The sequence below is a fragment of the Diceros bicornis genome, chromosome 32 (genome assembly GCF_020826845.1).
Source record: "Diceros bicornis minor isolate mBicDic1 chromosome 32, mDicBic1.mat.cur, whole genome shotgun sequence".
Classification (NCBI taxonomy): domain Eukaryota; kingdom Metazoa; phylum Chordata; class Mammalia; order Perissodactyla; family Rhinocerotidae; genus Diceros; species Diceros bicornis.
The window spans coordinates 10,872,195-11,009,891 of record NC_080771.1 but is presented as its reverse complement, the minus strand read 5'-3'; the positions used below and the strand labels follow the sequence as shown (position 1 = coordinate 11,009,891).

The following is a 137,697-nucleotide window of genomic DNA, read 5'->3' as shown; positions in this document are numbered from 1 at the left end:
AGGCCGTGCTTACCCCAGCCCACCGCGCAGAGCTTGAGGAGGTATCGGCGGATGTAGACGTTGTAGACGCGCCCCAGGAGAAGGTAGAGGTTGAAGCCTTCGATGGCCATCCAGGTGAGGCAGCTGAGCAGCGCGTAGTGCAGGATGGCGGCCAGCGCCGTGCACGCTGACTCGGGCACGGGGGGCACGGCCAGCGCGGGGCTCAGCAGGAAGGCGACATTCAGGAGCAGCACGGAGGCGTGCAGGTTCATGTGGATGCGTGTTATGGAGTTGTTCTGTTTCCTGTGGGAGAGCATGGCCCTCTGTGACCCGGGGACATCACCCAGGCAGCGCCACCCTCTGGGATCACAGATACGCAATGACGGGGACATAGGTAGAGAAGAGGCAGGGACCCAACAGCAGCCACACAGAGAGGCTGGTCTCCTGCCTCCCAGCCTCCCCGCTCTGGAGAAGCCCACCCCACCCTGGGGGACCAAGTGGGAAAGGAGAGGCGCCGAGCAGCAGTGGGTGGGCAGGGAATACCTGGAATAGAAGTGCAGCAGGATAGCGAGCAGCGAGGTCACGACGGAGATGCCGCAGCCCACGAGGGAGATGTACGTGAGAGGCGCCAGCAACTCTGCGGGGACCGGGGCCGGGGAGAGTTGCTGTGGGAGGGAAGGGGGGCTGGAGGCCAGAAGCATGGAAATGCCCTCCCCAGGCTCAATCAGAGACCTGCCAAGACCTCAGCTCCAGGCCCCTCTGCCCCACAATCCTAGCCACGGTCCTGACGTGAAAAAAGCCATGGCAGACACAGTGGTATTGCCCCCTCCCAACTCCCGTCTCCCCTTCCTCTATGAGCCCTCCTCTTCTTCTGTGAGAACCCCCTCGCCCTCACTCTCTGTGCACATGGGTGGACCCCCACTTTTCCCACTGTGTGGACAGGTGCACCAGGCCTGGCCTCTCAGAGCCCTCCCTCCTCCTGCCCACAGTGATTGGTTAGGAGACGGGTATGGGACACATTCTCGGCCAGTGAGACTCAATCCCAAGACTTTGGCTGGCAGAATGGGTAAGAGAAGCTCTCATTCTACTGGCCTGAAAGCCAGTAGGACATAAGCCTGGAACTGCTGGCAGCCATATTATTATCCCGTGGGGAGATCCTGTCTGCAGGCTAAGCCAGCACAGAACAAGCACAATTGAGAGACAGAGGTAGAGTTCTGTCTTAGTGATATTGAGCCCCTGGATCAAGCCGTGCCTGAAGCCTAACCCAGCCTTTTCAGGAACATGAGCCCATAAATTTCTTTTTTTTTTTTTTCCTTAAGCCCATTTGAATTGAATTTTCTGTCTCTTGCACCAGCCTTTGCCTTGCTCCTCTATCCTGGACATGGGGCCCTCTGCAGCTCTGACCACCCTCACCCAGGCTGGATGCACACATACCATGAGAACAGCAAAGTAGCTGAGATGGTTGCAGCGGCAGAGCACCTGGGAAGGTGAGGGCTGCTCTGTGTGACAGCCCTCAGGGCTCCAGACCCCCCAGTACTGCTTGCTGGCTCCCTCCTTCCAGAAGACACAGGTCACCGTGTAGGCTTCCTAAGGGAAGATACTAGAGTTGGGTGTCGCCAAGAGGTGCCAGGGTGGGCTGTGGTTCAGGGTTTGGAAATTGTGGGGGCAAAGGTGACTCAACCGCACCCTTGTCAACATTTTCCCAGGCACTGGCTGGGCTTTGGCTTCAGACAGACCCAGATTCCAGCCCCACCTCCACCATGGACTCTGAAACTGACCTGGGCAAGTCACAGAGCTTCTCTGAGCCTTAGTTTATTCATCTGCAAAATGGAACCGTTTACACCCAAGTCACAAGGATGGTGGAAGAATGAAAGGCCACGAGGAACCCTGAGTGCTGGGCTCTGGCCTATACAGTAGGTGCTCTATAATTGACTGTCCCCTTCCCCCTCCTCCCCGTCGGGAACAATGATGGTCCAGACCGGTCGATGCCCGTGGAGGAGAGAGAGACTCATCCACAGACAACCCTGACGCCAAGCCGTGTGGGTGGAGCGGTGGGGAAATGACACAGGCAGTGCCGTGGAAACCACAGAGCAAGGGGCAGAGGAGCCCTAAGGAGGGAAGGGACGATTGGGACACTGGGGCCTTAGAGGACACGTCAGATTTGAACAGAAGCGGAGCAAGGACATTCCATGCTCCAGGGAACTGGGGGCAAAGGCCCGGAGGACTGAAAGGGAAGGACCGTGGTGACACTGAGAGTGCAGAGCGGCCCCGCTGAGGCTGGCGGGGGATGGGGCCAGAGCAGAGAGGCTGTGGGCTTTCCAGGAATGCCAGGACAGAGGAGCAGAGGCCTCAGGGCTTGTGCCCACCCAGCACCCTTCTTCCTTCCTGCAGTATCAGCACCTGCACTTCCCTTGAGGACCCACCCCTCCCCCAACGATGGGTCAGATGACCCTAGCCCAGGCCCCGGGCCATGTGACCCAGCCTGGCCAATCCACATATTCCACCCCCTGGGCACAGTGGTGGCTCAGGGATGGATGCGTGACCCAGCTGGACCTCTAGGACTCCATTCTGGGACCCTGGTTTGCACTGGTGAGAAAGAGCCTGCTGAGAAGAAGGCTGCCATCTTGCCATAGACTGGAGAGCCAAGGCAGGAAACCATTGCCGAGAGACGGAGAGATACTGAGTGGTTATAGCATTGTATCAGCCCCTGGATCTGGCCATGCCTGAAGCTAGAACAGCCCTGGAGATTTCATTTACATGAGCCCATAAATTCCCTTTGTGCTTAAGCTGGCTTGAGTTGGTTTTCTATCACGTGCAACTCAAAGTATCCTGACTAATGCAGCCAGTAAAAGCTTCTCTCTCTTATTTCTTTGGCAGGAATTTTCAAAGTATGATGGATTTAAAACAGGTTGTTTCCAAGATGGTTCCACAGGTTTGGGTTGGGTAAACCACCGTTGAACAGGACAGCCACAAGGGGGCAGGGGTGGGGTGGAAGTGGGGGCCCCCAACAGTACCAGGCTTTGGTTGTGCCAGACGCTGATGTTGATCGGCTCACTGAGGTTGTTCACGTGTTCATGGCCCAGCTGGGCCCCCAGGACATAGTTATTGAGCAGAGACGAGTTGATGTCAGTCTGGAAGGACAGCAGAGGAAGAAGGGCTGACTGGAGGGGACACGACGAGAGCCTGGATGAGGTCCAAGAGCCCCCTTCTCCAGCCCCTCCTCTCTGGAGGAAAACAAGCAGATGCCTTTCACGTGTAAGGCATGGCCAGCCTCCCAGCCTTTGCATATGCTGTTCCCTCCACCTGGAAGGCTATCCCCTCACCAGCCCCCTGCTGCACCTCCCATTTGGTTAGTGCATTCCAGCCTCGTCACCTCCCCCTCACCACTCTCCTAACTCGCTTTCAAACCCCAGGTTAAAAGGCACCTTCTCCAGAAGCCCTCCTGGACTGCTCATTGGAAACAACCCCAACCCCACCCTGACCCATCCATCGCTTTCTATCTCTATGGTTATAATCAACCTTGAGCTAAAAGTAAGTCTCTAAGGTTCTAGCCTAATTGTCGAGATAGGGAGAGTTCTCTGAGGGGGGGATCTTGTGACCTTCTTGTCTGTCTCTCGCCTGTCTGTCTGTGTCCCAGAGAGGCGCATACACAGTAGGTCTCTTAGGTCTCACTTGCACCTTGTAATCGCGTCTCCCCACCATTCTGCTAAAACTGAGGCCCAGAGAGGGGCAGTGGCAGGCTCAGGTTGCACAGTGGGCTGGTCCCGCGTGGTGCTGGTCCCCACCCAGAGGCCAGACAGTGGCCTGGACGCCTGCGGTGCGCCCAGGAAGGGGCGAGCGCCCGCCCTCCTTGGCCCCGCTCGGCGCTGACCTGGAAGAAGTAGGTGGTGAAGAAGTAGACGCAGATGAGACGCAGCTCCCTGGGGCGGGTCCTGCAGGCGCCCCGCGTCAGCTCCGCCGGGAACTGCATGGCGTGCCGGGCCTGGGCTTGCGGAGGGCCAAAGACAGGCTGAGCCTGGTGTCCGAGGCCGCCAGACCCGGCCCCAACGCCTTCACGGCCCCGCATCCCGGGAACAATTCCCAACCCTACCCCAGGCATTTCCTTCCTCGGAGCCTCCACCTGCAGAAGCCTCTCCCCCCCCCCGGGCTGCACCTCCTCCCGGACTCCCCGAGACCCCAGGCCTTCCCTCCAGGCTGCTCTGGCCTCAGGTTTGGGTTCTTTACCCCTCTCAACTGGGGCCCCTGAGGACGGGGCAGCTCAGCCCCAGCGCCCAGGCATTCAGCAGGAATCACACCAGGGTCCTCAGAGGAGCCTGGGTCCCCTGGCCTCTCCCACTGCTGCCTCCCCCCAGGACCTGCACATGCAGGAAGAGGTCGCTGCCCTTGAGGGGCCACAAGCACCCCCCTTTCCGTCATTTCCATGAGGAACATCAGCCCCGTTTTACAGGGGAGACGACTCACAGCTAGTTAGGTCAGACCCCGGATTTGGGGGGGGCGGGGGGGCCAGGGAGCCTGGGGGAGTCCTGACCTTACACCCCCAGAGGGTTTCTGGGGTGGTGGCACTGGTTACCCCGGCCCCTGGCCGCCTCTGACCTGGGGGACCCGCTCCAGGGCGGCGCTGCTCAGCGAGAGGCCGGCGAAGTCACAGCCCAGCTTGAAGGCCAGCGACTGGATGGTGCGCGTTTGCAGGGTGAGGTTGCGGCCCCCGAAGCTGGTGTTCAGCAGGCTCCACTCCAGGCCGTGGATGAAACTAAGGGCGGGAGAGGTGGCCAGAGCCGGGTGGGTGGGGGGTGAGAGGCGCTCCAGACAGCCTGGGAGGGCAGGGCCTCGCCCATGCCACACCCCTGTCTCTCCCACCTCTGGACCTTTGCACAGAGCATTCCTGGCACACTTTTACTTCCTCACCCTGCCCACCTCCTTCTCCTGATTAACTCTTGCTCAGGGCCAGTTTGTTGACACCTCCTCCAGGAAGCCTTCCCCACTGACTGAGTGAAGTGCCCACAGTCCCTGTGCTTCCATGGCCAGTCATCAGCACTGGCCTCTCACCAGAGCTGCTTGGCCTTTGGGTCACAGACTCTGGAGAGCCCAGCCAGCATCTTGGAGCCCCTTCCTAGAAAACAGCAGAGACCCACAACTCTGCACCTGGTTTCACGGCATCCTCGGTTCAGGGCCCTTGCCCCAGAGAGTAAACTCGATGAGAGAATCTTGTGCCAGGCACACAGTAGGTACTCAATAAATGCGTGTTGAATAAATGAATTAATGGTCTACACTGGACCAACCCTGGACCACTGATTCAAAGACAAGCAGGGGTGGGAGGCACAGCCGACTCACTCAGCATGAGAAAACAATCTCCGGCTCCTGGCCGCCGCCTCCATCATCTGCATCCATTGCAGAGGTTCTTGGGAGGCCCCTGTGGGGAGGGAGGCAGACCTTCACCTCAGCCTCTGTCCGCAGCAGCCCCCGTCTCTGGGCCTTCTGCCCCAGCCTGAGACCACCAGTTCACCGGAGGCTGCCCTCGCAGGCCTAGGCGCCCCCTTTCAAGCTCCCTTGGTCTCAGGCCTCCACCTCTGCCATCACAGCTAGGAGCCTGGGCCACGACTGCCCCTGGGGCCAGCAGAGCCCTCTTACCCGCTGTCCCGCTCTGCGACGTCACGAGGCACAGGCAGAGGAAAAGGGCCCCAGAATGCTCCATGTCTCCTCCAGGACGGGCGCTGGCCCTGGAAAAGGTGCATGCCGTCGTCATCATAGTAAAGAGTGACTTCTAACCTAGGCATGTGGCATATCCCCAAGGGAGGACGTGCAGCACCTTATGTGATCCCCACTCCTCCTGCATTTCACAGATGGGGAAACTGAGGCTCAGAGAACAAGGGGCTTTGCTCTGCTTGAGGCCACCTGAAGCCAGGTCTCTATGACTCCAGAATCTCCGACCATTTAGTAATGCCGCCATTAGCAGGTCTGCCTGAGACACTCCCCCACCCCCCCTAAAAAACGGGCCTTTGGGGGCTTCTCCAGGGCCCTGGCCTCACCCAGGGGGAAGTTGCTTGGGGGCAAGCAGCACGTAGCCCTGTCCAGCCCTGTCGTTCACTCACTGCGTGACATTGGGCAAGGATCTACCCCTCTCCGCCCTCGTTTTCCTCGGTTTTAAAATGAACTAATAAATTTCCGCTGAAATATAGCAAATTTATGTCTACGCCCTGAAACTCCACTGAAACGGGAGTGAGTGAATAAAGCAGGCACAAAGCCACAAAGAACAACGAGAAGGAAGAAAAAGGCACATGAGACATGTCAGCAAAACTTCAGAGGCTGCAGAGTAGGCGGCCACCTGGTAAGAAATGCAGCAGACCAGGAAAAGTTGAACCCAAGTGCCCCCGGTGGGGAAGGGTGTGGAGTAGGGGGCAAGGGGACAGGGAGAAGCCAGCCAGTTCAAGCCTCACAATCTGGGGAGAACCTGAGAGCTGGAGGCATCAGGAACCTCTGAAAGTGGGGGTGAAGGGTGAGGTTGAAAAGGCAGATTATTGGCTGTGAGTCTTTAAAATGACCAGCTGGGTCCTCAGATCTCCTCTGCCCCCTGGGGTATCCAGGAACATTCCACACCATGCCACCAGCCTCAACCCCACCCAACACAAAGCTCGTTCTCTGGAGATGGTGCACCATGGAGAATCTGAGAGGAAGGGTGGGGTGCCGTTCTGGTTTAGGAAAATCAAGCCGGATCCCCTCCCCACCTCCTCCTCCACTCAGCTTCCGGAAGGCTGCAGCAGCCAAGTGATGATGCCCCAAGGCAGGAGGAAATTCTTCTCTGGAGAACTGGATCATTTCTTGGTCCATATAGCTACTCATGTTTTGGTGTTCCTCAAAGAAATGGCCAAGACCAAACTCACAGTGAAGCTTCACCACTCACCAAGCCCTGTCAAGCAACTAAGTTTTTTAGTGCTCCACTCTTAAAAGATGAGTGGTCAAACAAGGATCACCAGGTATTTTAAAACATACACCCTCTCTCAGAAAGCTGCTGGAGGATGTGCTCCAACAAAATGAGGGTGTAAATCAAGAGTGAAGACACAGGGTACAGGAAACCCCACCAGAGGAGAGGTGAAGTTACTTCCCAGAAAGTGAGTGAAAAGAAGGCCAAGAAGTCCTGGGCAGAGGAACTAAGGCACATCCTGTTCAGAAGGCAGCAGGAGAAAAGAAGGCTCCAGGAGGGAGGTCTTGATGAGTAAAAGAAGGAGGAGGAGGACGAAGAGAGTATACAGACTATCTGACAGGTTTGAACACGTAGAAACATTATTTTGAGACATGTCTCACAGAAAGCTTGCAAATGAAAAATAAAGAGAGGCAATTAGTTTCAGGAAAAGCAAGTTGTACAAGAAAGAAAATATAATCTCGCTACCCAAATTGACTTCATACGGAATAAATTTATATAGTCATAATAGATACACTGAATGGGAGATTTATCTTTTTAATTGTGTAAAAGCTGTATTAAAATGATTTCGATTTCCACTTACGATGTAGAGAACCACAAAAGAACATCACTTCCATCACGACAATGGAAAGAGCCAAATAATGTACAACATCAATTTTTTGAACCCATTAGAGAGCTGAGGTCACAAGGTAACCAAATAAACTGATTTCCGATGGTTGATAAGCCCTTTGAGGATGAACTTTTGACAGAACATAGGAGGAAGGGGTGGTTGCCACAAAAGCAGACAAGAAGAAAACTCATAATGAGTTCTTGAAGGCTGAGTGTGAACTAGAGGAACAGTTTAAATCCCCTGAGAGCCCCAGACACCAGGGGAGTCTGTGCCCACTCAACAGCTTCCCCCACAGTCCCCTGCTGGGTGCTCATGAGAATGACGGGGGTGGGGCAGGGACCTGAGAGAGCCCCTGTGTGACACAGGCACACAGGACCTGCCAGGGTTCGAGGTGCAGCAGGAGTACTTGGAGAAGCCTGTCTGAGCTCTGGGCCAGGCAGGAGTACAAAGTGGGGACTGGTTGCTACTGAGAGACAGACATCTGCACCCTGGCCTTGCTCTGATGTGAGACCCCCATCCCACAGGTCCCTGACCTGCTACCAGGCCAAGGTCTGCTGCCTCTGGTGGACGAGTAAGAAGCCCACCAACTCCCGACCCTGCGCTGACACTAGACTAAAGCCGTCTGCCACTGGCAAGGAGCAGGAAACACACTGCCCAGGATGCTGCGCCAATATAAAGCAGATGCCTGCTGCTGCCACCGCCGGGGGAAAGGCAGGAACCTCACCCACACCCAGGACCCCTCTACCAACACACTGAGTTTGGCTCTCATGGGGGCAGAGGGCAGGAAGTCTGCCTGCACTCTAGTACCTGCACCAAATGAGAGGCAGAGGTTGTCAGTCACTGGAGGAGAAGCAGGAAAACTAAGAAAACCCCTCTCCTAGGGCTCAGGCACAAGGGGCTGAGGCTAGAGCAAGAGAACCAAGAATCCACTGCCTCTACCACAAACGTTGCACCAAGGAAAAAGAACCAGCAGTTTACCACTGGCAGAGGGGCTAGAACACAAAGAGAGAGTCCCTCTGCGTTGCATGCAAAGCTGAGCATGGAGCAGGAATACTGGGAAAATCCCCGTGGGACTAAGCACAAAAGAGTGGCAGTCCACCATAGGAGAAATTTGAAGCCTGTGGTGCACAGAAGGTATCTACAGCAACAAAACCTAGACCCAAATCAGCTACAGACTAGATTGACTCAATGCCCTAAACTAAAGCCCTGACATAAGAAATACTCCCACTTCTAAGCATCAATATCATTTACCTCACTCGTGACTGTTCTTTTACACACAATGCCTGGTATTCAATCAAAGATTATAACACACACATGGGGCCGGCCCGGTGGCGCAAGCGGTTAAGTGCGCGCGCTCCGCTGCGGCGGCCCAGGGTTTGCTGGTTCGGATCCCGGGCGCGCACCGACGCACTGCTTGGTAAGCCATGCTGTGGCGGCGTCCCATATAAAGTGGAGGAAGATAGGCACAGATGTTAGCCCAGGGCCGTCTTCCTCAGCAAAAAAAAAAAAAAGAGGAGGATTGGCGGATGTTAGCTCAGGGCTGATCTCCTCACAAAAAAAAAAAAAAAAAAAAAAAAACCAAAAGGAAAAAAAAAAAAAAAAAAAAAAAAAGATTATAACACACACATAAAATCAAGAGAAAGAAAAGATCCATTGTCAAGAGATAAAAGAGGCAACAGAAGCAGACCCAGAGATGGCCCAAATGTTGGAACTCTCAGATAGGGACTTTAAGATAACTGTGATGAATATGTTAAAGGATGTAGTGGAACAGGTGGACATAAAGATGTCTAGAAAATCCCAAATATTTGGAAATTAAATAACATACTATTAAGTAGCCCAGGGGTCAAAGACAAAATCACAAGGAAAATTATTAAATATTTTCAACTGAACAAAAATAAAAATTCGACAAATCAATATTTGTGGGATTCAGCTAAAGCAATGCTTAGAGGGAATTTTACAGCCTTAAATGATTATATTAGAAAAGATGGACTTCAAGTCAATTATCTAAACTTCCACCTTAATAAAGTATGAAAAGAAGAGCAAATTAAGCACAAAGTAAGCAGAAGGAAGAAAATAATAAAGAGAAGAGCATAAATCAGTGGAACAGAAAATTAAAAAGGAAAAGAGAGAAAACGATGAAACCAAAAGCTGATTATTTAGAAAGATTGATAAAATTAATAAATCTCTAGCCAGAATGATGAGGGAAAAAGGGAAGACACAATTACCAATATCAGCAATAAAAGAGGGGATGTCACTACAGAACCTAAAGACATTAAAAAGATAAAGGAATAATATTAACAACTTATGCCAATAAATTATATAACTTAGATGAAATGGAAAAATTCCTTGAGAGACGTAAACTACCAAAGCTCACTCAAGAAGAAATAGGTAATACGAATAGTTCTTTATTTATTAAAGGAATTGAATTTATAGTTTAAAAACCTTCTCACAAAGAAATCATTAGGCCCAGACAGCTTCACTGGTTAATTCTCTCAAACATTTAAGAAAGTGATAATACCATTTCTACAGAAACTCTTCCAAAAGATAAAAGACAAGAGAAGAAATAATAACAATCCTAAACACATCCCTTCAGAAAATAAAGGAGACAGGAATGCTTCCAAACTTACTGTAGCATCAAAAACAGCCATTGATGTTACAGTCGTGTGTCGCTCAATGACGGGATACGTTCTGAGAAATGTGTCGTTAGGCGATTTCATCATTGTGCGAACATCACAGAGTGTACTTACACAAACCTAGGTGGTATAGCCTACCACACACCTAGGCTGTATGCCATAGCCTATTGGTCCCAGGCTACAAACCTGTACGGCATGTTACTGTACTGAATGCTGTAGGCAACTGTAGCACAATGGTATTTGTATATCTAAACATATCTAAACATAGAAAAGGTACAGTAAAAATATGATATAAAAGATAAAAAATGGGACACCTGTATAGGGCACTTATATGAACGGAGCTTGCAGGATGGAAGTTGCTCTGGGTGAGTCAGTGAGTGAGTGGTGAGTGAACGTGAAGGCCTAGGACCTTACCGTATGCTACTGTAAACTTTATAAACACTGCACTTAGACTATACTAAATTTATTAAAAAAATATTTTTTTCAATAATAAATTAATCTTAGCTTACTGTAACTTTTTTACTTTGTAAATTTTTAATTTTTTTAACTTTTTGACTTTTTTGTAATAACAGCTTAAAACACAAGCACATTGTACAGTTGTACGAAAATATTTTCTTTCTTTATATCCTTATTCTATAATCTTTTTTCTATTTTTAATTTTTTTTTTACTTTCTAAACTTTTTTGTTAAAAACTAAGACAAAACACACATTAGGGAGCCGGCCCGGTGGCGCAAGCGGTTAAGTGCGTGCGCTCCGCTGCGGCGGCCTGGGGTTCGCCGGTTCGGATCCCAGCGCGCACTGATGCACTGCTTGGCAAGCCATGCTGTGGCAGCGTCCCATATAAAGTGGAGGAAGATGGGCATGGATGTTAGCCCAGGGCCAGTCTTCCTCAGCAAAAAACAAAAAAAAGAGGAGGATTGGCAGATGTTAGCACAGGACTGATCTCACAAAAAAAAAAAACAAAAAAACACACACACATTAGCCTAGGCATACACAGGATGAGGATCATCAATATCACTGTCTTCCGCCTCCACATCTTGTCCCACTGGAAGGTCTTCAGGGTCAATAACACACAAGGAGCTGTCATCTCCTATGATAACGCCTTCTTCTGGAATACTTCCTGAAGGATCTGCCTGAGGCTCTTCTCGAAGACATGCTGCTCTTTTCAGAAATATGTCCATGGTGGTTTGCTTGGTTTGGTTTTTTTTTCATCATAGATTGAAAGCAGATAATGCACCATGAACATTCCTCTCTATTAATGAAAACCTTTCAGAGTTGGGGTCCACGTTTTCAAACATTTTTGTGTGTGTGTAGGAGGAAGATCAGCCCTGAGCTAACATCTGTTGCCAACCCTCCTCTTTTTTGCTGAGGAAGACTGGCCCTGGGCTAACATCTGTGCCCATCTTCCTCTACTTTTTATATGGGATGTTGCCACAGCATGGCTTGACAAGCGGTGCGTTGGTGGGCACCCAGGATTCGAACCTGCGAACGCTGGGCTGCCAAAGCGGGGTGCGCGCACTTAACCGCTGCCCCACCATGCAGGCCCCGATGTTTTCAAACTTTTTAAGGAGCTTGTTGAGGTCTGCAAAAGCTTCTGCTAAACCCTTCACTGTGAATTTCCTTGGGGGTTCTTCTTTTTCTTCTCCTGCAGTTTTCTTTTCTCTTGCTTCTTCTTCAGCTATGCATTCCTGTTTCAGATCCAACAACTATTCATTGGTCAGTTCCTCAGGGACCACCTCTAGGAGCCCCTCAATGTCATCCTCATCCACACCCAGGTTAAAGTTGTTTGCCATCTCAACCAAAGCCTTGTTGATTTTTCCAACCTCTTCATCCTTGGCAAATCCTTTGAAGGCATGAACGAACCTCTTGAGTGTCTTCTTCCGGATATCATTCATACACTCCTTGGTGACATCCCCCCAAGCCCAAGCACGGTTCTTAATGCAGTCATAGATATTGTAATCCTTCCAGAATTGCATCAGCATCTTCTCCGTGTCTTCCTCAGTTGCAACAATAGCCTGGGCAAAGGTCCTCCTCCAGTAGTAGGCCTTAAAAGCTGCTATAACTCCTTGATCCATTGGTTGGATCAAAAAGGTAGTGTTTGGAGGGAGAAACACTGCTTTGATATTGGGATGAAAATCACCAATAAAAGGAGGATGTCCAAGAGCATTATCAACAATGTGCAAAATGTTGAAAGCTATGTTATTCTCCAAACAGTACTTCTCCACTCTGCTGGCACGGTAATTCAGAAGGGCATCTTGGGAGAGGAGCTGGGTCATCCATGACTTACTGCCCCTGTAGCACACTGGCAGTGTGTGCTTCTTGATATGCTCGAAGGCCCTGGCTTCTCACTGTGCCAGATCACAAAGGGTCTCAATTTGTACCCTGCAACATTGCCCCCAAGCAAGACTATATTCTGTCCTTAAAAGCCTGAAACCTGGCATTGACTTGGCCTCCTTACGGATGAAAGTCCTTTCAGGCATCTGTTTCCAGAATAGGGAGGTTTCATCCATATTGCATATTTGCTCTGGCAAGTAATTTTCCTCCACAATCAGCTTATCCAGAGTTTCCAACAATTCTTCAGCTGCCTTCACATCAGCACTTGTAGTCTCACCACTCACTTTCATGTTATGTGATGAATAACAATTCTTGAATCGTTTAAACCGTCCGAAGCCGGCAGTAAATTCAACATCGAAGTCAGGTCCAGCCTTTTCTTCAACATCACAAACAAACTTTTTGCTCTGGCTGAGATGAGAGAGAGATACGCTTCTTTGTCTGGTCTTCAATCCAGGTCATTAAAAGTTTCTCCATGTCAGAAACAGGAACCCTCATACACAGCTGGTGGGAATGCAAATTGGTGCAGCCTCTATGGAAAACGGTATGGAGATTCCTCGAAGAATTAAAAATAGAGATGCCCTATGATCCAGCCATCCCACTACTGGGAATCTATCCAATGAACCTGAAATCAACAATCCAAAGAGGCTTATGCACCCCTATGTTCATTGCAGCATTATTCACCATAGCCAAGAAGTGGAAGCAACCTAAGTGTCCCTCGACTGACGATTGGATTAAAAAAATGTGGTATATATATATATACAATAGAATACTACTCGGCCATAAAAAAAGACAAAATCGTCCCATTTGCAACAACATGGATGGGCCTGGAGCGTATTATGTTAAGTGAAATAAGCCAGAAAGAGAAAGACAAACACTGAAGATCTCACTCATATGTGGAATATAAACCAACACATGGACAGAGAAAACTGGACTGTGGTTACCAGGGGCAATGGGGGTGGGGGGTGGGCACAAGGGGTGAAGGGAGTCATATATATGGTGAGGGACAAACAAAAATGCACAACCCAAAATTTCACAATGTTAGAAACCATTAAAACATCAACAACAACAAAAAAAGTTTCTCCATGTCTGATATAGGCCCCTCTCGAAGTTTTGTTAGTCTCAGTGCCTTCAATGAAGCAGATCCTTTAACAGTTTCCGTCACTTCGTTCTTGTTCTTCAAGATGGTAGCTGTGGTGGAACGGGACACGCCTGACTGGCGAGCAGTAACCATCACTGATTTCCCACTTTCATAGTCCTTAATCACTTTCAATTTCATTTCCCAGTCAATCACTCAGCGTGGCCTCTTACTGGCAACATTAGCAGCGGATTTTGTACGCTTAAGGGCCGTGATGAACAAAACAACATGAGATTAAATCAAGCACAAGAGAAAACGATGGAATCAAGAGAAGCAGTAAGCACGGGACGTCTGAGGCTGCTGCCAGCATGACACGGCATACTGTTTTACAGCAAACCTTTTTTTCTAAGTAGAAAAGTACACTCTAAAATAACAATAAAAAGTATAGTAAATACATAAACCAGTAACATAGTCGGGTATTATCATTATCAAGTATTATGTACTGTACATAATTGTATGTTCTATACTTTTTTTTTTTTTTTTGTGAGGAGATCAGCCCTGAGCTAACATTCACTAATCCTCCTCTTTTTTTTTGCTGAGGAAGACTGGCCCTGGGCTAACATCTGTGCCCATCTTCCTCTACTTTATATGGGACGCCGCCACAGCATGGCTTGCCAAGTAGTGCATCGGTGTGTGCCCGGGATCCGAACTGGCGAACCCCGGGCCGCCGCAGCGGAGCGCGTGCACCCAACCGCTTGCGCCACTGGGCCGGCCCCTGTATGTTCTATACTTTTATACGACTGGCAGCACAGTAGGTTTGTTCACACCAACATCACCACAAACACGTGAGTAATGCCTATCAAGTTACCACAGCTACGATGTCACTAGGTGATAGGGAACTTTTCAGCTCCGTTATAATCCCATGGGACCACCATTGTATATGTGGTCCATCATTGACCAAAACGTCATTATGCAGCACATGACTGTACAAGACAACCACAGGCCAATATCCCTCATGAATATAGATCCAATCCAAGTCAAAATCCATGCAGGATGTTTTGTAGAAATTGACAAGCTGAGCCTAAAATTTATATCAAAAGGCAAAGGACCTAGAAGAGCCAAAATGATTTTGAAAAAGAAGAACAAAGTTGGAGAACTCACACTGCCTGATTTCAAGGCTCACTATAAAGCTACAGTAATCAAGACAGGGTGTCACTGCATAAGGACAGACATACAGATGAGTGGAACAGAACAGAGAGTCCAAAAATATACCCACACATATATGGTCAATTGATTTTCAACAAAGATGCAAAAGGTAATTTGGTGGAGAGAAGTATAAAACTTCCAGGGAAAAAAACAAAAGAAACAATTTTTCTGACTGTGGGTTAGGCAAAGCTTTCTTAGAAACAACACCAAAAACATGATCCATAAAAGAAAAAAAATTGATAAATTGAATTTCATCAAAATTTCAAACTTCTGAATCTTTGAAGGTCACTGTTAAAAGAATGAGAATACAAGTCATAGACTGGGAGAAAATATTTGCAAACATAAATCTGATTTTAAAAAAACTGTATTTGGACTATATTAAGAACTCTTACAACTAAATATGGAGACAACCCAATAAAAAACGGGAAAAGACTCAAACCACCACTACACCAGAGAAGATACATATATGGCAAGTAAGCACATGAAAAGATGCTTAATATCATTAGTCATTAGGGAAGTGCAAATAAAACCACAATGAGCTATTACTACACACCTTCTAGAATGGCTAAAATTAAAATGACTGGTAATACCAAGTGTTGTTGAGGATATAGAACAGCTGGGACTCTCATGCATTGGCAGAGGGAATGCAAAATGGGACAGCCACTTTGAAAACAGTTTGGCAGTTTCTTACAAAGTTAAAGATACACTTACCACACAACCAGCAATGCTACTTCTAGATATTTACCCAAGAAAAATGAAAACATCTGTCCACACAAAAATCCATATGCAAATATTCATAGTAGTTTTATTCAAATAGCCAAAAACTGGAAAACAACATAAATATTCATCAAATGGTGAAAAGTAAACTATGGTATATCCATACAGTGGAATACTATTCAGCAATAAAAAAGAATGAGCTGCTGATATAGGCAACACATGGATGAATCTCAAAATCATTATGCTAAACGAAAGAAGCCAGACACAAGGGACCATATACTTTACGATTCCACTTATACGATTTTCCAGGAAAGTCAAAACTATAGTGTTAGAGAACAGATCAGTAGTTGCCAGAGGGTGGGGAGAAGGTATTGCCCACAAAAGGACACCAGGCAACTTTCAGCAGGAGAGGAACATTCTATATCTTGATTGTGACTCACGTGTATACATGACTGTATACATTTGTCAAAATTCATCAAACTGCTCTCCCAAAGGGTGAGTTTTATTGTGTGTAAAGTATTCCTCTATAAACCAGACTTTAGAAAATCAAACCAAAAACATACGAGAGGAGGGAGAAGAGGAAAAGGGAAGAGGAGAGGAGGACAGGAGAGCTCATCTTCCTCCTCTTGTAAGGGAGAAAGTCACAAATCAACTCACAGGGCTGCCAGGAGGGAGGCCACATAACTCCAAACACCTATTTGATGGGTAGCGGCAGAGGGAAGTAGTTAAGAGCATGAGTTTTCATTTCTCCACCACTGGATTTGCAAAGATCTGAAATATGACAGCACCCACTGAGAAACAGGCACGCCCCACTCCCCTCGGAGCTCAGTGATCTAACCTCTCCAAGGGAATCGTTCCGCAACACGTACAAACTTCATTCTGAATATCCTCTGACCCGGGAAACTCATTTCTATGAACTTATCCTATGGAAATATGAGGACAAGCCAGAAATATATACCTAGAAAAATATTTATAATACCATTGTTAATCATAAAGAAAAACTGAAAACTATGCAAATGTCTATTAATAGAGGAATCGTTAAATAAATTACAGTTCAGTGCCACTCTGGGAAACAGTTTGGCAATTTCTTATAAAACTAAACATGCACCAAACATATTACCCAGCAATCGCACTCCTGGGCGTTTATCCCAGAAAAATAAAACTCGTGTCCACACCAAAACTGCAGACGAGCTTCATAGCCGCTTTATTCACAAGAGCCCCAAACTGGAAACAATCCCAGTGTCCCTTCAATGGGTGAACGGTTAAACAAACTGGAGTACATCCAGACCACGAAATACAACTCAGCAATTAAAAAATATATTGATACACACAACTTGGATGGGTCTCCAGGGAATTAGGCTGAGCAAAAAAAGCCAATCTCAAAATGTTGCACTCTGTATGATTTGATTCATCTAACATTCTTGAAATAACAAAATTATAGAGATGGAGAACAGATTAGTGGCTGCCAAGGGTTAGGGAGGGGGCTGTGTGTCTGTAAGGAGGCAGCACAAGGGAGCCTTGTGGTCGTGGAACAGTTATGTATCTCGATTGTGGTTGTGGTTACAAGAATCTACATATCATAAAACTGCACAGAACTGAACACACACACACATCTAAATGAGTGTATATAAAAGTAATGAAATCTGAATAAAGTCTGAATTGCACCAAAGTCAGTTTCCTGGTTTTGATCTTGTATTGTAGGTGTGCAAGATGTTATCATTGGAGAAAATTCAGCAAAGCACATACAAAACCTTTCTGTACTATTTTTTTGCAACCTTCAGTGAATTTATCATTTCTTCAAAATTAAATGTTAAAAAAAATACAACATAATGGATTTCCATTTCACTATTAAAAATTATGATGTAGACAGTGATGCAGAAGAGGAGTACAGTGTATTGCCAAGTGGAAAAAGCAGGCTGAAAATAACACATATTAGATAACCACATTTATGGAAAATTAGGTTTATATGCATGCGTAAGCCTAAGAAGATATCCAGAAGAATTGTTGCCAAAATGTTCATAACATTATTTTGGAGAGGAGAGGTTTTTTCACTTCCTTTTTTATGTTTTCTGTATTATTTGAATTTTCTCTAACAAATGTGTATTACCTTCACAACAGAAAAGCAAATTTTTTTAATGCTTAGGATTTTTTTAAATGCTCCAAATGACTATTTATCATTATGGAAAAAAATAACAGTGACATATTGCTTATGAAAAACAAAAAGCACGTTGCAAAACAATATAATCCAGGGGGCCGGCCCCGTGGTGTAGCGGTTAAGAGCGCATGCTCCGCTGCTGGCGGCCCAAGTTCGGATCCTGGGCGCTCATCGAGACACCACTTGTGAGGCCAAACTGTGGCAGCGTCTCACATAAAGTGGAGGAAGATGGGCACAGATGTTAGCCCAGGGCCAGTCTTCCTCAGCAAAAAGAGGAGGATTGGCATGGATGTTAGCTCAGGGCTAATCTTCCTCACAGAAAAAAAAAACACAATATAATCCAGTAGGGGGTGAGCTCCTCAGCCCATCTGTTTTGTTCGTCTGTATTTTCCAATGAACATTACCCTCTACGTTATAGTTATACATTTCTCAATTTTTCTTTAGCTCTTTAGATAGTTCATAAATTTACATCTTTCAAATATAAACAATAAATAAATACAAAAGGGTATAAAATGCAACACGTCCCTGCCTCCTGTGTCACCCAACCACTCGGTTCCAATTAGCCACCCCCAGGTAACCGCTGCATTAGTGTTTTGTGTATCTTCCTGAGATTCTGCATACAAGTACAAGCAAATATGATTTCCCCCATTTTATTAAAAAAAAAAAGTAGCATACTCTATACACTGTTCTTCACTTTGCTTTTTTCACTTGAAAATACATGTTGGAGAGCTTTCCATAACAGTACCTAGAGCTTCCACTCTTTCTTTTATAACTGCATAGGCTAATGTTAATAGGCTAATAGGATAAATCGTGATTTTCTTGAGTCCCCTGTTAATAGCCATTTGCGTTGGTCCCAGTCTTTTGCTCCTACAAACAGTACTGCTGCTCTTACATCATTTCCCATAAGTGCAAGTTCCCCATCTGCCCCTTTTTATCCTGGGTCAGGCTTTTCCTTATTAATTTCTACAAACTCTTTGCATAAGAGGAAAATTAGCTCTTTATCTATTACATGAGTTGCAAATATTTTTCCTAGTTTGTCATTTGCCTTTTAACATTACGTATGGTCGTTTTTGCCATGTGGAAAAGTCTATATAGATGTGTGTTGAATAAAAATTTCCAGTATTTTCTCTTTTGGCTTCTGGATTTTGAGTTATAGCTAAAAGGCTTTCCCCACTCCAACACTACGATGGAATTCTCCTAAGTTTCTGCTAGTACTTTTAAGGTTCCATTTTTCACACTGGAATCTCCAGTCCATTTGCATTGATCCTGGAGTACCGTGTGAGATATGGATTCAATTTGTTTTTCCAGGTGGTCATCCACTTGTCTTAAAACTATTAATATATCTATTTATTTTAAAAGAGAATAGAGGCTTTGGAGTCATGGAGTGCTGGGTACTTATTTCCTTGGCTACTTGGTTATTTATTGGGCTGCGTTACCTCGGGCAATTCACTTACCCTCTCAGAACCTCAAAGATGAGGGAAAAGGCTTGGGGAGACAAAGGAAGGCGCTGAATGAAACAATTTGAAACGTTTCAAGTGAAAAAACTGAGGACTTGATAGTGTAGAAAAAAGACATTGGACCATCTTGTCCACCCCCTTACGGTACAAAATGGGAAACTGAGGCCCAGACAGTGGTATGGATTTGACCTCCAGAGTATGGACCCTAATGCTGCTCCCAGGCAGACACAGCGAGAAGAGGAGCCTAACCCCACCACGCAGCTGGGAAAATCGAAGCCAAAGCAGAAGTGACACCTGCTCTAGGCACCCCAAATAGAAGTTGTGGTTTCCATCCCCTTTCCCAGGAGCAAACCACCATCTTCACTTCCGCTTGCAACCTTCAACATCCCTCTCCCCAACCCCTCGGAGAGGCCACCACATGCTATTAACCCAGCCCTCAGCCATCTCATTCTCCGCCCTGCAGTTCGTTATTTGGGGCCCTCTGGGAAACAGGAATCCCTTACCTGACTTCCAAGGTGGTTCCAATTGACTGTGGGGAAGCTGACTGCCACACAAGAGTTTGCCCAGGGCGCTACAGCAGGCCAGTGGTCAAGCCGGGACTCACACCTCGGGGGGTGGGGGGGTGGTGTCCTGACTCCAAGTCGAATGCTCTCCCTCCCACACACCGCAGCCTCCCAAAGATGGCTGGGCGCCTGAGTTGCCACGTGGATGAGCAAGACCCTATTTAGGCAGATAGAGAGATGAGGAGATATTCGGAGAGCAGAACAGAGCCCTTGGATGCAAATTTGATCATTACTTCCGGTATTCAGTGCCTGGGCTGTGACATTGGGCAAGGAACTAGACCTCTCTGTGCTTCGGGTTTTCTCATCTGTAAAATTAGGCCAAAGAGTTCTATTTCCCAGGGAGAGAGACTCAAATAACCATTTCCATGATCCACACTCCTGCAAATCAGGGCCTGTGGCAGGTCCAGGGCCCTGACCCAAAGCCCATGGCCAGGAAGACATCTGAGCACGAGACTTGGGGACCCCTGCCTTCCTCTCTGGAGCTAACTGTGCACCCCGCAGCCTATCCTCTCCCCAACAGCACCAGGTCCTGCCGAGCCAGCCACGCTCCCGTATGTGGCCCCACCTGCCCCCTCCAAACCACAGGCTGGCGCCCCCCCTCTTGGCCTCGCCCTGGCCTGGGTGAAAAGGGAAACTGGTCTCTGCAGGAAAGCCCTGATGGGTGCTATTATTAGCCCCATTTCATAGGCAGGGAAAGGGAGACCACACCAAGGCCCAACCGGGAGTCTGTGATGAAGCCAGCACAGAGCCACTGCCCTGAGCCACACTGTCCCCCGGCTCCATCCAGGTTGCTCTGCCAGGAACTGCACCAGCTCCAATCTGCCCAGCACAACCTCTGTGCCAGGCCTGTACTGAGCACCTGAGGGGCCCTCACCCCTGTCACCTACAGTGCAAGTTACCAGACTAGCCCATTTTACAGATGAGGAAATTGAGGTCCAGAAAAGAAAGGTCCAATCACTTGTCCCAGGCCACATGGGGGGAGCTAAGATTTGAACCCAGCACCTAACCACTCCTTAATTTAAATTGCCTCTTTTATCAAAAACATAGATCTCTACAGTCCCCTAGATCTGGAGTGGCCACCAGGGCAACAGGACTGGTGAAAGGAAGGAAGGTGGGTCCCCAGCTTGCGGCTCCTGGGATGTCACCAGCCAGGTGCCCGCCTGGGCAAGGGCACGCCAGTGCCTGCTGGGGAAGCCGTGGATAAGGACAGAGCTGGGGGAGTGGGGAATAGAGGCCCTGGGGGCTGACCTGTGAAGCTGGCGCCCGCTGCCGCTGCTGTCTGCAGTCCCGCCGGCTGCCGGCTGCCGGCTGCCAGAGGAAAGGGAAGTCAGAAGCTCTGTGCTGCTGGGGCCTCCCTGCTCTGTTGACCCCAAGCCCTCACAGCACACTCCCACTTCACTTCTTCCCCCAGCAGCAGCCTTCTGGCTTCCTCTGAGCTGACATCACCCCCAGCCCGCCCCTTGATCTCAACCCACGCAGCCTGCAGCCCTTCCCGGGGGCGGTCGCACCTCCGCGGAGGGGCTCGGTGTCTCTGTGGAGAGGGAGGGGGGCTGGCCAACGTGGCACCCTGCAGAATCCGAGACCACCTCAGCTCTGTGCCCTTGGGTAAGAGATGTCACCTCTCTGGGTCTCAGTTTCCCCATCGGTAGGGAGGGGAGAATGATCCCTGCCTGACCTGACGACCAATGAGATGGATGATGGCAAGGACCTCAGCTAAGGGCTGGGTCACACTGCCTGGGTTCAAATACTGGGCCCACAGTTTACTGGCTGGGTGACTTTGGGCAAGTGACTAAACCTCTCTGAACCTCAGTTTCCTCTCTGTAAAGTGGAGATAATGACAGTACCACCTCATAGGGTAGTGTGGGGCTTATTAAAGGTGGTGTTGCAGAGTCACCGGAAGCGCTCCATGATGCCCTCCTGTTCCACAGCCGGGAAGCTTGAGGCCTGGAGTGGGTGAGGGCGGGGCCCGGAGCTGCCCTGTGGCAGAGCCCTCTGGGGAAGGGCCTCAGTGGGAGCAGAGCTCAGAAAATGCAGCCAGAACTGGGGGCCTGGAAGGCTAACCAGCTTCTCCTCGAGCCAGGGGTCTGGACAAGCCTGTCCTACACCAGCCGCCTCCTCCCCGGAACCCTAAGGGGAGGCGTCTGCATGCGCTGGTGGGGAGACAGTGCTCTCTCTTGCCTGGGTCCCAGCCAGACTCCCTGGGAAAATTCTGACTCAGGAATGTGCTTTTCTACCCCTGGGGTGGGATGGGGATGCAGCAACAGGGAGAAAGAGGCAAGTCCCAACATGGTCTCCCCCCTCTGCCCCGACCCCAGGACCCTTCCAGCATCAGCCCCAGCGCAGCCCACAGGGAGCTCAGGTGGCCTCTGTGGGGAGGGGGAGGGGAGCGGCTCCTTGGAAGGAAGGGGCATCTCAGGGAGGCGCAGGCCCATGTTTTCGGGCCCCCCACCCCAACTGCAGTGCAAAGGCTTTGCAGGGACACCTGTGCACCTGTGTCCTGACCCTCAGCCACACTCCTCCTGGGTGATTTGACAAACCCTCGTCCTTCTCTGCACTTTGGCCGTGACCCAGACCTTCACCTCCAGGCCCTTCCTCTCTGAGGTCTCCTAGCCACCTCTAGGGTTGCAACACCAGCAGCCCTCCTCCTCAAGCTATCTGCCAGCCCAGGCGGCTGCGCTTGGGGCCGAGGAGGAAGCCCCTCTATTTTGCATCCTGGGTCTGTGCCAGCCTCACTGTGCCCTGCCTCACTTGAGGGTGCTGGTTACGTAGCCCTGCACTCCAGATCCTGGAACTCACTGCCAAGACCCTCCCCAGCTTAAAAGCCAGCAGTGGCTCCCTATTGCCTTCATGGTCCAGTCCCAGCCAACTTCTACTTCCACCCAGTTCTGGATGTGCTTGCCTATTTATACCCATCTCCCTGTTCTGTCCCAGCTGGGACACACACACATATACCTGGATAGCACTAAACCTGCTCTCCATCCCTCAGGGCTCAGCTCGAGCCCTGCCTCCTCTGAGACAGCTTCCCTGCCTCCAACTCCCCCATAAGACATTCCAGATGCTTCCACATTAGGAGGTAATGCAAGCCCCTTGTTCAGTCCCCCAGGCAGGGGGGAGGGCAAGCCACCTCCCATTCCCCAACCAGGGGGAGAGCCATACACCATCCCTAGGGAAGTGTCTCCCCATGGTGGGGGGCTACTCACCTTGGTGATCTGCGAGAGGACAGTAAGTGGGAGGCCCGACAGCACATTAGATAAACTGAGTCACACCACGAAAAAGTCATTTATGTTTCAGTCTTTCTCAATCCCGGCTGCATCCAGGAGAAGCCTCTGTTAGAGCTAAATTGTCTCTAATTCTTCTCGACCACTGCCTTGTGTTTTTTTTTTCATTCTTCAAGCTTTTTTGGACATAGAAAACAGGATACCAGATTTTTAATGATTTTTTTATTGTAGCAAAATATACATGACAAAATTTGTCATTTTAACCATTTTTAAATATACAGTTCAGGGGTATTAAGTACATTCACATTGTTGTACAACCTTCACCACTATTCATCTCTAGAACTTTTCCATCTTCCCAGACTGAAACTCTGTCCCCATTAAAGAATAACTCCCCATTCCCTCCTCCCTCCAGCCCCTGGCAACCACCATTCCACTTTCTGTCTCTATGGATCTGACTACTCTAGGAACCTCATAGAAGTAGGATCATACCATATTTGTCCTTTTGTGACTGGCTTATTTCACTTAGCATAACGTCTTTACGGTTAATCCATGCTGTAGCATGGGTCAGAATTTCCTTCCTTTTTAAGGCTGAATAATATTCCTTTGAATGTATAGACCACATTTTGTTTATCCATTCATCCACCAACAGACACTTGGGTTGCTTCTATCTTTGGGCTATTGTGAATAATGCTGCTAAGAATAGGGGTGCACAAATTATGTCCCTTTTTACACAGAGAAAGTTTCTAGCTAGATCAATGATGTTGCTTGTTTGTGATATTTATTTTTATGATTTTCTTCTATTTACGGCAACTGATACAGACTTCCTATTTACCCTATGATACACTTATGTACTAAAAGGTGAAAAGATATAAAGAAAAATGCTAAGTAAATAATGGCACAAGTGCTGTGTGTTAACGGCAAAGTGGTGGCAGAGATACAGAATGGAGAAGTGCTGAAGTGAAGGAAATACTAACGCAAGCCTCAATCAAAAACCCCACTGAGTGTTGGGCCGGCCCCGTGGCTTAACGGTTATGTGCTCGTGCTCTGCTACTGGCAGCCCGGGTTCAGATCCCGGGCGTGCACCAACACACTGCTTCTCCGGCCATGCTGAGGCCACGTCCCACATACAGCAACTAGAAGGATGGGTAACCATGACATACAACTATCTACTGGGGCTTTGGGGAAGAAAAACAGGAGGAGGATTGGCAATAGATGTTAGCTCAGAGCCAGTCTTCCTCAGCAAAAAGAGGAGGATTAGCACAGATGTTAGCTCAGGGCTAATCTCCCTCACCAAAAAAAAAAAAAAAAAAACCCCACTGTGCTGAGTTGGGGAGAGAAACCCCTCACCGCCACTAGGAGGCTGGCACCAGATTAGCACTGCATCCAGAGGCCTGCCCGGAAGTGTGGTTTTAGGAACAGGAATGACAATCTGGGCTCTGAGGCCTCCCAGCTGTGACCCTGGGCCTGTCCCTTGACTTCTGATCCTCACTTTTCTCACCATGAGATGGTGGTAACAACCTCCAGCTCACAGGGTGGCTGTAAAACTGAGATAACCCATGTGAACTGCCAAGCCTATGCTCAGCGCCCATCTTGGTTCCATGAGTGGGTGGCTCCCCCCACACCACCCCCTGCAAGAAACTCCCCTAAGACAGTATTTTCGTGTCCTCTCTTAAGAGAGAGCGTCCAACTGTGATGACGTTATAATTGAAGCTTAGGTTCACCATCAACTCAGCTTCCTCCACCTTCTCCATCCCTTTCCCCACCTCCAGAAACTCTGGGAAAGAAGCCTGGGCTCTTGGTCCCTGGCCGTGCTTACTGGCTGTGGGTCTTTGGGTAAGTTTGAGGCAAAAGCCTCCCTGAGCATTTCCCCAGCTCTAAACTGGGGACATCCCTGTCCTCTGAGCACTCCATATCTGAATCTCACAGGTCCGAGGAGCACAGCAAGCAAAACTCAGCCACTGCAACATTTACAGATCAGTTCCCTCTCAGACACCACGTACCCGCACCAAAATCTGTCTCTAGGCGATTGTCAGATGCTACCCACATTTCCCCGTGCAAATACAAAGCAAATGAACCAACAGAGAAACTGCAAACCTTGCAAAAAGCGTGGGATTTTATGAAACTGATGGAAGTGATGCGATAGAACGGAGCAGCAGCTGACCACAGAGGAAGAGAAATGACCAAGACCTTCCAGAGAGAATTGTTCGACCCTGAAAGGATTCAGAGTGACCCTTGGATTTGAAACTCCCAAATATTTTTGCAAAAATGACTCGCTTGCCGCAAAGAGCTGAGTCTTCGTGCATTCTAATGCGTGCCTGGTTACAATCATAATCTAAATATTGTTAATTACGGGTTAAAACGAATTTATCTTCATCATTTTTATTCTATTTCGAGGTAAAGTCTCAATCTGGCCGGGTTCCAGTCAATATCTGTGAATTCTGGTCCTCTTTTTAGATGGATTCACCTCTCTCGGCCTCCCGGCACCCGCCCCACCCTCTCCCGCCCAAACCGCAGACACCCTACCTCCGAGGGAGGAAGCCCCAAAGCGCCCCGGCGCACGAAAGGGCGCCTTACGGTAACTGCCTCAGGGGCTGCGCGGCCCGGCCACGGGCTTCCTACTGCCACAGGCAGGAAGCACCACTGCACTCGGGAGACCACCCGGTGGGCCAGGCGTCCCCCCACGCTTCTCAACACGAGGGAGGTGACTTTGTTCAGCCCTTTTGTTGTATGAAGGGGAAACTGAGGCCCGATAAGGGGCAGAGACTTGCTGCTCCACGTCCACTCGGTGGCAGAGGTGGCACCAGGAAAAATGCAAGTAACAAAAGTGAACACTTGGGGAGCACGCTCCACGTGCTGAGCCCGGAGCAGACGGTGCCCACGTCTGCTGCGGGGCGCCTAGTACGTCGCTGACGCTCGAGAAACCTGAGGCGGGAAAGCCGAGCCCCGCGGGGCCCCAGACCCTGCCTTCCGTCCCCCCAACTCTCGGCCCCATGCGGGGGTGGGGCCTCTTGTCCAGGTCCGGCCCACTCCCTAGCACAGCCCGCGCCCCTCGCCCCAAAGTCAGGCTGGTGCCCCCATCCCAAGACTCGGCCGGCCGGGGTCACAGCCCGGCCGCAGTCTGCCCAGGCCCCCCGCCCCCGCCCGGCCGGCTCCTCTCCCTCCCCCTCACCCCCCCACCCCGAGGGAGGAGGAGACTCCGCGGCCCTCCCTCGGCCCTCCCGGCGGCGGCCGCAGCAAGCCCCGTGCCCGCCCCGCCCAGCCGCGGCGGCTCGGACGTCCGGAGCCCGTGGGTCCCCGGCCGAGGTGAGCGGGGACAGCAGTGCAGGGGGCGGAAAGCCACCGCGTCCCGGGAACTCCCGCCAGGCCGCGAACCTTCCGCGGGAGGGAAGGGGTTAAGTTGGAGGCGTGCTGGAGGAGAGGGGAGCAGCGGGGGCTCCCGAGTCCGCAGCAACCCCCAAACTCAGCAGAACTTTCTAGTCCCCTCCCTGGGCTCCCCCACCTCCCGGGGCTCCCAGCCTCTGGTGTGGAGGGGCTGCCGGGGTTGGGGGGAGGGCAAGACCGCCTTCGGAATGCAGCGGGCCGGGGCCGGACGGGAGGGGGCGGCGGGCGGGGGCGGAATTTGGAACGCTCCCAGGGGACCCACGTGGTCACCACGGCGAGTGCGGGATGGACGGGCGGCGCGGGCCAATCGGAGCACGGCATCCCCGCCCCAGGCCCGCGGCGGTCGCCAATGGGGGCCAGGCAGTGGGGTGGGCGGGACCGCGCCGCGCAGGGCTGGGAGCCCCCGCACGCCGCTAGGGGGAGCAGGGTGGCTGGCCGGAGCGTGCGGCTGGGGAGGGGGCGAGGAAGTGAGGACTAAGAGGCGGCTCGTGGCAGTGGGAGGGCAGAAAGCGAATTTCTGGAAGGAGTAGGGGCATATGGAGCGACGGCTCAGTGCGAGGACAAGGGAGTGGGCCTCCGTTGCCCCACCGTTCTGATGGTGCCAACCGGTGCTGTCTGTCCAGCCCGTTCCCCACCTGGGGCTTCAGTTTTCCTGTCTTAAGTGGCGGCTGTACAAGGTTGTGTGGGGCTGGCATAGTTCAGGTTAGTACAAGGTCTGCCCGCTTGTTCGACGGAGCTTTTAGGACTCTTGTTAATGCCTCTCCCCATCGTATAGTTAAGGAAACAGACGCAGAGAGTGCAGGGACTTGTAGATATCACACAGCATATCAGCGGCAGAGCAGGGAGTAGTGGAGTGTCTGCTGTGCCGGAGTGAACGGTTCAAGGAGTTGCTGAGAGCCCCAGAGCTGGGGGTCGGCCCCCATGAAGGGCGCCCCCCCTCCCATACCAGCTATGCTTGGCCACTTGGTCTGATGCCTGAGGACCCCATCGTGAAGGTGGTCCCAGGGGCATCTTGCCCCTCAGGTAGTCATGACTCAGGAGGGGAGGCATCCAGTCCCAGCACTGCAGCCCCTCACCCCCCGGCTTTGCTGCTGGTCCTCTATGTGCATGTGGACAAGTCGCGGCTCCTCTGGGCCTCCGTTGGCCCATCTGAAAAGAAAGGAGTTCCAGTCAGTGGTCCAGAGTATCTTTGTGGCTGCCGGATCTGAGATGGGGGTACCTGGGAACAGGCCAGGGGGTGCCTTCCCTGGGACTCAGGTCCAGCCTGCAGGCCCAGCTCGCCTCCCTCCTGCCCTCTCAGGCCTCTCCTGGAGGTCCAGTGGCTGGAGCCCGGGCAGCTGGTTGCAGGGACAGGTGCCCGTAGTTTGTGGCTGACCAGCCTCGGACCCTGCACTTATCCAATCAGGCTGTCCTCTGTGGTTTCCTGCCGGGCTCTGCTCCTGCCCACAGCCAGGCCTGTGGCCATGGGCCAGCCCCGGAGCCCTACCTGAAAGGTTCTGGGAGGACAAAGGGGGTTTCTGAGCTGGAGGGAAGAGTTGGGCCACTAGGCATGCCCCCAGTCCCCTCAGCTGGCCCCCATCCAGACCTCAGCATTGCTCACTCCTCTTGCTGGTTGTTGAGAGTCATCTAAACACATTAAGGACTAAACACAAAGTTGTCCCCATGTGGGCCAGTTAGGCTTCCTCAGGTAAGAGGCCTGACCCCTGACCTGGCCATGGATGACCTCTGACTGTTCATCTTCCATCCATCAGCCCGGGAAGCATTTATGCAGCATCTGCTGTATGCTGGGCCTTGTGCTGACAGCCAATAAAACCAAGATGCCCTTGTGGACTTCGCAATGTGGCCATTGCTGAAGAGCAGGGAGGTGCCAGTGCTTTGGGAGCAGTAACATACTCTGTGTACGAGATCAGGGAAGGCTTCCCAGAGGAGGAGAAACCGAAGGTGGGTCTTGAAGGATGTGTAGGAGTTTGCTGATGGAGAAGGAAAGAGGGAGAGACATTTCCAGACAAGTCCACAAGCAACAGGAACCACTGGTCACTTTCCGTGGACAGGGCTGATGAGGGCGTAGCCTGAGGCAAGTATCGGGTCCAGACATCCTTGTTTCTGTCCTAGAGCGGGCCAGCAGCTGCCTGGAGCAGTGAGGATGGCTGTGGGGCTGGGGTGCAGGAGTTCTGAGTCCCACTCAGCCCTGCTGCCCAGCTAGGGGGGCGCCAGGTCACAGTTCAGCCTTCTGCTCTCCACTCCACCAGCCAACTTTAAGCAAATCCTGTAGGCACAGTCTGTCCTAGACGCTCTGGGTGGCACAAGTGTCCTGTAGATCTGGCTGTGCTCCCTGAGTAGTGGGTGGGGCTGGAGAGATCAAGGCATTTCCTGGAGGTGGTGGAACTGAGCTAGAAGGATGCGTGGGGAGTTCTGAGGGGGGGGGGGGCGCATTCTGACTGGGGGGAACAGCCTGAGCAGAAACCCTGAGGGTTAGAGCAAGAAGAGACCCATCTGGCTGGTGGGAGGCAGGAGAGGGGAGGGTGGGGTGAAGAAGGCTCCCTGGGGCCTGTGGTGGCTGCTCCCTCCCTGACTGCTCCTTGGGGGGCAGTGATGCCCTGGGGGAATTAGGAGCTTACCACGCACATATGCACACCCCATGGGAAGAAGGCACTGAGCCTGGTGGGGAGGGGCGGCAGGGCAGGGCACCTGGAGTCTGTCTCTGTAACTGTGAGCTGAGCCTGTGTGGCATGGGACTCTTGGTGAGTGTGTATGTTAGCAAGGCTGTGTTATGTGAGGGGTGGGGGTGAGGGGAGGCGTTGCTAGGCAGGGTCTGGCTGCCCTTGAATCTGCATGGGTCTGCAGGGTTCCTGGTGTGCTGGGGGAGGGAGGGGGGGCTTCTCCAGAAAACCAACCTTGGGAGCCCACCCCCACCCCTTCCCCTAGCTGTGCACATACACCTTCCAAGAGACCTTGGCCTGCAGGAGGGCAGTTCAGAGCCCATCTGTCCCCCTTGCTCCCCTTCTTCCTCAGCCCCCAGGAGGGGCCAGGCCAGACTGCTGGGGAGGGGAACAGGAGCTGAGTCTGGAGCCCACCCCTGCCTTTAGCGTGTGCGCCTGGAAGCCATTAGGAGCCTGGGTGGCGCCTGCCCTGCCCCTACGCGACAGGCTTGGGATTCCTGGAAGGAGCGGGCCACCCCTTCCCTGCCAAGCCCATGCCAGGCTTGGCAGCTCCTATAGGCAGAGAGGATGTGACGGTGGCCCCATCCCCGCCACCGTCTCAGTTTAGGGCTGCAGGAAGGGCCCAGCAGACAGGGCCCAGGCCCAGGCCCCACTGCTAGCACAGCTCAGGGCTGCCGGGCTGGCACTCGGATTTCCTGTCTCCGTCCCCTCCCCCGCAGGCTCTCACATTGTTTTTCTTTTCCAAGAGCTTCTCCACGTGGAGCTGGGCCAGGAAAATAGGGAGAGGAGGAGTGTGTGTCCCTATGCGTGTTTGTGTGTGTGTATGAGTGTGTGCATCTGCTTGTCTTAGGACTGTGTATCTTTGCATGTCTCCATGTGTGTCCATCTGTATGTTGGCCTGTGTATGTCTTCAGGTGTGTCTGTTACTGTGTACCTACAGGTGAGCATCTCTCTGCATCCGTCTAGTTGTGCGTGCATATGGGTCTGTTTCTGAGTACATGTGTCAGCCCGTGTCTTTTGTGTCTGTGTTTATGTGTGTGGGATTGCGTGTGAGTCTCAGATGTGCCTGGGTTTGCACAGATGTCTGTGAACATGTGGGATCAAGGCCAGCCACCTCATTGCATAGGTGGAGAAACTGAGTCACAGAGAAGACCCTCGGCTTGCCAGTGGTGTGTGGGGCCCTGAGAGCTGTATGGCAGTGTCTGGGTGCATAACTGTCTGTGCAGGTGTCGCTGGGGTTGTGACATACTTGTTTGTGTGTATGAAACTATGGATGGTGACAGAACATCACTAAATACTCCCATGTCCCAAACTTGGACGATTCAATGCGGATTCCCAGCCCCAGCCCCCTGAACATGACTCTGGGGGGTGGGGCCCAGGAACTGCATTTTAAGCAAGTGTCCTGGTGAATCTGAAGGACCCCTTGATCAAGAAGCACTGGTCTCCCTCACCCTCTATCCACGTTCTACTGGTGGAGAAACTGAGGCCCAGAAAGGGGCAGTGGCTTACATGAGGTTATGACAGAGCCGGGCCTAGTGCTGATGCCTGGTGAAGGCAGGCAGACAATAAACAGATAGCAGATGGACTAGAGAATACAGTAGGATCGCTGAGCAGCACCGAGGAACCGGGACGTAGTGCTCGTGAATTTCAACTGACACTGTCCCCATGGCGGGGTAAAACCTGCGATGCCCGGTTATACAGGGGAGGGCAGGAGCAGGCAGAGCAGTGGAGGTGACCAGGGTGGGCGTTCCCTGGAGAGACAAGGACAGGAGAGGGGGCTGGGGCACCGCAGGCAAGATTAGGACCGTGGAATGTGAGCTGGGCCAGGGGAGAAGGGACCGAGTGGGCGGTGCTGACAGCAGGTGGTGGGATTGGTGGTTAGCTCCTTTGGGGATTGAAGGATTTTCGGAGTTGGGCGTCCCAGAGGGAGTGAGCTTGCAATTGACACTAGAGAGGGGTCAGAGCTATTGGTAATGACAAAAGGTGTGCCCACTGGCATGATCAGGTTTGCATTTTTAAAAACTCTCTGGCTGCTGCTGTTAAGAATGGATTTGGGGGCCGGCCCAGTGGCGCAGCGGTTAAGTGCACATGCTCTGCTTCAGCGGCCCAAGGGTTTGCAGGTTCGGATCCTGGGCACGCACCGACGCACCACTTGTCAAGCCATGCTGTGTTGGCGTCCCATATAAAGTAGAGGAAGATGGGCACGGATGTTAGCCCAGGGCCAATCTTCCTCCGCAAAAAGAGGAGGATTGGCAACAGATGTTATCTCAGGGCTGATCTTCCTCACACACACACATGCAAAAAAAGAATGGATTTGAAGGGGCCTCCCCGTGGCTGAGTGGTTCAAGTTCTGCGCGCTCCGCTTCAGCATCGCAGGTTCACTGGTTCAGATCCTGGGTGTGGACCTACGTCACTCACCAGCCATGCTGTGGCGGTGCCCCACATACAAAAAAATAGAAGAAGATTGGCATAGCTGTTAGCTCAGGGCTGATCTTCCTCAAGCAAAAAAAGAGGAAGACTGGCAACAGAAGTGAGCGCAGGGCGAATCTTCCTCAGCAAAAAAAAAAAAAAATTGGATTTGAAGAAGGCAAAAGTGGTTGGGGGAGGGGGTGGGCGGCGGTGACTGCAGTCGCCCAGATGGTGGCCTTGACAGGTTAGTGGCTGAGTAGGAAGAAGGTGGATAGCTCTATGTGATGTGTGGCAGACTGACAGGACTTGGAGGTGGCAGGTTGGGGGCTCAGAGAGCAGATTCCAGAATGTTCCCCATAGCACAAGGGAGTGAGGAAGTGCTCTTTTCCCAGAGGGGCCATCCAGGAGGAGGAGCTGGTTGTAGGGGGAATGGAGACGGTGAATTCGTTTTGACCAGAGTCTGAGTTGTCTGCATGACATCCTAGTGGGGGTGTGGGAGGTTCTGGAGGGCAGCCTGGCTGGAGAGAGATTCAGGGATATTGAGGAAATTGCCAAGGCAGCGGGAGAGGAGAAGGGGGCCCAGGACCAGATGACACCAGCACTCAGGGGATGAGCCCAGGTTGCCTACCAGGATGGGGAGCAGCTGGAGAACATCCTGGAAGAGAGTGATGCAGGAAAGCAGGAGGGACGGATGGCGCCCAGAGCTAGAGAGGGCACATGGGAGAGGACTGAGACGTGCCCAGTGGGTAGAGCCGTGGGGCTGGAAGCCAGCCTGGCATGGCCTGATGAGAGAGGGTGAGGGAGGTGGGCAGGGTGGAGACAGCAAGTTTGGACCACTCCGGATGGGCCTTGAAAGGGAGGAGAGAGGTGAGGCGAGGGGAAATTGCTGGGAGAGCTTCAGCAGGGGTGAGGCCCCCTGGAGAGGGCATCATTGGCAGGGATGGGAGAAGCTGGAGGAGGGGGACCTTTGACCCAAGGAGGGAGAGCCCCTCTGTCCTCTTAGGGGCAGAGAGGAGGGGGCCGTGAGGCTTGGGGCAGGACAGGGAGGGAGTGCCCTTTTCACTGCAGACTCGGACATCAGATCACCTGCGGAGAGTGAGGGGGTCAGAGGCTGAAAGAGGGTGAGGAGGGGACACAGGGTTGGCCAGGCAGTGTTGGGACCAGCCGGTGTTGAGGCCTCTGCCGTGGTGCTGAGTCCCACCAGCAGTGCACTGGCCCCTCAGAACAGGGAGGATGGCAGTCGGGGTGGGGCCTTAGGGGCCCGGGTGAAGATCGTGGAGCAGGCTCAGATGAATGGGGAAGGAATCTCCCGAGGGGCTCTGATGGTGGTCAGCACGAGGCCACATGCAGGGATAGTGCGGCAGCTTAGGGACAGAGAGGGACATGTGTCTCATTCATTTTAAAGGGGATGTCGCCCATGAATAGCAGAGCCCGGTGGTGGGCATGGCACGGCGCCCCCACCATCTAATAGACACTGGTTTATGTCCATCATACCTCCAGGGCATGCCTGTATTCACCAGACCCTCACCAGTGTTCACATGGACTCCTGGATACCGTATCTGGATCCCCTCCCGGGTTAACCTTGCTGAGCCTCCCTTTCCTCCTCGGTAAACGTCGATAATGTCCCTGGGGTCTGTTGAGAGGAATAAATGATAGTTCACATAAGGCATGGTACCTGACCTGTAGTTGGCCCTCCACAAGTGTCATTGTCATGTGCTAAGACTAAAACAGTGGCCAGGAGCCAGCCCTTGCCTTCAGCAAACTCACAGCCTGGGGTGAGGCTGTGGAGCAGATGGATACTGACGGATGGTACAGCGAGGTTAGTGTAGTGATGGAGACCCGGGCGGGGGCTGAGCCCCTGGCCTGAGGTGGTCCAGGAGCACTTGCAGGAGGAGGAGGTGATGTCTCAGATGAGCTTTCAGGATGAGAAGAGTTAGCGCAGTGCCAGAAGAGGCAGGGAGGGGACTCGTGGCAGCAGGGCCAGCCTGGAAGCATCTGCATTCGGGGTGGAGATGGGGGAGTAGTACAGCCATTCAGCGCGTGAGGTGGGACCTGAAGGTGGAGGATGGCAAATCAAGGTGTCAGATCAGCTGCCCCTGCTGCAGGATGAAGGGACTGGGGGGTGGGGGGGTCTGGAGGCCAGTGCGGACGCGGTTGCAGGCCCTTTCTCACCATTCCAGCCTCAGTGGGACTCTCCTGGAGCAGACCATTTTCTCTCCTCCTGCCGTTGCCCATGCTGTTCCCTCTGCCGGTTCCGCCCTTCCCATGTCTGATCTTATGATATGGACAGATGGTGGCCACAGCCTAATAATGGTTGTGTTCTTCCATAGGTCTGCGGAGGCGTCCCCCCCCGGTGGCCATCATGCGCTGTGGCGTCACATCCGCCACGCGCCCGCCGAGCCGCTCCTGAGCGCGGCCGCGAGTTCGAGCTCAGGGCCCGTGAGCCCGTCGGCGCGGCCGCACCATGAGCCACGGGCCTAGCCCCCGGCTGGCCGAGTCCCCGCAGCTGTCCAAGGGCAGCCTCCTGACCATCCTGGGCAGCCCGTCGCCCGAGCGCATGGGCCCGGCGGACTCGCTGCCGCCCACGCCGTCCAGCGGCACGCCCTCGCCCGGGCCCCCGCCCGCGCTGCCCCTGCCACCGGCGCCCGCGCTGCTGGCCGACGGGGACTGGGAGAGCCGCGAGGAGCTGCGGCTGCGGGAGCTGGAGGAGGCGCGGGCGCGGGCAGCGCAGATGGAGAAGACCATGCGCTGGTGGTCGGACTGCACGGCCAACTGGCGCGAGAAGTGGAGCAAGGTGCGCGCCGAGCGCAACCGCGCGCGCGAGGAGGTGCGCCAGCTGCGCCAGCGCCTCGACGCGCTCACCAAGGAGCTGGCAGGCGCGCGGCGCGAGCGCCAGGAGGCGCAGGGCGAGTGCGAGGCGCGGGGCCGCGAGCTGGCGCGGCTGCGGGGCGCCCGGGGCTCCGCCGACAGGACGCCCGACGGTCCGGAGACGGAGCCCGAGCGGGAGCACGAGCCGGTGCGCGACGTCGGGGCGGAGAGGCCCCAGGGCAGCCAGGTGCGCGCGGGGCGAGGCCTCAGCGCTCCGGTCTAGAAGTGGGCGGGGCTGATTGTTTACCTGGGCAGGAGTGAGGGTCCCAGGGCTCAGAGAGGGATAGTAAGGGCCTGGTCCCCTGGGAGGTTGGGGTCCGCTGGGTCGGACAGGGTCCCAGGTCACCTCCCTCCCGGAGACCCCCAGGGCGGAGAGTCCCGGGTTCCGGTGGCCCCTCCACTCCCCTTTGAGCGGGAGTGGGATCTAAGAACTTGCCTGGAAGGCATCCGTTAGTAGCAGAGCTGAAGCCATTTTTGCGTTCAACTTGAGTTTGACGGGAGGGGTAAACATTTATCACTCTCATCAATCAAAGTTGTGGGGTAGGGGGTTGTCAGGGCACCAGGAGCACAGAGGAGGACGCTGTTCCATGCTTTGGGGAGGGGGCTTCACAGAAGCTTTCCTGGAAGAGTTCCCGTTTAAGCTGAGACTAGGAGGATGCAGAGGAATTAACTATGGAAAGTGCAGGAAGGCGTTACAGGTGTGGAAACGGCTGTGCAAAAGCCCGGGGGCAGAGAGCGCTTGGTGAGTTCGCAAAATGGCAATAAGAACAGCTCCCGTCGTTCAGTGGGCGCCTACACGGGGTGCTAAGCTCTGTGTGTGCGTTTAGTTAATTCTCACAGCAACCCCAGGAGATATTTGCTTTGTGGAAGAGGACACTGAGGCATGAAGAGGTTAAGTACCAGTGTCTCCCAGCTGGTGATGAGTTGCTGGGTAGTTGAACGCAGGTGAACTCAAGGCCCTGGTAATAATCAGTATGGCTGGAGCATTAACGGTGGGTATGGAGGGCAGCCTCCCCGGACCAGCAGGCCTGCACCAGAAGGCCATCCAGGGGCTCAGCTTGCCCCCAGCTCATCCCCAGATAGACCAGCTCCTCCAGCTGCGGCTATTGGCTGCCCCCTCCCTTCCCCTGCCCAGCCCTCTCCACTGCTGTAGGCTGGAGTGGGCCCTGCTGCCTCCTGGTGGCTGAAGCCCCCTCTTCCCCAGGCCTCCGCGGTGTTTGGAGGTGACATTTATTGCTCTTCTTTGGTGCAGATGGTGACAGCCCCTGTCAGCCAGCCTCACGGTGCTATTCCTGTCCTGCCTTGTTCTGGTTGTCAGTCACAGTCGGGGAGGTGGCAGGTATAGCAATGGCAGCCGGCGGCTGCATTCTGAGTTTGCTCTCCAGCCCAGCCACTCCTGTGCTCTGTGACCCAGAAGAAGTCGCTTCCCTCCTGTTTCCCCATTTGTGGAACGGCTTTGGACCAGGTGGCATCCGAGGCCCCCACGCAGACAGTCTGAGCTACAGGAGGAGTAGAATCTCACTCCTCAGGGGGTCCTCGGGGCCATTATCCCAGTGCAGATAGGGAAACCAAGGGCCGCTCAGGGAAGGGGCTGGCCTGGACTCGTCTGGGAAGGCTGTGGGGGAAGCCTGGCTGGAGTGGAGGTCGTGGGCATCTCGGGTTTGTGGTCAGAGGCAGGCCTTGGGGGTGGGCAGCAGCAGGCTGGAGGTGGGGGGGCCTTGGCATTGGGTTCATAATCCCTCTACTTCCTGTCTGGGAGCTGGTTCTGCTCACAGAGGCTGCCTTCCTGTGCATCTTGACCATGTCACTCATCTCCCGGTGCCTTAGTGTTTGCATCTAAAAAATGGGATAATAGAACCAGCATTCCTTTTGAGGGCGTCTAGGTCTTATCCATTGTAGGACTCTGCTTCTATGTTCATTCACACCGGTGACAGGGATCTCACCACTTCTCCTGGGAAATCTTCCAGGATACAGGGAACCTTGGTGGCTGATTCTGTGTGCAGTTCCAGGAGGTGAAGGGGGAATCCCAGAGGAGGGGGTGTCCCTCACTCTCCAGGGATGGAGAGGCAGGCTACAGAAGAGGACACTGGGGACCAGAAGGGCTGTGTGACTTGCCCAAGGTTACCCACCAAGCTGATCCCAGATCCAGGGCCTGGGAGAGGCCATGAGGAAGGCCAGGAGGGTGAGGGCTCAGGAGCCACTGGTCCAGCCTCCGCCTTGGTCCCCACAGGAGCTGGAGCTGGTGGAGAGCCTGCTGAAGAGCAGACCAGAGGAGCCCGAGGGCTGCTGGGAGGCGCGCAGCGTGGGGGCCGGGGGCCCACGGGGCAGCTCGGGCCGCCAGGAGCGCAGCCGGCTGCCCTGGGAGGACACGGCCGCCATCGAGGAGGATGCCTCCAAGTTGACCGCCCTACGCCTGCGGCTGGATGAGTCCCAGAAGGTGCTGCTCAAGGAGCGAGAGTGAGTCCCGGGAGGCGGGTAGGGGCTGCGGACTGGCCAGGCCACGCCCAGGCACCCTCAGAGTCCCAGAATGAAAATCAGTGTCACAGAACGTGAGGCTCACTGAAGGGGAATGGTACGGTCCGGGCTCGAGTCTTGGGACGTTCGAGCAGCCGTGTTCTGCCCGAGGACCCGATGCACAGTTTTTTTTATTAATTCAAATAATACATAGTGGGCATCTGCTCTGGGTCAGGCACTGTGCCTGGCAGTGAGGACACAGCCATAAATAAGACCAAACAACCCCGCCTTCCCGGAGCTTACATTCTAGTGGGGAGACAGTGCCGTGGGCAGAGGTTAAAGCAGGGAAGGAGGGACGGGAGGTTGCAGGGTGGCAGGTGGGAGTTTGGTTTTGGACATGTTAATTTTCAGATGACAGGGAAGCAGTTGGATACATGAAAGAGTCTGGGGTTCATGAGACACCTCTGGGCCGGAGGGGAAAATGCAAGAGTCATCAGCAAATAGATGAGATTGAAAGCCATCAGCCGGGGAGAGTAGGTGGGGAGAGGTCAGAGGACAGAGCCTGGAGCTGACCAAGTATAGAGCAGAGGAAGAGGGAGGCAGCAAGGGAGACCCGAGCTGGTGGCGGGTGGGGAAACCGGGAGAAGGAGGAGGGAGTGTCAGCTGGTCAGGTAAGAAGAGGACTGAGCACTGACCAGTGGATTTAGAATGTGGAGGTCACCAGTGACCTTGCAGGGGCACAAGCCTGATTATAATGAATATCTCATAATGCCCCCTTTTCTGTCCAGATGCTAAATGCATAGATAGTATAATCTATCTACACATAATTTTTCTTTTAAATCAACATCGTGGCTTTGTGAAGATGAAGGCAGAGATCAGGGTGATGCTTCTGTAAGCCCAGGAACACCAAAGATGGCCAGCAGACCTCCAGAAGCTGGGGGAGAGCGTGGGACAGACTCCTCCTCACAGCCCCAGAGGGAACCAACCCTTTCGACACCTTGATCTTGGACTTCTAGCCTCCAGAACTATGAGACAATACGTTTCTGCTTAAGCAAAACGAATGGACAAAAATCAACGTATTGTACTAACTGAAATATAAAGTGGAAAGGAAAGGAATTGATGATAAAGTCTATGCATCGTGACGTGGAGATGCTCGGGCACAGCTGCCCCGGAAGAAATCACGAAGTAGTCGGATTCTGGGGCCTTTATTCGGAACGAGAGTGCTGAGAACCCTGGGAGCAGGTGCTTACGTGGCACGTCCTCCGAGTCGGGCACAGTGCTGAAGCTTTCTGTGTCTTTGCTCATCTAAGTCACTCCCAGGACAGCTACAAAAGCGGCAGGTGCGGTGAGCAGGGCTGGCAACTCACACACACGAGTGGTGTCGCTGTGGTGACGCGATTTCCTGGGAGACGAAGAGCCTTTGGTGAAGTTCTGAACGAAGCCGAGTGCGGTCTTGCCTCAGTTGATACAGTGATTCCGTTCGTGGAAAACTCGATGTTCGTACAAAAGATACTTCTGTGTGTGTGTCAGTCAGTGTGAGGTCTAGGCGCAGATCTAGAAAAGGATCTCCTGTTCACCCCCAGGGATGTCCAGTGGGACACACACGTGTACACGGGATGGAGGATGATTCCTGGGTGGACAGGATGTCCTGGGTATGCAGGGCGTCAGGTCCCCCTGGTCCCCGCCCACTAAATGACCCCGTCGTCGTGATAACCAAAAATGCCCCCGCGGGTTTCTCACATGCCTCCTAGAGGGTGCCAACGTCTCCTCGGAGAACCCCACGTTAGAGACATGAACGTTAGACTCGCAGAAAGGGAGACCAGGGGCCGGCCCGGTGGCGTAGTAGTTAAGTTCACACGCTCCGCTTCAGGGGCCCGCGGTTCGCAGGTTCAGATACTGGATCCCGGGTGTGGACCTACACACCGCTCATCAAGCCGTGCTGTGGCAGCAACCCACATACAAAATAGAGGAAGATGGGCACAGATGTTAGCTCAGGGCCAATCTTCGTCAGCAAAAAAAAAAAAAAAGAAGAAGAAAAAAGAGCAGCACGGCGTGGCGTTGTGAAGCACAGCCTGCTGGGGTGTAATGATCAGCGCAGCTGGTGGTTGAGCGCCTACTGTGTGCTGGGGCCAGGCACCGTGCTCATTACCCATGGCGCCTCATTCGTGTTCAGGGAGAGTGCAGAGTGGTGATCCTGGGAGGTCCGCCCAGTGGATCTTATCCCTCTTGTCACTGGACAGTGTTTTCCAGCTTTTCTAACTGTAAAACTGTGTTCAGAGCAAGCCTTACAGGAGCCACAGTTCATAAAACAGGAACAGGGTCGTATTTGGTAGATGAGCGTGGGGCCCAGAGAGAGGGAGGCACTTACCCAGGGACGGCCAGTGCCCTGGAGGCCTGGTCATCTCCCCACACCGTGAGCTGGGCACCTGCAGTTGTGCGGGGGGTACAGCTCCAGGAGAAGCGCAAAACCAGGGAGCCTGCCACGGTGTAAGTTGCCAGGGCCTTGAATGCCGAAGCAAGGACTTCAGATGGGGCCCCCACAGGTGCAGACTGCACAGGAGGACTCTGAGCAGAGGGCCCCGGTGGGCTCACCCCCATGTCTGCCTCTCCCCTTCCCTCCCCAGGGATAAACTGGCGCTGAGCAGGAACATTGAGAAGCTGGAGGGGGAGCTCAGCCAGTGGAAGATCAAGTACGAGGAGCTCAGCAAGACCAAGCAGGAGATGCTCAAGCAAGTGAGTCTTGGAGACCAGGGGGGCTTCCTGGAGGAAGCAGCATTGTGCTGTTGAATTTCAGCAGTGGGAATGGGAGAAAGAAGGGAGTTCATTCACTGTCAAGCGCTGGCCACGTGCCACGCAGTGTTCCGATGCTGGGGCAGGTAATGCCCCTGCCTTCAGGAGCTCACCTTGTGGGGGCCACGGGTGGGGGAGACCACCAGCAACCAGGCAGATAAATCCATAAGCTACGAAGGAGTCAAAATGAGATGAGAGAGACGGGGTGATGGGCCAGGGAAGGCCTGAGAAGGTGACATTTGAGGCAAGACCCAAAGGGATTCGAAGAAGCCATCCTTGAGAGGATATGGGAGCGGAGTTCTTGGCGGGAGGCACGGCAAATGCAAAGGTCCTGAGGCCAGAACAGGCTGAGGCTGTACAGGAAACAGGCCAGTGGGACTGGAGGGTAGTAAGTGAGAGATGAGGTCGCAAGGAGAGCTGAATCTCACGGGGCCTCGTGGGCCAAGACAAAGGGGCGGGGTCTGGATGTAGCATTCAGCGGGTGGTGGCGTGTGCCAGATCTCACCGAAGCCTCGTGGCTGTCAAGGAGCCCGCGTCCTGACGTCCAGTCTTACAAATGACGCTGAGGCTGCAGGGCAGGCAGGGGTCCGGCTGGGCGGCCATTGCTGCCTCCAGTGCAAGCCCCATGGCCACTAGGGGGCGCGGCCACCCAGAGAAAGCCGGCTGGATGGGTGCATTTCCAGAACATGGGAGGATCACAGACCTCAGCCTGAAACTCTGCCCTGTCAGGGACGAAGACGGGTCTTACAGTAGAATCTGTTAGAGAATCTCCTATGATATAGCTTTCTGGACCCCACCCTCACCCTCCTGAATCAACATCTTTGGGCGTCAGGTCCAGGAATCTGTCTTTTTAGTCTTTTCAAATTATGAAGTGTAATCATTTGCAGAAAAGTGAGTAAAGCACAAACATACAGTTTGGCAGATACTTATCAAGATTCCCCATTGTATGTGCTGCTTTCCCTCAACATCACGTATTTAAGGTCATCCCCATAGTTGCAGCAAGTGGAAGTTTGTAGGTCTCCCTGCTGTACCGAGAATCTGCACTGTGTTGAAAGCACCCTCGGGGCTTCTGATGTGGCCAACCTGGCACCCACAGGCAGACCCTTGTTCACATCCACTGGATGTGTCCAGCCATGATACATTGAGGGCTACCCTGTGTTAAGGCCATACAAGGATACAAAGGTGGACAGACAGACAAGCTCTCTGTTCTCCTGAGCTCACATTTGTCTAGTGGGGAGTGGGATGGAGAGCAGAGGAGGCACCTCCTCTAGGCAAGGAGGATAGGAGAGGCCTTCCTATGGAGAGGGCGTTTAGGCCAAGACCAAAGAATGGGAAAAGTCAATCCTGCAAAATACCTCGGAAGGAGTGTAGCAGGCAGAGGGAACCACATGTGCAAAGGCCCTGCGATGGGCAGGAATTTGGTGTCTTTGAGGACTAGAAAGGAGGTTGCTGTGCACAGTGAACTAAGGGGAGAGGGGCAGGAGTTGAGATAGAGGAGAGATGGACGGGTCTGATCGTGCAGGGCTCTGTGAGACCATAGGGAGGGATTGGTCTTTATCCTAAGGAACCCAGAAATGGGGATGTGAGTGAATTTATCTTTTTTAAAATCTCATTCTGGGCTACTATTGTGGAAAAGGAGTTGACAGGGAGGTCAAGAGCGGACATCGGGAGGCTAGATGGTAGTGAGGCAGGAGGTGAGAGATGTTGGACGCAGCAGAAGTGCTCAGATTCAGGGCCTGTTCTGGACACCCAGGGGCCCATCGGGTACCGCCCCAGGCTCCTTGCTGAACGCTCCTGCACCATCGGGTGGTCCTCCCATAACCAGGCTGGGCTGTGTCCTGCAGCTCAGCATCCTGAAGGAGGCCCACCAGGACGAGCTGGGCCGCATGTCCGAGGACCTGGAGGACGAGCTGGGTGCGCGGTCCAGCATGGACAGAAAGATGGCAGAGCTGAGGGGCGAGGTGAGGGGCCTGGGAGGGCCTGGGGCTTGAGGGTCTGGGGGCCCTGCCTCCGTCTGCCAGTCACTCGAAGAGGGCAGGAGGCAGGCCTGTGCTCTGGGGGACAGGCACAGCCCGAGGGTGCCCGAATCTGCAGGGGGCGGACCTCCCCCCCAGAGAGCAGCCGGCCCTGGCACCCTGCGCTCGGGGAGGTGAGCCCGGGGTAGTTCTAGCCGCTGGAGGGGGGCGCGTCCGGCTCAGGCCCTTCCGTGCCGCTGCCCCGGGAGCCCTCACCTCGCCTGCCCTGTTGCAGATGGAGCGGCTGCAGGCCGAGAACGCGGCCGAGTGGGGCCGCCGCGAGCGGCTGGAGACGGAGAAGCTGGGCCTGGAGCGCGAGAACAAGAAGCTGCGTGCGCAGGTCGGCGACCTGGAGGAGGCGCTGGCCCGGCGGCGGCGGCAGACCGCCAGCGCGCTGGACTGCGACCTGCGGGCCAGCCAGGCCGCCCTCTTCGAGAAGAACAAGGTGGGGCAGCGGGGGGCGCGGCCAGGGCCGGGGCGGCCCCACCTCCCTCCAGCCAGACAGAGCAGCACTGCGTGTCCACTCCAGCCCGCAGGGGGCCAGGGACCCCTGAAGTAACAACGGAGGACAGAGGTGGCGATCGCCCTGGAAGCTGCTCCTGGGCACCCACTGTGGGCCAGGCCTGGTGATTATGATAGAGGCTGCATTTATTGAGCACCCGCTGTGGGCCAGGCCTGGTGATTATGATAGAGGCTGCATTTATTGAGCACCCGCTGTGGGCCAGGCCTGGTGATTATGATAGAGGCTGCATTTATTGAGCACCCGCTGTGGGCCAGGCCTGGTGATTATGATAGAGGCTGCATTTATTGAGCACCCGCTGTGGGCCAGGCCTGGTGATTATGATAGAGGCTGCATTTATTGAGCACCCGCTGTGGGCCAGGCCTGGTGATTATGATAGAGGCTGCATTTATTGAGCACCCGCTGTGGGCCAGGCCTGGTGATTATGATAGAGGCTGCATTTATTGAGCACCCGCTGTGGGCCAGGCCTGGTGATTATGATAGAGGCTGCATTTATTGAGCACCCGCTGTGGGCCAGGCCTGGTGATTATGATAGAGGCTGCATTTATTGAGCACCCACTGTGGGCCAGGCCTAGTGATTGTTATAGTGGCTGCATTTATTGAGCGCCTACTGTGGGCCGGGCCCTGTGTCAGTGCTTTTTGTCCGTTATATCAGTTAATCCTCTCAACAGCCATTTTATTTATCCTACAGATGTTTATTGAGCACCGACTGTGTGTAGGCCTCATTCTAGGTGCTGGGGACACAGCAGTGAGCAGACAGGACAGACACGGCCTCCCCTCCTGCAGCCAATGGCTTAGGGACGCAGACGTTGCTCTCTCTGTCAGGCGCACACACTGGTCACACAGCTTCGTGGCTGCCGGCGGGAAGAGGGAGCACCAGGGACCTGGTTTAGGCCCAGGGTCCTGGAAAGGCTTCCCTGAGGCAGTGATATTTGAGCCAAAAAGTCTCAAGGAAAAGGAGACGTTAACTGGTAGCGAACTGACTTGGGGAGAGGAGTTGGAAATAATGTGAATAAATGTCCCAAGGTGACAGGGACATGAAGCTTTGGAGGAACAGGGAAGCCAGTGTGGCTGGAGGGGAGTGGGCAAGAGGGACATGGCAGGAGGTGGGGCAGGGGCTGTGGGCCACCTTTGCGAGTAAGAGGTGGGTGTGAGCAGGCTACAGTTCAGAGTGCTCACTGGCTGCCGTGTGGAAGGCACATGGGAAGGCAGGCCAGTGGGGAGGCTATCGCTGTTTCCTGGGGCAGCAAGATATGATGGAGCCCTGGACCAGGCTGAGGCTGGTGGAGATGGAACAAAGAGGGGGGATTCGAGAGACCTTTAGACAGTGCCTAGCCTCATTTTACAGATGTGAAGACTGAGGCTCAGAGAAATCACAGAGCTCAGGAATGGGCATCTCCTTTCCAAGCTGCTCATCCTCACCCCAGCCACTCCAGCCTCTGATCTCTTTTCCTCCGACACTGACTCCCCAGCTGAGCTCATCCACAGACCCAGGGCTTTAAATACCATTTATAGACCAAAGGCTCCAGAGCCCCTTCCTCCCCAGAAAATCTGACTCAGCTCTACTGGCCTGCTGGACATCTCCACCGTGTTTCCAGCAGGCGCCTCAAAGTTATACATCCAAAATGGAGCCACTCATCCACCCACCTGGTCCTCTCTGCTCATTGCCCCCCAAGCCTCTCACCTCACTAGATGCCACATCTGGCCTCCAGCCGTCCAGCCAGACCTCTGGTGCTCGTGTTTAGAGAGCAGGTGGAGAGATTGTGGGGAGAAGGGCCACCCGCATCCCAGGACCGCCAGACCCCTGGGACTCCCTGGCGCAGTGCCCTCTGACACCCAGCCCTCCCCCGTCTCTGCTGCCCGGCAGGAGCTGGCGGACCTGAAGCATGTGCATGGCAAGCTGAAGAAGCAGTGCCAGGAGAAGGTGGCGGAGCTGGCACACGCCACCCGGCGTGTGGAGCAGCACGAGGCGGAGGTGAAGAAGCTACGGCTGCGGGTGGAGGAGCTCAAGAAGGAGTTGGCCCAGGCTGAGGACGAGGTGAGCGCCTGCTGGGGCCTTCAGACCTCAGCTGGGGCAGGGCGGGGCTGCAGCGCCCTCCTGTGTGGTGCCCTGCTGGCTCCCCAGTGCCTAGCAGGAGCCTGACTCTCAGGAGGTGCCCAGGGTAGAGTGGGTGGGTGGGCGATGGGTGGATGGTGGTAGATAAGTGTGTGGGTAGGAGGGTGGGAAGAAAAATGGACAGACGAGGTGGATGAGTGGTTGAGTAGATTAATGGGTGGATGAGTGGGTGGAGGCATAGGTAGTTAAATGGAAGGAGAGAAAGATAACTCTGTGCAGTGATGAACACATGAGTGAGAGGATAGGTGGACAGACGGATGGGAGAGGGAGGAAGGATGTAGGGATGAGATGTAATAGCAGATGTCTGGTGGGTGATTGGATGGGTAGATCAGTGGATGGGTGGGTGGATGGATGGATGGATGGACAGAGGTGGATGAGTGGATAGGTGGAAGGATGGGTGAGTGGTGGATGGATGGATGGAGAGAGGTGGATGAGTGGATAGGTGGAAGGGTGGGTGGGTGGGTGGATGGATGGATGGAGAGAGGTGGATGAGTGGATAGGTGGAAGGGTGGGTGGGTGGGTGGGTGGATGGATGGATGGAGAGAGGTGGATGAGTGGATAGGTGGAAGGATGGGTGGGTGGGTGGGTGGGTGGATGGATGGATGGATGGATGGAGAGAGGTGGATGAGTGGATAGGTGGAAGGGTGGGTGGGTGGGTGGATGGATGGATGGATGGATGGATGGATGGAGAGAGGTGGATGAGTGGATAGGTGGAAGGATGGGTGGGTGGGTGGGTGGGTGGGTGGATGGATGGATGGATGGATGGGTAGGTGATTGGATGGATGAGTATATGGCTGTATGGAAAGGTGGATGACTGAGGGGACAGTGGAAGGATGGATAGATAACTGACTAGACCAGTGGGTAGAAGAATGAATGGACAGAGGGGAACAAGGACAGGAGGCTAGATGGGAAGGTAGGTGTATCTGGAAGAGTGGAAGGACACGTGGATAGAATGAGGGGAATGGGTAGCTGAATAGATTAATGAATGCTGAATGGGTAGGTGGTGTTTCCATGGGCGCATGGATATTTCTGTGGCTGAATGGTCAGATGGACAGACTGATAGGGATAGATGGGTGGGTGGGTTGATGGACGGATCAGTAGCTTGGGGCATTGGAGGATGTGTAGATTGGGAAGCAAGGGGCAATGGGAATGGAGAGGAGCAAAAAGGATGCTTCCCTGGAGGAGGTGGGCCTTGATCTAGGCCTCACGGGAGAGATAGGGATTGCTCTCGGGGAAGGATGTTCCCGCAGAGGAATGGCAGGAGGGGCTGGTCCTAGGCGGATGGCAGGCGAGGCCGGCCCAGCCCGGCCCAGCCCAGCCCAGCCCAAGGTCATTCGCATGCTCTTGGCCCTGCTCACCCCCAGCTGGACGAGGCCCAAAACCAGGCACGCAAGCTGCAGCGGTCGCTGGACGAGCAGACGGAGCAGAGCGAGAACCTGCAGGTGCAGCTGGAGCATCTGCAGTCCAGGTGGGCCCCCGCGTGCAGCCCCCGGTGGGGGAGAGGATTCCCGGCCAGGGCACAGAAACAGGGCGGAGAGACTTCTCGCAGAGGGAAGCCACCGGGTCAGGGTTGGAGCCCCAAACTCAGGCTAGAGGGGGAGACAGAGAAGGAAGCATCCGGGCTCCCTGGGGCCAGAATCCTGTCCCCTCCAGGCAGGAAGAGCCAGGGCCAGGAAGCCAGGGACGGGGAGCGCAGGAAGCCGGCCCAGCTGGGAGCCCTGCAATTGTCTCCTCCGGCAGGTGGGCGGGTGGCGAGAGGGAAGGAAGGTCAGGCTCAAGGCAGGGCAGTGGGTAGGGCCAGTGGGTCTGGGAGTCGTTAACAAGAAAAGCGAGCAGCACCCCGGTCCCGGGCTGGGGCAGTCCCAGGCCAGCTGGGATCTGAGGGACTGGAGGGCAGGGAGCCATGATGGCAGGCCAGACCCCCTCAGCTGCAGACAGGAGTCGTCAGCCACAGTGAGGCCTGGGGGGTCTCTGGGGAACCCACCCCGCACACTCTGCGTCCTCTCCTGCCCCCCCCATCCCAACGTCCTGTGAATCACACCCTCTCCCTGGCTCCCCTTAGAGCTGTGAAATGTCAGAGAACATCAAGTCCAAGCCCCTGCCCCTTCACAGCCCCCCACCCCAGGGGCGTCATAACCAGAGCCCTGACCGGCTCTTCCCGTGCCAGGCCCTGGGCTGGGCCCTCCTTGCATCCTCTTATGTCACGGAATAGAGGGAGCCCGGCTTTGCAGCCAGGCCGCCTGGGTGGCGGGAATCCTGGCTCTGCCCTTAGTGGCTGTGTGGTCATGGGCCACTTCCCCTCCCTGGGTGAGTTTCCTCATCTGTACAATGGGATGGTAGCAGTTCTCCCCTCTTGGTCGCGGTGAGAATTAAATGAGCTGATCTCTGTTTATAAAAGAAGCTGGCACATAATAAATGCTGAGTAACCGTCAGCTTCTGCTGCTATTACCACCACCCCTGGCTGGGAGCTAATATTTGGGTCAGATATTGTGCTGTAAGAATCATGCTCCTGTGAGACGTGGGAAGGGAAAGAGATTTTTTCTAGGGATCTGGCAGATGAGGAAAGTAAGGTACAAGAGGGTAAGCCTTCCACAGCCACACAGCTGGTGGGCAGTCAGGCCGGATCGCCCCCTGGCCATCTGCGCCCTTATTTACTGAGCATGGACTCTCTGCTGAGTTTCCGTGGCTAAGAGTACAGGCTGTGGAGCCAGACCTGACAGCTGTGTGACATGGCCAGCCGAGCCTCAGTTTCCCCATCTGCCTGGGATGTTGTCTATAAAGCGTTGTGCAGGGTCCCGGGCATGAGTCCAAGTCAGCCTCGGTGTCTGGCCAGCTCTGCCCACTCCGCCCTCCCAGCGCACACCCCTCCAAAGGCCGCCCAGCCTCGGGGCTTTCCCGCAGTCTTGGCCACGTTCTTCGGGAGCCATAAACTCCCGCAATGGGCAGGCAGGCCCGGCCTCTCAAGGGCCTCCATCAGGGCCAGCGGGCGGGGCTCCAGGTCTGCTGCGTCTTTTTATTTCCCAACTTTTTGTGCTTTAATGTTCCGGGGACAGCTCACTAAATCACAGCGCAGTAATGGAGGCCCCCGCCTGGGCCCCTCCCTGCCGTGTTAATAATTCATGCCTTCCAGTAAGGTGCAGCCAGGGCCGCCCGGCTGGGGGATGGGCATTTCCTCCCCCAGCCCTTCTTAGAGGCAAGTTCACCTCTAAATTTCAGCTTTAGGAATTTTAATGTAGGGCAGGGCGGAGCCCTGTCTCACTGACAGTGGGGGTGAAAGGGACTCGGAACCCCCGCCCTCAAACCCTCTCCCTGTGGTCTTTGGAGCCTAGCTTGGGTTCGAATCCCAGCAGCTGGACCTTGAGCCAGCGGCTTCACCTCTCAGCCCCGGCCCACTCCAGAGCCAGCGGCTTCAGGTCAGAGCCCAGCCCCACTCCGCGCTGTCTGTGGGACTTCAGGCAATTACTCAACTGCTTTGTGCCTCAGTTTCCTTGTCTGTAAAATGGGGGTGACAGCACCTCCCTCATTTCAGAGGCTTCTGGGGGGATGATGTGAGATGAGGTAATGCGTGTCAGAGGTCCGGTCTGGAGCCTGGCAGCGGGGAGGTGTCGGGGAAGGTGTAGCTGCTGTCAGCACCTCCTGTCCCCGCCACAGGCTCCGCCGGCAGCAGCAGAACGCCCCCCTCTTCGGGAAGATCCGCAGTGCCCGCTTTGGCGCCGAGGAGGCTGGGGACGGAGCCAGCGACCTGGACGAGGACGAGGACCTGCAGATCCAGGTGGCCTAGAGCTCCTAGGGCTGTGCCCGGCTGACCGGCCACTCGAACTGACGCAGCTGCCTGGGCTCGCTCTGGGAGCAGACGCCGCCCCGGGCCACGGCCCACTGCCTTCTCTCCCACGGTGCGCATCCGTGGTCCCACCTACCAACGCCCCGTGGAAGGGAAGCCACGGCCTGTGTTTTATATGTATATTGTATGTATATGCCCGGGGTCCTTGGCCCCCGGTGTCATAAACACGGGACCACTCCAAGGCCCCGTCTAGGTGCCCCACCCATCCGAGACCTTCATGCAGGGGAAGGGGGGTGTCAAGGGAGGGCTGGTGGGGCCCCGACCCAGGCTGCTTCTCTGGGCCTTGGGGGTCGGGCAGGAGCTGTTCATAGTACAATGTGATAAACCCAGTCTTTTGTAATAAAAGGAGTTCAGGTTCTCTGGGCGGAGGCCTGAGAGTGGCAGATGTGGGCAGGGGGGTGGGGGACAGACAGCATCAGCCTGCACCTGGCACAGAACCTGAGCTCGGGAATGTCAAGTGACAATAAATGAATGAATGTGAGGAAGAATGAATGAATGAACATCTGAGCTGCTGAATGGTCTGGAATCCAGCTCCTGTGAGGGGAGGGAGGAGACACGTGCATGTCTAATCTGGAGCAGAAGAGACTTCAGCTCTGGCTCCGGATGGGTTCAGATCTCTGCTCTGCCCCTTACTGGCTGTGCAACCTTGGAGAAGTTACTTGCCCTCTCTGAGCCCGTTTCTCCGTCTGTAAATTAGCTGTCTCGTAGAGCCATCACGAGAATTAGTTGAGTTCATCTGGAGCTCAGTAAAGATTAGGTATTATTGAAATACTTGAAAGTATGCCCTGGAGGGGAGAGATTTGCCAGCTGGGTGCTGCCATAAGTGGTGAAGTTCAGGGGACTGGTGGGAGTTTACCCAGAGGTTGGCGTGAACACAATAAATAAATCCTCTTATCTTTCCCCTAGCCCTGCTCTGGGTAGTGAAATCACAGGTAAATTTAATTTTCGATAGTTTAGTTGATGAATTCTCAGCTCCAAGGCCTGCTCTCTGCAGGAGGCGGCACTGTCCAAGTTATTCTAGCCTGCGTAACGTGGTGAGTTCCCTGTGTTCAGAGGTGTGCAAGGAGCAGCTGGGGCTCTGAACAGGGGCCCCCTGCCTGGGTTGGGAGCTGCACTAATGACTTTTTCTCTTGTTGTCCAGTCATGAGGGCCCCCCGAGGCCACAGTACTGGGTGCCCAGAGCTCTGGGGGCTGAGAAGAGGGGAGAGGCAGGCCCAGGAGCCCTGGGGGCGAGGGAGTAATAAATACAGGCACTGAAATTTTTACCTGTTGTGAAGCCTAAACTAATGGTGCTAGTGAGGTGGGGTTTGCTGTTGTGGCAAAGAGGCCCAGGTCCCTCCTGGGCTCTGAGGGCGTAGGAGGGAGTGGGCAGGACCCGGCCATGGGGATCCCCCCTGCAGGGTCTTTCCGCATAAGCCAGGGCCAGCGGAAAAGGGGCTGCAGGAAGAGGACCATTTCCTGCCAGGGATCTTCTGTTTTCTCTCCCAAACAGGAAATTGGCCCCTGAAGAGGCTGAAAGTGCTGCCCTTTGACCCCAGGAGCCAGGAGCCAGGCTCTCACTGACAGCAGCCCTGAGAGCCACTCCGCAGGCCCCGGGGCAGACCTGCCATTCCCAGACACAGAGCAGGCCCTGTCCGGTGAGGCGGCTCCTCCAGACTCCGTGGCACCTCTGGCGAGATAGCGCTGAGCTGGGGCCCCAGGACAGCCCTGTCTGCGGGCGGACGGGCTCCTGGGAACGCCCATGAGAGAGGGTCCGGCCTCCCCCTCCGTTGTAGGGAAAGCTGGGGTCTCAGGAGGGGAGCACACCGCAGACACAGGGCTGGAAGGTTCTCTGGGCCTGGAATGTGCATTCTCTCCATGCTCACAGCCCTTCCATGGTTCCCGTTTACCTGCAGCAAAAGTCACCAGTGGTGGCAGCAGCAAGTGCCAATAGAAGCGTCAGCTTTGGCTCGCATGATGCTTTAGAAACTATATTAATGCATTGCTAATATTAGCCATGGGAAGTTTTCTCATAAAAATGTGCATTTGCTTCTCTTGAGAAATCGGTACCTGGGACCACACTGGGCTCACAGTCCCGCGTGGCCACGGGCTGAGAGGCAGGTGCTCCCTGGAGTGGGTTTCAGGCGCCCCTGGGGGCCACACTCCCCACTGCTCCTTACGGCTTTGCCCTGCCCCCACCTCAGTTATGTTACTGCCTGGCCCCTGGGGCATACGAGTGCTTGTCCTCTGGCCTAGTCCAGTCTCGCTGGCCAGGAGAGGAAACTGACTGAGAGGGAGGCGCTGGCCCGAAGTCTCTCCATCACTGGCTAGGTACGCATGTCACTTGCAGGCTCCTCATCACCACAGGGTGACTGCCAAGAACTCTTAGCGTGTATGGAGCCACACCGTGTGCTTCATAGCCCTGTGAGGCAGGCACTGCCATCAGTGTCTCACTTGATGCCGAGGAGCAGAGGCCCAGAGGGAGCAAGTAGCTAGGCCAAGGCCACACCGCTGGTTAGTGGTGACACCAGCCTTCCTGGTCAGTCAGTCTGAGGCCAGAGCCCACACTCCTGATCGTGACGGCCCTCCAAGGCAAGGCCCCATCTGGTGCGGCCCCTGCCTCCCTCTGCAGCCCCACCCCACCCCACTCCACAGACCCTGCAGCTGCAGCCGTGGTAAACTCCCTTGCTGCCACCCAGAACTGCCCCTCCCCCATCAAAGGCCCAAAAGCTGAGCACCCTTCAGCGCTCAGCTTACTGGGTTCGTCCTAAGAGTGTTAGTGGGTTGTGTACTTATCTGCTTTTCCCACCGCCCCCCAGATGCTCCTGGAGGGCAAAGAATTCTTCCAGCACCCAGCACAGTGCCCTGGGCCTAATGGGCATCTTTAAAGGAGGGAAAGATGGATGCATGGATGATGGATGGGATCGTAGAAGGTTGAAGCCAGAGCTACCGCCCCCCACCCCACCCTGAAAGTCCAGCCCCACCTCAATATCTGCAGGACTGGTCCTAGTTGGGGTTTTGTGCTGGTCAGCTACGCAGCCTCCCAAGGCAGATGGCCAGGTACTAAAATCCACAGCAGCCCAGGGGCAGCAGTGCCAGGGCCTCCCCTCACAGGCCGCGAGTGCCCGGACAGGCTGGAGAACCGGCTGGGCCAGACACTGCTCCACCCAGCCCCTCCTGCCCCTGCAGCGTGAGGCTGGGGCCCTGGAGCCTGTTGGCGTCCTCACTCTCCAGCCGAGGCCGTTTTTACCCAGCCTGACTCCGCCAGGCAGCCCCCAGGCTTCCCTGCCTTGAAATCCGTGCCCAGGAGCGAGCCCCGCACACCCCAGGCCTGCAGACAAACTTGGCTTCTAGAGCCAACTGCTTTCTGATTGGCTGTGTGTCTTCTGGGAAGCTCCTGCCCCTCTCTGGGCTTTCATTTCCCGATCTGTAAACTGAGGACAATAGCAGCTGAGTTGTCCAAACCCACATTTTACTGTTAGTACTATTTTTCTGGCTTTCCCTATGCTCTGCATCCCCTCCCAAGACCCCAGTGCCTTGCCTGCCTGGGGACCCACCAGCCACCCTGGGCACCCCTCTGGGGCAGTAGGTGAGGGAGTTGGAGGCAGAGGCAGCACCCAGGAACCAGCTGCAGCTCTCAGCCCGCCAACCCCCACCTGCCCTCACCCTGCTGCCACCCGGCTCCTTTGCCTGCTAATTGCAGGGTTGGAAGGTGCCAGCTGCCTCCCAGGCCCCAGGCGGGCTCCTCCCAATGGAGGGGGCTCCCTGGACAGCCTTGCAGTCCTCCTCCGGCCCCACAGACCCGGCTGCGCTGGGGGTGGTCTCCATGGTGCTCAGACACCCCCTGTCCCTCTGCCCCCTCCGGGAAGTGGCTTTAAAAGGTATAAACATGAAGACTTCCTCCATGGCTTTCCCATTTCTCAGGCTTCCCCCACGACAGAGAGGAGCAGCGGGCCTCCCCCTCCCCGACTCAAGAATAGTCTTGGCTCCCCACTGCCGTACAAATAAAGTCTCACTCCCCATCCCAGCCTGTGGGGGCTCCAGGCTCGCCCTTAAGCACATGCCCCAAGTGTTCTTGGTCTCAGGTCCTTGTTGCTCCAAGATCAAGTCCAGATGCGCCTGTTGCTATGGCCTCTCCCTCCCCCACTGGCTTCCCCAGCATCCTCTCTGTACCTGCCCTGGGCCGGAGCACTAGCGGCCTGGTCAGACTGGACAACAGCTCCACAGTGATTGGGGTGTGCCTCATCTGTGGCACCTGGGCTCGAGCTCTGAGGGCAGGGGTCCTGCCTGTGGGCATGTGATCGCCCAGGAAAGGAGGGAGAGCATCATTCAGAGCTCATTCTCCCCCTCCCTAGTGTCATTGAACTTTAATCTTCACAACAACCCGGGAGGTGGCCAACGGCAGAATGAAACCGGGAGGGAAGAGACAAGCCAGTGAGGGACAGGACCGGGATTCGCATGCAGGCAGCTCCGAGGGCCAGGTGTTCTCAGCCACAGCCTCCGCCAGGTCTGAACCCGGTTCAGAGCAGGTGCTTGGTTAGTGTCTGGGACAGGAGGGAGGGAGGGAGGGAAGAGAGAGACAGTGATGGAGCAAACGACATCCTCAAGCTGTCTCCCCTTCAGATCACACTGCGAAGCCCCTTCTCACCCAGCGCCCCACGCGATGCTCTAACTTAGGCAGGGCGGAGCTGGGACCCTCGTTGCCTTGGTGAGTAAACCGAGGTCCAGAGAGCAAAGTGGCTTATCCAAGGGCACCCAGCAACTGTGGGGTCATAATCCTGCTAATAGGGTCATAATCCTTCGCTCCTTTGACCTCCCCCATTATAACTGGAGAGAGCAGCCAAACAGATGTGGACTCGCCCACACCCCAGACTCAGCTCCACCTCCCTGAGCCTCAGTTTCCACATATGTAACACAGGTGCTGTGGGGATCAGAAAGGACATTCCCCAAGCCCCCAGCGTGAGGTTCGGCACGCGGCATTTCTGTTGCTTGTCTCTTTTGTCCAAGGGCACCCCTCACGTCTGTGCGGGAGACCAGTTGTCCAGGCAGAAAAAGCACACTTGTCCACGCTGGGGTGGGGATCTTCGTCCCGGATCTGCCTCCGCCTGCGTGGACCGCCACACCCAGCCACACTCAGCTCTCCCTGCCTCAGTCCAATCTCAGAAACCTCCACCTGCCATCCCGCAGTTCCCCAGGTGTCTTCATTCCAGGGTGGAGTGGGGCTTGGAGGGAGCGCTGGGAGAGCAGAGGCACCTTCGTCTGTTCCTGGACCACCCCCCCTCCACCTCCCAGACCCCATCAGTGGATAAACTGGAGTTAGGGAGGTAACAAAATCCCTTGGGAATTTGGCTGATGGGAATTCCTTTTCAGATAAAGTTTATCTGATCGCCCAATCCCCAAGGGGTAAACTGAGGAAGCTGCCAAGCTAAGGGAGGTAGGGTCAGATTGAAAACAGAAGTGCCACGCCAGGCAGTTTGCCTCTCATTTCTTTTGATGCTGATGACAGCCCAGTGAGGGGATCACATTATTATCCCACCTTACAGGTGAGAAAACCGAGGTGAAGACCCTCAGCAACTTCCTGAGATCTCACAGCAACTAAGAAGCAGGATTTGAACAGGGGCCACCGCTCTCCGGTGTGGGTGCTGGTGACCACTGCCCCAGCGGTTCCTCGTGTTCTTTGAATGTAACACACGCCCCTTCCCAGCCTGCAGGGCCTGTGGAGGTCTGGACTGTGTCTCTTCGCAGCTTCATCTCCCACCATCTCCCCTCGATCACTGTGTTCCAGCCCACTGGTGTCCTTTCTACTCCTCCAATACCCAAGCCCGTACCTGCCTCGGGGCCTCCAGGCATGCTGTTCCTTCCGCCTGAAAATGTCTTTCCCTCCTTCACATCCGTCCCTGCCTCCTCGCTACACAGCCATTCCCTCTCCTGTGCACATTAACCTCCATCTCAGTCCTTTGACACTGATTTTTCCAGATGGCTTCTCTTTTGGTAATTACCAATTTATTTGCCTGGCTGGTGCAGACTCCCTGTCCCCTCGCTAGCCTGTGAGGTCCCTGAGGGCTAGGATTTGATCCTGGGTAGTCACCTCGGTCCCCCCAGCACCTGTACCTGCCACATAGCAGGAACTCGCTAAGCATTCTATGAATGAATGAAGGAGTGACTGGGTGAACGCATGAATGAATGATCTTCATGCTCCCTCTCAGGCCCCAGCTCTGGGCGCCCCAAGGCCAGTCTCAGGGGCTCATGTCGGTCAAAGGCAGCAGGAGATGGAGTTATAAGCCAGGGCAGGCAAATGGACTGTGCAAAGTTTTTTGAGAGGAAACACAAAGATGCGGTGCTATTAAAAATTGATATTTCAGTGAGATAATCCCTCTCCTAGGCTTTTAATTGATTGTCTAAAAAGCCTTCCTCTGTTGTTATGCTTCTTTATTTGCAGGGACCATTAAGTTTTTTATGGACGATCAAACCCGGATAGAGTGGAAGGGCCACCGCACGGCTGATTCAAAAACAGTAACCAAGGCGCCAGGGAGGAACACCTGGGGGCCGCCCGCGAAAGGTGACATGGCGTGGAGCTGGCCTTGGCTCTGGATACTGGGAGGAGGGGAGGCCCCTGCATATCTGAGATACATGCACCCCTGGCCCCTGCCCCCTGCCCCACCGGACGGCCTTTGTGAGAGGGGGAGGAGCAGGGGGTGACAGCTCCACCAGGGAGCCCGTCTGGGAGGCAGGACCCCTGGGGTCCTCCCTTGCCACTGGTCGCCAGTTCCCCTCCTCTCCAGGCCTCTGACCCCCATCTGTCCCTTGCAGGGTGGGGCCAGAGTTGGACAAAGAAGAGCAGGTGAGTGAGAGTGAGGACCCCTAGCTTCTGCCACTTCACCTCTCTGGGCCTCTGTCTCCCCATCTGTCCAGTGGGGTGACACTGGCTCCAGTCTCGGGGGCGGGGAGCTTTGAGGGCTGTGCAGAGGCTGGCGCACATCGTCAGTCTCAGCCTTCTTCTCCTGGCTCTGCGGGCAGTCTCAGATCGACACCCCCTCCCCCGAGGGTGACCTTGGCACCTCCTTCCTCCTCCCTCTGGATGGCTCTCAGTTCGTGAATCGGCCTGCCTGCTCTGCTGCAAGGCTTGTGGCTGGGGAGCTGCTCTGTGCACACCTGGCAGGCAGGTGTCTGGAGCATCTGCGTCTCCTCCACCCCTTCCATCCATTCCGACAGCCTGACACGCAGCCTCAACGAGGCCCCAGAAGGTCCCCGGCTGCAGCGGCGATGGGCCAGGGCCAGGGCTGGGCTGGGCTGGCCCCTGGCCCTTTCTTAACTGCCTTGCCCGTGAGCTGGCCTCTCGCACTTCCTCTCTGCTGCTGCATGCTCCGGACACCTCTTTTCTGGAAGGGAGAGACTGGCCGAGCAGGGCCGGCTTCGCGGGCTTGTGGCCTGTGCAGGCACACAAGGCCCTGCACTTTGAAGGACCCATATGCTTGGTTTAATGCTCTATTGTCGCCATCTTGAAATTATCAACAATTTTAAAGGGAGTCCCACATTTTCATTTTGCACCGGGCCCTGCAAATTACGTAGCCGGTTTTGCAGCCAAGGGACAGACTTGCTTCAGGAAATGGTCAGAGGGTGGGTCCCCAGGCCAGAGCGCCCGTGCCTTTAGCCGTCACTGTCCCCCTAGGGGACTGGCCTTATCCCCACATCTTCCCCTCCCCACCTTCTCCAGGTCCCCCAGCTCAGGAGCCCTCAGCTCCCATCTCCTGCCTGCAGGGGCCCTCTGTCCAGGGAATGAGCAAATTAGTGAGGCATGACCTCCAGGCATCAACTTCTCTACGTCTCAGACCCTGGGGAGGGAGCTCGGGGGAAGGCCCAGGGGTCCTCAAATCCATGTTCCCCCCAGACAGGTACAATTTGGGTCAAGTGGAAGCACAGAGGCCGCAGAGCTGATGAGGTACAAATTCATTTAAACGATCTGCAGAATTCATAATAGCCTTCAGTCACGGCGTTTTTTTTTCAGGCAACGGATATTAAAGGGACAACTGCTCTGACCTTATGGGCATTGGGAAGGCTTCCTCCGTCAGTGCGCGTCCTCGGATGGCCAAGGGGTAGAAATGCCCCCAGGGCACCCTGTCAGAATGCAGCAAAACAAGAACAGTTCCCTCTCGGAACTCTATCCTAAGGAAGTCTGAGCACGTGTAAGATCTAAGTGTGGGTGCAAATATTTAGCCGCACAGTGCTCATTGTGGCGTTGTTTACAAAGGGAAAAATAGAGACATTAGATGGCTGGCGGTCGGGGCTGGTTGAATAAATGGCAGTGCATTTCTCCAGGGGGTGCCAGACAGTCCGCAGAATCGACCTTGTTGCAACAGAGGGGTGAGTGTAAAATCAGATTTGAATACAGCATACGTTGTGGGCTTGGTTTTCCCTCTCAAGGTGTGGAAGAATCAATGCCCCAATATTAGACACGGGGTCATTGTTTCTGTTCTTTCTTATCCCCCCTCTCCTGGCTCCCAGTGGCCAATCACCAAGGCGTCAGGGACACTTGGCTTTCTGAGGATCTCTCGGGTCTGTCCCCTGCCACCACCCTCCTCACTACCCAAGCCTCCCCACCTCTCTCTGCAAGACTTGCCTTCGCTTACTGTCTTGCTCCCCACAATTCCATTGAGGCTCTCCATCTAGTCTCTAAGGGCAGCCAGGAGGATTTTTTCAAAATGCATGTTGGATCCTATCCCCTTCTCTGTTTAAAATCCTTGACTAGCTCCTCATTACTCTTAAGATGGAGACCAAACCCTTGAACTGGCTTCAAGACTCTTCATGGCCAGCCTCACTGAGCACCACGCTTCCCCTCTTCCCTCTGCATTCCAGCCGCTCTGGCCTCCCACACTTTTATAGGGAGCAGGATCTCTTCTGCCACAGGGCCTTTGCATGTGCAGTCCCCGCAACTCAGAACACTCTCCCTCCCCTCTTCACCTGGTTAACTCACACTTTTGCTTTCACCCCAAGAGTCACTTCCTCAGTAAGCCTTCCCAGACAGGTAGGTCTCCTCATTTCTCTTCTAGTACCACGTAGCCCCCGTCTCTCCCTCTCTGCCATTCTCACAGTTACACCTGCAACTGTGGAGCTCTTACATCGATGCCTGTCACTTTCACTAGACCAGGAACTGCTCAAGGGCACAGCTGTTCTGGTTGACTCCTGTGTCCCCAGTGCCCAGCGCCTGGCACAGAGTGGGTGCTGAGACGTTTGTTGAATGAATCAATGAATCAGTGAGGGAGGGAAGGCTGGCCCAAGCACCCGGCCTGCCTTCACTGCTGGCCAACACACTTGTCCAGGGGACAGCTTGTCAGGCCTGCTGTTAGTATATCACGCGTGTGCTCAGGAAGGCAGCGCGGAGAGAACTGCCTGGAGAGAGCCATGGGCTGGGAGGTGGGGTTGAAATGTCACCTCCTTCCTGAGAGCTGCTCTCTGCGTCCCTCGGAAATCGCCCCGGCCCAGCCTTCTTTGGAGGAAGCAGAGGGAGCAAGGGGGCCCCATCTGCTTCCTCTCCACCCTCCTCCTGGTCAGTCCCCTTTGATGTGAAGTTCCCGGGGAGGCTGGTTTGTGTCACTGTCGGGCTGGGGGAGGGAGACAGTTCAGGGCCATGTCTTGACTGCGAGCTGGCCCGGATCTCAGTGCTCCTGCACGCGGAGGGGCCTGGGGCTCTCATAAATGCCAGCCTCACATTTGAAAGGAATTCACCAATCTGATGGCTGCGCTGGGGCTGCCCGAGATTCTGAGGAGTCCTCCGGGTTTCATCTCCTCTGGCTCTGGCTCTGTCGAGTCTGCCCTTTTCCCGAGAGCAGACGGGGGAGATGGGAGGAGTGAGGACCCTGTAGGAGGCCCCCTGGGGGACCGACGTGGACTAGGATCCCCCTTCTTCTAGGTTATGTCAAGGCCCCAAGAAACAGAGACTCCCTGGTCTCCAGTTCAAGTCCTGGCGTGGCTGCATCGTCTTGGACAGATTCTTCCACTTACCGGCCTCAGTTTTTCTCCCTGTGAAATGGGGACTGCGATATCTACTCTGAATTGCTGCTGTGAGGTTCAGTAGGCTAGTACATTGTTTCTGCAAGTATAGACTCACGCCGCGTGGTAAATACAGTGATGAGGGTCACACCCCACAAACCAGCCCTGACCAACGCGGGGTCACACTAGGAGAAAGCGATTCCCTGTTCATTTTTCTTCTCATCCTCTGACGGTTGTCAAAGAGAAAGTCTCAAACAGGTGGTGGTGTGAGTTTACCACCTCTAACACTTGCTGAACTCCTTTTTAACAAAAGCCTTGGAGGTTTTCAGGCAGGCAATGTTAGCATTATTAATTGCATTTGTTTTATTTTCAACGTATTTGTGTGTGTGTGTGTGAGGAAGATTAGCCCTGAGTTAAGATCTGTTGCCAACCGTCCTCTTTTTGCTGAGGAAGACTGGCCCTGAGCTAACATCCGAGCCCATCTTCCTCCACTTGATATGGGATGCTGCCACAGCATGGCTTGACAAGCGGCGCCTTGGTCTGCACCCGGGATCCGAACCCGCGAGCCCCGGGCCTCCAAAACGGAGCACGAGAACTTAACGGCTATGCCACCAGGCCGGCCCCTCAAAGTATTTTATTTATATAGTTTGTTCTTGAGGCAAATAGAAAAATTTGAGGTGATTTAAAGAAAAATATTGAGCAAATGTTAGTACAGGATGGGCTTGAATCTGGCAAAAATCATGATGTGGCTGGAGTGCCTGGGGCTCGGGATATTCTGTCACAGAGTGGGTGGAAATACTTTGAAAACTGTCAAGTGATGTACAAACACGGATGGGGGCAAGGCACGGGCAGGGTCAACACCAGAGAAGGGCTTTGCATTTCCTGGGAGAAAGTCCCAGGCCTGAGGGGCTAAGGCCAGAGTGTACCGTTAATGATTCAAAAACAGTAACACATGATAATAGCCCTCTTTCCATTCTATGTACCAGGCATGGGGTTGATGCTTCCACAAATATTATTTTATTTAACCCTCATTGTTCCCATTTCTAGGGGAGGAAATTGAGGCTCTAAATCGTGAAGGGTCTTGCAGCAGAGCTGGGATGGACCCCAGATGTTTCCCTGCCTCTGTCCTTAGTGAGGATTTTCAAGTGCCCACAGATGCTCCCTCCTTCCTGCCCCCTCCCAGCGGGACGCCTGGGTTAGGGTCTGAGGCCTGGGTTGCCCTCGGCACCCAGGAGGTGATCAGAATCCAAGATGTAACCCCTCACAGAGCACTGTCCCCACACCTCCCCCACAAAAAAGCCTAATTGAAGGGTGGTGGTTTTGGGGGGTAGTGATCACATCCCTTAACGTAAAGTAACAGATTTTATACTTAAATAGAGTTTTTTTAATTGAAAAATTTACACATGGCCATTGCAGGAAATTTAGAAAACTAACCAGCAAAAATAAAGAAAGAAATACTGTGGATGATAACTAGCTGTTTTGGGTACACTCCACTTGCAGGGCCCTGTTCCAACGACTTGGAATGTATTTCCTCACAACTCATCACCCCCACTTTACAGATGAGAAAAGAGAGGTCCAGAGAGGTGAGGTAAGGACCCAAGTGGAGGAGCCAGGGCTTGAACTAGGGGTTTGGTTCCGGAGCCTACGTGCATAAGCCACCGCCCTTCTCTGCCCAGAGCCCTCCTGTCCTTTGGAGAACAGCCTCCCAGGTGGGCCATGTGGTTCCCTCATTGCTGGAGGGAAATCGAGGCACACAGCCAACCCCTTATTCATTGCTCCCTCCCAGCTGAGGAGGGCGGGGGGAGCCAGAGGAGGGGAACAGTGCCTGTGAAGGGGAATGACTCATGGGTGCTAGTGCCTGTCCCTGGGCCTGGGCACAGCCCGTGTCACCATCACAACTCCTCCATTCACTGCCCTGAGAACGCCTAGCTTGATTACTCCATCTCTCTCTGTGGCTGCTCAAGTTCATTCCCTCCCAGACAAATCAAGCCACGAGCCCAGAGCAACCAAAAGCCCCGATAATGCTCAGGCGAGAAGCAACGCTGGTCTCCCCACCTAGAAAGAATGTTGGCTGCCGACTGAAAATGTAAGAAAATAAAATCAATCTGCCAGGTGGGGCTAAGCAGCCCTAGGGCAGTGGCCCCTTAGCTCAGCAGGCTTGGGCCTAAAGGACCTAATAAGGCTGGAGACCAGGATGCTGCCCCAACCCTGCCCTGGGCTCCAAGGCCCAGCATCAATGCTGGACTGGAACTGGGGCTGGAGACCCCAGCTGTGAGCTGGAGAGCTCTGCGCAGTTGGCACCATCCTCATTTAACTTCCTCTAGTTGGCTCTGGAGGATGGAGAGGCATTCACCCATAAATTTGGGGGCAGCCCTGGTCTCACTCATGATTTTAAACATGAAGGCAATGAGGTCCTGGGAGGGGCAATGACTTGCCAGTGGCTTCACAGCCAGAGGCCTCCATTCTGTATTTCAGGCTTTTCCTGGTAACCCACAGCGCCAGCCTCCGCCCCCCACCTACATCCGAGGGTTGAAGGAACACCTACAGGGTGCAACTTCTCAGTTCAGATTTGGCAGCTGGATCTTAGGAAGATTTTTTCGGGATAGTATTTTGCAAATACTTGATTTTAGGAAGCACATGAATGAAACAGCTCCATGTTTCAAGATGTGATATGTACGTATACATGTATATATGAAACATGTTATATCGTCGAGTGTGTGCGCGTGTGTGTGTGTGTGTAATCATGCAATATTACTCTTTTTTGTCTAGCTCCTTTCACTTTCACTCATTTTAATTATTTTGAGATTCACCCATGTTGTTGCATGTATCAGTAGTTCATTCCTTTTATTGCTGTTTCATTTCACTGAACGTATATATCTATAAATTAGTAAAAAATACAAACTAACATATAGTGACAGAAAGCAAACCAGTGATGGCCTGGGAACTGACGGAATGGGGGAGGGGTGAGGGAGGAATGAGAGGGAGGGAAGAACCTGTGGAATGTGGGATGTGTTCATCATCTCGGTTGCGCTGATAGGTATTCCTATGTCAAAACTCATCACGTTGTACCTTTTAAATATGTGCAGGTTAATGCATGTCAATTACACTTCCATAAAGCTTTAGTATATATAATACATTATATACGTAAAACTGGCACCATCCAACCTGTGATTTGATAAGCAGTATTGCTTAGTTCAAGGGCCGAGAAGGGATGGTATTTATGTTTTTTTAAAAGTGAGTTGGGGGGCCAGCCTGGTGGCACAGTGGTTAAGTTCGCATGCTTCACTTCTGTGGTCTGGGGTTCGTGGGTTAGGATCCTGGAGGTGAACCTACACACCTCTTATCAAGCCCCATATACAAAGTAGAGGAAGATGGGCACAGATGTTAGTTCAGGGCCAATCTTCTTCACCAAAAAAAAAAAAAAAAGTGAATTGGCTCTTCTGCTTCTGAGAAGATGGAGTAGTCCTACTTTTCTCTATTCCTCCCACTAAGTTACAACTGAACACCCTTGAAGTTATATGTAAAACAGATATCAGAAGATTCTGAAAGCAGCCGTGAAGAAGGCAGACAGGCTAGACAATGTGGACTCAATCAGAACACAGCAGGGAGCTCCCTGGGTTTTTGTTTTGCCTTATATATTGCACACTTGGAACTGAAGAAGTTAGCAACCGGAAATGCCAATGGGGACAGACAGAAAAAGCCCCAACAGAAGCCTGCTCTCTAATCTAGCCAAAGGACCAGGAAAGGGGCGTGCTGGCAAGACAGAAAACTTTTAGACAATAACCATCTACTCCAGCCCAAAACCGAAAACACTGTGGTCCCACCCTCACCCACAACAGCAAAAGCTGAATGAGGAGACTAGACCTCCACCCTCAGCAGGCTATAACGAGGCCCCGCAGCCAACAACGAGGCTCTCCTGCCGAGGTGTCAGTGGAGAGACCACATGGGGAGCCTGCACTTCCACTTGACCTGGCAGTAATGAGGCACCCCTCCTCCGCCCCTCTGGGGTGGTATCAGAGGAGGGCTAGTGGAGAGTCAGGACGTTCAGCACTGCCCAGCAGTAAAGAGGCCACCACCATTGTAGTGTCAGTAGAGAACACCCTCACCCAACAGGAATGAGGAGCACTGCCCCCACCCACGTCACCAGAGGCCAAGTGGAAAACCTGGACTTCTACCTCCACCTGGCTGTAACCAGGTGGTGTCTCCCGCTTCCCCTGCTGGAGCAGCATCAGAGAACACCAGCTAAAACAGAAAGCTTAAACAAGATCTAGAGTCTCGTTATATGAAAATGTCCAGATTTCAAAAAATCACTCACATCGAGAATCAGAAAGATCTCAAACTGAATAAAAAAGACAATCGATAGATTCCAACACTGAGATGACAGAGGTGTTAGAATTCTCTGACAAAGATTCTAAAGCAGCCATAATAAAAATGCTTCACCGAGCAATTATAAATGTACTTGAAACAAATTAAAAAACAGAAAGTCTCAGCAAACAAACAGAAGGTATAAAGAGAAGCAAACGGAAATTTTAGAACTGAGAAATACGATAGCTGAAATAAAAACCTCAGTGGGTGGGCTCAACAGCAGAACAAAGGAGACAGGAAAGTATCAGTGAACTGGAAGATGGAACAATAGAAATTGCCCGATTTGAACAACAGAGAGAATATAGACTGAAAAAAAATAAAAAGGAACAGAGCCTCAGGGAGTTGTGGGACTATAACAAAAGATCTAATATTTGTATCATCAGAGTCCCAGACGGAGAGGAGAAAGAAGGCAGGGCTGAAAAAGTACTTGTAGAAATAATGGCTGAAAACTTCCCAAATTTGGTAAGGGATATAATCCTACAGATTCAGGAAGCTGAATGAATGTCAAAGAGGGCATCCCAAAGAAGCCACTCCAAGACACATCATAATTAAACTTCTGAAAACTAGAGGTAAAGAGAAAAAGAAAATCTCGAAAGTATCCAGAGAAAAACAATACCTTACATATAGGGCAAAAACAATTCAAATGACAGTAGATTTCTCATCAAAAACGATGGAGGCCAGAGGGAAGAGGCACAATATTTTTCAAGAGCTGAAAACCTGGACTCCTATAGCCACTGAAAATGTTCTTCAGGGATAAGGGCAAATCTAGACATTTTCAGATGAAGGAAGACTAAGAGACTTTATACCTACCCTAAAAAAAAATGACTAAAGGAAATTCTTTAAACAGAAAGGAAATGATACAAGAAGGAACTTTGGAACATCAGGAGGGATGAAAGAACATGGAAAGCAAAAATATGGGTAAATACGATAGACTTTCTTCCTTCTCTGAAGTTTTCTAAATTATGTCTGACAGTTAAAGCAAAAACTATTACACTGTCTGATGTGGTTCTAAATGTATAAAGAGGAAAATTTAAAGGCAATTGTATTACAAATTGGGGATGGTAAAGGGACCTAAAGGGAGGTAAGATTTCTATACTTCACTCAGAGTGGCAAAAGGATCATGCCAGTAGACTGTGATAAGTTATACAGGTGTAATAGAATACCTAGAGCAACCACTAAAAAGCTATACAAAGAGAGACATTCAAAACCATAGTAGGTAAATCAAGATGGAATTCTAAGAACTGTTCAAGTAATTCACAGGAAGGCAGGAAAAAGAAAAGAGAAATGAAAAACAGAATAAACAGAAAACAAAAAATAAAATGTCAGATCGCTCTATCGATCTGTTGATAAGCTTTATCGTATCAATAATTACATTAAATGCAAATGGTCTAAAAACACCAATTAAAAGACAGATATTTACAGATTGGATTATAAAACATGAACCAACTATATGCTATCTCGAAGAGACTCACTTCAAATATAATGATACAGGCAGGTTGAAAATTAAAGAGTGGAAAAAGATATATCATGCAAGCACTAATTGAAGGAAAGCAGGAGTGCCTAGACTTCAGAGGAAAAAAGATTACAGAGACAGAGAGGAACAGTATATCATAATAAAAAGGTTAATCTACCAAGAAGACATAGCAATCCTAAATGTGTATGCATCAAACAACACAACTGCACAATATGTGAAACAAAAACTGATAGAACTGAAAGGAGAAATGGACAAATCCGCCAGAATAGTTGAACACATCAACACCCCTCTCTCATCTGTTGATGGGACAACTAGAGAGACAATCAGCAAGGATGGAGAAGAACTCCACAACACCATCAGTCAACAGGATCTAATTGATATCTATAGAACACTCCACTCAAGAAATTGAATGCTTTCCCGCTAAGACCAAGAACAAGGCAAGAGGGCCAGCACCGTGGCTTAGCAGTTAAGTGTGTGCACTCTGCTACTGGCAGCCCGGGTTCGGATCTCGGGCGTGCACCGATACACCGCTTCTCTGGCCATGCTGAGCCGCGTCCCACATACAGTAACTAGAAGGATGTGCAACTATGACATGCAACTATCTACTGGGGCTTTGGGGGAAAAAAAAAAGGAGGAGGATTGGCAATGGATGTTAGCTCAGAGCCGGTCTTCCTCAGCAAAAAGAGGAGGATTAGCATGGATGTTAGCTCAGGGATGATCTTCCTCAAAAAAAAAAAAAAAAAAAAGAACAAGGCAAGGATGTCTGCTCTCACTATTCTTATTCAACATAGTGCTGAAAGTTCTAGCCAGTGCAATAAGGCAAGAAAACGAAGTGAAAGATATACAGATAGGAGAGGAAGAGATAAAAATGTCTCTGTGCAGATGACACGATTATCTATGTAGAAAATCTCAAGAAATCTACCCCAAAAACCCCAAACTCCTAGAACTAACAAGTGAGTTCAGCAAGGTTGCAAAATATAAGATAAACATACCAAAAAAAGTTTCTTTCCATATACTAGCAATGAACATGAGTAGCAAAATTAAAAATACAATACCATTTAAAATCACCAAAAATAATTAAATAAAATACTTAGGTGTAAATCTAACAAAACATATCTAGGACTTGTATGCTAATCTAACAAAACATATCTAGGACTTGTATGCTAAAACTATGTGATGCTCATGAAAGAAATCAAGGATCTAAACAAATGGAGAGACATACTGTGTTCTTGGATTGGAAGATTCAACTTAGTAAAAATGTAATTGTTCCCAAACTGATAAATAGGTTTAATGCAATTTCTGTCAGAATCCCAGCAAGGTTTTCTGTACATATAGATAAGTATATTCTAGAATTTATATGGAAAGGCAAAGGAACTAAAATAGCTAAAACAATTTTGAAAAATAATAAAGTGGGAGGAATTAGTTTACCTGATTTCAAGACTTATTACATATCTAGAGTAATCAAGACTGTGTGCTATCAGCAGAAGGATGGACACGCAGATCAATGGAACAGAACAGAGAACCCAAAATAGATCCAACTGATTTTTGTCAAAGTTGCAAAAGAAAGAGAGCCTTTTCAACAAATGGTGCTGAAACAATTGGACATCTGTAGGCCCCTCCATAAAAACAAAAAAAACCTCCACGTCAACCCAAGTCTCACACCTCCTACCAAATTTAACTCAGAATGGATCACAGATTTAAATGTAAAAGAAAACTATAGAACTTTTAGAATAAACATAGGAGAAAATCTTCAGAATGCAGGGCTAGGCAAAGAGATCTTAGACTTGGCACAATCTATAGAAGGAAAAATTGATAATTTGGACTTGATTGAAATGAAAAACTTTTGCTTTGTGAAAGACCCTGTTAAGCGGATGAAAAGACAAGCTACAGACTGGGAGAAAATATTTGTAAACCACAAACCCAAAAAAGGACTAGTATCTAGAATATATAAAGATCTCTCAAAACTCAACAATAAAAAAGCAAATAATCAAATTAAAACATGGGCAAAAGACATGAAGAAACATTTCACGAAGAAGATCCCCAGATGGCAAATTAGCACATGAAAAGATGTTCAACAGCATTAGCCAGTAGGAACTTCAAATTAAAACCACAATGAGATATCACTACACACTTATCAGAATGGCTAAAAAAAAAAAAAAAGGTAGTGGCAACGACAAATGTTGGAAAGGATGTGAAGAAATTGGATCACTCGTACATTGCTGGTAGGAATGCAAAATGGTACAGCCACTCTGGAAAACAGCTTGGCAGTTTTTTAACTAAACATGCAATTACCATATGACCCAGTAATTGCACTTCTAGGCATTTATCCCAGAGCAATAAAGACTTATATTCACATAAAAACCTGTACATGAATGTTTATCACAGCTTTATTCATAAGAGCCAAAACCTGGAAACAACCCAGGTGTCCTTCAATGCGTGGACGAATAAAAACAAGTCTGGTACATCCATACCTTGGGACACTACTTGTCAATAAAAGTAACGATCTATTGATACATGCAACAACTTGGATGAATCTCCAAAGAGTCATGCTGACTGAAAAAAGCCAGTCCCCGAAGATTACATACTCATGATTCCAATTTTATAACATTCTGGAAATGACCAAAGTATAGAAATAGAGCTCAGATTAGTGGTTGCCAGGGGCTGAGAAGGGGTGAGGGCGGGAGGGAGGAGGGTACGGCCCTAAAAGGGCACCACGCAGGAGGGATATTTGTGGTGATGGAAATGTTCATATCTTGACTGTTTCAATGTCAATAGCAATGTTGTAGAGATAGTTTTGCAAGATGTTGTCATTGGGGGAGACTGGGTAAAGGGTACACAGAGTCTCTCTGTATTGTATCTTATAACTGCATGTGAATCTACAAGTACCTCAAAATAAAAAGTTTAATTGAAAAAATATGTAGGTGACAATAGTGCAGACAGAGGGTGGATTGGGCAAAAATTTATGAGGATGAGAGAAGGAAGAAGTTTGGGAAACCCCACTTTAGAGAAGATTTTTTTTTTTTTTATTGTGAAAACTCTTTTTGTTGCTGTTGGCCAAAACTCTTGCAGAGGTTTCTGGTGGTGAAAACAGTTTGCTGGGACGGATCAAATGCCAGAGGCTTTATGGGCTGTGGTTTGAAGCAAAGCAGGTGGGGTCAAGTTTGGAAGATGCATGGGGAGGTCAGGAGGTTGAGGCCCGGGGAGGGGGGCGGCCACCACCCCCCCTGGCAGTGTGGGGCTGGTTAGCTCAGGCCCAGGGCCCGAGGCTACTGGGAGTCCACCACAGAGACCATCCAGGGAAATTTTCAGGGGAAGGGAAGCAACCCCCTAAGAAGTTCCTTGGGCAAGCCTGGGCAAGGCTGAGGCCCAGTGTCCTGGAGGCAGGGGCGTGGACTCCATGGTGAGTGCTGCGGTCTTGGACCCTCCATGCCTCAGGCCTGTCCCTCCGAGGAACCTGGACGGGGGCTGGACTTGCAGGCATTCTCATTTCTCAGGATTTCATTGTTCAGGGGTGGCCTTTGGTTTGATTTTGTATGTTTGGTCTAAAGCAGTGGTTTGTGTGCATCAGAATCACTGAGATTTCCTGGAGCTGCTCCCAGAGATGTGGATATCATAGGTCTGGGGTGGGGCAGGGAATTCGCATTTCTAACAAGTTTCAAAGTGATGCTGATCCTTCTGGCCTAGAGACCACACTTTGAGAACCACTTCTACATGAAAACCAGGGGAAGGAGACCCTCCCTCCCAGAGGAAGCCCTCAGCTGTGTCCCATCCTTGTTTGGCACAGCTGAGGAGGCCTGTGGTCTGTGACCCTAGCAGGGCAGTGACGGTACCTGCACGGGCCTGAGGGGCAGTGAGGTGAGTGTGTGTGCGGGGGTGACCGAGGGGAATGGGGTTTGGACTTGAGGGCAAAGTCTCAGGGGGATGTAGAAGGGGAGTACTGGGTGTGCGGAGGGTGGAGAGGAGGCCGGGGGAGGCAGGAGTGGCAGCAGACCTCTGGGATAGAGGCGCTGAGGCAGCTATGGGAGCGTATGCGGGTGGGGAGGGGGGCGCTGAGGAGGTCACTGGGGGGCCCTGGGGAAGGCTAGGCTGTGGAGGCCCCGGAGTCATGTAGGGGATAGGGGAGCAATGGGGGTGCATGTGATTCCTGAAGAAGTTGAAGGGTTGAGATTGGGGGGCTGGGCGCTGATGTGGGGTTCAGCTTTCAGGGGCTGAGAGGTGATGTGAGGGGCAGTGAGGTGACTATGTGTGCGGGGGTGATGTGAGATTGGGATTTGGGGCCGAGGGACGGGCGGTGGAGCTGCCCGGGGTCCCAGGGCGAGCTGGGGGGCGGAAGCGCGTGTCCCGCGGCTCGGAGGAATACGGCGGGGGCGGGGCGCCGGGCGGGGCGGGGCCGCGCGGGGGTGGGGCAGCGCCGCCGAGGCCCCGCGGGAGCCGGAGCCGGAGCAGGAGCCAGGCGGCCGCGCCTCCCTCGCCGTCCCCGCCCGGAGCCCGGCGCCGCCGCCCCGCCGCCCTGCCGCCCCCGCCGGCCGCGCCGTGACGCGGGCATGAGCCTGGCCCGCCGCCCGCCGAGCAAGCGCCCCCGGCCCGGGCCGCGGCGCCCAGGTAACCAGGGGGCGCGAGGCGGGGAGGGGGCCCTAGGCCGCGCCCGAGCCCGCGAGAGACGCTCGGTGACTCCCACCTGAGAACTCGCCAAGCTCGAGGGGGCCTTCCTGCTCTGCGGGGAGTCTCGCGCCCCCCAAAGCCAGCCCAGGGCCCTGAAACTATTCCCTGAACCCCACTTACCCCCAGCTTTCATCTCCGGGGAGCCCGGGTCCGGGCCGACCTCACCCCTACCCGACTCGTACCCATCGGAGAAGCCCAGGGCCCTGTCCTCCCTGCCCCTGGGTCTGAAGGGGCATCACCCAGCCGATCGCAGCCCCCCTCCTCCTCCCCGCTTTCCTGCTCCCTGTGGCCCCTTGCTCTCTCAACTCCCCCAAATTCCAAGAGAGAAAATCTCTACTTCAGTTGCCCCCACTGCCCACCTCCACCTGTAAATGGTTCCTATCCTACAGCTTAAACTCGTGGATCAGCTGCTTCCTTTCCTTGCACCTTTCTCCCCTGGCCGTGGGGTCCTGCCCATCTTCTCCCCCAGGGCCCCCAAGGCCCTGCTCCCAGTGAAATGCTTTCTGTCACTGCAGAGGGGCATGAGTGGAGGCTGGGCCCCTGGGTGATGTGGGCAGAGCAGGGCCTCAGTGCAGCCCGCTTGCCCCAAGCTGGGGGTGCACGGCAGTTACCAGGACACTTGGATGGAGGGTTTGGGGTGGAGGGGTCTGAAAGTCAAGGGCAGTGAGGGGCCTGGCTGGATTCTAGATAGTGGTTAAAGGTGGGGCTTGTTTAGCACGGGTTCTTTTCTTGCCCCTTTTAGAGGAATGTGGCTCCAGTGCGGGCCATTCCTCTTCCCGACCTGGGATGGGTCCCAGGAGCTGTGCCCCCTCCCGCTCAGTTGCTTGCCTCTCTGTGCCTGGGCTACTTCTAACCCTTTCCTCCTGGGCAGGGCAGCAAGGCTGGGCATGACCTCACCCCACAACCCTGGCCAAAGTGGGGCCGCCTGGCCAGGCCTGGACACAGTGTCAGCAGCGCTCTCTCCCTCGAGGCTGTCTTGAACCAAACTGTGGCTCTGGGCCCCGGCTGGCTCTCCAGGAACAACAGTTTGCTGGCCATGACAGTCAGCACTGGGACAGCCCTGGGGTCCAGGGAGTTGGGAGCCCACCCGTGCTCACACTCCTCTGGAAGGTGAGCTGGGTCCCGCCAGGTGGATGTTGGCGGTCGTGGGAGAAAGGATGAGGAAGGCAGGTCCTGGAGAGCGTTATGCTTTCAGTCCCCAAACACTGAATGTAGACTCTGCACTCGGCACTGTTCTAGGTGCCGGACGGTGCTCTTAACTAGACAGACAAGGCCTGCCATCAGGGAGCTGACATTCTAGGGACTTCTATGAGACAGAGAGCGGTGAGTAGCAAACGAACAGTTGAAGGAACGAGAAAATCCTCTATTGATGCCTGCGATCAAGACAGTGAGACTGGATGTTGTGAGAGAGGCTGACTGGCCCGGCGCCTTTGGCCAAGTGGTCAGGGAGGGCCTCTCTGGGGAGACAGCCTTTGAGCCAAGACCCAAATGAAGCGGTAACATGGACCCTGGGACCACCTGAGGGAACAGTGTTGTAGGTGGGGAACAGCAAGTGGTCCTGTGTGGGAAGAAGTTAAGTGTGTTGAGGAACAGGAGGAAGGCCAGCATGGTAGAGCATTCTGAGCAAGGGAGAGATGAGGCTGGAAGGGTCGGCAGGGGACCCGGAGAGAGCGGATGGCAGTGGTGTGGGGGCATAGCACCACTTTCCTGACTTAAGGGCCCAGGAGACACCGAGGCTGTTCAGATGTCCCCTCCTCCCGCCGGTCCTCTCTGCCTGGTGGGTATTTGATCTGTCTTTGCCCCCCACCTTGGATGAGAGCGGCAGTGTTTCAGGGGTGCTTCCTTGTGGGGATTTTCCTGGGCGGAGGCGGGGCGGGGGAGCCCCTCCTGGCCCCTGACCACAATCACACTGGGGGAGAGAGAGCCAGACCACAGGTGATGGGAAACGTCTCTGGTGCTGGAGAGAATCCCGCCGATAGGATCTTTGCCATGGAGCAGAGACAGCGAGCGAGCGGACACTGAGCCCGGGTCCAGGTGGGGCGGCCTCTGAAGCCCCGATAAGATCCAATCTGTCATGGAGTGAGGAGGCCCAGCGAGGCGGGCAGCCACTCCCGCTCAGTCATTGGTTGCCAACAGCAGCGAGTGGCGTTTGTTCTGGAGCCAAAGCCTCCAGGCAGAATCCAGGTGCAGGGAGGAAGTGCTCAGAGCGGCTGCCATGGGGCAGGTGGGCCCTGCCCGCCCCTCTGCTGGGCACCAGGGAGTCTCCCTCCCCCCTCCCCCAACAGGGCACCTGCCCTTCCTGGGGAGAGGGGCGTTTCAGAGTCCCGCTCTCTCTGCAGAGAGGCCAGTGGTGGCCTGGCCCAGGGCGGGTTGGTGGTGCTGTCTCTGGTTGAGCAGTGGTGTTGATGCCAGGCTGGGAGGAGGAATGGGGGGCCCTTGCTTCCCCCTGCAGTGTTGAGGGGGCTGCTGGGCACCCTGCTTAGCTTCTCTAGCTTCACAGCTGAACCCCCAGGCCTGAGAACTCAGGTCCTCTCCATTTAGTGGGGCATTCCTCCCTGCAGCAGGCTCGTGAGAGGCAGAGCTGGTGGCACAGGAGTGACGGGGAAAGGGGCCCCCAGGACGGCAGGGCAGGGGCTGCCTCAGCCTGGGTCCTGGCCTGCTCAGCTCAGCCTGGGGGCCGCCTCTCTTGCTTAACACAGTGCAGCCCCTCGGGGGGATGGGTTGGCTCCGGTTCCCCCACTCACCTTGATCCTGTTGCCCATCAGATTTGTGGGTCCACCTCTTGGCCCTTCTCCCTCCCTCTCTAGCCCCCAACTCCCCATTGTTTGACCATTCTGGGCCCCAGGCTGGGTCTTGCTCTTGCAAACTTCATTAGGGACTGAGTACGGTCAGCATTCCCGGTGACTCGGGGCCAGAGAGAGCCGCCAGGCCCTGTGCCACCCAGGCTTCCCCTGGAAGGTTGCTCTTTCAGCTGGTTTATTTCTGTGGGGCTGATTCTAGCGCTTGGGGTATAGGGTGGGGTGTGGGCCTAAGGATAGACATGGCAGGGGTGCTCCTGAGAGCTGCGGTCACTCTGGCATGTCCCTGGGAAGGTACCTCGTGGAGCCAGGAAGGAGCAGGCCTGCACTGGGCCCGCGGAAGGCTGGGTTATGCTGCTTTTACAGCCCTTGGCTGGGCAGCAGCTCTCGAAATAAAAACAGCCCTTGGAGTTTTCGGGGCAGGAGCTCTGGATCCAAAGGGGGCAGGCAGGTGCCTCATGGATTCATTTCCTCACTTAAAGTAGGTGAATTTGTCCTCTTTTTTTTTTTTTTTTACTGATGGGGAAACTGAGGCACTGAGACGTTAAGTGGCTTGCCCAGGACCCCCTGGCCAGCTAGATTCACATTTCTGCCTGTGCCACATCCTAGGCTGCCTTGGATGAACCCAGGGGCCCCGTGTGTTCTCCTAGGTGTGTTCTGAAAGGGGCCTTCCATGCTGCGGACGCCCAGCCAGTGGCTGGCCTGCTGTCATCCCGGAGGGGAATTATACGGGCTGGTCCTTGCATGGGGGCAAGGCAGCCCAGGGACAGGTGGTGGAGACAGAGCGGGGAAAATTGACCCATCTCTGACTGCCAGTGTCCAGGTGCAGCAGGGCTGTTGGGGGCCAGTGCCAGGGAAGGGACCCCACACCAGACCTCACAGGAAGAAAGCAGACCACTTGGGTGTGGGAGGGTCTTGGACCCCAGGGGGCTGGACAGAGGGAGTGAATGGGCAGGGAGGCAGTGGAGGGGGTGCTGAAGAGGCTTTCAGGGTGCAAGTGGGATAAGGGAGCATTACCCTCTTTCCCCTCCCTGTGTCGCGTGTGCCCACTGGGGTAGTCCCATCTGTTCCTTGTTAGGGCCTCAATAGGCAGGCCTCCAGGAGATTAATTAATGCCAAGCTGCTGGCAGATCCAGCAGCGTGCCTGCCCTGGGGCCCCGTCCTGGCAGCACAGATGCCCAGCTGACTCCAGAAATGCTGCTCTGTTCCCACCCAGCGATCCTGGAAACATGGGGGGCCATGTTGCTGGCACAGCCCTGCCCCTGAGCCTGGATGGCAGAGAGGGCTTAGGTGGTGGCAGGCAGCCAGAGATGGCCACCGGACGTTCCACCCTGGGCCTGCCTCCATCACCCACTCTGGAACTTCTCATTCATCCCTGGCTGTGCGCAGGGCTTGCTGTGTGACCTTAGCCATGCCGCTTATCCTCTCTGGGTAACTTTCTTTTCCCCATCCGTAAAATGGGTTGGACTGGGTCATCCGTGAGACACTCCCCTCTTCCCTGAGTCTGAGTCTTCCTTATCTCTTGATCTGCCTGATTCTGAGTGGCCCCTGCTGGCACCTCTTTTCTCGTTCCATGTTGATGTCCCCTTGGTGCCCTTCACTGTTGTCCAGCTGTGTCCTCTGCCCCAGGCCCCAATTCTAGTTTGAATTGCTCGTTCTCCCTGTAATTAACTCCTGCCTGTGCTTGGGACAGGGGTGGGGGGGGTTGGGGGCGGTGGGGGGGTGGCCACTGCATGGCCTGGCCAGAGCCAGGGCCCAGCACCAGGGCCAGGGCGAGGCATCTGCTTCCGCAGTGGCCACCTCCACTGGCCCAACATATTCCTGAGGCTTATCTGGGGGCCCGCCCTGCTGGACTCTGCCCTCCCACCCAGGAAGCAGTGCCCAGAGGCGCTGCCGCGGAGTTTCAGGGGCTGGGAGCAGGGCCTGAGGTGACGATTCTCAGCCTCCCGCCTGGGGCTGGAGGTATAGGTGGGGTGGGGCAGGGGGATTTGGGGGTCTGCTGAGACTGACAAAGCAAATTGTCCTTAACCTCCGGGGTGTGGGGTTCACTCAAACGCCAGACTCAGTGCCATCTCCTGGGACCTCCCCCCATCTCTGGGCAGGCTCTCCCGTGGGGGCTCCTGTGCACAGGAGGGGGCCTTGCTCTGAGGAAGTTGCTTTAAGTCTGCCCCAAGTTGTAAAAGGAGACAGGGCTGGACAGCAGGTCCTGCGCCCCCTCCCTTCCTTTGCCCCCAGCTCCACAGCGGGAGCCAGAGCCAGCCCTCCCAAGAAGGGGTTAACTGCCAGCCCAGCCATGAGGGAGGGGACTGGGCTGGACCATTTTCCTCGCTGCTGCCTCCACCTCGCTTTTCCTGAATGGTTCTGTCGTCCTGGGGTGTGGAGGGAAGGGGAGGAATAAGGGCGGGCAGAGGGAGGGAGGGAGGGGTGGAGTGTGGGAAGGGGAAGGAAAAAAGAGCGAGACAGCCAGGGGAAGAGAAAGATGTCACTGTCTAATCTCCCTGTCATTCTATTTCCAGCAGGCACTGGGCGAAGGAGCTGCTAGAACAATGCTGAGGCGGGCGAGGTGAGGAGCTGCCCGGCGAGGCAGCCCCGACGGAGTGTCTCGAACAGGTGATCGGAGGAGCTGGAAACCGAGGCCACCTGGGCGTCCCTCCCCTCGCCTCGGTGGAGCCCAGGAGCCCCAGAGACAGTGGGGAAACCATGGCGACCAATTTCAACGACATCGTCAAGCAAGGCTACGTGAAGATGAAGAGCAGGAAGCTCGGGGTGAGCCACCCTCGAGGGGCCCTGCCGAGGGCCGGGCGGAGGACCTGGTCTGGAGCGGGTCGGGCTGTGCTGCCGCCCGCCTGCGGCCCGGCGTGGTGCATTTGTGGTCTCGAGGCTTCTGGCCCACGGGCTGCCTGGCATGTGCCTGGGCCTGGCCCTCCCTGCTGCAGCCCCCGCCCCAGCAGGGTTGGCTGGCATCTCAGCGGCCGGGCCAGCGGGGGCAGCCGATGGGCAGGAGGCGCCCCTGCTATTGTTGAAGTTGTCGCCAGGGCAGTGGCAGGAGCGGCTGGAAATGCTGGGCTGTGTCTGTGCTGAGACCCGGCTTCTCACTTCCCCCGCCTCCCCATTTCTCCCTCCCCTCTCGTGGCCTCTTTCCTTTTAAGTGCCTCATCTCCTCCTGCTTTCCGTTGCTTTCTGTATCCGGGATTTATTTATTTACCTCTGGTGGTTGCTTTTCCTGGTAGAGAAGTGTTTGTGAAGGAGGGTGGCTGGTTGTGGGGGCAGGGCGGCGGTGGGAGGGGTGCAGAGGCTGATATCTGAGTGGTTTGTGAATAAACCTGGGGCAGGACGGCCGTGGCTCTGGGACAGGCTTCTTGCCTCCAAGTTATTGGCAGGGTTTTGTGCTTGTGCGGTGGCGCGGTGTTTGGCCCTGAGCTGGGGTCTTGGAGGATCTGTAGGGATGAGGCCTCAGATGCACCTCTGCTGGGTGGGCACCCTCTCCCACCCCCTACTGGTGAAGACCCCCCAGAAGGCATGAGCCCCAGAGACCAACTTAATGATCTTGGGGAGGTTGTCCAGGAGCTCCCTCTGTTCCCCTGCGGACCCTCCCCCACTTCCAGTGAGGGGGTCTCCCCAGTAGGAAGGAAAGCCCTGGGGACTGGGTGGCCCACATCTTGGGTTTTACCCTGGGGTCTCTGGTCCCTGCCTCCCTCCCCGCCCCTCCCCCATTACCTCGATGGGGGTGGGGGTGGGATCAGGCTGCTCGAGGCTTCCTGGCTCAACCTGAGTGGGGTGGGGAGGACCAGGGCTCTGATACCCGGCTTCCCTGCCTGGGCACCAGACTGGGCAGGACTGGCCTTGGAGAGGGGTGCTTCTTGCCCCCTTCCCCTGCTGTGGCCCCCGAGGGCCCCTTTGGGGGGCGTTCTGTCCAGGCAGGGGGCGGCAGCTGAGCTGGTGGGCATGTTTGGAGTCTTATCTGGATTTGAATTTGTGTCTCAGCTTGGGCCCCAGCCTAGGAGACCGGGCGGGGGCGCCGTCGGCCACTCTGCTCTTGCCCTGAGAGAGGGATGAATGGTCCACTTGGAGCACAGAACAAGGAGAGAGACTGAGGCTGAGGTGGGAGGCAAGAGGGTAGGGACCCAGCTTCTAGTCTGGCTCCCCATTGCTGTGGGCTGGACCTAGCAGGTCCCCAGGGGCCAGCTGGCTGAGGGCCTGTCCAGGGCAGAGTGTACCAGGACGGCAAGCCACTTTGGGCAGCCACTTGGGCTCGGTATCAGACTTGTTCCAGGAGGAGACCTGGGAACCCAAAGCAGGCGCAGCCAGGGGGAGGGGTTGGGAGCTGGGTGTGGCCAGGCTCAGTCAGGGCCCCCCCCCCACCCCGACTCAGGGAATTCAGCTACCCCTTGCAGACCTGATGTGAGGGGCTGCGATCACCCTGCCATTCTTGTCCCAGAGGAGCCATTCTTGTCTCAGCCCACCGAGGTGAGGGGGGAGGGGCTGGAGGAGATTGGGAGCAGACCTTCCTACCTGCCAGGGCCTTCCTCCTGCAGCAGAGCTGTGGCAGAATGTTTCTGAAGTGCTGATCAAAGACCTGGGAGAAGTGGGGAAGGAGGGCTCTTGAGCGCAGAGGCTCCCTGGGGCTGTGTGTGTGTGTGTGTGTGTGTGTGTATCCTGTAACCAGGCAACCAGAGTGCTCGGGCCCCCAGGCCTTCTGCCCCTGACGCTGCAGGCTTCGTGGAGCCCAACCTGCCAGGGCATATCTGGGTTGGCAGCATTCATTCATTCATCCATCCATCCATCCATCCATTCACAGTCCCTTCATATGGTCATTCAGTTCAGCAGAGAGAGCTCTGTTAACGAGGCTGTCAGGCTGTGAGGGTTCTGAGAATAAAATAGTCTCTGCTGGGAGCCAAGGCCTGCTGCGGTTTGGGTGGATAGGCCAGGGGCTGAGCCAGGGTCATGGGTGCAGGGGCATACATGCCTCCTAGAGTCCCAGACAGGAGCCAGAAATAGCCTGGTTCTGAGTAGCTTCTTGGGATGGGGACTGCTGGGACCCTGTCTGCCGAGGATCTGGCACCCGCAGGGCTGGGGGAGGGGCCGGGGATGGGGCCCAGAGGCCCCTTCGCCTCCTCTGCTGTACTCTCTGCCACCCCTTGGTCTCCCTACTGTTTGTCAGTGAAAGGAGCACCAGAGATTCCTGGGGAACGGGCTCTTCCAGGCTTCTGAAGTGCCTGCTGAAAGAGTAGGCACATCCCAGGCACAGACTGGGTTGGAAGAGAGCCAAAGAGCTATGTAAGGACGGGTCAGCAGTCTGAGCAGGTGGCTGGGGCCTCCCCTTGAGGGGTTGACAGGCCAGGTTGCTCCTTTAGCCCTAGAGGATGGTCAGCTCCCTCCTCCCTGGCTCCTTGCCCCTTGGGAAGAGTTGATGACGCTATCGAGAATTTAGGCAGTTTTAGACACAGGGTCATTGGCAGTGGTTGGGACAAGGAGGGAACCTTGCCAGGGAAGGCATGTGCTCTGGGAAAACCCCAGGATCTTGGGTCTGCCCCTTTACCTCTGAGAGCCTCTCGGTTCACAGAGAGGGAGTGTTGCCCACGTCAGGAGCTCTCTCTGGCTCTGAGAACAAGGGCTGCAGTGATGTGCAGGCAGGAAGTGGGCAGGGGTCTAATTCCCGTCCCTAGGACCCTCCCTCCATGGTGGCTGGCGCTGCTGGAGCCCCGGGCAGAACGTTAGCGCAGTGGGCTCTGAGTATCAGCTCTGGATCTAGACAGCCTGTTTTAAATACCAGCTCCATCATTTATTAGCTGTTACTTAACTTTTTGGTGCCTCAGTTTTCCTGTCTATAAAGTGGAGATAATAGAACCCACCTCGAGTGGCCCTGGGGAGATGAACTGTGTAGAGTGCTAATATCCAAAAGTACAAATAGGAAGCATTCAGTAAATGCTGGCTGCTTATATTAAACTCACAGCTGAGCTCATGGTCGGTGGTGACTCAGGAGAGCGCCCTTTGTGAAATAGCCTTTCGGAGCCAGCCAAGAAATGAATGCCTTTCAATTTGGGGAGGGAGTCTCTCCCCTGGGGGTCTGTCATGCTGGTGTCACCTGTCCCCAGGTTTCTCCTGGACTGGGGCTCTGGGGAAGGCTGTGTGGCACTGCCCCCTGCGGTAGGCAGGGGTAACTGCAGGGCCATACTGGGTGGGAGGGGTCCGGGAAGGCCTGATCCCCTTGCTGTCTTGCCCTACAGATCTACCGGCGGTGCTGGCTGGTGTTCCGGAAATCCTCCAGTAAGGGGCCCCAGCGGCTGGAGAAGTATCCGGATGAGAAGTCAGTGTGCCTCCGAGGCTGCCCCAAGGTTAGGGGGCCTGGGCCCTAGCTCCCCCAACCTGTAAGCAATGATGATTTAAGAGTCCTGAGGTCCGAGAGCACTCTCCTGCGGGTGGCAGAGCTGTGGGGGATGCAGAGGGAGGCGCTCCAGCCTGGTTGAGTCCCCTGTGGTGCTGTCCCAGGTGACTGAGATCAGCAATGTCAAGTGTGTCACGCGGCTCCCCAAGGAGACCAAGAGGCAGGCAGTGGCCATCATATTCACTGACGACTCGGCACGTACCTTCACCTGCGACTCAGGTGAGGAGCTGGGGCTGCAGGCCTCCATCCAGCCTCCCCTGGGCCAGTCGTGGTCCAGGGGTCCAGCCGGGAGGAGGCAGAGCAGGGCTAGCCCTGGCTGGTAGGATGTGTGCAGGGGGAGATGGAGGTGGGGGTGCCTCTGAGGGAGCAGGCCCCCAGGATGAGGTGGGGCAGGCAGGCAGAATCTACTGGTGTTGCCTTCCCTGCCTTGCATGGTGGGATAACTCAGGCTGGGGGAGTCTGAGCTGGCAGCGTGATGAGGTCCCCTTTTCTCCAGAGCTGGAGGCGGAGGAGTGGTACAAGACACTGTCTGTGGAGTGTCTGGGGTCGCGGCTCAACGATATCAGTCTGGGAGAGCCAGACCTCCTGGCCCCAGGGGTGCAGTGTGAGCAGACAGGTGAGGCCTGGCGCTGGCACTGGGGTGCGAAGGGGAGAGGGGAGGAGGCCTCGCCCCCGGGGAGCTCCAGGCTGGCTCATCCCCTCCCACTCCAGATCGCTTCAACGTCTTCCTGTTGCCCTGCCCCAACCTGGATGTGTACGGCGAGTGCAAGCTGCAGATCACCCACGAGAACATCTACCTCTGGGACATACACAACCCCCGCGTGAAGCTCGTCTCGTGGCCCCTGTGCTCGCTGCGCCGCTATGGCCGGGACGCCACTCGCTTCACTTTTGAGGCTGGCCGGTAGGACCCTCTCAGCTCCCCACCCTGTCCCACCATGGTCATGATACTGGTTGCCATTCACTCTGTCAGGCACTTGCTGGGAGCTTAAGTTATTCAGCGGCCTAGCAATCCGAGAGGGAACGTGATATTCCCACATTACAAATGACAGCGGGCAGCCCAGAAGTCAAAGGGCTCCAGTCAGATGCTGGCGCTGGCATTTACTAGCTCTCTGATTGTGGACCTGAGTCTGTTTCCTCCTCTGTCACGTAGGGGGTCATAAAAGTAGCTAACCTCATAGAATTCTGGTGAGGACTGGGTGTCCCAGCACTTGAACTCTGGAGCCAGCTTGCCTAAACTTCAATTCTGTATAATCCTCTGTATAACTTGGGTTAACTTACTTACCTTCTGTATGCCTCAGTTTCCTCATCTGTAAAGTGGTTTGAGAAAACTCGTCCTAATGAGGAGCCTGTAATAGTGCATAGACCAGAGCAGGTGCTGGAGACAACAGAATGGGTTCATTTTTGTAAAGCATTTAGACACCGCCTGGCACATAGGAAATGCTTGAGCTGTGTGTCAGACCCCCGGCTAACAGCCCTGCCTGTTCCCCAGAGGGCCGGGGGTCAGGAGAGCCCAGCCAAGCATGTGCATTGCGTGGTGGCGTCCCCACCACCTTGCCCTCCGTGCTACTTGTCCCCAGGATGTGCGACGCTGGGGAAGGGCTCTACACCTTCCAGACTCAGGAGGGGGAGCAGATTTACCAGCGGGTCCACAGCGCCACCCTGGCCATTGCCGAGCAGCACAAGCGGGTCCTGCTAGAAATGGAGAAGAACGTGAGGGTGAGGCAGTGGGCGTCTCAGTCCAGGGTTCAGGGGAGGCTGGTGGGTGGGCAGTCCGAGTGCCTGGAGTGTCAGCTGTGTCCACTTAGTGTGTACACAGTAGAGGCAGGCTAGGTCTTGGGCTGGGGGCTCAGGGGTCAACCACCGCCCCCAGGGCTAAAGGGAGGGACCCCCTTCTCTGGCCCGCAGCTGCTGAACAAGGGCACGGAACACTACTCCTATCCCTGCACGCCCACCACCATGCTGCCCCGCAGTGCCTACTGGCACCACATCACGGGTTCCCAGAACATCGCCGACGCCACCAGCTATGCCGGTGAGTCCCTGCAGGCCCATAGTCACCTACCACCAGGCTGTGGAGCACAAGGCCTTCTGGGTAAGGGGTCTTTTCACCTGGACCTGAGCCCTGAGCCTGCCTTTGTGTCCACAGGTGAGGGGTATGGGGCCGCCCAGGCCAGCTCAGAAACGGACCTCCTCAACAGATTCATCCTGCTAAAGCCAAAGCCCAGCCAGGGGGACAGCAGCGAAGCCAAGGCTCCGTCCCAGTGACAGCAGGGCTGGCGCGCACCATGACTGCTGGGGCTGCCAGCCGCGGGGCTGACTGCAGCCTACTCTGGACAGCCTCAAGGGGCTTTGGCCAGGAGCCTGGAGAAAGGGAGCAAGGTGTCCCTTCCTTGCCCCCAAGGGTGAGGCTGGACCAAGGCAACGGGCTGGCCACAGCACCTGAGCATGTGTGAGGGGCTGGAGCTCCCCTGGGACTAGATACTGTTAATGATTTTAATATATACGGCTTATGACATATTCTATATGCGAGTCCCCCTGTCCCTCCCCACCACACACACATTTTTTAATCCCGTGACCAGGCCCCAGTCAAGGCTGTTTTGGGTGTGAGGGCTGCCGTTTCCCTGTGCTCCGTGGCGCACCCTCCTGCTGCCAGGACCTGCTTGAGCTGCCAGGGCCGGAGGAAGGAGATGACAATCACAACTCTCGGCGGGCGCTCTGACTGCTGTCTTTTCCCGGGCAGCCCAGGGGCTAAGACAGCAGGTGGCTTCTCAGTTCCTCTGGGCCTCGAGGGGCACAGGCAGGGTCCGAACTTACACTGGGCCACTTGGCAGCCTTGCACTTGGAGTCTGAAGCAGTGCTATCTGGTTGACACCTCAGGTGAAAATCCGGTTTTAAAATGTAATTTCTGCCCAGGCTCCTTCCTGCTTTTAGGCTGAGCAGATACCCTGGGGGTGGGGTGGGGGTGCTGATAAGCTCAGCCAGGTGGAGGGTGGCAGGAGGATGGCCCGTCCCAGTCCCGAGCCCGCCTGCTCCAGGGCCAGGCTGGGGGGAAAGCTGCAGTAGGACTGCTGCGGGGAGCACCCCTGCTACCCCCTCACTGATGGGGTGTGGGGCAAGGCCCCAAGGGCCTCCTGCCTTGTGTTTGCCACCCTCTGGCCAGCCCAAAGCACGCAGAAACCGAGCCTTCCCGTTTCCTCCTCCCCACATGGTGCTGAGGCTCCCTGCTGAATGCAATTAAAGCAATCGATCTCCTAGTGCTGGTACTTACTGACTACCGAGCAGAAGGGCTATCTTTCTATTCACATCAAACCTTTGGGTGCGTGTGTGTTTCTTTTTTTAATACTTTAGGGTTCTGATTTGTGGGAACAGACCTTGTTGTAAATAACCACTATTCAAGTCCTGACAGGAGGATGATAAAGCAAGAGGCCCCTTCTGACAGAGCCCTGGAGCCAGGGAGGCGGCCGCAGCCAGCTCAGCTCTGAACCTGACCCAGGGAGCGACCAGCCAGAGGAGTATGCCAGCCTGAAGAAGGGAGCCCGCAGCCAAAGGCCCTGGAGAGGGAGGCAGAGCTGACTGGCTCAGCTAGTGGCACGATGATGCATGAAGGAGATTATGTTGTGCTCTTTATTGCCAAAAATAAAAACTTTTAAAAAGACAACTGCTGATCAATAAATATCCCTTCCTTTCTGTACTGGATATCCGTTCTCTCCAGACGCCTCCCACCAGGCTGCCTATTGACTACTCTGGGTATGTTCCTCCCTCCAGGGCTAAGGGGTCACGGCCAGACCTTCACCAAGGCCACCCTTGCTGCTCCCCCCACAAATTAAATAATCGGACTACTGGCAAGTGAAGTTTGTAACTGATGGGTAGAGAATGAAATACAAGGTTTATATGCGGGGAGGGGGCATCAGCCAGTGTCTTAACACTATTCTCAAAGGGCTCTCTAATTAGGGACACAGGAATTTGAGTGAAGTGCCAGTAGGCTGGCCCTGGGCAGGGACTGGAAGGGATTGTAGGCAGCCTCAACGAGGGTTCTAGCACTCAACCCTAACACCGGAAACCTAAGGTACAACTGTGAAAATTCCAACTTTTGGACAGAAAGGGTTTGAAGTAAAGCGCTGAAATGATCAGAAGAGGAGGCGAGTCCAGCTCAGTGGTTCTCACTGGGGAAGCAGTACGGCCTCCTCCAGGCGCATCAGGACACAGAGGAGCAGGGATGTTCTGGGGAGCACTACTGGCAGTTGGCAGGCAGGGCCAGGGATGCCACATGTAAATACTGTCCTGCCTCAAATCCCAGTGGCACTCTGGTAATCTAGCTGGGACAGAGCACAGCTGGGATGTTCTCCCCTTCCCCACTGCTACCCTTCTAGTTGGCGGCTTGCCAAGAAGCCTGAGCCACAGCTGTCCAGACTGCCGAAGCTGGAAGTCTCCAGGGGGAGACCTGAAATCCTGCTGCTGGCTCCGGTGCCCTTTCTGCTGACCCGGCGAGTGCGGCTAGTTGATAGTGAGGACGTCACTCTGGATCTCATGGCTCAGCTGGGTCTGTAAATCGCTCAGCTTCTTCTTCAGTCCAGAGAGGGCTGAGAGGACGATGGTTTCGGGGCGCAGAGAGCCACAGGACTCCACGTTGTAGTAAAACCTGAGACGTGAGAGCCCGGTGAGAGCCGACCGTGAGGCAGGCTGGCTGGCCCGAGCTTTGGCCGTGGCCCACCCTCTCCCCTTCTGGGTCCTGACTCCCTTCCTACCAGGAACTTGACCTTGCCCCAGGGTGGACTTCCAACCTTTCACACACAGCGGTCCCAATGCACTCTGCAGGACCTCAAGGCTACAGCCACTTCAAAAAGATACTGTGAAAACCTCAAAACGCTTGTCTGGCTGTATTCCACACCGAGGAGAGTGGATGGTCAAGTAAGCAGTGTCACACGCCTCAGCATCCTCATGTTCATCACTAGAAGGCCTGCGTCAGCTGTGGCCCCAGGTTGATCCCCTTCTCTGGGGGTTGAACATCAGAAGAGGAACAGCTTGCCAAACTGGAGGGCCCGGCCACCCTTTCTCAGTGACCCAGAGAGGGGTGATAAACTGCCCCAGGATGAGCACGTCACGTGCTCGGCAGTTATCAGCTCCTCCTCAGCCCACAGGAACGGGGACGTGAGGGAAAGGGTCTCGCTAACTCAGAGCCTGCCCTAGACTGTGCCTTCTTACACACTTTACCTTCACGTGCTGGACCAAGGTCTTACCTCTCCGGCTTCCCGTTGGGGTCGTAGGGAGCCTGTGACTCATCTTCATCCAGCTCTGAATACTCGCTCTTTGGCCTGAGGTCAAACACAGGTCAGCACAGGGTTGCTACTGCGCTTTTAGGGCACCTATGTCCACAGCGAGCCTGCCCCACCTCAGTCACTGGGAACCATTTCCACACCCACCACCCCAAATGCCCGCCTTCACTCCCAACAGGAATGTACCATTCCTCCGGCTTGGGGTACACCGTGTGTCTCAGGGCATTGTCAGGATCGTATTCAAAAGCCACCCCTGCAGTAGGGTTCCACTTGGCATGTTCTTTGCCAAAGCCCTTTTTGGCATAGGCTCGAAGTCTCAGCTCCTGGCCCTTTCTCAGCTTGACGATGAGGATGTCTGTGGGAGAGGTGTGAGTCAGTCAAGGGCCAGGAGAGGTACGGTCCTCCAATTTTTTGACCTGGAGTGCCACTGAAGACCAGGCAGCATGAGAGGCCGCGTCTGGTCTCTGCCTCTCTGCTGGCCTGCAAAGTGACAGGTCAAGTACACATCCACACTCTCACTTGAGCCCTTACCGTCCTGCTCCACGTAGTCATTGGGGTCATTATCTCGGTTCCGGGATGTCACCTGTAGGGAGCTCAAACAGAGGCATTTATTAGCTGCTCATCTCCCCCATCACCTCTTCCTGCCACCTCCTTCCAGCACGTCCAGAGCACAATCTGCCAAACCAGGGAGAGGACGCCTAGAACGAGGTGGTGGACGTGCCCACTGGGACCCAATCTGTGCTGGTGATCGGACTCCAACCCTTACTTCACGGCTGTGACAGCCTGCTCAGTCACAACAGTACCACGGGGGCCAGAGGGCACGGAGCACCAACATGGCTTCTGCCCACCCTGGCAAGAGCCCGGAACTCTCCGCACCCTAGGCACCAGGTTCGGGTTAAGGCAGAGGGTAACAGGGAAAGTCAGTCTTGTATGAATCCACCCCAGTCCGGCCCACTTGGGGCCAGGAGAAGAGGGAAGGCCGTGGGCAGGGAGGATGTCCTCAGACACTGACTGGAATCACCCGGGGGCTGTTGGAGATGAGGTCTCGTGACGTGACGTGGCGAGTCTGGTCTTCGTTGCACCGCACGTCCAGGGTGAACTCCACCGAGCACTCAGGGCAGAACTCTTCACACGTGCAGTCCTGGGGCGGGAAGAGGAGCAGGAAGGGGTCTATGGAGAGACGGCGAATCCTGAGCTCCCTGTTGCTAATTCCAGTTCCGTAAGTTTCTTCATCTGTCTCCAGGCTCTCGTGGGCTGCGCTAAGCCGGTGCCCCACTCTCAGGCTGCTCAGGTGCGGGCACTCCCCAGTTTAGAGACAACCTAGACACGCGGGCACCATGTCTCCTTCCCACTCCCCCCCGGCTGCCACCACTGCGAGCCGCACTAACATCTCACCCGGGCCTCGGAGGGCTCTTCCTCAGAGAACCAAGGGGGTGAGAGGAAGATTCTTTCACACTCCACAGTTCAGCTTCCCATGAACTAAGCGGACTAGCTCAGGAATGTAATCATCATTTAAATTAAAACGATGGAGTGAACAATAGAAAAAACTCGCTTTCAAGTTCCAGCTACTAACCTTTTCTAAAAAAACCTTTCTATTGTGGAAAAACTGCAAACATTCACAAAAGCAACAGACTGCCATTGCATAACCATCACTCAGCTTCATTAATTACCAAGTTTGCCATTCTTTCAACAACTGATTCTGAAACAACCGCTTCCCATGTCAGCGACTATCTGCTACAGTTTAACTTCAGGCAAGAAGAGAGTTACTAGAAAGTAATTAAGCAAACTGTTCTCACACCAGTGAGGAAAACCCAACCTCCTTCTGATGTTTTCAAGACGACGAGGGAAAGCTAGAGGCCATCACACACAGGGGAGGTGCGACGGCAACCCGGCCCCTCGAGACCGAATCACTCTTAGCAATGAAATGAAGAACCAAAATGTAATGGAAGATAAAAATATGAAAAGGTACTCAACCTAAAAAAAAAAGTATAATTAAGAGAGGAGTCTGTTCGAGATTAAAAGAGACTAAAGAGGTACAACAACCACATGCGATGCATGAATCTTGACTGGATCATGGACCCACAAACAAAAAACAATTAAGGACATTGTGGGGACAACTAGGAAAATCTGAATATGGACTGTATACAGACAGCACATATTAATGCTAACTTTCTTGGGCATGATAATAGTGTGGTTATGTAAGAAAATATCCTTATTTTTACGACATGCATGCTAAAGTAGTTCAAGGAGAAGTGTCATGATTTCTGCAACTTTCTCTCAAATGGTTCAGCAAAAATAACATATATATAAAAAATAATGCAAAAGTAGCAAAACATTAAGAATTGGTAACTACAGGTTTAAAGAAAATGGGTATCTGTTCTATTTTTTAAACTTTTCTGTAGATTTTTCAGAAAGAGTAAAACAAAACACCATACCTCTTTGTTCAGTAAATGTAATACTAGAAAAAAACGTAATGGAAGGAACCGGTAGGTCATAGAGCATGCTTATCTTTATATAAGATATTGCCAAACTGCTCTTCAGTTGGTTGTACAACTGTTCCCACCAGTATCTATGATGTTTTATTTCTTAAAAACAGAAATCTGAAGATGTGAAGCAAATATGTCAAAATGTTAAAACCTCACAAGTGGTTTGGTGGGAGCATGAGTATTTGTTGTATTAGCTCCACACTTTGCAGTGTGCTTGAATACTTCTTTTAAAATATACACATACATTTACAAAATATATCAAATTAGCCACCATAAAAATGACATGCCCTTGGGAATATTAGAAAATGGGTTGATTCAGGATCACCCAAAGCCATCAAGAGGGAACAGTCTCAAGCTGTCATCTAACGCAGCCCTGGTAAAAGATGCAGGTAGCCTAATTCTGCCCCACTCCCTCCCTAGGCCAAGGCCTGTTAACTACCATCAGAGAGCAAACGCAGTCCTAGGGGAATGAAGCCATGTTTAACTAGCAGAACCTATGCGGTGAGGCACAAATCTGGCAGACACCAGTACTCCAGTCTCCCAGGTCCCTCTGTGGGACAGTTCTCACTCCCTCTGCTCCTTCTCCTCACCCCCCTAACCTTCTGTTGACTCCCATTAGCCTCCTAGGCCCGTTACTGGGAAGAGATGCTCTGGAAAGCAGAGTCTGAACAGATAACACTCTGAAAAGGAACAGCCCCCCGTTCAGTATAAATGGGCATTCTGGCGCATCCTCCCTCTTGTGGGTCTGGCTAACGAGACTCCCTGATGCCCCGCAAGCCTAATCAATCTGAGGCCCCATCACAACCGAGGACCAATGCCTGCCTTAGGCTCTAGACATCTCCACGTTGTCTTTCTTAAAGCTGGAAGCGAGATGTCCCTCTGAGAACTGAAGCCCCCTGCCTCCCCCACCCTGACCCCTAACGTTCCATCACGCGGCATACCCGGGAGTACTGCAGCTTGTCCACAATGTCGTCACTAGTGAGCGGGATCAATCCTGGAAGACACAGAAGGGCACTTTAAAGACAGCCAAGGGGCCAAGCCCAAGGGAGAATCTAGACGTCCCCTGGGGAGTGAGGAGGCTTCCTCCTCTGACACTAGGCACAGCCCCTCCCTTTAACTTTCCCAAACCTGGCACTCACCAAGCCTGTGCGCGATGAACTCGTCATGAAGGACTGAGGAATTGGCATCAATCTGAACCCAGTCGATGGCTAAAAAAGGAAGGAAGCAGAGAAGCAGACATGCAGGTCGGCCACCAAATTCCCCGAAAGACTTAGAGCAGTGGTTCTCAAGATTTAGGAATCGTCTAATGCTCACCAAATTGCAGATGCCTGGGCCCGGCTGCCAGAGACTCTGATCCCACAGCTCGAGAGAGGGCCTAGGAATCTGCTTTTTTTTTTTTTTTTTTAATTTTATTTATTTTTTCCCCCAAAGCCCCAGCAGATAGCTGCATGTCATAGCTGCACATCCTTCCAGCTGCTGCACGTGGGACGCGGCCCCAGCATGGCCGGAGAAGCGGTGCGCCGGTGCGCGCCTGGGACCCGAACTCGGGCCGCCAGCAGCGGAGCGCGTGCACCCAACTGCCAAGCCACGGGGCCGGCCCAGGAATCTGCTTTTTAACAAGAACCACACACACCACACTCCACTTCCCTGCTCGGGTGGATTTAATGCAGGAGTTCCTTGTACCACCCATAAAAACACTGACTTAGAGAACATGGGAATGGAAACATGTTTCTTTGAGTTGAGTATTTCCATGAGAAGCACTTAAATCCGCTATTCATGCCGACACCAAATTGAAGAACACAAACTATTTGGGCACTTAAAAGCTGGGAAAACCTCATAGAAGTAACACAGACTTATAGTCCATATCTCATTTTATGATATAATGACTAGATTACCTGATTTAGCACTTTATTATCACTGAATTAACTAATGTTCACAGAATTCCTTTAGTGAGCAAGGCACGCCACGTGTAAAACCCAGTCCCTACCAGCAATGAGCTAGTAGGAGGGTAAAGACTGCACTGTCACAAACACACTTGACTTAAACACACATTTTCTCATTCATTCATAAATAAACACCTGCACACAAACAAGTCAATTCAGAAATCAAATGGCATTGGAGCCCAAGTGCCAAAGGCGGGGCCTGGACACGAGGAACGTAAGTCAGGAGAGGACCAGACACAACCATGCCCCAACCTGCTTTGTCCTATGCTTCTGATCGCTTCCCCAGCCCAAGCCAAACAAGGACCAGGAGCCCAGCCTTCCTGCCTCTGCCTCTTTCCTGCCTCTACCCCCGCCCCCCACTTACCCTCTTGCATGCAGGTTAAATCCTGAGCCCCCTATAAACCAAGCCTGTGGGCCCCCACAACACAGACACCATCACTGCCTCCCTGTAAGCTCCGCCCTCACTAGACTCTGTCCAGACTGAAGGCACTGGTCCTACTTTGCCTCGCATTGTCTTTGTGTAGGTCTGGTCTCTACCTCAAGCTTGGAAAATTCCTTGGGGAGGGGTCTTCAAGGGCTTACCTTGGGTGTCCTAGCTGTGGCCTGGAATGTAGCAAGTGCTCAAGATTATCTGCAGAACTGAGTGTGTGGGCAAGGTGGCATTTAGATTCAGAACGTCAGGGCTGCATCACAAAGTACAACCGCCTCATTCCACTCGGGAGGAAACTGAGGCCCAGAGACACAGAGTGATTAGGCAGAGGGAGGACCAGCACTCCAAGCTCCGAGTTGAAGAAGTGACTGGAGGTGGGAACGGTGGAAAGCCTACAATGTACCGCTCACTTGGCCTGCTTGTTTCCTTAGGAGTCTGCAACTGGATGCAGCAGCTATGACTCAGATTTCTTTTTCTTAACCCAAACTCTGAGGTGACATTCAGAAAACATCCATGATATATTTGTAAACGTGCAAAACACCTGGAGAGGGGCGGCTGGAACCAGAACGGAGCCAGCCCCTCCCTCCTCTAAGCGCCAGCAGCACTGCAGCTGTGCCTCTCCTGAACGACCGATCCACGGCCTTCTTGCGTTAGTGTTGTCTGTGGATTCATCTCTCCCCGCGACTTCACTGCGAGCTCCACCAGGGCAAGCAGCCCGGACTATCCGGCTTGCATTCCCACGCCTAGCACACTGCCTGGCACCTACAAGCTCCATAAATGCAGCTGAAGGAAGAGATTCCTAAAAACACACCCACCAGAACTGGACACTCAAGCAACGCAAGGCCCGTTAATGTACATTAACTCACTTAACTCTTGATACCACCCTGATGACTACCACTGGTGTCCGCACAGTACACAGGAAACTGCAGCAGTTTAATAACCTGCCCAAGTTCCACAGAGACAGTAAGTGAAAACGGCGCTCGAGCCCAAGTCCGCAGACTCCGGAACCCATGCTCTTCACCAACACATGTGAAGAGCGCTCTGAGCGGCCCGCGAGCCGCGGAGGTGGCCAGGGGCGGCCCCGGGCCCAGGGCCCAGCTCCGCTGGAGTCTCCAGCACTGCCGGTTCTCGGCCCCGCCAGGCCCGGCCCAAGGCTGCGGCAGGGGCCCTACGGCGCACAGGGGTGGGCGCCCCGGGAACGAGGGGGCGGGCTCGCTTACCTATTATGGGCACCTCGGCGATGAAGACCCTCCGAATGGAGTTGGCCACCCTGAGGGATGGAAAGCGAGCGGCGTGAGGGCCCCGCAGCCCCGGAGGCCGAGCCCGCCCCGCGGCCCCCAGACCGGAGGGACCGAGCCCCGCCCGCCCGGCCCCGGCGCTCCGAGCCCCAGCCTCTTCCCTCCGCGGCCTTACGCCAGGTCCGTGTTCTCGATGATGAACTTGACGTTCTCGTCCGTCAGCTCCGTGATGCGCACGGTCGGCTGGTTGGCGTACGGCATCGCGCCCGGCCCCGCGCGCCAGCCCCCCGGGCTCCGCCGCCGTCCCCGGAAGTCGGCCAGCGCGGCCCCCGCCGCTTCCGCCCAGACGCGCTCACAGCGCCGCCTGCCGCCCGGAGGCCGGCCCGCTCCGGCCCGACGTCTCAGGCCGCTTGTGGGTTTTAAATGCACCAGGTTCAACCTTCTTGGAGCGAGATTTGGCAAAACGGGCACACGCCCTTGACTCAACAATAACACGTCTAGGAATTCATCCTGCAAAATACTTGCCGTTGTAAGCAAAGATTGTGTACAGGGGCCTTCGCTGCAGCACTGTTTGTAACGCTAAAGATAATAATAAAACTAACAGTCCATGGACAGAGACCTGGTTAAATACTAAAACATAGGAATACTATGAAGCCTGTAAAAAGAATGAAGTAAGTTTGTACATTAGTGGAAAAACAAAATATACTTTAGCAAAGTATAGTTGAATGATAGGTATATTCTTGTTCCCTTCCACCCCCAAGTCTGGATTATGCTCTTCCAAAACTGCCAGAAAATACAATGCTCTTTACTTGAATGTATCATCTACAGTCCTGTGTAGCTATGGTGGGCGGGTGGGGCTCTTCATCTCTGCGCCCCAGCACCTGGCAGTGTGCACCTCACAGAGTGAATGCTCCATAGTTATCCAAGTCCCCTAAACAGCCTGAGAGGTTTCAGTGGCGCTCAAAAAGGTGGCAGCTGCTCATACAGAGGAGAGGCTACATTTAGGGGGCAGAAGAGTCATCAGAGGTGATAAGGGACAGTTTGCCTTAGCAAAGAGCTACACCTCTCCCTGAGACAGAAGGCATCGAGGGGCCCTTGCGCCACAGCCCGTGTTATCTCAGTAAATTAACAATTAAGGTTGTCTGTTGAGGGCAAGAGGGATGCTATGAAGGACAGAGGAGAAAAATGGAAGGAAATTTGGAATAGCTACTGCGGGAAACTTGACACAGTGTCGAGATAAAAAGAATCAGAGAGGCGCAGATAGCACCAGCAGAAGGCCCACAAGAGACTGGAAACACCGAACAGCTTGGACTTCCCCCACCAATACTCAGTTGACTTAGGTATGAGACAGCAAAGCAGAAGACAGATGCTAGAGTGAACTGTGTCCCTCTAAAATGTTGAAGCCTAACCTCCATTGTGATGGCATTCGGAGGTGGGTTCTTGGGAAGGTCACGACAGTAGGACTCTCATGATGGGATTAGTGCCCTTATAAGAACTGGAGGAGACACCAGAGCTTTCTCTCTCTGCCATGTGAGAACACAGAAGGTGGCAAGTCAGAAAAAAAGCCCTCACCAGGAACCGAATTGGCTGGTACCTTGATCTTGGACTTCCCAGTTTCCAGAACCATGAGAAATAAATGTCTGTTGTTTAAGCCATCCAGCCTATGGTATTTTGCTATAGCAGCCTGAGCAGACTAATATAACAGAGTTAACCAGACTTGCAAAGGAAGCCCAGTGTAGAGGCAGAGAAAATTATTAAAGCTAAAGAACGTTATCACTGAAATGGTTAGCAACAAACAGCAGCCAAGGGAGCTAATGGTGAAGGGGAAGGCCCCTGTCACCCACATTTCACTTATGGGCAGCCTGGGCCCAGAGATGCAGAGTTGCCATAATTACCCACTACTATTAGGCAGGACCAGGACCAGACCCCAGGTCTCCTTACTGCTAGCCTCAAGCCTTTTCCACAACACTGCTGTCACCCTCTGGGGTCTTGGACACCTGCCACGGTCTGTACAGAAACTACACAACAGGAAACTGATTCAAGCACATTATCATTTTTATAGACTCTAAGTTCACTAATAATAAAGTTCACTAATAATGCTGGTGTAATGCGCCACCAGGCCTGGGATCACACCTCTGGCCGGGCTGAGCACCACTGTCCAGCAGGCCCGTCCCAGGTGAAGCAGCTTTCTGAGGGGGTTCCCAGATGCAGCGTCTCGGGACACCGGGGAAGAGGCTACAAGGACACCTGTGTGCACATGTCTGCGCTGTGCTGGCGATGAGCTGCCACCTTGTGGTGGCTTTAGACCCTGACTCTGACTTGAGAGCCCCAGAGAGCATTTCTAGGAAGGTTAAGTCATGATCAAGGTGCCGGTGAGACCATGACAGAGACGCACTGGGTTTCTGTGGCTTGAGTGCTTGGACGAGAGCCTCATGTTTCAATCACACAAGTGAAATGCAGAAAGGCATCAGAGAGGCCGGGCCTGTATTGGGAACTGAAGAAGTGGCCCAATTGTGGGCTCCAGCTGTATCCTCAAGTGCCCCGTGGTTCCCAGGTGGCTGTGGTAGTGACTCAGGTCCTTCAGTGTTTTCTCATCAACACTCTGCTCTGTGGACGGCACTTCGTATTTCAAAGCCCTTTAAATACATCTGGGGGTTTTCTTCTGGGCACTCCAGCTTACCCCACTTCCTGCTCACCGCCGCTGATTCAGACCTGTCAAGTTCTTGAGCTGATACAGGGATGGAAACAGAGAGAGTGATGAGGCCTTGCCCTCCCCCTAGGATTCCAATGGGAAAGATCGGGATTTTCAAGGTGGCGGGCATGGCTATGTTACATAGATCTGACATACCAGGGTCTTGTAAGTCAGCGATGTTTCTTAATGCCAGTAAAAATTAAAGAGGTGGGGTATTTGGGATCAAGAGACTGGGGCTGAAGCACTGTCAGTCTTATTATTAGTAGCTTTCCAGATGAAGGAGGATTTTTGGGTCAGGGACTCATGTAAGGCTCACAGGGCAGGAGTGGGAAGCGGGGGCGGGGATGGGCTGGGTGGTACTCACTGTCACTGCTGCACCCATGAGTCCCTGCACCAGTGCCTCTCCAGTGGACTTTACCTAGAAGGAGGCAGAGTCAGGTTCGCTTAAGCCCCCAGAACAAGCTCAAAGGAGAGACAGGTAGGACAAATCAGGAGGCCTACGAGCCCCAACAGGTGGAGTCACGAGGGCCTTGTGTACTGGAGGAAGAGCCTATGGACAACACAACCATGAATGGGCCAAGGGTGGCTCTTAGGGAAGGGCTGGGATGAGGCAGAACCGCCAGGCTCCCTGGGAGGCCCTCAGAACCATCCGCTGAGGCCAAGGCGAGCAAGAGAACAGACAGGTGACCAGCTGTGGCACGAGGAGGGCAGTGTGCCCAGTGACGAGGCTCCCCAAACGGCTAGCCCAACTACCTGTTTGGCAGTATGGCCCATGTTCATCGCGTCGTTAATCCGGTTTTCTAGGAAGCGCCAAGTATCCTCGAAGTCCGGGGAGGAGTCCTGCATCATCACCAGCTCCGTCGCGTTGTACACACCGGCCAGCACGGCGCGCCGGGTGTACCAGCTCAGCTGCACAGAAGCCCGCCCAGGAGAGCGGTCACCACTAAGCTGCGGGCTGGGGGCAGTCTGGGGTGGTTCCCACCCAAAGCCGCGGGCACTCACGGGCTCCCTCCTGATTTCTTCTCTCCCTCACAGATACATGTGGCCCCCTGGACAACACTCCTGGTCCCACACTTGGCTGGGCATCAGAAGTACCCAGGAGATTAAAACACAAGCTCCTGGGCCCACCTCTTAGAGTCAGTGGGTCTGAAGTGCCAGGAATCTGGATGTTTAATAAGCATCCCAGGTGACTTTGCTACATCCAGTCTGTTTTGGAACCGCTGGTGAAAAGACAGTCTTAGGACATCTAGTTCCGAGGCGGCTCTCTGGTCAGCCCGTTGTGACAGAACCTTGGTGTGTTCATCAGCAAAGCGTGGGCTGAGACAGGATCATGGACAGATCAGAACACCTGGCAGGAGCGCCGAGTTCAAGGCCCTCAGCAATTTCTCACTGTCCCGGCAACCACTCCAGAGCACTAGCTCAGCCGCTTCGTGTTTTATTCCTTTAATTTCTCTGCTCTCTAATTTCATTTTCCTGCCATCTCTGTTGGTGGTCTATTCCCACATGGGGGAAGTTTATTGAAGCACTTTGTTAGAACTGTGGTGGGAGTATCTTGTTGCCTCCCATCCTGGATTCCACAAAGTACCATCACATATTAATTTCTTTTATGAAGGTACACTTTTTTTTAAAATTTCCTACCAGAAATATAATAGCATTAACAAGTCAGATTCTTTCCCAGTGCCTGTTTAAAGGTTTATTGATCTCTTAGCAAATCAGGCCAAGATGGGCTGGGGGGAGGGAGTTTCTTTTTAAAGCAATGGGGGTCTCCATGGCATTCTTTTTTTTTTTAATCAGTCTCATGAAAGACACACATGGAGAAATCCTGCTGCAGAATCTATATCTTAGGAGACTGAGGGGAAATGATCATAAAACGGCAGCCCATCACAAAGCCCTCTCATGCCTTGTATCACCACTATCTATCGGAAGGAATAGATCACTGTCTTGCGGCTAGAGTGCTGACCCCTGAATGAAGCAGACCTGGATCCCACTGTGGCTTGTTGAGGGACTTTCCTCGTACCTTAGTCTCTCCTCACCAAGATAGGAAGGAGACTGCAGGCCCCTTGAAGGGATCTGTGATCAAAGAAATTTCACTAACTTCTTGGAGAAATGTTTAACCCGAGCCTTCTCCGGTATCCTGTGGGCCTGGAGAAAGCACTCACGTCAGTGGACTGGTCCCCAGCATAATGCCACATGTCGTCCACCATGCTGGTGAGCAGGTTCAGGCTGGGCGGGATGTTGTGAGGGAGCATGAGGATGCCGAGGGCCTGAGGAGAGAACGACAGAGGAAGAGGTACTGCACACAGGGAACAGCACAAAGCGGGCTGGTGCCTCACCTCTCACTGAGACCCACCATCTCCACCCACTGGTGTGAGCTCCTGGCAGCTAACAACCCGGACCCAGCTGATGGGAGCCAGGGGCAGATGCCACCCCCAGCTGGCCAGCCAGATTCTCAATCCCTAGCATGTGGACTTGGGATGCAGACAGCTGGAGGGTCCAGCCTGGTCTGAGTACTGAGAGCAGGGATGGGAGAGGGCACCCCATTCTGTAACACGGAGGAAGCAGCAGAGACAGGAGGGAGGTCTGGGCGTGGTTTCTAGGTCCAAATTCTAGGCCACTCCCAGGGCCCAGCAGCATTCCCACACTTGAAGCCCCACTGCAGCCTCATGATAAATTCCTCTGTTTTTTTTTGCTTAACTCAAGTTGATTTCTGTTGCCTGAAACCAAAAATCCTTCAACCAATACAAGCGATGGCACAACACCGAGACGCCTCCATCAGGAGACATCAACTCCTGATAGCACAAGGTCTTGCCACTTTACCAACTCTAAACCCCATTGGCCATGGCCTGTGGCAGCTGGTCAGAGCAGTCCTGGATTGGCTGGGAAGTTGCTCTTAGCAGAGCAGCCCAGAAGGAGGCGTGCCGAATGAGGAGGCCAGCCAGGGTCCAGTACGCGCAGTGCCACTGCTTTAGCTGCGGGCGGAACGAGTCCAGGCCAGAGGTCTGAGAATCAAGTAAGCACAGGCAGGGGCCGGGACCTGACTCTTGGCTGTACTCCCTCACACCCCACCTGGGGTCAGGTGCCCTGCAGGTATGTTCCCATGTCTGTTGACTGACTGACTGAAATTCCACACTCAGCTGTCTCCCAGCTGGGCAGGGAACATGAGACGGTCTTTGCTCCTCTCATTTCTGGTGCGCTTTGACTCTACTTTCTCAACTGAGAGAACAGCCCACACTGTGACAGGCTTTGAAACAGGAAAAAGGAAGCTTCAGAAACGGGGAAAAAAGCGCTTGGAACGAATGCTCCAATTCTCAAGCATCACACTGACAATCTGAAAAGAAGTCCCAGTCCTCTGAGATCTAGAACATGCCAGGCCTGTTAAACGACAATGGCCAATAAAGTGGTCTGACTTTTCTAACCTCCTTCACGGATTCCTCCTCATTGAAGACCTGCTGGCATATTCGGGCCACTAAGAGCCCACCCAGGATGTGATCTGGTCCCCAGGCTACTCACATTTCCAGGAACTGAGACACAGATGGCTCAGTTACTCTCTTTGGCATTCCCAAATGTGAAATCTAGCTCTGCCAAGTGCACTGAGTATCCCTGGGATTGTGGAGATTAATAAGCTCACTTCTGAACAGTGTGCAAGCTCCTCTGAGTGAAAGGTGATGAGAACCATAAATACGAACACACTGTTGCCCCGGGGCCTGGATAAGGACTCTGTACCCGGGGCCAGTGCTCAATGTACGGGATCAGCATTCTCAGTCTGGTTTCCACTGCGTGCCTCAGGAACTGGTCTGTCTTCCTCTTCCTGGAAGAGGGAAAAGAAAACAGTGTGTGTCTGGGTCAAAGGCACGGGCTCTGTGCTACCCTGTTTACTCAACCTAGGGAAGAGGGTCCCGCCAGTTCCCGATGCTGGCCTGACGACAGCTGTCAGACACAGGCGCTGCGTCTCAGTCCCATCAGAGCAGCAGGGCTGCTCAATACTACTCTCTTTGGCTCTGCTTGGGTTGGCCTCCTGGGGACAGCTGGTGAGGCCTGAGTCCCTTGATGCTGAGATGCCACCCCGGGCAATAATGCCATAGGACTTACTCTGCCTGGCCCAGCTGTACCAGCTTCTGCTCCTCCTCCAGCACGCGGGTGAGCCGAGCGTTGCACTGGGTCACAAAATGCAGTATCAGCTCACTGCCATCGTTCCCAAACATGTTGGCTGCTGCACTGGAGAGACCCAGAGACTACAAAAGAGGAGAGGGGAGACAGAAGAGTGGGGGGCCAGTGCAGCGGACACCTGCTGCCTGCTCATCACCAGTGCCTCTTCTTCTAGTCACAGCAGCTTGGCTTTCACCAGACACCCCCACTCTTCCTTCTCAGTCTGTGTGATTTGAGTGAAGCTGACCACCAGGCCCTCCACACTCCATAAAGCCCCTTGGTGTGTTGCAAAGCATGGGATCCAGACTTGGATAACTAGAGTTCACAGCGACTACCTCAGGGATGTGCACGTGATGAAATAAATCCAGGCCCTAAGAGGCCGCCTCAGGACCTTTGCTAGTACTGATGGCAAAGAGGTGCTCTCTTTCCACTGGGGCTGCTGAGCCATCTTTAGTCCTGCATGGGAAGCCCCTGCTGAGAATGAAGCTCACAGAGAGGAAAGCAAAGCAGACATGCTGGAGAAAGAGTTCCCAGCAGCACAATCTAAGAACGTAGTACGAGAAATACTTCCAGACTTTTCTGTTGTTAAATGAGCCAAACACTTCCTTTCTTGCTTGATCCAGTTAGAGTTGAGCTCTGACACTTGTAACCTCGAGTCCTAATAACATGAAAAGGGGCTCGGGAAGAGCACTCTTAACTCTCCTCCTCACCAATTCACTTGACTCAAATCTCTTGAAAGTTAGGTCTCTCAGTTGTTTAAAAAAAAAAACTTTTCTTACAAAATTTTTCTCCATGAGCTGTCAAGGAGTTAACAAAGCCACAAAGATCCTTTGCTGTTCCCGATATACAGCAATCACTGAGCAACTACTGGAGGCAGAACCCTGGCAGTAGCAGGGACAGAGGGCAGAAAAGGCACAGAAAAAATATTAACTCTCAATTCCCACCGTACGGAGCGGGGAAAGTGCCTCTCTTTGGGTGGAAGTACACAGCCTTTTTGGAGGGTAATTTGGCATATTCACATCTACATCCGAACTGCAGCAACATCAGCACGAATGGTGACTGTGTGCTTACTGCCTGCTAAGCCCATCACACACACGATCTCACGGCAGCCTCTCAGCACTCCAGCAGGTGGGTATCATCATCACCCACATTTTAGAGGAGGAAACTGAGGCTTCAAGCCCTTAACCACCAGGCTATACTGCCTCTATATGCAACAAAACCCTCAAAAATATACACACTCTCTGGGCCAGTTATTGAGTTATTGTCTCTCAGCTCCATATCTGCCCTCCTATCCTCAGCTTTGTGACACCGGGGCTGGGGCTCTGCAAACCACATTTCTGGCTCCATGGGAGGCTCTGCCTATAGGGTGGCTAGACAGAAACTGCAAGGCTGGAGGAGGAGGAAGGGACTTGCTCCTTCCTGTTGACTCCTGTCTGCTGGTGGTCTGTGTGAGCATCAGCCCAGCGATGCTTCTTCACCGTGGCAGCAGCTGGACCCACTCTGCAGTTTTCCCAACCCTTGCAGAACTAGCTTCATCCAGCCACCATCCTCTCCCTGCCCTCCCACCCACTCCACCACCCCTCCAACCCCCAGAGCTCATGTGCCAGCCCCAAGGGACCCTTCTTCCAAACTTAGAGACACCAGCGCCAGCTGAGCAGCACCTCCCTCAGAGGTCTGGGTCTCACCTCCACAGGGACTCTCCTTCAAGCTTCTAGTTTTGGTAATTCCAACTCTTCCCTTTGTTCCCTTAGCCTTGGGGACGGAAGCCATTTCCTGCAGTTGCTATTTCCATACACCTTCGTGTTCTTTTTATCCTTTCAGTTACCTGGTTACCAACTTTACACCTAGTTAACAGCTCTTTGCATTAAATTCTCTCTATTCGAATAACTGGTGTAGTTTCTCTCTCCTACTGATCCGCTCCCTGAAAGAGCAGCTCCGCTTCTTGGAATCTGTCCTAAGGAAACCAACCAGAAATGTACTTAAATATGCTGTACAAACAGGCTTGTAATACTAAAACGTTGGAAACAATCCAAATGTATCAACTGAGTTCAAGCAAACACAATAGGTATTATGCAGCCACTATAAACAGAGACATGCAGACTGAGAAAAGCCAGTTAACCACAGAACATTCAGTATAATCATATTTTTCCGAATAATCCTGTTACGTTTCTGTCCTCTACGGGTTCCACAACTTTCTGCAATGAGTCTTTCAAACCTTCTCTGCTACCTCCAAACCTTTGTCTCCTCCCACTCTTTCCTAGCTCCAGGTTCATGCGACAACCACACCTACTTCCCAGAGAAAACAGACGCCATCCCCTGGGGACTCCCTCAACGTTCTTCCAGAAACGACACCTGCAGCTGTCTTCTCCAACCTCACCCCTAACCCACGTAAGGCCGGTCCTTCCGCCTGTTGTCCGATCCCATAATCCTTGCCTTCAAGGAAGCTCAGACTTTTGATTTTGCCGCTTTCTCCTGCATCCTCACCCTCACCTCTTTTCTGCACTGTCCCATCAGTGCTCAAACAAGCTCCAACTGCCCTCCCATTCCCCCGCTTCGTGCACACCAGCTCTCTTCCATCCTTAGCAGCCTAATGCCTCTCCACTGCCTTACCTTCTACCCACTCCTCAACCCACTCCAATTATTTCTGACCTGGTGCTCTCCCCAGATGGATGCTGCTACACTAACCAATGTCTAGCTGCTTAATCCACATTCTCCTGCGTTGCCTCCAACATCGGGCTACTCTGCCTCCATCTTCTTTGCCAGCTCATCCTGTTCCACTCTACCCTCAAACGTCAGAGTTCCCTGAGGGCCTAGACTCCTCTCTCTTTTCACATCACAGTCTAGGCACACTCACGTCACCCTAGGCAATCTCATTCACTTCTGCAGTTTAATTACCACATATATATGTTGATAATGCCCAAACGTATACCCTAGGCCAGATATCTCCTCCAGTTTCAGACTTGCATGCTTCAGGTTTCCCCTGTTGACCCAAAGATCCCTCCCACTCCACAAAGCTCAAGATGGTACCCATGATCCTTCCCGAAACCCGGTCCTCTTCCAGTGGCCCTAACTGCAGAAAACAGGACCACCATGTACTCACGCATGCAAATCAGCAACTCTGGTGCCATCTCGTCACTCTCTCCTATGTTACTATATCAATAAATCTACCCACTGTATCCACACTCACTGCCAGAAAACCCTCATCTCTCCTGGATGACCGACTGGCAGCAGCCCCCAATGACTCTCTGCCCCCAGTCCATTTTTCATCCAGCAGCCAAAACGATGGCTTTAAAATGTCAAATTTAATCTTATATCCTCAATTATTCTTAAAATAAAAGCCTACCTCCTTAACATGACCTTTATGACCTTGCCTGATTTGGCCTCAACTGACCTTTCCCCAGTCTCACTCAGCTCAAGTGTCTCTTCCTTTGCTCTCTGCATGATGGTTTTCTTCGGCTCTTCTAACGTGGCAGGCTCCTTCCACTTTGCACATGCTGTCTCTGTCTGGACTTGTCCATCCCCTCACCCCCACCAAACCCGGTAAAGCCTACCCACTCCTCAGCTCTCAGTTCAGAAGCCTTTCCTGACCACCTCACCCCACAGTGGATCAGGTTCCTCCAACATGTCTCAACAGCACCTTTTCCTGACAGCACTTATCACGTTGTACAAGTACGTATCCGTACATATTTGATTAAGGTCGTGAGACTGGAAGCTCAACACGGGCAGAACGGTCTCCACCTGGACCGTGATGATGTCCCTAGGACCTGGCACAGTGCCTAGTGCACACTATTTGCTCAATAAATATTTAAAGAACAAATGATTAGTAAGTGAAAGTTTTTTAAAAATTTGAAAGACTAGGCATTACAGTGTTGATAGTAGGATCCTTGGTGTGTCATAGATGACTTTTCCATTTTTTTTTTATATTTGTATTGTTCCAAGTTTTCACAATGAGCGTACAGTGGACTCATAGAGTATACACATTTCACTTATATGACTTCTGTTACCATATGTGCTCTTGGGAGAGAGCGAGGGACAAGAGAAATAACAGTTAAGTTTAAGTAAAGCAGCAAAGTTGGCCACTGTCCCATTTCACGAGCAGATGTCTTGCAGCGGGCTTGGGGTGGGAGACCTAAGTCTGTAATTCCATCAGTCTCGGTTCTCACAGGCTTCTCGTAGGATGGTATCTGGCTATGCTTGATGATTCTGCACAACACGGCTGAAACATGAGCCTATTGCTTAATCTAAAGCAGCAGTCTGTTTCAGTACAGGAGGAAACGCTGACTGCTAGCTTACTGAGAAAAACACGGTGTGTCGGTCTCCAAAGAGGTACCTTCTTGGGAGTTTTCAAACACCATATTTCATCAATTCTAAGATGCACATATTTTCTCATTTTAAGCAATCAGTGCAAATCGTACAATTGATAATGTGTCATAATTTAATAGGTAGCACTTTTTTAGTGACACATAAAATAACGGTGCATCTTACAAACAGTGGCATCTTAGAGTCACTGAAATATGGTAGTTTTGATCACACGCAATTCTTGCCTAATGGGCTGCTTTTAGAACCTAACTCCCAAGAACGAATTCCATGTGATGTTCTTTTTATATTAAAAAATAATGCCATTTCCACCCTATTTGGAAAAAAAAAAACCCAAAACCCAGAAAATCCTGTAGCAGTGAGGGGCTGAGGTGGGCCAGAAGAAGCATGAGGCCCTCTGCTCTGGCTGGTGTGACTCCCTCCCGGCTGATCGTGGTCAGGCTCCCGGCCCGCACCCATACACACCTGGGCTCCCTCTGCTATGGCCTCTGCCGTCCACCCATGGGCAGGCACGAACTCCAGGGCTGCTGTCAGGATGCGGTGCTGCAGCTGTTCCTCGCTCTCATAGTCCTCCTCCTCCTCGCCGCCCTGGTCTGTGTACCTGAGACCCAAACCCAAGAGAGACGTGGGGACAAGAGTGCAGCACACCTCATCTCACTGCCTGTTGCCCGGCACGCAAAATGTGCCTGACCAGAAACCATGGGCTCTGTGCTCCCCTAAGCACGCATTGGGAGGACATTTACTTTTGTGTCAGTATCGGTGTTTCAATGCCAACAAAGTAAAAATTAAATCCTCCTTCCCCTCTTGTATAGTCACTGAGAGAAGGGAACCAGTGAGCAAGGAAGGCTCATGAGACGGGAAGGCAGATGCTCCCACAGCACCCTGGGTTTCCCTGTTTATAGCCCTTAGCACACTGCTTCTTCATCTGTGTTTACACCAGATTAACTCCATGAGGACAGGGACAACAGTTATATTACTCATGGGGCCTGGTACAAAGTAGATCCTCAAAAAATAGTTGTTAAATCGAAATGAAAAGTACTTTAATCAGGAGACCAGAAAAATGACTGGGAACACTCTAATTTCAGAGCCAAAGGAACTGACTTCTCAGTGGTAGGATTAAGAAGAAAAAATATCTCATGGAAATGTAAATTATTATTACCTTTTTGGAGGGCAATATGCCCCACATATGTAACAAAATGTTAAACGAGCATATCCTTTGATTCAGTGCTCCCATTGCTGAGAGAATCACACACTTTATCACATTATTTTTCATACCAGTGAAGGAAATCTAAATATTCATCAATAAAAGATAGGTTAAATAAATTTTGGAACCGCCATTTGCTGGAATACTATGCAACCACTTCAATAGCATAGACTGTGAAAAGACATTAAAAATGTACTGTTGAGTGAAAAGACAGGTTCTAGGGCAGCATGTATAGCGTAATTAATCATTTATTATATACACAGGTTATATAGGAAATATGCTTAGAGAAACATCTAAAAGGATATTCACAAAAATGTTAGCAGAGTTATTTCTGCGTTTGTGATTTCTGGTAACTTTTGCTGTTTTGTGAACTTCTTTGTATTGTTTAGATGCTTTAGAATGCACAGGCACTATTTTCATTAAAAAACAAAAAATAGGTTCCTTTAAAAGATAGTCTTGAAAATCATGAAAAGTGAGAAGGGGGAGAGAGAGAGGAGAGGAAGGAGAACAGATACACCCAAGTATGTGAAGTGGCCAGAAATGGGTGGACTGGGGTTCTGGTGCCCACCTGGGGGGTGAACGAGAAGACTCTGGACTGGGTTCTTCTGACTGCTGTGTCTCAGAATGTTGCTGGGAAGACGGGGGAGGTTGCTGCTTCTGCTCATCTGAAGACCTCAGCTGCATCGCCGCAGCATGGAAGGCACGTGGCACCAAGGCTGGTCGGCAGCGGGACACTGCAACAGAAACCTGGCTGGTCAGTCAGGGACACTCACCAGAGAAGACCCTTTGAGACCCAGAGTGGTACGAGGGCAGGGGAAGAGGAAAAGCAGGGCAGTGTCTACTCCAGAACCACTTATCCAAGTGTTGGGTCCCAGACAAAAATCTTGGGTAAACTGGCAACCTTGCGACGGGAAGCGCAGGCAAAAGTATGAGCTGGGAAACCGAACACCTGGCTTCTAGGCCTGTTTCTACCATCTGTTAGCTGTGAGGTAACGGTGAACCATTTCATGCCAAAGAACGCGATTTTAAAACGTGCAAATTAAGAGTAATAATCTCTACATGCTCGATGGGAGTGTTGTGAGGCCCAAACAAAAAAATGAAAGTGACCTGAAAATGTTACATATTCGCATATCATGGCAAGAGCACTGGACTAGAGATTAGAAGGTCTGCATACTGACTCCCAGTGTTCACACGGTGTCTCTATCTGCTTTCTCATCTGCAATATTGCAACACTCCATTTTCTTTAGGAAAGGCCTTTTGGAAAGTAGGGTAACGTTTCCTAAGCACAAGCTCAGACTACTTTTTCTTTCCCAATATTCTATTGTAAAAAATTTCAAACATAGAGACAAGTTGAAAGAATTGTGGCATGAACAACTGGACATCCACCCCCTAGGGTCTATTTATCTATCCCTCACACTCTTCATGCATCAACCATCTTATTTTTTTATGTATTTGTTGCAGACCTCAGTATTCATCATCTCTAAACACTTCAGAATGTATATCATTAACTAGAGTTCAGTATTTATCTACTGTTCTTTTATTGAGGCGACACTTATATACAATGAAATGCACAAATCTTAAATGTGCCAATTCTGAGTTTTGACAAATGTACACACTTGCATAACCTGAACCCCTATCTAGAGATTATCATCACCCCAGCAAGTTCCCTCATGCTCCTGACCAGTCATTCCCCACCCACACTATCCTGAATTTTTCACTTTAGTTTTGTCTGTCCTAGAATTTCATCTAAATAGCATCAAACAGTATGTGTTTTTTGTGTAAGACTTCTTTTGCTTAACATATTTTTTAGATTGATTCATATTTTTGTATAAATCAGTACTTGTTAATTTTTACTGCTGAGTAGTATTCTGTTAAGAAACACTATTCTGTTGATGGACACTGGGCTGTTTCAGTGTTGGCTATTGTTTTGTATAAAAACAACTAAAGAACACTCATTTTTTAAAAAATCTATGGACCAACTCAGGGAACAATGATTATTATTATTATTATTATTATTATTTTTGGTGAGGAAGATTGGCCCTGAGCTAACATCTGTGCCCATCTTCCTCCGCTTTGTATGTGGGACGCTGTCACAGCATGGCTTGATGAGCAGTGCATAGGTCCCCACCCGGGATCCAAACCTGCAAACCCCAGGCCACCGAAGTAGAGCCCTTGAACTTAATAGTGTTCGAGGTAGTGATGCCTCCGGGCCAGTCCTGGCCCCAGAACAATGATTTTAAAAGTAATACAGCACAGCATGTCTAAGAATATCAGCAGTTCAGCATATGCACAGAAAAAAATGGAGCAAATATTCATAAAACTTTGAAAAAGACAGGGGAGGTCCCAAAGCAGTATTGCAGAACCACTGGTTCACGAGAAGATTTTAGGTGAAATACAGAAGAATACTTATTTCATTAGTTATATATTCATGTTAATGTGCCAATGCATACATTCTATGTATGGAAGGTGACATGGGTTTTCCGTTTATGGTAGTGACATGAAGTTTCCTCTTTCAAGCCAACTTAAATTTAACAACTCAGATGTATAAACAAAAATACTAAGTATATAGTGACAAAGGCGGTACGAAGATAGCACAGAATTACTGAAGTGGTGGGGAAACGACTGACTTAGGAAACAATGGACTAGGCGCTCTCTGTGGCTGTTTCCAACTCTGTCCCTCCAGGGGTCCTGGCCCAAGGACTTGGCAATGAAGTTGAGAGACTGGGTCCGAGTCGCCAGTTCGGCAACCGACAACCTATGTGGCCTTGGCCACCTCCAACCCTCTCCAGGTGACAGGCCCTGCTCCGCTGCTCTTACCCCTCACAGCTCGAGACTAGGGGCAGAAGTCAGCCCAGCCAGGCAGCCCGTTCAAGCCCGGGACGCCCGCGGCTCCGCGTCCGTGCCCTTCACCTCACCTTGCACGCTGGCCGCCACGACGGTCTCTACCGCCCCGCACCCAGCCCAGGTCCACCTCGCGCCCCCTCCCCGCTCCTCCCTGCTCCCCGGCTCGGCCACCCCCTCACCGGGCATGCACCGCAGCTGCAGGAGCCTCCAGCCCACCCGACCAAGCGCGCCCGACACCGCCGCCGCCATCTTGGAAGCGGGCACGCTGCCGACCGCGACGCGACCGGCAGCCCCGGGAGCGCGGCGCGGGCACTTCCGCCCTCCGCGCGCCGCCCGAGCCTCCTCCTCTCGCGAGAGGCGCGAGGCGCGGAGCCGGCGGCTGCGGACGAGCCGGGAGCTAGCCCCGGGAGGCAGGTGAGCGCTGCTCGGGCGGTTGGCGAACCCGACCTCCCCCAACGGTCCCCTCCTGGCCCACCCTCGTCCCCAGCTCCTCTTACTTGCTATTCCCAGGCCCGTCTCTCGGTGGGAACGTGGCCACGGCCACCTCCCCGAGGACCACGGCGGGCTTTTGCCCGGGGGAAGCCGGCGTGGGCGGCCGGCCGGCTCTGCCTGCCCCGGGCTCCTGGCGCCGTGCTTCTCGTCCTTCCCGGGCTGCCTGGTCTCTCACCCTGCTGGCCCCGGTCTGAGACCCCCGGACAGCGCGCTGAGGAGGAAGGGCCCTGAGCTGGGGTCCGGGAGACCTGGTCTGAGCCCGCTTCTGCCAGTAGCCGGCTTTGTGACCTTGGGCCTCAGTCCCTCTTCTCACATATTGGGGGAGCTGGAGTTTCGGTCTTGGGGGGGTACCCGAACCTCCAAGGTGTTGAGTTGGTATAAATGAGTATTTCCCAAACTTGCCAGATCGGAAGAACCGTCTAGGATGCTTATTAATGCATCGGTACCCAGGTCTTTCTCCTGGAGAGTTGATTCAGTACATCTGGGTGTAGCCCAGGGATCTTATTTTAACAAATGCCCCAGGTGATTTGTAGGATCTGCAAGTTTGGGAGAGGCTGGTGGCGTTCGTTCTGACGCTGAGTGCCAAGCTCTGGTGACTCAGGGAGGTCATGAACTAGTCACTAAACAGATATGTAGATGCAGAGTGCCTCACTGGGATATTGATCATCAGGGAAGGCTTCATATTCGTAGGAAGAGTAGAGAGTTTGTGAATTTTCGGGATTAGGGACAACAGGATGTCCCTGTATGTCATTCTGTAAATTTTGCGTTTGCTGTTGGACCCTTGTCTATGTATCTTTTGTGCACACCCCTTATCAACTCTAGTTTTTTCAAAACATCTTGATCTCTCCTAAGCCAAAACTACTCCTGAAATGTTAACTTCAGATGTTAATTTCAGATCCATATCTCTAGATTTTGGTAAAACACTGCTGATTTCTCCATGAGGTTTTATTTTCTGACTTCTGTCCGCCTGTCTTCAAATGAGCCCTTCCTGTGGAAATTCTAGCACTTGGGCGTCCTTTCTGAAACCCTTAACTCTTGACACACACCTAATTGCCTGGAGACAAAGTCTTCCATTTCTTTTCTTTTGAGTTTCCCATCTCCTTGCTGATGGTCACCTTTTTTCTGTTCGTGTGTGTGTATACATGCACATGAGCTTCAGTCAGTTTGTAACCGAGCAAAAAGGGGCCGTTCTACCTGCCGCAGTCCAGTGCCAATCAATTGCAAACGAGTCGGTGGTTGAGAAAGGAAAATTTATACAATTAGCTAGCACAATCAGAAGATGGTGGACTAGTGTCCTAAAGAACCATCTTAAAGTCATACAGAATCTTGAGGCAGTTACATAGGGGAAATGGGCAGGGAAGGAGGGGTTTAGGGATGTCGATCATCCAGTATGACAAACTTCAAGGTGTCTCATTATCTATTTCTTCTGTCATTTGTGAGGGGTGCCAACGCAGTTTTTCTTCCTGGAGGTCATCATGCTCCTTGGGAACTCCAAGAACAAAGTTATCCTTATCACAGCTGGGAGATGTATGTGAGCAAGAGTCATAGAACTAGCACATCATGTATTTTGCAAAAGTGAGAAGTGCTTAATCATCTAGGCTATGTGCAGGCTAGAGTGCATTCTCAGGGACTAGTGAGTCAGGCTCACAGTTGTAGTATTGCCTCCTTTCCCTAAGATGGCTTCCCTCATGCTAACTTAAGATCTAGCTGTTACAAGTTCATTTTAATTAAAATTTTCCTTTCTGATAACTGTAAGTATTCTCAGTTTTTTTTGTTTTTTCTGAGGAAGGTCGACCCTGAGCTAACATCCCCTGCCAATCCTCCTCTTTTTGCTGAGGAAGATTAGCCCTGAGCTAACATCTGTGCCCATCTTCCTCTGTTTTGTATATGGGATGCCGCCACGGCATGGCTTGATGAGCGGTGCATCAGTCTGTGCCCAGGATCCGAACCTGCGAACCCTGGGCCACCAAAGCAGAAGGTGTGAACTTAATCACTACACCACCAGGCTGGCCCCTCTCAGAATTTTTTATGCACCTGACTTAAAAGGATTCAATCTTTGGTTTGAACTGATACCCAAACTTCAATCTTATTTTTTCTTTTGGGCCCCATCATTGTTAAGAAGAGCCAGATGCCTCAAGATTTGTTGTTTAGTGGGAACCTTCAAACAAGTGCATCTCCAGAAGTTATTCTCAGACGTCGGCTTTCACTGCCTGCCAGTAACATTTAGAAGAGCCATGGGCGTGTGTGCAGCAGTCAGTGATGTGACAATGACTTCTACTCCACCTCTTTTTAGTTGTGAAACTGGGCTCTGAGTCATACTTCCAAATATGTTGACTTAGATGCTGGACATTTTTTCCTTTCGTTTTTTTAAAAAACAGATTGACAACAACACAAAACTCTGATGATGAAGAGTATCACACTTTGGCTTTTAGATATCTAAAAGAACATTGTCCCCATTTTATTTGGAAAATGCTGACCAAAAGTGATGGCTATGTCTGTTTTTTGAGGGTTAATGTTTAATAAGTGTATTTTATGAGTTCCCTCTTGCCGTAGAGAAATAGTTTTGGGGAATGTGGAACACAAAGCATTTTATGTTCTTCTAATTGACTGACACAATCCCACTGGAGTACTAAGATGTCGTAAAGTGCAGCTCTTATATTGTGTAATTCTAACAATGAAAAAGAAACTTCACGGCTCTCCCTGGGGAGTCCTCCCAGCAGGCATGGCTGAGGAGGAAGAACAGGTTTTATAGGACTGTTTGAAGCAAAGGCAAATAAACTGGCCACCGAGAAGAGGCGGCTCCGAGTTCTCTTAGAACGTTATTTTATTGAGTTCTATGTGCCAGGCCCTGCTAAGTGCTTTACATATTTTCATCCTTTTGTTTACTTCTTATAGCATCTTTGCAAATATATTATTATCCTCACTTTATCGATGAGAAAAGAGAGAGGCTAATAACCATGGTCATGTAGCTAACAGGTAGAAGATCCAGTGGTAGATAGAAACCCAGTCCATATGTATTCAGAACCTGTGCTCTGTAAACTCTGCCTCCATAAAGGTTGCTGAAGAGGTCTAGACATCTGGCTTTGTGTTTTTCTCTAGCTAGTGGGTAACCTTGGGCTCCTCTCTCATGAGGGTTTTTCTGTGAGTACAGTGCAAGGTTGTAGTAGTCACTTGTGGGCAGGGAGCTTGTCATGGCTTTCTGTCATCCCAAGGGAGAACCTGTTCCAACATCGTTCTAGAAAAAGGTCGTTTATTTCTTATAAATCAATGCCTAGCAATCCATATTCCTATCTTCCCTGGCTGGTTCTTAAATGGGAATTGATCCCAAGTTGCTCACCTTAAAGGTTTGCAAGGGTTCTGCCTCCACATCATGTGACAGTTAAAAGCTTAAAGTTTCAGTTCTTTTTTTTTTGCTGAGGAAGACCGGCCCTGAGCTAACATCTATTGCCAATCCTCCTCCTTTTTTTTTTTTCCCTCCTTTTTCTCCCCAAAGCCCCAGTAGATAGTTGTATATCATAGTTTCACATCCTTCTAGGTGCTGTATGTGGGACGCCGCCTCAGCATGGCCGGACAAGCAGTGCGTCGGTGTGCGCCTGGGATCCGAACCCAGGCTGCCAGTAGCAGAGCGCGAACACTTAACTGCTAAGCCACAGGGCCGGCCCCTAAAAGTTTCAGTTCTTGATTGTGTGCTTTTCAGGGATTTAAAAACCACAATTCAGTGACTAAGGAATCCTGCTTGTGTGATAACGCTTGGCATCTTTTTACTACAGCTTGCAGTCAGGATAATAAAGAGTGGGCATTCCACATGGAAGGAACTAGATAAAAAGCTTGATAGAGTGAAAATGCAAAGGTTTTTCATAGAACAAGGAGAATTCACTTTGGAGGGGGGGAGATACAGGTGGAGCCAGATTAGGGAGGACCTGAATCCAGAAGGCTAAGGAGGCTTGATTTTGCTCTAGAAAAGAACACCTTTAGTAACTCCTTTAGGAAATGAACAACAAGATCAAAGTGTTATAGTATTTAAAGATGACTGGCCACCTGGGCATGTTTTGTAGGCAGAGGAGCATGTCATTTGAAGTGAACATTTTTAAAGAAGGAGCATGGTTTAAATTCAGTCCCAGAGTGCCTGTGGTGGCATAGTCATCACTGAGTTAGCCGCCTCTGCAGAAGACAGAAGTGTTCAGTATAAGGCTGATCCCTGCTTGACCCCTCTACCACAGCTTCTGTCTTTATGTCACTTACTAGAGCTATTTTAAGTCAGAAACTTGGTGGCATTAATGTTTAAGAAAGAAAGGAGGAAACTGAGTAGAGCACTATCTCCTGACTTAATTTCACTGTGAGCCCATTCTATACTCCTGCGAGTATCAAGTGCAAGAGAAAGTTGATCCGTAGGGGATATTTCCATGGGTGAAGAGCATGGGCTTTGCAGTCATATGGATATGGATGCAAATGTTAGCTCTTAGTTTATCCACACAACACTTCCTAGTTGACCTGGGCAAATTCTACACCCTCAGTTTCCTGGCTGTGAAATGAGAATAATATCTAGTGTAAGGTTGTTCTGAGGTTCACTTGAAATGGTGTCTATGAAGTGCTTTGAATAGTCTGGCTGATGTTAAATGTTAAAGAAAGACATGGTAGAGACTATTGATCACAGCAGATTCGATGAAATTGAATTTTCATATTTTGATGAAAGGGAAAATATCATTATTCCATTTGCTCAATTTAAATATGTTGTCTCTTTTTTAAAAAGCATTAAGCGTGTGGTTGGGTTATGTCTGCTGATTTATTTGCATTCCTTTCTGAGTCATACTTCTGCCTAATTAATGTCCTGTGTGTTTTATATTCTGTCTAAGCTGAGTTGTCTCAAATCAAAGAGGAAGTAATCTTTCTGCCTTCAACCTCTTTACTTGACTGCCTACTCAGGATTCTCACCAAGGGAGCCACCTGCCGGGTTTGGAGTGTTGGGGTTATGAAACCTGGACACAGTGGGTTCATTTACTCAGACTCTGGTATCAACAGTAAGATTTTCTAATGTGGTCAGGAGGTCGGAATTAGGTTGTGATCTAATCATATTTGATGGTACTCCCTGGAACAAATTGCGCTTTTGTCCCTGCTCAGTCATGACTCTCCCTTGGCCCGTAGTTTTTAGGTCTGCAGCACTGCAGGAATGGCAGATTTTGGGATCTCAGCTGGCCAGTTTGTGGCAGTGGTCTGGGACAAGTCATCCCCGGTGGAGGCTCTGAAAGATCTGGTGAATAAGCTTCAAGCGTTAACTGGCGATGAGGGCCAAGTGTCCGTGGAAAGTATCAACCAGCTGTTGCAGTGTAAGTACCTACCCAGGTTGTCTTTACAGGCTTAGGGGGTGTTGATGGAGCGCTGCGTTTCTCTGGTCCCTTGATAGCTGAGTTTTTGTTTTAGGTGGCACGTAATAGTAGGGGGTGGTCACCCTGTTGTTTTTCAGGTGAAATAATAGTGGATCTAGGAGTATAGTTGATTTGTATAAGTGTGTCCTTGTTCTTATTAGATAGTCCACATTTTTTAAAAAGCTTACTCTTTATCCAGTTTTCTTTTTTTATTTATTTTTTTGTGAGGAAGATCAGCCCTGAGCTAACATCCATGCTAATCCTCCTCTTTTTGCTGAGGAAGACCGGCTCTGAGCTAACGTCTATTGCCAATCCTCCTCCTTTTTTTTTTTTTTGCCCCCCCAAAGCCCCAGTATATAGCTGTATGTCGTAGTTGCGCATCCTTCTAGTTGCTGTACGTGGGACTCGGCCATGTGGCTGGAGAAGCGGTGCGTCGGTGTGCGCCCGGGATCTGAACCCAGGCCGCCAGTAGCGGAGCGCGCTCACTTAACCGCTAAGCCACGGGGCCGGCCCTATCCAGCTTTCTTTGTTACTATTTCCCTGAACGTATAAGAGGCTGTGAAATTAGTAAGACTGCAGGAGAGCAGGGCAGCAGCGTCGTTGCCCCTCTTGCTAGTAACGGTGGTATAACAGCATTTGCTGGACAGGTAGGTGTTCATTCTCCCAGGGCCAGGCCCGTAGCCTTTGTGGGGGCTTGGGAAGGAGTGGGAGATTGCTTCTGGGCCCCAGGTGATTGCTGATTAGAGTCTTCCTTCTTTTCAGCTGCCCACAAAGAGTCGAGTTTTGACATTATTTTGTCGGGCGTAATTCCTGGAAGCACTACTCTGCACGGTCCTGAAATTTTGGCTGAGATTGCCCGGATCCTTCGGCCTGGTGGATCTCTTTTTCTGAAAGAGCCAATAGAGACAGCTATGGGTAAGGAAATCTTCATTTGAAAGACTCGAATTGAACAGGGTTGAATCTTTAGTTTCAGAGATTGTTTAGTTTCAAAGTATGTTTGCTGCATTTCTCTGAGGTGTTGTTTAGAGATCAATATTCCTAAAGCTGAACCTTCTCCTTAGGGATAAATTATTGTAAAAATTTGAAGCAGCACATCTGAAAAATTGTGGTCTTTGACTCATTAGTAGAAGGAACTGCCTATCTGAAAATGGCTGGGTCCTTCAACAGGTGAGTGGTTAAACTATGGCACATCCATACCATGGAGAGCTATGCAGCAATAAAAAGGAACAAACCATTGATTCGTTCAACAACTCCGATGAGTCTCAAGGGAATCTTGCTGAGTGAAAAAAGACAATCTCAGAAGGTTACATGCCACATGATTCTGTTCACAGAACATTTTTGAAACAACAAAGTTGTAGTAATGAAAACAGATTGGCGGTTGCCAGGGATTAGGAATGGGAGAGAGCGGGTGCGTGAGGCTGGGAAGGGTAGTAGGAGGGTTCCTTGTGTTGATGGAATGTTCTATATCTTGATTACATGAATCTACACACGTGATAAGATTGTGTAGAACTACACACACACACACACACACACACACACACGTGCATGTAAAACTGGTGAGATCTGGATAAGCTCTGTGGACGACCACTGACAATTTCCTGGTCTTCATGCTGTGCTATAGTTTTGTAAAATGTTACCTTGGGAGAAACAAGGTGAAGGGTCCTGGAGACCTCCCTGAACTTTTTGTTTTTTTAACTTCCTGTGCCTCTCTAGTTATTTCAAAATAAAAAGTTAAAAAATAATGACCGGAAGTCTGGGAGTGATTCATGTGAAACTAATGATAGAATCCAAGAAATAAAAACCTCTCTTTTTTGCTCAGTGTTGAAGCTGTCGAAGAGTCATTCAGTTCTGAATTTTTAGCATTTTTTACTAGACTTGCCGTCAAAATGTGATGACTTGTTTCATCAAATAAGATAATAGAAATGAAACTATTGTGAAATGTCTGAAGGCCTTTATGTGGAAATATAAACTTGTGACGTGTGTAGTAGATCAGCATTCTTTCCTGGGAATTTAAAGCTGGGTGGCTAAGCACAGAGTCTCTTTGTAGAACTATATGGAGAGTATACCTGTGTACTTTACAGTTTCTAAGCCTCTTTCTTAACCATCATCCAACAACCCCTGGAAGGTTAGGTGTTTCCAAGAAGCAGAGAGTGATAAGTTATAACACTAATGGAATTCTTATCTAACACTTAAGAGCGTAGGTAAGTGCGCTTTGAACAACCAAGAGGATTTGTTGTATTAAAATACTGTCACTGAAATATGTATCTGTTAATCAGAATAGGTTATTATTGTTTAATGCCTGCTGACCAGACACGATAGAGCCTTTATTATTTTCCCTGCTTTGACCTATAAAGCTGTTAACGGGGTTTTCCTCTTGGCAGTTAACAATAGCAAAGTGAAGACGGCGTCTAAGCTGTGTTCAGCCCTGACTCTTGCTGGTCTTGTGGAAGTAAAAGAGGTATGTTGGTAGACAACGTTCTTTCTGGGAATTTAAACCTTGGGGTAGTAAACCCAGGATCTCTTTGTCAGACGATACAGAGAGAATCGGGGGAAATAACAGCCTTGAAGGTGAGGTGATCAGTGTCACTTAGACTAGGAAACAAGTTGAGAAGTGCTTTGCTCAAAGAACAAAACCTCTGGGAATAAATCTCCTTTGAAGAGATTCATCTTGTGTCCATGCGGGTTGGGGCACATTCTGGTCTCAGGACTGGTTTAGTGGTGGTGACTACTATGTCAGTAAGGTCATATGTATGTATTGTTCAGTCACTAGCTTTTTAGGAATCTTAGACATTCATCCACCTCAGTGTATTTCCCCTCATTCTTATTAATAATGAACAATATTCAGTGCTATAGATGGACTATGATTTATTTAACCATTCTATAAGTGTTGGACATAGAGGTAGTACCTCCACCTTTTTTTCTACCTTTACTGTCTGAGACTTCTTCCCGAGGAACATAGAAAGCATTTCCCTCCCCCATGTTTCTTTTTCTCGTCTATTTCGTTTCTACATCTTCATTGTGGGCCTGCTTCCCCACTATAGGCTTCGACCCTGTGCAACAGGACCATTTCTGATTCATCTTTGTAATCATAGGCATCGCAACCCCCACAATGACTAGCACAGTGCCTTGTACCTAATAGGTAGATATTTGATAAGTACTTTAAAACTTTCCAAAGGGAGGCTTAAAGTAAACGTGCAGACAGAAGTTACATTGCAGGGTTCTGATCAGTGAGAAACTGAAAGTGAGGCACGAGGTGATGTCTCTCGGCTCCCACTGTTGTATACTTAATGCACAGAAACGAGTGTCTGGCTCCTGTGTAGGTGGACACAGTGAAACATCGTTTTGTAGAAGGAGTGTGGCCTAATCCTTTTGATGTCTTGAATTCCAGCTGCAGCGGGAGTGCTTAAGTCCTGGGGAGATGCAGTCTGTCCAAGAACACCTGGGTTACCAGAGTGACAGCTTGCTCTCCGTGCAGATCACAGGCAAAAAACCCAACTTTGAAGTGGGTTCTTCTAGTCAACTTACGCTTTCTACTGCCAAGAAGTCTTCTCCTTCGGGTAAGGATGGCCTAGGGATGTTCTTCTGTCTGAATGGGCCTGGAAGGACGTATTAGAAATTGATCCAGAGATCTAAATGAGGCAGTGATATTTTTAGAGGATTAGTCCTTCCTTAATTTCTGTCATTTCCAAATAGAAGAGTGCTTAGTGTGCTGTTATCCTGGCATATCCGGATCCTAAACTGAAGTAATGCATAGGTATTGTGTAGTTCATCCCCTTCTTCTGCACCAGGGGACGCTGAGGCGGCCTGATTCTAGAGGCCTGAGTCACAAAGCTTAGCTCAGGAAGTGTTTCCAGGCCCCAGAACTATACCATTTGTCCTGAGAAGACCTCACAGGGGTGGGCATGGTAGATAAGAGTGCTCTGTGCCTCATCCCACGTGTCCTTTATTTCTCTGCCAGTAAAGTCAGCTTTTCTTACTTTGAGGATCCTAAGACACTTGTAAAAATATTTCTTCTGCTCAGAAAATGACACCTCCCCCTTTACCACCACCCTCACCCTTCCTATCACTATTTTTTAATGCCTGAATTGAGAAAAATTGTCCCAGCTGTGAGGTATGCAGAAATTTACAGTACATTCACACTGCTCTGTTTTGATGGTCCAGCCTAAGGCTCCAAGAAATCCTTTGGAATCCTAACCTCTGGAGTCGTAGTTCCAGAACGGGTAGGAGCAGCTTAGATGCGCAGTTTGCTCAGGGAGCATCTGAGCATCTGGTGGTGACAGTGATCACTAGGGGGTGCACTAACCCCCAGGCCCATTTCAGGACCTGCCCGCACTGAATCCGGGGTCTCAGCTCTGTCCCGCCCTTCCTTGCCTTCTCCTGGCCTAGACAGAGAATCAGGAGGTGGGAGGTTTGTGTCTGCCACTGATTTGTGTTATGCTTGAGCTCTAGGCCCTATTTTCTGGTGTGTAACAAGTTGATGTGAGGCTAAAGCTTTGCTATTTATGATGGTTTTTGACACACTTTTTCATTTAATCCTCCAATCTCCTGCAGTAGGTATAGGGAGTACCATTAGCCCCGTGTTCTAGGATGGCTATGAAGATAAGGAGAAGAAAGCACTATGGAGTGGAAGTTCAAGCATTAGACAGACTGGTATTTGTGGCTTCGTGTGACTGGCCTAAGTGTCTAAACCTGTTTCCTCATCTATAAAATTAGGGTGATAAATACCTCATAAGGTTGTTCGCAAGATTAAATTAGATAATGTATATAAAGAGCTTGATATGGTGTCTGGTACAAAGCAAGCGCTTGACAAATGGTGGCTTCTGTTACTCGTAAAGCCATTGGCCCAGCTCATGCCTTTTATAAGTGGTACAGCTGGGCCCCGAACTCCCGGTCCAGTGTGTTCTCTACAGAGTTTCAGTAGAAGCCCTTACGTATGCTTGCAGTTTGTTTCCGGCTGCTTTTATGGAGCTGTTTTTCTTTTATTGTTTGGACTCAGTGAAGCCTGCTGTGGACCCTGCAGCTGCCAAGCTCTGGACCCTCTCAGCCAATGACATGGAGGATGACAGCGTGGTGAGTCAGCCCTGCGATCACTTGATTGCTTTCTTTTAGGCCCCACTTTGGGTATGAGTGGTTGAGGTTTGGAGTGGCCTCTCTGGACTTGTAGGTGTGAGAGTATCTAAGCCCAGTGTTGTGGCTATGCCGTCCCTGGCATTTTGATGCAGAAGGGAGCTCCACATTAGTGCCATTTTAAATTTCTTTTTCACCGTCTCTTTTCCCCACAGATTTTCTTGTTCTCACTTCATGTGATATGGTAAAGACTCTTGTGGGCATGTGTAAAGCAGTTTGTCAGCTGAAGTATTTATGTGGCTCCTCTATCTGGGCCAGTCACTGAACGCCCACTGTCTTAAAGCAGTACTTCCCTTTGATCAGTGCTGTCTGTAGTCAAGTGCTGCATTTCTAGAACCATTGGAGTTACAGTGGTGAGCAAAATAGGCTATGGTTCATGCCCTCCTGGACTTACAGGTTAATTGTCTGCATGGTTATTGAAGAATTACACAAATGTATCAGTATTTGCCTTTTTCTCTGGAATTATATAGAAAATATTTTATTCTCCTTTTCATATGACAGCCCTTTATATATTTAAATAAATATAACACTTCTCTCTTTGTTCTTCCTGCTCCCTCTCCCACCCCCACACGTATATATTCTCTACACATTGTGGATTAGTTCCCAGTCCCCTCACAACCTAATGCCTCTCCTGTGCACGTAGTTTAGGTCACTGTGGTGGTCAGCGTGAGCACGGCGTGATCAACCCAAAGTAGGACCGCGGATGCCTTCTTTACACGCACAGTATAAACCTGCTGCGGCTGCCAGTGACCACTTCAGCTTTTCGTTAGCAGAGACCATGGCCTTGTCACTAATTGCTTCCATCACTCTTCAGGATCTCATTGACTCAGATGAGCTGCTGGATCCAGAAGATTTGAAGAAGCCAGATCCAGCTTCACTGCGGGCTGCTTCGTGTGGAGAAGGGAAAAAGAGGAAGGCCTGCAGGAACTGGTGAGTGTGGGCGTGGGCACGTCTGTGCTGCTTTCCGTGGCTTCTGATGCTCCAGGAATCGCAGGACTTGACTATTATTAAAACATAGTTTTGTTGCAAAATGTATCATCAAGAGTATATATAGTTTTGTTGCAAAATGTATCATCAAGAGTATATTACACAGGTACATTTTAAAGAATAATAAAATGAGCACCCGTGTACTGATGACCCAGTTTAAGAATCAGAGACATTGCTAGTACCTTAGAAGTCACCTGTACATCCTGCCTCAGCTGCATCTCCCTCCCTCTCCCCCAGGAGGTTACCATTCTCCTAAATTTGTGTTACTCATTCCTGGCTTTCATTCCTGGCTTTTTGTCCGTGTGTGAGGAACATTAGTCCTGAGCTAACATCCATGCCAATCCTCCTCTTTTTTGCTGAGGAAGATTGGCCCTGGGCTAACATCCATGCCCATCTTCCTCTACTTTATATGTGGGACGCCTGCCACAGCATGGCTTGATCAATGGTGCGTCGGTCTGCGCCCGGGACCCGAACCTGCGAACCCCAGGCTGCAGAAGCGGAGCTCGTGTACTTAACCGCTGCACCACCCGGCCGGCCCCAAGCCATTTTGATTTTTGATCCTTTCTGTAGGATCTCTTTTTCCATTTTGGGAGTTTGTAGAATCTTCTTTATCCCCGGTATCATTTTGTAATCACATGTCTTGAATAGTAATCTGTTTTCATCTTTGGCACCAGCCACTCAGTCCATCTTTTCAATCTAGAAAGTCCTGTCCATAGGCCTGGGAAACATTCTTTAATTGTGCATATGACTTGTGTCTTCTCTCTCTGTAGCCTGTCACTCACATGTTGGATTTCTTTGATTGGTCCTATAATTTTCTTTTCTCTCACATTTTCCGTATGCGCACTTTCTTGGAAATGTCTGCAGGTTTATCCTCCAAAACCTCTCTTGAGTTATTTCATTTCTGCTATCATGTTTTTAGTTTCTAAGATTCCTTTTTTTTGTTCTTGACTTTTTTTTAATGTAGCACCTATTTTCATTGTGTGGATGTGAGCTCTTCCCTTTTCTCTTTAGGCTGGTAATAGTCCTTTCGAGGATTTTTCCTCCCTGCGTGGTCTGTTTCCTCCAAGTTGCTTTTTTCTTTTAGTTTGGTCTCTGACTTCTATGTAGAGACTTTCTTAAGATGCCTGGTAACCCTTGGTCGTCTTCACGATTAAGAGTGGAGAACAGAAAGCTCACTGGGAGTGCTGAGCATATAGGGAGGATTTGTTGACTGTGCTTTAGTAGGGAACCTGGGGGGTCCTTTGGGGGATGCCCCAAAGTCAGTATCTTTGGGTCTTTCCTTTTGGATTGGTTAGATTTCTCAGAGAAGGTCTTCCTGGTGCTGCCCATTCCAGTGCCGTTGGAGGTTTCGGGGTGTAATATGGGTTGATACTCAGCCTTCCTCACTGCGGCTTGGAGTTGAGCTTCCTTCAGTCTGTTAAGTCAGTTTTCCCTCCTCCGTCAGCTTCACAGTTTCCAACACTATTGCCATAGTCCTTGTCTTTGCGGGTATATGTCTTGACTGCACTTTTGGTGGGATTTTGAGGGAAAGTAAAATTAGGTGCACGCATTCAGTCTGTCCTCTTAACCTGGAAACCTTGGCATTCGTATTTTTACATTAGTTTTATAAGTGGATGGAAAGGGTGGTAAAACCTTAACTGGTGGTGTGCAGGCTTGTTTAATTATGACTGTTTTTTTTAAATGTGCAAGTTTGCCAACATTTACAAACCAGATTTCAAGTAAAAATCCTAATTTTTTTTTTCTGTTCTTAACTTTTGCACATACGGCAACACTGGGTCAGCTTTTCCCACAGCGTTCATCACTGAGGCTGAGTGGTGGCTGGCCTTTGTCGACAGGGCATCCCCCCCCGGTCCCCCATTCCCCACCACTCTTGCTGTCTCCCTAAGCAGCATCACGCACGTCTTATCTGCCTGGCCCCGCAGGCATTTGAGTTCTGATGCCCTGAGATGAGGAGGAGAGTCTTAGGGTGCGTTCTGGCACTGCCAAGGGTTTGGAGGCTCGGGGCGGTGGCAGATGTCACTCATCAGCACTGTTTCCCCCAGCACTTGTGGCCTTGCAGAAGAGCTGGAAAAGGAGAAGTCGAGGGAACAGATGAGCTCCCAACCCAAGTCGGCTTGTGGAAACGTAAATATCTGGATCGTTACTCGGTATTCACAACCCCCCATGGCACTGGGCATCACCCTAAACTAAACACAGACCAGCTCCGGCTCTGAGGAGCTCACCGCCCAGATACTTTAATAAGAGGCGAATGTGCGCGAACACGTATGTAGCTAGTACCGGGGGAGAGTGGGTACCTCCTGAGGGTCGGTTAGCACACTCATGCCCGGAAGGGCCCCTTTCTTCCTCCTCCTTAGTGGGCCTGATGTTATTCAGCCATTCGGCTGAGCTCGGCTATGATCTGAACTGCTGAGATCATGGAAATATGGCCTCCTAAGGAACTTTTCTAGGCCGTTGTTTTTATGAAACCAGAGATCTTAAAAACTCTTAGTATGTGGGTTCCAACTGGACCTACAGATGCACCCTGCCATTTCCTCCAGGCCCCTGTGCCATGTGATGAAATTAGGGCTCCCTTTCCTCTGGCCTGTATCTCTGGGGTAAGCTGACCCTCGGCTTCCCTGTGTGGTTGTCTCTTCTCTCAACAGTGCTACTTGGGCGATGCTTTCCGCTGTGCCAGCTGCCCCTACCTTGGGATGCCAGCCTTCAAACCTGGGGAGAAGGTGCTCCTGAGCAATAGCAATCTCAATGATGCCTAAGAGGGACCCAGCATGGGACACATCTGCTCCTCCAGCCAACTCCTGTCCCTCTGATCCCACCATTGTGGTTCCTCCCATCTCCCCTGGATTTGCTCACTCTGTTTGACATCCATTTGCGGGGAGGGTGTTAGTAGACAGTGAAGCTGACTATGGGGGGCAGTGGTGTGTGGTGCTGCTGTGTATCAAAGACCAAGGTTACCCTGAGCGGGGGACCTGTTTCTTCAACTGGTATTAGGAAAGGGAGTGCGTCCTGAAGAGGCCCCTCTCCCGATGTCAGAATGCTGACCGTGGCACTCTCTAAGCCCGGATGTCCTCGAGTATGAACGCTCTCACAGACAGCCCTGCCCTTGGTCTGAGCTCAGCAGTAGAGCACTGCTTGTCTTCCTGAGGGGTGGCTTCCTCAACACGCAGTTCTTGGTGACGAGAGTCAGGCGTCTCATGACTCCTCAGGTCTCCAAAGGAATTGCTCCTTGGTCGCTGTGATCACATCCGGTGTCCCTCTGCCCCTCCACTCCCACCCCCACCCCATTTTACTGTGTTGTATCTGTGTCCTGTTGTCATTTCTGTTAATCTGCAGTTATTAAACTCGTGTACCTCTGCATATCAGCTGTGAAGGGTGTGTGTGTGTGTGTGTGTGTGTGTGTGTGTGGTGTCTTTCCTGGAGAGACTTAGTGTCACACACAGATGGGGCCAGTCCTGCACTAGGGATCAGGGCCTCTGTCCACCTACTTGAGAAGAGTCCAGGTTGATGAGAATCTAGAGGGAAGCAGGAGAGAGATCTGAAGCAGCCATAAATCTCTCCAAGCAGGCGACCCTTCATTCTCCTGGTTGCCCACCCACCCAGATTTGGAATGGATCTTGCCAAACAGTTGGAGAGATTGTGTGAATTTAAGAGACCTGGATTTTTATATTTTACCAATAAATAAAAGTTCATTGGTATTTGTCCTTGAAACTTGACTTGATTCTCTAAGTTTGCTTGTGCTTATGCTGGACCCTGCTGGTGGATTTTAGTTAAAATGGGTGTGGCTGAATTCTGGTTTGACTCCCAAGCCCATGTGGTAGGCAGAATTCTAAGAGGCCCCCCAGCCCCCGTGCCCTTGTGTAGTCCCCTGCCCCTGAGTGAGCAGGACCTGTGAGTACGATGGGGCATCGCTACTGTGATTAGGTTACATGATGTGGCAAAAGTGGAGGGATTTTGTGATGTAGCTGAAATTCCTAATGGACCTTCAGTTAAAGGGATAATATCCTGAGTGGGCCTGACCTCATCTGTTGGCCTATAAAAGAGTGGAGAACTGCGAGTTCTGTTGCTGGCCTCCTCAAGTTCAGGTGTCATGAGGGCCTGTGAGATGCCCACGGGCGGGGAACCACGAGTCACCTCCAGGAGCCGAGAGCTGAGCCCACTGACCACCAGGGAGAAGAGGCCCCAGCCCCGCAACCACAAGAAGAGAAATTGGAACTGAACAGCACGGGAGCTCGGAAGAGGACCCGAGTCCAGAGGAGAGTGCGGCCTCTGTGCCTGAACCCCTGGCATCGGAACCTGAGACCGTAAGTGTGTGTGGTTTTAAGCCGCTGGATTTGTGGTAATTTGTTACACAACAATGGGAAACTAGCACAGCCCCAGACTGGGTGTAACGTCAGTAGACGCTCGTCAGGCTGCTGGGCCGGCCACTGTTAGTGGATTCTGCTGCAATTGCCAAGGTGAAGGACGACAGTCTCTACCTGAGGCTGAGGACAAGAGACCCTGAGCCTCACGGCCTCCTGGGACGGGTGAGCAGAGCCCTGGGCAAATGCCACAAGCCCTTGCCCACCTGAGTCTCATCCTGCGTCCCCGCCGCTGCTAACCCCGTGGCCACCACTGCCTCCTATGCTGCTCTGGGCGTCGTCAGTGGTCCCACGTTGGCCGCTGCTGCGTCGCTCCACAGGAGGGCTCCGGGAGGCCGCCAGCGCTGGCGGGCCAGCGTGTAGAGAGAGGCCCTGCCAGTCAGCCGTGCATGGCTCACTGCGGCTCTGCACAGCGAGGAGACACTGGAGGACAGCTAGTCCTCGGCGCCTCCTGACCGAAAGACAGCAGTTCTGAGTCAGAGCCAGAAGCCGGCTCAGATGTGGCCGAATGCAGCCTCAATTTACGTTTGAGGAAACCGGATGGGACAGAGAGTGACCTGCTGCCGACAGTCACCAGAGGACCTTTCTACTTTTTTTTTTTTTTTTTTTTGGTGAGGAAGATCAGCCCTGAACTAACATCTGATGCCCATCTTCCTCCACTTTATATGGGACACTGCCACAGCATGGCCTGACAAGCGGTGTGTCACTGCGTGCCCGGGATCCCAACCCGGGCCGCCAGCAGCGGAGCGCGCGTGCTTAACCGCTACGCCACGGGGCCGGCCCTCCCGAGGACCTTTAAAGGCGCAGGTGTCCCACCTTGGACATTCTCTCAGCAGGCCTGCGGTGGGGCTGGGGAATCTTAATTTTTTTTTTCTTTTTTTAAGCTTTCTAAGGTCGTCTGCTTGGAAGCTGGCAGCGCACAGTTGGGACTTCCCCCTTCTCCATGAAATCGCTCCAGAGCACTAAGTGGAGTGGGCAGCGGAGAAACCGCACCTCCCTTGGGGTTAGGAGCCAGCCGCAGTGGAACCACAGAGAGTTGGAAGGGGACCAAAAGCAGGGGCTTTGGAGCTGGACTGGGCGGGGAAGAGAAGGGAGAACAAGCGAGGCCACAAACCTGCTCCAGGCTGAGGGCTCCCCTTGAGATGCAAAATCAACTCCCCCTGGTGGTACCGGGGTTCCAAGTGCGCAGGCCGAAGGTGGGGCTGGAGGAGGAACCCCACAGAGAAGCCTCGTGTGCAGGCAGCACTCCAGTTGTTGGCCGGAGAAGAGAGGCTTTGCTTTGTGGCCTTCCTGCAGCCGCCTGGCAGCTGTGTTGGGGGGAATGCTACACACAGAAACATCACCAAGTATTGGTGGTGGCCTGGCCTGGCAGGAGCTCTTGCACCTGCTGGTGGGGCTGGTTTGGATAATTACACTGCATAGTGTCAGTTTCAGCTGGCTGTATATTAGAATCACCTGGGTGGCTTCCCAAAACACAAACACTTAGCCTGGGACGCCTCCTTTCCAAAGACCGATTAAGTCAGAATCTTTTGGAGTAGGGTTCGGGGTGTCAGCATTTCTGCAAAGCTCTCCCGGGTAATTCTCAAGTGCATCCAGGGTTGAGAACCACGGCCCTAAAGGAATTCTTACACACGCATCACAAGACAAGCTAAAAACTGTTCAAAGCAGCGCCATTTGCAATAGCAAGAACCTGGACATAATCCACATGGTCGTTAACAAGAGGATGGATGAATGAGTTGTGTCGTCACGTGGTGAAAATCGGTGAGCTGTAGCTGTGCCCTCAGTGTGGAAGAGTGTCACGAAACACGGAGCCACGAAAGCAAGTCACAGAAGAGTGTGTGTGTGAAATGGCGTTACCTTTTGTATAAAGTTCAAAAGTTTAAAAACATGCAAGATGCATCAATATATTGTTAGGGCTATACACGTACTTAGTACGTAATTGTGTATTAGGTATATGCACACATGTGTGACAAACTAAAGAAAATTAAGGAGAACGATAAACACAAAATTCAGGATCATAGTTGTCTCTGGAGGGAGGTGGGAGGATGGCGGTAGGAGGGGAAATGGGTCTCAGAGCAGCAGGAAGCTTCTATTTCTTTGGCTGGGTATACAGGTGTTATTTTATTATTGGTTTGCATACTCTATGTATACATTAAGTATTTTGTATTAATAAGAAATTTCATTTAAAAGACTAGAAGAACCCCACACATAAAACCCCAGGTTCTAAGGAAAATGCCCGCTGGCCCGAAACAAGTTCCCGCTCCTCCCTGACCTGAGCTTCCCGGAGGTACCTGACCCCATCAAAATCCCATTCAGAAATCTGCAAGAGGAACCAGCACAGATAACAAGAACGGCAGAGGAGAATGTTGCCGCAGAGCAGATGAATTTCCTCTGTGACCAGATTTTCTCTACAAATTACACAAATGTATAAACGTAATGAGGAGATACAAGAGCTCCAGGAAGTGACGAGTGAGACATGGAGATCACAGATCTCTCTGTGTGTGCCACGGCGTGGCAGAGCTGAGGCAGGAAGTGACGGCAGAGAGTCCTGGATACGAAGTCCGTGTCGGAAAGAACAGCAGGAAGAACGGATGGGGCTGAAAACGGGCACAGGACGGGAGAAAGAACACTGACCAAGTGAGATGGACATGAAGGGGGAAGAATGATTAGGCACAGAAGACAGAAGAAATGACAGAATGTATCACAAGAGTGAGTTACAGAAACAGAGAAGTTTTCCAGAAATAAAGCAAGAGTTGATCTCTGGATTGAAGGAAAAAGTGATGCGGAATGTTTAATACTCAAAGTAATAGTTTTATTAGGTAGCATTTCTAGTCCCAGAGCCCTGAGCACGTGGCAGGCGGTGCATTATCAGGGAGGCCTGGTTAAGTCTTATTTCCCATACCGCTGAAACAGTGTGAGACTATCTGTCAATGAGTGGAATAGACATTTTTGTGAGTCTAGGAACGTTTCTGGTTTGTACTTGTGTTATCCTATCCGTCCCCTCAGTCTTTCTTTGCTTCCACTGCTGTCGTGTCACAGTGACAGACTTGACGGGGAGTGGGGGGTCGGGGAGGGGCAGTGCAGTTCTCCGCTCCTCTCTCTGGACCGCGGGGTGAGGGACTGAAGCCTCCGCTCAACCTCAGTGGCTTCAGATCTCACCTTCTGTTGTCACCTCCTGATGGTCAGCTTGTGGTCTGACCACTGATCACCATCGCCCACCATCCAGCAGGATGCCTTTACCTCTCTAAGCCCTGGGACCATCTGGAAACTGCGTCTAGACTCAGCTGGCCTTGGAAGCGCTCAGAGGTCCCTCTCTCCCTCCATCCCTCCCTCCCTCCTTCCCTTCCTTCTTTTTCCTTTTTTTACAATTACTTATACATTTTTTTCTTTTATATTATGACATCTCAAATACAGAGAATTACAGATGTAATATAACAGACAAGTGGATTTTTGGGGGAGGGATTCAGATCACTCTATTTTTTTAGTTGAGGTATAATTGACATGCACATTATATTAGTTTCAGGTGTATAACATGATGCTTTGATATTTGTGTATATTGTGAAATGATCATCACAGTAAGTCTGGTAAACGTCCGTCACCATACATAGTTAGAGAATTTTTTTTTCTCGTGATGAGAACTTTTAGCATTTACTCTCTTAGCAGTTTTCAAATATGCCATACAGTATTATTAACTATAGCCGCCATGCTGCACATTACAGCCCCAGGACTTATTTATTTTATAACTGGAAGTTTGTGCCTTTTGACCCCCTTCACCCATTTCGCCCCCCCATCCCTCTATTTTTCAACACGTGGTGTTAGACCTGTGAATCCTTTCCCTTCCCTTCTCTGCCCTCCCCAAAGGTATTCTCCATCCTGAAGTTGATGGACCTCACACCCATGCCTGCTTTTATACTGTTACTCTGCAGAAAAGAGGTTATACAAAATGTGTCCTTTTTTAAGTGAAATTTGCATAACATAAAACTAACCATTTAAAGCGAACAATTCATTGGCATTTAGCACATTCACAGTGTTGTGCAACCGGCACCTCTATCTAGTTCCAAGCATTTTCATCACCGCGAAAGGAGCCCTGCACCTGCACCTGTTAAGCAGCTTCGCTCTGTCCTCATATCCCCCTGCCTCTGGTAACCATCAGTCTGCATTCTGTGTCTATGGATTTGCCTAGTCTGGACATTTCATACAAATGGAATCATACGATACGTGACCTTTTGTGTGTGGTTTCTCTCAGCAGGTTTTCAAGTCCACCTACATTGCAGTGTGTATCAGTACTTCACTCCTTTCTATGGCTGGATAATATTCCATCGTAGGCATAGACCACAATTTATTTATCCCTTCGTCCACTGATGGACATTCGGGCTGTTTCCACCTTCTGGCTGTTATGAACAGTGTGCTATGAACATGTGTGTACATACACTAAGCATGTCCTTTTAAGGCTCACTTCTCAACAAGGCCCTGGACCCTCTGCTTGTCTGTCTCATCCCTGTTGTGTGCACGGTGGCTTTGGAGACGGTCACGGGGAAGACCTGGGGCATGGCAGTTCAACTAGGAGGAAACTGAAGATGTTCTAAGACTCTGATCCCCTCAGGGCAACGTGAGAGGCAGAAGCCTCCGTTCTCTTGATTGGGTGCGTCCTAAAACAGGTTAGAGAAGGTCCAATTTCATCCTTTTTTGGACAAATGGGCCCAGGAAAGGGAGGTGATTGTTGTGCCAGGCCCCACTGTCAGTCAGCGGCAAAGCAGAGCCAGAACAGGTCCCTGCCTCCTGTTAAAATGTACCCACGGGATTTAAATTAATGTAGGTGACTGAGTGATGACAGGGAGAGGTCAATGCCATCAAAGAAGAATTGATTGCTTACACTTCCCGAGAGAAGGGGGCCACGCCAGCGACGCATGGCAGAAGGAGAAGTGAGGGAGAAGCCGAGGCCACAGCCTTCATGGGGTCTCCGTGGGAAATGCGAGGCAGGGCAGGGGAGAGACCTGAGGACCGGCCAGTGAGATGAACGCCAGCGGGCTTGGGGCATAGGGGCGTCCCTAGTCGTCTGGGGCCTGGCTCTGGTGACTTTCGGTGGGGGAAATACTGGTGTGGGGTGTGAGTATGTAAAGGAGGTGGTTGGGGGTGTGCACTTGGAGAGTTTGCAATCCGATATTTGCGCACCTGTGACAGCTGCATCGCAGGGAAGACGTAAACAACTTTGGCCATTAGTGTGGCCCTGTGATTAATGGATGCCAAACAGACAAATGCAGAGGCTAAGAAAACACAGAACACCCCCGCCCAGCGCTCCTGGCACCGCCCGCCTGACTCTGCTATTATTACCCCGGCAAGTTCCGCAGCGTTCTTCCCTCTTCCTCTCCGTCCCCCGACCCCCAGGGAGTGTCGGAGGTTTCCCCGCCTCTGCTCCCCTGGGAGAGGGGCTGGCCAGCAGACACCCTGACCCGAGGCCCTGAGCAGCTACAATCGCAGGGTGACCCCAGCCCCTGGCCTTGGTGGTCTGGCGCCTGTCTCCGTCTTATTCGGGGGCCGGAGCGCCCTCTGGTGGGCAATTGGAGAGCAGCCCAATTCTAAATTCCACTTAACGATGTGCAAGTCCAGCTGTGTTATCGGGGCGCCGCTCCTCCGGGAGGTTCTCCTTCCCTACACCGGCCCCTCGCGGACCTCACCCGGGGCTTGTTGATGAAAATGTGTAAATCCGATGTCCACTATGCACAAAGTACTTTTTCCCTCTTATAAGTGAGTCAGGTACTGAATTGCCCGACCCGGATACCTGCCCCAACATGCAAGCAGCTGTAATTTCAGGGGGCAGAGTGTGGTCAAGATTTGGCTGACATGAGAGCAGGGGGCTGGCCGAGGACACAGAGCGGGGATCAAATACAACCAAGGAGACCAGGGAGGGCTTCCTGCGGGAGGTGTGGCCTGTGAGCTGAGCTCTGAAGGCGGACGGATTTCAGAAGCGGAGGAGGGGTAAGCGCCGCTGTTCACTGTTCTGTGGTCGCTGCCTCGTCCTTTTTATTCCTGCCTCCCCGTCACCAGTAATGGGGAGTCTCCAAGTCACGGTTCCTTAAAATGGCCCCTTCCCAGGGGAACATGGTGGCTGGTCCCCCTCCTGCATCTCGCCCCACCCACCTTGCACCCTGATCCTGCTTTTAAACACTCAGATTCCAGATCCTGCGTTTTGTTGCCGGTCCTGGATCCACCTCTTCACCCGAAGGACATTTAAGCCACTCCGCTGCTCACTCACTCTCAGGGCGGGCCCCCTGGCAACCCCCCACCTCCTCACCGTCCTCGACAGCAGCTCTACTTATCTGAGTTTACAGTGTGGGCCTCTGAGGAAGATGTCACTAGAAAAGGTTTTGCTTCTTTTAAGACACCTTTGCAATGCACTGGATTGAATGCATGTGTGTGTGTCTTTCCTGCTCTGGCCTGCACCGTGGGCCCCAGCCCTTGCTCTCCTGTGCTGACACAGGGGGCTCCTTCTTCCCTGCCCCCCCACCCCCCGTTTTTGAGATCATCATTCCTCCACTCCCAACCCACGAATCCAGACGTTTTCGAACAAAGAACTCGGAAGGGGCCTCCCCCAGGACTCTGGGTCTGACGCAGTTGTTCGAGGGATACCCCTCGGGATCAAGGCAGAGGAAGAGCCCTCCTGTGACCGGGGAGACCCTGAGGTCACAGAGAAGGCAGTTGACCCCCATCGTCATCCTCATTACTATTATTGTTGTTTTATTCCTGCCCCTCCTGGAAACTGGGCTTGGGTCTGTCATCTGGCCTGCAATGAGACAAATGGCCACAGGAGGGCAGCAGGAGGCAAAAGCTTTGCCTGAAAATAACCGATAATCGCAGCCCCCTCGAACAGGGCAGGTCCAGAGAATCGGAGGGAGAGAAGGAGCCAATGCGTCTGCCCCCGACAGCATAGCAGAGAGAGAAGCCACGAGTCCACGGCTGCTCAGGAGAGTGAGGCGGAACTAGAATCTGAAGACTCTCTCCCCCTCTGCACATGACGGCTCCAGCCCTGAGCGGGGCCTGGACAGAGGGGTCTGGGGGTGAGGGGTCCATAACCTCCCCGTTCCCGTCCTTCTGAGCACGTGGGCTGTGGGGTCCCCAGGGCGGCTCAGGGAGCTCCCAAGCTGATGGAGGAGCCAGGACTGACAGATCCACACAGGAGTCCGTGGGAGAACAGCCCCCTGGGGTTGTTGTAGGGTGGGCTGCCTCACAGTCCCTGAGAGCTGGAGGGAAGGAGCAGGAGAGAGAATCAGGGGGACAGCTGTTCTCGGGGAAGGCTTCCTGGAGGCCAGTGTGGGCTGTGGCTGGGTGGGACATCCATGCTCGACCGGGGGGGGGGGGGGGGGGGGGGGGGGGGCCTCACACTTCAGGTCAGGAGGGACCGGGTGGCAGCCTGACTGGAGCGGGGTGTGAGGGCTGGGAGCAGTGGGAGATGAAGCTGGTGTGGCCCGAGCTCAGATTGCAGATGGCCCGAAGGCAGGCAGAGGACTCGGGGTGGCCTGGAGACTGAGCTGTGGCCGGCCGTGCGCGGGTGGAGCTGGGCCTCGCAAAGACTCTCCGGGCGGCTGGACTGCAGTGTGTGCTGGGGGACTGAGAGGTGGGGAGATGGGGGAAGGGGCTGCAGGAACCCCAGGCCAGGGAGCTCCCCAGCCCTTGGTGGAACCCCTGCCAAGGACGGGTCCTGGAAACTTGTGTGGAATTGGATCAAATGCTTAAGGAGAAGTGTGTCCTCAGCTCTGCACTGGGCAGAGAAGAGGGGCTGGTCTGGGAGGAGACTGGGGGACCTCAGGGGTGGATGAGGTGGGAGGGAATCCAGATGGCCCTTTCCAGAACCCTCCCTGCCAGCGCATGGCACAGAGGAGGGTCTGCGGAGCCTCTTGTCGACCCCTCCTGCTCGTCCCACAGACCCCCTCAGCCCCACCCCTGTGTGGGCCTCATTCATCAGGGCCCCTCACTCGAGTGTGGGCTGCAGCAGCCATGTCGCCCTCCAAGCCTCACTTTCCCTTCCCAACCTGGACATGGCAGGACCAGATGTTCTCTGAGGACCCCAGAGTGACAGGCCGGGGCGGACAGAACACGCTGACCCAGGCTGAGGGAGAGAGACTTTAATCTGGGCTCTTGCATGACGCGATTCCAGTTCAGAAAAGGGGACAGGGGTCCTCTTTGTCCTCGTAGGGCTCCCACTGGACCCAGGCAGTTTGGGGTTGGGGCGGTGAACCTGGGGGCCGGAAGCTTCCAGACGGTCCAGGAAGAAATCAGGACTCCTGGGTATCCTGAGTGCGGCCACGCAACTACAGGATGCGCTGCAAGAGTCTCATCGCCTTCTGCACCCTCGTGTCCTTGGGGTCCGAACAGATGGACCTGCCCTGGATGGTGACGAACCTACACAGAGGGAGAACACCGTCAGGGGCGTCAGGGTGGGGAGCCCTGCCGGAGCCCTGGGACCGGCCTCGCCCTGCGCTGACCAGGACTTGCCTGCAGTCCACGGCCTCAGTGGCAAATCTGGGACATCAGGCTGGTTCTTGACCCTCCGAAGGTCCCCACCTGGCCCTCCCTGGCGGACCGTCTGTCCCCCACATCAATCTGCCTGTGCTCACCTAGGGCCTGGGAACTAGGGGTGCATGGGAGGGGCTTGGCGCTCAGAGCTCTTCTCCGGCCAGCTCAGGCCCAGGCGGGGGGGAAGTGACCACATTGGCTGCTAACTGCTCGTGTGACATGGGGCTGTCCCATCCCTCTCAGGTCTCCGTGTCCCCGTAAATCAATGAAGAGGCAGGCCCCCACAGCCTGGGGCCTTTGGAGTCTCGCAGTGTGGGTGCAGGAACTGCCCTGAGGAGCAGGGCCCGGGTGGTCGAGGGGACCAAGGCCCCCGCTCTCTCTCTCCTCTCCTCTCCCCGGTGGCCGTTCTGGGAGCTCCAGGGCCCTCCTTCCCCCGTGCTCAGCTCCCAGGACAGGCGTCGGGGCGGACTTACACAACGGAGTCCCTGGGACAATCAGTTGAGGTCCGGTACCAGGCCGTCAGCTTTTTCATGGGAATGGCTCCCTTGAAGTGCTCCAGGCAGCACTCCCGGCCCACGTTCGTGGCTCGTGCTGCAGAGAGAGAAAGCGGGAGCAGGTGTGACTGTAAGCGTCTGCGCGTGTGTGTGTGTGTGTGTGTTGTTGGGGGGATCTCTTGTGTGGGGGTCTGTGAGTGTGCTTCTGTGTGGGGAATATGTGAGGGGGTTTGCACGTGTCTGTGTGTGCACAGTTGTGTGTGTGAGGTCTCTGTGTGTGCTGTGGGGGGCCTTGTATATTTGCACGTGTGTGCCTGCAGGTATCTGTGTATGTTTGGGGGAGTCTGTACATGATTGTGTGCATGTCTGTATGCGTGTGTGCATCTGTGTGTGTCTGTGTGTGACACACACTCAAATACCAGCCCCGGATCACAAGCGTTTGCCCTGGGCCAGGCTCTGGGCTGAGCTATCCCCGCAGCAGCCCTTCCCTCAGTGGGTCTTCAGCATATCTGGAGACAAGTGCCAGCCCTGCCCACTCTACAGATGAGAAAGTGGGGGCCCGAGGGGTGGGGACATTTTCCCGGGGCTCAGTTTCCTCGTTCTGCCTTTTCTCTGATCCCCTTGATGTGTATAAGACCCATTAATAAAACAGATGCTAACATCTGGGGAATTGTTCATTTTCCACTCTCAAAACACAACCGCAGTCACTGCCTCATGACCACTGCAGTGCGAGGTGTGTGAGCACTTTGTTCCTCACCAGGCCAGTCCCCAAGGCTGGGGCAGCAGTATCGTCACCATCCTCATCACCACCACCATCATCATCCTCACCATCCTTATCATCACCATCATCTTCCTTTGAATGCCTCCCTCAAAATCCTATTGCTGCCGGCCTCTCACACCTTTGCAAGAATAAGTGGGGTGTAAATAATACAGAAATATGTGCGTGTTGCTGCTGTGGTCTGGGTGCCCTACCCTCCTCTCTGGGTGCCCCTTCCTGCGGCCACTTCTCCTCTGTTCTCACCTGCATGGGTAACCTGCAGAGAAGCCCCCAGGAGGAGGGCGACCAGGAACAGCATCTTCAGTGGAGTCATGGTGCCGGAGTCCAGGAGAGGGTCTCTGCTCGGGGGAGACAGGCTGAGAGCCAAGCATGGATGTGACCTATTTAACCTCTGTCGGGTCCTGCCCCGCCTCCTGTCACCTCCCCCTCCATCCATCCCTAGACCAGTGGAGTTCGAAGAATTTGAGATGATTCAACAGAAGTCCAGTCTTGGAATGTTTGTGGCTTTACAGAGAATGGGCACTCGACTGGGGACAGAGGAGGGGTGTGTGTCCGGGGGCCATGACAATGACACACTTCTCCTTTCACAGGGGACATTTCTTGGTTCCTCTATTAGCAGAGCTGAAAAGCCTCCATCCTAACCTGGCTTTGTCCTTGCTCCGAGGTGGGTGAGTCTCCTTCATGCACGGTGCCCGGCGTGGGGACAGCCAGGCAAGGGCTGCTTAACCCGGACCTGGAAGAGCTTCAGGGTGCCGGGAAGGCCTCCCGGGGGGTTGGCAGGCTGCACGGGCGCATGGGCGTCTCTCTGCATGGAGGACCACAGCTGCATCTCCTGCTGAGAATGGCCTGAAGCCCAGACAGCTTTGGTTGTGGGTCCTTCCCCAAGCTGGGCCCTGCGCCATAGAAAGCCAGAGCCCACAGGTTTTCATCACCATTTCGTCCAAATTTGTACTTCTGTAGATTGGGAAGCCAAACTCCCCCACGTGGGGCAGCCCACTCTAGGCTGCAGAACAGAATGGAAGGACGGGTAAGAGATGACGCCTCTGGCTCCTGGCAGAGCCACGTCTGCCCTGGACACGTGGTCAGGGTCCAGCCTGAGCCAGGCGCTGAGCAGACGCTCCGTGAACCGCACGGACCGCAGCATCGCTGCATCAGGTCAGTCCCCCGCCACCAGAGACAATGGCCGTTCGTCTGCTTTGGGCTCCCCTGGGCCAGATCAGGGGGTCCCTGAGCTAGGAGGAGAGTCCCATGCCCGCTTCCAGGGGGCGGCATCTCGGCAGGGCAGCCCCGGACTTTGGTTCTGACACATGGGATCTGGGCCTGGCTCCGCCCTGTCCCTGAGTGAGCAGGGGCAGCTCAGAATGGCACCTGCCCCTGCAACATGGTGTCAGGTGCATTTGGCCCTCTCTCAGGCAGCTCTGTGTCAGTCATGGAGCCTTATTGAAGTTTCATCACCAGCGATGATAACAACAGCAGGTGTGCTTGCTGAAACCTGACTCCACCAGGAGCAGCGCTCAAACATGTAACCTCGCCAGTCCTCACTGTTGATCTGGGAGAGGAAACCACGACGCTGGACTAGATCACAGTGGGAAAGGCCAGGCCTCCTCCCCCTCCCCCAGGGCCACCTTGGGAGGCTGGGGCTGTTTCAGTTCCTGGTGGGGGTATGCCCCTGTCCATGGCAGAACCTCCCTGTGAGCAGAGTCCTTTGTCACAGCCTTGCTGTGTGAACTTGGGCAGCTCATAGACCTTCTCTGGCCCTCAATTTCATACATCACCTGTAGAAGGATGTTTGGACTGTCTCAGGGGGAACTGCCAAGATGGTAAATCTGAAAAAGAGGGGGTCCTCCCTTAGTGGGCCTGGCACAGCATTTCTCTGCTTCTCTTAGAGCCACATCACCTGCCAGAGACCTGCTAATCCCACCCACTCCTCAAGCCACAGCCGGGCGGGTTCTTTGCCCCAAGCCTGTCCCCAGGGCAGGCTTCCATTTGCATGTGCAGTGGAAGGGAGCGGAGGGGAGTGGGGTCTTTCTGCCTGTGCTCATCTTTGGTGCCAGCTTCCTACGGAAGGGAGGCAACCTGCACCCCCAACAGAACAGCACCCAGCTCTCCCCATCCTGCTGAGTCAGACGAGGCCCGGCTGGGTTGGGGAATGGGTGCCGGTGCCCTCGGTGACCCTGGCTAGGAAGAGGGAAGCTCTGGCCTGAAGACAGAGCCTTGGGCCCAGAGGAACCACGAAAGCCCGGAGGTCCTTGGGGAGGGCCTGGGTCCCAGGAGGAGGCAGAGGGAGCGAGTCTCTGCTGATGCTGCCCCTCGTGGGCATCTCCTGACCCTCTCTCTTGTCCATGCCCTCTGCCCAGTGGCTAGTGCGCACCGTCTTGTGGCTTTTCCAGCTGCCACAGGGGCCTCCAGATGCTCTTCTGTGCTGGACAACGGGCTGTTACGATGATTGGCCGCTTATTAACGGGGAGGCCGCCCCAGCCCCCACTGCTGGGGAAACTCCCTGAGAAGGTTTCGAGTCCTGCCTTGTTCTGCCACAGACTCAGAAATTTTCTCTGGAAGAACCCAAATTCCCCTGTCCCTTCTAGGGAAGGGGTTACAGCAGCAGGAGCAGAAGGTTCTGGACTAGCTGTGGGCTGGTGCAGGCTGCTGGCAGGGGAGGGGGAACAAAGCAGCAAACACGCCATTGAGCACCTGCTGGGTGCCCGGGGCTGTGCCAGGAGCTGTGGGACGGGCAGGAGCCAGAGGCAGCCCCTGCCCTTGGGGGGCATTCTTCCTAGCGGGGTCGGGGAGAGGGGCAAGGCCTGGCCCCACATAGGAATGTGCAGAGGAGATAACAGGCCACGGGGTCCAGAGCAGGGAGAGGTTGCTTCTGGCCAAGAGAACTTGGAAGGCTGCCTGGAGGTGGTGGCCGGTGAGCTGAACCTTGTGGGTAGGAAGATTCATAACAAGACAAGGGGGCAGGTATTTCACTTGAAAGAAGTGCTTAGCAGAGGTTCAGAGGAAGGAATGTGCAGAGATAAGTGAGGAAAATAGCATGGAACTCCGGTGGGCCTGGATGTGACACAGAGACAGTAAACTCGGCGAGTACAAGGGCATGTCCCCCACCGTGTGTATCCCCAGTGCCAGCGCACAGTGGGTTTCCGATGAGGCTGAACTGAGGAGGAGGGGACTGCAAAGGACCGAGGAAGAGGAGGTGAGACTGAGCAGGAACCTGGGGAGAAGCCGTGCAGGGCCGAGCACACCTCCCAGCCTCGCTTGGGAGGCAGCGAGACCAGGACATTTTCGAGGTGGTTTCCTCGCCAGGGATTAACTGACTTATTCCTCCTCAGTTCTCCCAGCCACGAAATAGATTCCAAGGGACCTTCCAAGTGGAATGTCCTGGTGTCTGGGCCTGTGATAAGGGCCTTGAGAGACCTCTGCGGTGCTGTGCAGACGCTAGGACTCAGAGGTCCATCAGGGGAATCAGGAAGGCTCCCTGGAGGAGGCGGCAGTGAGGCAGAGCTCTGTGGAGGGGCAGCACGGGAGAGGTGCTCCGGCTGGAGGAAAGGCACAGACACAGGCAGGGAAGAAGTCCAGGCAAGTGGGCCTGTTAGGAGAAGAGAGTGGAAGGGAAATTGGATCTGAGTGGGAGGAAGCGGCGATGGTAACTCCCTGTCTCAGCACTGACTCAAACCGGCCAGACACGCAGCCTGTGCACCTACCACCTCCCTGTCCCAGCCCTGAGCCTGCTGCCCCAGGGAGTCCCTTGGAGCAAAACCAGCTGGAAGGGATCAACATGCCCCCTGCCACGCTTTAGCCTGAAGGGGCTGGACCAGCCAGATTCTGGGTCCTTCACCCTGAATGGGAGACGGGGAGGGTTACTGCCCCACCTCTGGCTCTACAGGGGGCTGGGGTGGAACCAGGGATGCTGCTGTCAAAACCCCAAGAGCTTAGCCCCAAGCCACAGAGCAGGGGCCGGAGGGCTGGGGTGGAAGCTCTTTATCATCTTCAAATTGCACATGACGGTTGTCGCTGGGGTGGCAGTGGTTGTCACCCCAGGTCACACCTGTGTCAGCTGAGGCTCCAGGAGGTGCAATGACTTGCCTGGGTCTCCGGGAGCATCTCGGTAAGGATCTAGCCTTTTATCCACTCTGCTCCATCCTCTGACAGCTGAAGCTGGATTCGTCCTGCCCTGCCCCTAGAGACTGAGATGTGAAGGTCCTAAATGTTCTCTCCATCCCCTGGTCTCAAAATATGTCCCACCACCCTGTCCCAAGGGCCTGACGTGCTCACTGATGAGTCAGTCGTAGGTCTGCTTGATTCCTCAGGTCAGAAACACAAGGGTCACCCCTGCGCCGGGCTCTCCGTCACTTCCCACGTTCAGTCAATCAGCACGAGCTGTTGAACCGGCCGCCTAGGGGCCTTGAATCCGTCTCCCTCTCGCCCTCCACATGGCCACCCCCTCCATCTCTCTGCTGGACCACCGCCCACACTCGTCTCCCAGTTCCCGGCCCCTCAGTCTGTCCTCCTCCCTAAAGCCTAGAGATTTTTCCAAAACACAAATCTGAGCAAGGCTCTCCTTTCCCAAGAATCCTTCAATACCTCCCCATTGCCCTCAGGATGAAGTCCAGATTCCTACCGACTTCTCCAGCCTCAACTTTTGCCCCCAGCCTGCCGCCCACTCCGCCACACCGCTTTGTTCTAGCCGCAGGGACCTTCTCTCAGTTCCTTGAAGATCCCAGGCTCTCACTGACACCCAAGGCTTTGCACAGGCTCTTCCCACTTCTAGAACACTCTCTCCTGCTCCCCCACACCCGCTTCCTTTCACTTCTTCCCTCCTTCGGGTTACAGCTTGAATCCTCACTTCCTTCCTTCGGCCCCCGCCTTCCTCCGTGTTCTCACAGGTCTCTTACGTCTCTCTCTCTGTGAGGCTCTCTTCACCTTGCACACCGATTGCTCGTTTGATTGCTGAGTCTTACACCGTTGTCCCCTCTTACCCACGGGGAATATGTTCCAAGACCCCTGTGGATGCCTGAAACCATGGATAGTACCCAACCCTGTATACTGTGTTTCCTCCTACGCATACACACCTATGATAAAGGTTAATTTATAAATTAGACACAGTAAGAGATTAACAACAATAACTAATAATGAAATAGGACAGTTATAACAATATATTGTAATACAAGTTACAGTAGATCTTAGCAACCTCAATATACAATTTTTTTTCTTTCCTTATTAAGTAGAGAACTTTCATCCTTTCACTTAAAGGAAGCACTTTACAGCTTCTCTTTGGCATATCTGAACTGCCAGCATAACTACTCTTGCATTTGGGGGCTATTATTAGGTAAAATAAGGGTTACTTGAACGCAAGCACTGCGATACCACAACAGTTGATCTGGTAACTAAGATGGCTACTAAGTGACTAATGGGCAGGTAAGGTATACAGCGTGTACATCTCGGATATACTGGACAAAGGGATGATTTATTTCTGGGTGGGATGGAGCATGAAGGCATGAGATTTCATCATGCTAGTCACAACAGCATGCAATTTCAAATTTATGAGTTGTTTATTTCTGGAATTTTCCATTTAATATTTTCAGACTGGTAACTGAAACCATGGAAAGTGAAACTGAGGATAAGGGGGGATTACAGTAGGATATCTTTTGTATTCCAACTTGTACTTCCAAGACTTAGCACCCAGCAGGTGCTCAATAATATGTTTATTGAATAGATGAAGAGGTGGATGGTTGGATGGATGGGTGAACGGATGAATGGATGGTGGATGGTGGATAATGGCTGAAGGATGAGTAAATGGATGGATGGATGGATGGATGGTTGGATGGATAGATGGATGGATGGACACTTACAAATTTCTGAACTACAGCTTGGGCCCAGCTTATACTCTATCCCAGGGGCTCCTTCATCCAAAAACAAATTATTTTTGATCCAATGTGTCCCACCAGTTCATGAGACACACCTGACTCCTCCTGTCATGGATGAGGCAGAGGAACCCAACCAAGGCACTCTTTGACTCTTTTCCCATCTTGTTTACAACTTCCTTGTGGGTTGTGGTCATTTTCTGCCTTCTGCCAAACCTAAATTGCTTCAACTGTGGCTTTGATCTCATTCCTTCGTCATTCCAGAAGGGCCTCCTTCCCTCAGTTATACTCCCACCCCCTGGCTCTTCCTGCTCTCCCACCTCACGGTCCCCTTCCCCTCTGCTCACTACACGATCCAGTTTCTCTGCTTCCATAAAACCTCTCCTTGACCCCAACACCCCTCCTCGCTAACACCCAACACACCGTCTCCCTATTTCTCCTTTCATTCATGACCAAACTTCTCCGATGTGTGGTCTACACCTCCCACTACCATTTCCTCTCTGCCCACGTGTGATGCAATTCTTAGCATTGTGGCTTCTGGCCCTGACTCTCTGGGGAAGCCACTCTCTCTAGGGCTCAACCCCTCCATGGCCACTCCCTGAACTTCCCATCCCCTCACAAAGGGCAATGCGGGGCAGTGGTTACCAGCAGATGCTCTGAAAGCATTATCTATAGCCCTGGGTCTTAGTCCCTCTTCTACCTGTTCCTGGTTGTATGACCAAGAACAAGTCTCTGAACCTCACTGTCCTCATCTTTACAATGGGCATGTTGATAGATGCTCCCTCCTGGTGTTGCTGGGAAAAGTAACTGAGATGATGTATGTAAATTTCTGGTTCTATAGCTGATTCAGTGAATCTCCTTGTCATCACTGGGAGCCCATTTCCCTTGCTGACATTCCTCCCCCTGGGATTCAGGACACCATCTTTCCCCGAGCTCTCTGTGGGCTCCTCTTCTCAGTAACATCCCTGAACTCTCACCACAGGCTGGGGTCTCAGTAGTTCCATCTATTGGTTTACTTTGTCCTCTAACAGCCCTAGGAGGTAAGAGCTATTATTGTCTATGTTTTACAGATGAGGAAATTAGGGACTAACCACAGTGGTTAAGACACTGGTCCAAGGGCACACAGAGCTCGCAAGTGCAGAAGCATCCTAGGGTTGGTTTTCACCTCAAGCAGCCCTCTCTCCTTCCCTGACATCATCCACTCAGGTCTTTGACCTAGGGATAGACGCTCCCTGAATCTCCATCCCTGCCCTACCAGGAACCACCAAGCACACACTCCTGGGCCCCTCCCCATCCTCTGGCCTCCTCTTGCCTGCACTGGCAGACCCTTAGCTCTCTCTGCCTTGCAGTCTCCCCAGCTCTGTGCAGGTCTGTTCCCCGCCCTGCACTGTGGGCTCCTGAGAAGCAGAAATCCCTCCCCTTGTGCTTCACTCAGCCTCAAAAACAGGAAAAGCAGGACCAAGTTCCCTCTTAACCAACTTCCCCTTTCTCTGTTCGGGCTGGTGTTATTCCCCACCTCCTGGTCGGCCCCACTGGTCTGAAACCTTGACTCATTCCTCGACTCCAGCCCCCACATCGCAGCAGGCATGGAC

General features: G+C 52.6%; 7 protein-coding genes across 11 annotated transcripts in view; 3 read left to right on the top strand and 4 right to left on the bottom strand.

Annotated features, from left to right (window-relative positions):
• ADGRG5 (adhesion G protein-coupled receptor G5) overlaps positions 1–5,671 on the bottom strand; it is an 11,538-nt gene extending 5,867 nt beyond the window's left edge. The window contains exons 1-8 of the mRNA XM_058527896.1: positions 5,608–5,671; positions 5,311–5,389; positions 4,573–4,729; positions 3,851–3,961; positions 2,994–3,110; positions 1,414–1,566; positions 523–644; positions 14–282 (exon numbers count right to left, since the gene is read on the bottom strand). Coding sequence (XP_058383879.1) covers positions 14–282; positions 523–644; positions 1,414–1,566; positions 2,994–3,110; positions 3,851–3,961; positions 4,573–4,729; positions 5,311–5,389; positions 5,608–5,671 — 1,072 coding nt within the window. The remainder of the gene's footprint in view (positions 1–13; positions 283–522; positions 645–1,413; positions 1,567–2,993; positions 3,111–3,850; positions 3,962–4,572; positions 4,730–5,310; positions 5,390–5,607) is intronic.
• Positions 5,672–26,105: 20,434 nt separating this feature from the next.
• CCDC102A (coiled-coil domain containing 102A) lies at positions 26,106–48,280 on the top strand. 3 transcript variants are annotated; one of them, XM_058527893.1, is made up of 9 exons: positions 26,106–26,166; positions 33,644–34,368; positions 36,412–36,638; positions 39,260–39,368; positions 41,270–41,386; positions 41,676–41,885; positions 43,828–43,998; positions 45,441–45,544; positions 47,728–48,280. In XM_058527893.1, exons 2-9 carry the CDS (start codon positions 33,778–33,780, stop codon positions 47,855–47,857), a joined length of 1,659 nt encoding a protein of 552 aa, XP_058383876.1. In that variant the 5' UTR covers positions 26,106–26,166; positions 33,644–33,777; the 3' UTR covers positions 47,858–48,280. The 3 variants fall into 3 exon arrangements, with proteins under 3 accessions (XP_058383876.1, XP_058383878.1, XP_058383877.1); XM_058527894.1 differs by lacking the exon at positions 26,106–26,166 and adding an exon at positions 32,673–32,920; XM_058527895.1 differs by lacking the exon at positions 41,270–41,386.
• Positions 48,281–67,329: 19,049 nt separating this feature from the next.
• DOK4 (docking protein 4) lies at positions 67,330–80,980 on the top strand. Of its 3 annotated transcripts, XM_058527891.1 has the most exons (9): positions 68,231–68,324; positions 73,699–73,948; positions 77,410–77,517; positions 77,672–77,786; positions 78,064–78,183; positions 78,279–78,468; positions 79,145–79,283; positions 79,473–79,596; positions 79,711–80,980. In XM_058527891.1, the coding sequence occupies exons 2-9, from the start codon at positions 73,883–73,885 to the stop codon at positions 79,827–79,829; spliced, it is 981 nt and encodes a 326-aa protein (XP_058383874.1). In that variant the 5' UTR covers positions 68,231–68,324; positions 73,699–73,882; the 3' UTR covers positions 79,830–80,980. The 3 variants fall into 3 exon arrangements, with proteins under 3 accessions (XP_058383873.1, XP_058383872.1, XP_058383874.1); XM_058527890.1 differs by lacking the exon at positions 68,231–68,324 and adding an exon at positions 67,330–67,577 and having other exon boundaries at positions 79,473–80,980; XM_058527889.1 differs by having other exon boundaries at positions 68,227–68,324; positions 79,473–80,980.
• Positions 80,892–89,227, bottom strand: POLR2C (RNA polymerase II subunit C). The gene is made up of 9 exons (XM_058527892.1): positions 89,110–89,227; positions 88,917–88,966; positions 86,463–86,531; positions 86,265–86,317; positions 83,850–83,978; positions 83,369–83,420; positions 83,024–83,192; positions 82,802–82,876; positions 80,892–82,203 (listed from the first exon to the last, which is right to left on the bottom strand). The coding sequence occupies exons 1-9, from the start codon at positions 89,193–89,195 to the stop codon at positions 82,059–82,061; spliced, it is 828 nt and encodes a 275-aa protein (XP_058383875.1). The 5' UTR covers positions 89,196–89,227; the 3' UTR covers positions 80,892–82,058.
• Positions 89,228–90,954: 1,727 nt separating this feature from the next.
• COQ9 (coenzyme Q9) lies at positions 90,955–104,411 on the bottom strand. The gene is made up of 9 exons (XM_058527886.1): positions 104,317–104,411; positions 101,862–102,027; positions 100,555–100,690; positions 95,716–95,858; positions 95,350–95,434; positions 93,786–93,890; positions 92,380–92,535; positions 91,991–92,044; positions 90,955–91,662 (listed from the first exon to the last, which is right to left on the bottom strand). Exons 1-9 carry the CDS (start codon positions 104,384–104,386, stop codon positions 91,627–91,629), a joined length of 951 nt encoding a protein of 316 aa, XP_058383869.1. The 5' UTR covers positions 104,387–104,411; the 3' UTR covers positions 90,955–91,626.
• Positions 104,412–104,464: 53 nt separating this feature from the next.
• Positions 104,465–119,617, top strand: CIAPIN1 (cytokine induced apoptosis inhibitor 1). The gene is made up of 9 exons (XM_058527888.1): positions 104,465–104,551; positions 109,772–109,953; positions 110,755–110,907; positions 112,374–112,450; positions 113,381–113,549; positions 114,989–115,062; positions 115,934–116,049; positions 118,149–118,230; positions 118,749–119,617. Exons 2-9 carry the CDS (start codon positions 109,797–109,799, stop codon positions 118,857–118,859), a joined length of 939 nt encoding a protein of 312 aa, XP_058383871.1. The 5' UTR covers positions 104,465–104,551; positions 109,772–109,796; the 3' UTR covers positions 118,860–119,617.
• An 8,955-nt stretch (positions 119,618–128,572) lies between these two features.
• Positions 128,573–130,586, bottom strand: CCL17 (C-C motif chemokine ligand 17). Its single transcript, XM_058528619.1, has 3 exons — positions 130,488–130,586; positions 129,446–129,563; positions 128,573–128,858 (listed from the first exon to the last, which is right to left on the bottom strand). Exons 1-3 carry the CDS (start codon positions 130,555–130,557, stop codon positions 128,768–128,770), a joined length of 279 nt encoding a protein of 92 aa, XP_058384602.1. The 5' UTR covers positions 130,558–130,586; the 3' UTR covers positions 128,573–128,767.
• Between the last annotated feature and the right edge of the window lie 7,111 nt (positions 130,587–137,697).

What these genes read in the sequence shown, in the direction of transcription:
- DOK4 (XM_058527890.1), top strand. Translation starts at nt 73,883, where the DNA reads ATGGCGACCAATTTCAACGACATCGTCAAGCAAGGCTACGTGAAGATG. An exon ending in TACCTTCACCTGCGACTCAG is followed by an intron (nt 77,787 to 78,063) that starts GTGAGGAGCTGG and finishes CCTTTTCTCCAG; the next exon opens with AGCTGGAGGCGGAGGAGTGG. An exon ending in GGTGCAGTGTGAGCAGACAG is followed by an intron (nt 78,184 to 78,278) that starts GTGAGGCCTGGC and finishes CTCCCACTCCAG; the next exon opens with ATCGCTTCAACGTCTTCCTG.
- POLR2C (XM_058527892.1), bottom strand. Translation starts at nt 89,195, where the DNA reads ATGCCGTACGCCAACCAGCCGACCGTGCGCATCACGGAGCTGACGGAC. An exon ending in ACAGCCCCCGGGTGATTCCA is followed by an intron (nt 83,421 to 83,849) that starts GTCAGTGTCTGA and finishes AGCTCCCTACAG; the next exon opens with GTGACATCCCGGAACCGAGA. An exon ending in CCCAACGGGAAGCCGGAGAG is followed by an intron (nt 82,204 to 82,801) that starts GTAAGACCTTGG and finishes CTCACGTCTCAG; the next exon opens with GTTTTACTACAACGTGGAGT.
- CIAPIN1 (XM_058527888.1), top strand. Translation starts at nt 109,797, where the DNA reads ATGGCAGATTTTGGGATCTCAGCTGGCCAGTTTGTGGCAGTGGTCTGG. An exon ending in GCCAATAGAGACAGCTATGG is followed by an intron (nt 110,908 to 112,373) that starts GTAAGGAAATCT and finishes TCCTCTTGGCAG; the next exon opens with TTAACAATAGCAAAGTGAAG. An exon ending in CCAAGTCGGCTTGTGGAAAC is followed by an intron (nt 118,231 to 118,748) that starts GTAAATATCTGG and finishes TTCTCTCAACAG; the next exon opens with TGCTACTTGGGCGATGCTTT.
- CCDC102A (XM_058527893.1), top strand. Translation starts at nt 33,778, where the DNA reads ATGAGCCACGGGCCTAGCCCCCGGCTGGCCGAGTCCCCGCAGCTGTCC. An exon ending in GTGCTGCTCAAGGAGCGAGA is followed by an intron (nt 36,639 to 39,259) that starts GTGAGTCCCGGG and finishes TTCCCTCCCCAG; the next exon opens with GGATAAACTGGCGCTGAGCA. An exon ending in CCCTCTTCGAGAAGAACAAG is followed by an intron (nt 41,886 to 43,827) that starts GTGGGGCAGCGG and finishes GCTGCCCGGCAG; the next exon opens with GAGCTGGCGGACCTGAAGCA.
- CCL17 (XM_058528619.1), bottom strand. Translation starts at nt 130,557, where the DNA reads ATGACTCCACTGAAGATGCTGTTCCTGGTCGCCCTCCTCCTGGGGGCT. An exon ending in TCTGCAGGTTACCCATGCAG is followed by an intron (nt 129,564 to 130,487) that starts GTGAGAACAGAG and finishes CTCTCTCTGCAG; the next exon opens with CACGAGCCACGAACGTGGGC. An exon ending in TGTCCCAGGGACTCCGTTGT is followed by an intron (nt 128,859 to 129,445) that starts GTAAGTCCGCCC and finishes CCCTCTGTGTAG; the next exon opens with GTTCGTCACCATCCAGGGCA.
- COQ9 (XM_058527886.1), bottom strand. Translation starts at nt 104,386, where the DNA reads ATGGCGGCGGCGGTGTCGGGCGCGCTTGGTCGGGTGGGCTGGAGGCTC. An exon ending in GTACAGCTGGGCCAGGCAGA is followed by an intron (nt 95,435 to 95,715) that starts GTAAGTCCTATG and finishes TCCCTCTTCCAG; the next exon opens with GAAGAGGAAGACAGACCAGT. An exon ending in TGGGCCATACTGCCAAACAG is followed by an intron (nt 92,045 to 92,379) that starts GTAGTTGGGCTA and finishes GCCTCCTTCTAG; the next exon opens with GTAAAGTCCACTGGAGAGGC.